The 144,179-nt window shown below is 38.5% G+C and overlaps 1 protein-coding gene and 1 long non-coding RNA gene across 3 annotated transcripts; one reads left to right on the top strand and one right to left on the bottom strand.

Annotated features, from left to right (window-relative positions):
- Positions 1 to 17,859: 17,859 nt before the first annotated feature.
- LOC132121024 (uncharacterized) lies at positions 17,860 to 21,885 on the top strand. 2 transcript variants are annotated; one of them, XR_009426208.1, is made up of 4 exons: positions 18,352 to 18,406; positions 19,436 to 19,594; positions 21,473 to 21,510; positions 21,604 to 21,885. It is a non-coding gene; the product is annotated as an uncharacterized LOC132121024 (long non-coding RNA). The 2 variants fall into 2 exon arrangements; XR_009426209.1 differs by lacking the exons at positions 18,352 to 18,406; positions 21,473 to 21,510; positions 21,604 to 21,885 and adding exons at positions 17,860 to 17,915; positions 19,788 to 19,863.
- Positions 21,886 to 81,359: 59,474 nt separating this feature from the next.
- On the bottom strand, positions 81,360 to 138,007 carry LOC132121359 (kelch domain-containing protein 1-like). Its single transcript, XM_059530675.1, has 13 exons — positions 137,809 to 138,007; positions 137,399 to 137,469; positions 137,023 to 137,140; positions 136,429 to 136,541; positions 136,076 to 136,160; positions 135,877 to 135,975; positions 134,415 to 134,489; positions 130,923 to 130,981; positions 82,965 to 83,077; positions 82,812 to 82,884; positions 82,603 to 82,687; positions 81,770 to 81,849; positions 81,360 to 81,535 (listed from the first exon to the last, which is right to left on the bottom strand). Exons 1-13 carry the CDS (start codon positions 137,971 to 137,973, stop codon positions 81,394 to 81,396), a joined length of 1,278 nt encoding a protein of 425 aa, XP_059386658.1. The 5' UTR covers positions 137,974 to 138,007; the 3' UTR covers positions 81,360 to 81,393.
- Between the last annotated feature and the right edge of the window lie 6,172 nt (positions 138,008 to 144,179).

Raw genomic sequence — 144,179 nt, 5'->3', positions numbered from 1 at the left:
TGCCAACTAAAGCTCTATCATGCAAAAAGGAAGCCATATGTGAACATGGTCCAGAAGCGCCGTCGTGTCCTGTGGGCCAAGGCTCATTTAAAATGGACTATTTCAAAGTGGAATAGTGTTTTATGGTCAGACGAGTCCAAATTTGACATTCTTGTTGGAAATCACGGACGCCGTGTCCCCCGGGCTAAAGAGGAGGGAGACCTTCCAGCATGTTATCAGCGTTCAGTTCAAAAGCCAGCATCTCTGATGGTATGGGGGTGCATAAGTGCATACGGTATGGGCAGCTTGCATGTTTTGGAAGGCTCTGTGAATGCTGAAAGGTATATAAAGGTTTTAGAGCAACATATGCTTCCCTCCAAACAATGTCTATTTCAGGGAAGGCCTTGTTTATTTCAGCAGGACAATGCAAAACCACATACTGCAGCTATAACAACAGCATGGCTTCGTCGTAGAAGAGTCCGGGTGCTAACCTGGCCTGCCTGCAGTCCAGATCTTTCACCTATAGAGAACATTTGGCGCATCATTAAACGAAAAATACGTCAAAGACGACCACGAACTCTTCGGCAGCTTGAAATCTATATAAGGCAAGAATGGGACCAAATTCCAACAGCAAAACTCCAGCAACTCATAGCCTCAATGCCCAGACGTCTTCAAACTGTTTTGAAAAGAAAAGGAGATGCTACATCATGGTAAACATGCCCCGTCCCAACTATTTTGAGACCTGTAGCAGAAATCAAAATAGAAATGAGCATATTTTGTGCATAATATTGTAAACTTTCTCAGTTTAAACATTTGCTATGTTATCTATGTTATATTGTGAATAAAATATTGGCTCATGTGATTTGAAAGTCTTTTAGTTTTCATTTTATTAGAATTTAAAAAACGTCCCAACTTTTCCGGAATTCGGGTTGTAAAATTAAGAAAATAAATTAAGTTATAGTTCACCCAACCAAAAATGACAATTTTCATAATGTCATAAAGGTCCAAAAGAGTAGGCTATATGTAATAAATTTCATCAAACAAAATATTTCTTGATGAACCTACTTTTTGTAATCTCTGTTTGATGCTTTGCACAACAATAACTTTAAATGATATTTTAAGAGTAATTTCTGCAAGTTTGATGTGCGATTCATTAGATTAATCACCATATATATATATATATATATATATATATATATATATATATATATATATATACACACACACATACGGCACCCCTACATATACACAGACAACCCTAGCTGTGATAGGACTTGTGACAGTTCCTGTACAGAATAAGACAGAGGGACACTTGACATGCCTCACACATAAATGGAGTGCATTTCCCACACAGCCTTCTTGTGCCCCTGTGTGGCTTTTTATTTGAGCCAACTGTGCCAGAAATGGCAACAGGTAAGTGCTGGTAGCTCACCCATGCAGATTGCAAGGACACCCCATACAGCTCCACTGTCAACTGTTCTTGGAAGGCCTGGTGTGTCATGGGCTGCTCCTCTTGTAGTGTATTTTCGTTTGTCATGGATCTGAGGAATCACACAGTCTCTGGGTTTTGTTTCCAGAAGAAAGATTTTATTTTCAAGAGAAAATAAAACCGAGAAAGCTCTGCAGTCTGTCGAGTCTGTGTCAGTTCTCTATTTTATACAGTGCTTCTGAAGGCGTGCCCATGTTCAATACATTTCATACATATGGTTCTGTTTATCAACTCTTTTACCTTTCATGGCTGTCTCCAGCTTGCTTTTGGGATATAGAATTTATTTTAAGTGAAACGAGGAGGCCTAATAATATATTTTGTCTTATGTCAAAACAGAACATGCAACTTTACTATATGCTGTATTTTGGTAATGTCTGCACCAAGGAGGTCTGATCTTATGTTTTGTCTAATGTCCAAATAGGGTGTGCAGCTGCACCATATACTATACCCCTGCACTCTCTGCACATTCCATTCTCACGCAGGCCTCTACATACAGTCAAATGCATTATTATAACAGTAGAATAACTTAATACATAAATGGCTAGATTCACATTGATTATGCCTGATTAGTTTACATATTGACCAATGAAAATCTTCCACATTCTCCCCTTTGAGACTTAGTAAGTCTCACATTAAGTCTCCATATTTCCCTTCTCCTCATAACCTTCAAATTCTTCATCTGCCATTACTTGACATTATCTTTCTACTTTTTCTTTTCCATTTGTTGGCTCACATCTGCTCCCAAGTATTTTGATCTCAGTAGCAGTCCCATCACTCTCTCATTCCATCTTCTCCAGGGAGACTCTTTGCGAGTAGTTGCAATGGTCTTTCCCTCGTTGGCAAGGGTGGGTCGTTACTAGCACGCCCTTCATCCCTCACTTCATGCTGTGTGGAGTTGTTGAAGCTGATTGGCGTATATTAAGGTTAGCGATGTGATCTCAGGTATCACTCTGTAACCATTTTGCTGATTATTGCAAGGCTCTCCCTTGAGATCATAACTGCACCCTCACTGGTTATCTTTGATGGAGCGAAGCATTCCTTGGCGTTACTAGAACTGCTGTCACCTGTAAATGGAAAACTTCAGAGGTTTTTGTTAGTGATATCAAGCATGCTAATTTGCTCATCTTGCTAGTCGTCCTTCTTGGTGTGACCTGTGGAAATGTAATGTGGGTTGAGGGCTGTCTTGGCCCCTTTTTGAATTGCTTTGGCAATTCCAGTGCTGTCCTTACAATGAGAAAAGAGTGAATGCCCATTTTCTATAATATAATAAAGAATTTGGTTTTACTCAGTTTTCAGCATCCTTACTATTTTTCAATTCATTTCAATTTTTTTCTCAACAATTTGCTAATTCAGTTATCTCTTTGTTTTGTAAACTGAGTTCCACTATATCACTGGATACTTTATCTAAGCCTATCTTGCTCTGTAACATAGGCCTTTTGACCTGGAAAACACTCAACCCACTTTATTTATTTTAACAGTCAGAAAGACAATATTTTATCCTTTTGACACAGAATAAGCTCCATAATGTTATGCTGAAAAGAAAGTTAGATGTGGGGTGGACAGAGCAAGCTCGCTTTGCTCTGGCTTCCCATGTTATACGCTGTGCATGTGTGGCACTGTTTATCTTTCTGCCACAACAATGACCTAGGTACTGACCAGGAAACTTAACCAAATTCATCCATGGTCATTATTTTACTGGGCATAAGTTACCCTGTGGGCCCACATTCATATTTGTATACAGCTGTTTTGGCAAATTGATTGAATTGCCTCATTGACTTGTCAGACACTCTCTTTCATGCCATACAACACCATCATTCATACTTTTTCACATCCTTTCACACCCCCTTTTGGCCAAAAACATCTTTTTTTCTCAAAATGTCAGCTGATTGTGAACTAAATTATTTTAGCTGTGGAATGGCACATTTTGTGTAGGATAACATGAACCTTTTTTGTTAGACTAGACCTGGTATCATTCCACATAATTTCTAGATGTCACGCAACTGGGCAACATCATTCACCATAAAGTTTAGTTTAACACCGCTGTGTAAACCTCTTTTTCTTTCTTTCCTTTCTTTTTCCAAAATCTAATAGATTAATTTGTTTAGAATAATAGGCCTAGGCATTGGACATTTGAGAGAGCCAAGTATAATTTCTCAAATGTCACTTGTTCGTCTAATTTAAAGTTTATTCAAATACTTTTTTGTTATTGCTCATGAGCAACTTTGAGAAGAGGATTGGAGATCTCTGCATAATCTAGGATCCATGGCCATCAACATTTCCATTTTGTTATCCCCAGTTATGACAGTATATGAGATTTCATGATTTTGGGTCATTGGAATAATTTTTATTATTGTTTTATTAAATCTAACCCTAGAAAAGTACCTTTAAACAAAATGGAGTGACCAATATTTCTATTTTCTCAACCTTATATATATTTTCTAATGTTCATCAAGAGACCCCTTTTTTTTCTGAAAGGGTTCAGCATTGTTGTCAAGTATTCTGTTGTGCATTTTCACCTAGTTGGTTAATGAAACAGCCTTACTATGCCAAATCCAGCTCCGTGTTTATCTGATTGGTGAGTCAAGTACTCACTTCTGTCTGTCAAAATTATGTTTTCTTTAAGACATAAGGCTTGACTGGAACCTATTGAAAAGCAGATTGAGAATGTTAGTTAAAACACAGAATTTAAAGAAGTGCTGTGAAACCAATGACTAATCAAGAATAATATAGTTAATAAAATAATGAAATAAAATAATTAAAATTTGAAGCAGTCTCTTTAGTGTTCATTTTATATGTAGCACCTGTGCACTGAAGGGATGCAAGTTCTTCTGGTTACATCATCAGCCTGGGCTGTTGCACTGGGTCGTCAGTCTGTGATGGCACTCAAAGACCTGATGTTGTGGTGTACGGTCTCCGTTGTTTCTCTGCTTCTTCTCAGTTTGGCTTCTGGTTGCTTTGTGCCAGAGTTTTGCATGTTCTTTTCACCCTCAGGAAAATTCTTAAGTGAAAGATTCATCTTTTCTTGCTTTAATTCAGTCTTTCTCCTTGCTGAAAAGTGTTCTCCTCTTTCAGGAGGGTATAGTGTCCATCAACCCCTCCCTCTTTTTCTCTCTGCAGCTGTGTTTGCTGCTATGCCACTTCTAGACAGACTCCAGTTCATTGCTTCCCTTTGTCAAGGCACTGTTCCAGAAGTCATTTGAATTTTTAACACTCAGAGATTGTATTAATCAAATGTACCTATGTAACTTCTGACCAAATTGTGTCTGAGCAATCATCTCTTTTTCTAATTTTCACTTTTCAACCTCCTCTTTCAGTGGTCCCTTAGTAAAAACAAAATCATCTGGTTGAAAACAGCAGTTCTCTTATTCTATGTTAGTAAAGCAAGTTCTTCATGGCAGGAAAATAGCAAGCATTCTTTTTTTTTGCAAAATGCAGAAATCAACTACCTTTATTATTCAAGTATACTGCAATAAAACAAAATAAACCTTCCTTTAATAACAGCATGACATGCGTATGGTAAAATAAAGAATTATTGTTTCCTAACCAACATAAAATAATTCCTATTATTGTAAATAAAATAATTTAATTTAAATATTTAAGCAACTAGTTCCCTTCCTATTGTAAAATGCCTATGGCTTTTGAATCAAAATTCCTATTAACTTGGTCACCCAATCTTGCTCTCATTCAACATTGCACTACACCAGTTATTTGTTTTAGTTAACTCAAGCCCAAATCTCTGAAACTCTGTAATGGATTAACTTTCATACTGTGTCCCAGGGATAACAAGATACAAATTTTAGATGTCTTCACTTATTAGATATAAAGTTTTAAGCACATGCATCTTTTAAATTCATATATTAAGTTATTAAATAATAAATGCATATCTTATTTTAATTAATATATTATTATTTTTATATTCTGCACATCTGCCATCTCTATATTAGTCCATTTCTTGGAACATTTGTATTTTAATTTTTTCTCTAAAACAACCTTCATACAATCAACTTTATTGTTCCCTTTCATAGGTCACTTCGATGCTGCGGTGACGTCACCACGTATGGGAACACCTTCGGTGTGACGAATGTCTGAAGCCCTATACCATCCCGCCAATCCTATTGGCCAAATAGCGCGTGGCACCGCCCAGCATGCGTAAGCATATATATACCTGGTGCCACGCGCCATTTACCTCAGATTTCATTCCTTCAGTACAAAGCAAATCTTCTGTGCCCTATTGTCTCGCGTTCACAGCGATCATCTACGAGCAGTATACTCCTCTCCGCGGACGCGATGAGCTTCAAAAAGTGCAAGGACCCGTGTACTAGGTACATCGTTAAGGGGGACACTCATGACAGGTGCGTAGTTTGCCTAGGCTTACACCACGCACAGGAGCTGCTTAGCGGCCTTTCTTCATGCCCCCATTGCGATGGATGACCGTTTCTTAACTAGTCGGACACCTGCGCAGCCCAGGAGGCCTTTACCCTTTTTCCCGGATCTCCACCAGGAGGTTTCGGTGTCCTGGAAACAGCCGTTTTCGGCGCGCATCACAAACGCTGCGGCTGCGGATTTCGCCACCATTTCTGACATGGCGGGCCATGGCTATACAGCGATACCGCTGGTGGAAGAGACTCTCGCCGAACATCTTGCGCCTAATTCGGCCGCGGCGTGGAAGTCTCGCCCCCTCCTCGCAAGGATTGGGGCTCTAGGGTAATTCTACCGGCTCAACAACGGCAACGAAAAAGGTTGAACCTGAGTTCGACGGCCAATGCCTCTCGCTCTCGGGCACCGAACAGCAGCTCCTGATTTTTTCGCTGCCTGCCAGGGACTGTGCCCTCCGCTAGAGAGCGCTGTTGGACCGATTTCGCGCATCCAACACTCTCATTGCAGTCCTCACGATCAAACCCTGACTGTTTCGCCGCAAATAGCGCCTCGAACAGCATTGGAGCGAACTGTAACACCAAACGCTTCCTCAGACACTCTGCACGATCCAGTTTTCAGAGCTCGAGGAGCGCTTCAAAGGGTCGTTATCGAACGGCCCGTCATGACGGCTCGCACAGCCGCCGCTATTTCGCTAGCGGCAGAGCCCGATGCTCAATCTGTTGGCCTAATTCCTGCCGTGGACACGTTTCAGGATTACGTACAACGAGATGCAACGACTGCTATGCATATAATTCCCCTGTGCACGAACACAGTGAGTTTTTCATGCCCGGACATCTCTATGTGATGGAGCAAGATGGGAAGATGGAGCAAGATGGCGCCTGTGTGTTTGGCATGCCGTCTGCAGCTCTCGTGTTTTCTTCTCTTTCTGTCTGATGTATCGTTTACCTGCTGTACGCGGCTGGTGTACGCCCGTCAAGCCCTCCTAGACATCCGCATCTCCGTTGGGGATTCATTCGTGAACTTTCACACCGTGGACGTGGAATACCCACTTCACAAACCGTACGAGCCTCCCCGAACTATCTTCCTGCACGATATCTGCCGGTGGCCGCTAATCACCGTGCGGAGAAAGCGAAGGAGGAAACGAGGTAACCGCGGAGGTTACATGACGAAACTGAAAGCTTATTTACAAGCTGACATTTCGTTTGGACGCAGATCTGTAGCATGGCACCCGCGGGACGCGGTTTACCGATGTCTGCGTCCTGTTTTCCCTCTACATCTTGCCTGTTTTACATCTACGAGTCTTGCCACTCAGGTTGATCTCCACAGTGTTGGCCGACGTGCCCGGCGGAACGAAGTAAATCACGGAAATCTGCGCTCATTGAGAAAAGCGCCGTCATCTCACGTGTCTATTCCTCCACGTAAGTTGGCGCTAATAAACGCCCGCTCCGTGGTGAATAAGACCTTTTTATTAAACGACTTCTACTCATCACACAATTTGGATTTTATGTTCATCACAGAATCATGGATAAAGGTTGCGGGGGTGGGATCTTAACTATTCTAAATAACTCTCTCTCCTCACGATGCCGGCTGGTCCCTGCAACGACCTTCCCCAGCTTTGAAACTCAGCTTCTCCACCTAGATTGGAATGGTCCCATCTGTATAGGGGTGATATACTGCCCTCCACTCTTCACTAAGGATTTTATACTGCAATTCACTGAGTTCATTGGCAACATTGCCACAAACTATGATCGCTTCCTTTTGATGGGCGACTTCAATATTCATGTCTGCTGTCATTCTAACTCCCTGTCGCAGGAGTTTCTTGATTTAATAGATGCTTTTAACCTACTGCAGTGGGTCAAAAACTCTACCCACACTCAGGGCCACACACTTGACCTTGTGTTATCTTTTGGGATTGATGTCACCGATATTGTTATCTCTGATTTTCCTCTCTCTGATCACAAGCCTATTTTATTCTCACTGTCTCTTCTGGAGCTCTCTCAACCCACTACTGATCCTGTTATGTCGCGGTTCTATTCTCCTCAGTTCAACACAAACTTCGACTTGTGCTTTACTGAGCTATGCTCTCACTGGCACTTGGACCAACCTTTATCTGATCTGGATGCAGATCAGCATCTTAGCCTTTTAAATTCTGCCTGGCTTAAAGTAGCAAACGTGACTGCTCCTCTTAAGCCTCACAAACCCAAACCAAAATCAGATATGTGGCAAAATTCTGACACTCGTCTCCAAAGACAAATATGTAGAAAGGCCGAACGCAAATGGAAACGGGACAGGCTCAGTGTCTCCTTTCGCATGTTCAAAGACTCACTTATAGCATACCAGAACGCTGTTAAATCAGCTAAAGCCGCATACTTCTCAAACTTAATTGAATCCAATCACTCTAACCCTAAGGTCTTGTTTTCTGTCATTCATTCGGTTTTAAACCCATCTGCTAAATTGTCTGTTGCCTCAGATGCTCTATGTGAAGACTTCCAGAGATTTTTTATTAACAAAATCACTACATTAAGGACCAGTATCTGCCCTAAATTAATTCTCCCCCCTATTATGCCGCGTACCTCCTGTGTTTGGGAGGCTTTTGTTCCCATTAACCTCCAGACACTGAAGGATGTGAGCGCCAAGCTCAAACCTTCATTCTGCCCAAATGATATCATTCACCCGAGATTTTTAAAATTAATCACCAACACGGTGGGTCCAGGTATGGTATCCCTTATTAACAAGTGTCTAAGCACTGGCTCTGTTCCGGCCAATCTTAAAGTGGCTACGGTCACTCCTTTGCTCAAGAAGCCTTCACTGGATCCTTCTGTTTTAAAAAATTACAGGCCCATCTCTGTCCTACCTTTCATTTCCAAGTTATTAGAGAAAATCGTGTTGGATCAGTTCCAACACTTTTTGTCAAATAACTGTATATATGAGGTCTTTCAATCTGGGTTTAGGACCGCCCACAGCACTGAGTCCGCTCTCCTGCGAGTGCTAAATGACATTTATCTCTCCACTGACTGTGGAGACACTGTGGTTCTAGTTCTCCTAGATCTGTCGGCGGCTTTTGACACCGTTGACCATCCTACTCTGTTAGCTAGACTGGAGACGTGGGTGGGCATAAAAGGCTCTGTCCTGTCATGGTTCCAGTCTTACCTTACTGACAGAAAGTTTTTTAGTAAAGATGGGAAACTTTTCCAGCTCCATGGCACCCCTGAGATGTGGTCTTCCACAGGGCTCTATTTTGGCTCCCTCTCTATTTTCTCTTTACATGCTACCGCTGGGCACAATTTTTAGGAAACACTGTGTATCTTTTCATTTTTATGCAGATGACACCCAAATTTACATTCCAATCAAGCGCAATAATCCTGCAGCATTAAACTCTCTTCATCTATGCTTAGAGGAGGTGAAGGCATGGCTAGCTCAAAATTTCCTATCCCTTAATGATGATAAGACCGAGGTCATTGTTTTCAGCCCGAGTGAAAGGTCCCAGTGCACATGCCCAGACTTGGGGAATCTATCTCCCTTTAAATCTACAGGAGTGGGGAACTTAGGTGTTCTTGTTGACCAGCCTTTAAAGTTTGATAAACACATCTCATCTGTAGTCAGTTCTGGTTTCTACCAACTTCGCTTACTTTCTAAAATCAAAGGCTTTCTCACTCCAATAACTCTGGAAATGGCAGTTCATGCTTTCATCACGTGTCGACTGGATTATTGCAACTCACTATATTGCGGTATATCAGATTCTCAAATCTCCCGTCTTCAGTTAGTCCAAAATGCTGCATAATTGTCGCAAATATGATCATATTTCTCCCATCCTCAGATCTTTACATTGGTTACCAGTCCGGCAGAGAATAGATTTCAAAATTCTTCTCTTTGTCTTCAAATCTTTACACAACCTAGCACCGGTTTATCTCTCTGAACTTATTCATCCGTACATTCCGTCCAGAAGTCTCAGATCCCACGACCAGGCGCTGCTGGTAGTCCCTCGTGTCAGACTTAGGCGTAGAGGGGAGCGTGCTTTTGCGGTGGCAGGGCCCCGTCTGTGGAACACCATGCCTCTAGAGATCAGAACGGCTCCCAACCTCTCTGTTTTTAAGTCTCTGGTCAAAACTTATCTATTCTCGTTAGCATATTGATTACTTATCTTAGACTGTTCTTATTATTTTACATTTGCTTCTTGATTTTATAATTAATCTTAGCTTAGTTGTTCTCTATGTGCTTATGTCTGTTTTTGCTGCTTTTATTTTTTGCTTTTTCTGTAAAGCACTTTGGTCTGTCTAGCGGCTGTTTAAATGTGCTATATAAATAAATGAACTTGAACTTGAACTTGAACTATGTGTGCAACAGCGTTGCAGGAAACAAACATTTTGAGACCGCTAATATTATTTCGGGCCGCGTGGGAACGCTTGCCTGGCATTTCTCAATGGGTGTTACACCATTCAGTTTCGGAAAGGCCCAACCCCTTTCCGCGGAATTCTCTCCACGGTGATGAAACCGATGGATATAGCGGTGCTGAGACAGGAGATGTCAGCTCTACTGAGCAAAGGGGCTATAGAAGAAGTACACCCCTCTCAGATGGAGTCAGGGTTTTACAGCCGTAATTTTGTGGTACCAAAAAAAGACGGTTGATTACGACCCATTCTGGATTTACGCCGTCTGAATCTTGCACTCAGGTCGAGCAAATTCAAGATGTTGACGGTAAAGTCTATTTTGTCTCAGATTCAACCAAACGACTGGTTTGTCACGATCGATCTGAAGGATGCATATTTTCATATTCAGATCATCGAGAGACACCGGAAGTTCCTCAGATTCGCTTTTCAGATTGTGCAGAAGAATCATCTGTTTCCTGTGGTCTTGTCCTGGTGCTCCTCTGAGACAAGGTCTTTACATACCTAATTAATGCAGCATAAAAATCCTTTAATGGATTTGGATAATAAAAGCATATTAGTATGTTACACTGCGGTCGTGTCTTATCTGAACCATCAGGAAGGATTGCGTTCTCGCCCCCTGTGCAGGCTGGCGATACGTATTCTTCTTTGGTCTCACGACAGATTTCTGTCGATCCGAGCTGTTTACATCCCCGGACGACTGAACTTCGGAGCGGATTTACTATCCAGACAGGCTCTGGAACAGGGGGAATGGAGATTACACCCCCAAACGGTGAATCACCTATGGCAGATTTTCGGGGAAGCGAAAGTGGATTTATTCGCGTCGAGCACGACTACGCATTGCCCGCTATGGTTCTCCCTATGCCCTCCATCACCCCTGGGTCTGGATGCGCTAGCTCACAGCTGGCCCAGGACCAGTTTGTATGCGTTTCCCCCGATTCGTCTGATCCCAGCGGTATTATTCAGAATAGGGCGGGACAGAGTGGGACAGCTGCTGCTGGTGGCTCCGCGATGGCACACACAGCCGTGGTTTGCGGATCTCATCAATCTGTTAGCGGGCTCTCCGTGGGAGATTCCCCTCAGACGGGATTTATTATCGCAAGCACAGGGACGGATCTGGCATCCGAGGCCAGATCTGTTGATATGTCCCGGTCTTTCTGCTGAAACCACCGAGACTATACTGAACTCTAGAGCAGTTTCTACGAGACGCTTATATGCTTTCAAGTGGAAACTGTTTATGACATGGTGCGAAACTCATGATGTGGTTCCAGTTTACTGCCCTGTGGCTTCAGTACTGGAGTTTCTTCAGGACCGTTTTTCGGATGGATTGACACCAGCCACTCTGAAGGTTTACGTGGCAGCTATCTCAGCTCACCATGAGTATATGGGTGGTGTCTCAGTGGGTCGTCATCCACTGGTTTCTCGCTTTATACAGGGTGCGCGACGGTTGAGACCTTTCCGCCCTGTGCGAGTTCCTTCATGGGATTTATCCATTGTGTTACTGGGTTTGTCAGGGCATCCGTTTGAGCCCCTGAAAACTGTATCGGATAAGATCCTGACTCTGAAGACACTTCTTCTCATGGCTTTATCCTCCCTCAAGAGAGTTGGGGATTTACAGGCTCTCTCTGTCTCACCCTCGTGCATGGAGTTTGCACCAGGCTCTGTGAAAGTGTTGTTGCGGCTGTACTGCGTTTGAGCTCCGTCACTATATTCTTTTCATTGACTATTTTTAACTCAAAAATAAATTTTATACATCATCGTTTCCGTTTATATAACGTGTGAATATATCCTCTATTGTATTCTACAACAAAAACAATCAGAGCGCCTCGCTATCACTAGTTTTATTTTGATCTCCCGGGTCCGCTATTAGCTTTTAGCCCGTTAGCATCAGCGGCGTGGTTGCAGCTAACTGCGCTAACATTGCTAATACTCTATTCACACACATTACCACTGCTGTACTCACTGTTACTTGCTTTAATGGCGGATGAATGTCTCCACTCTGTGCAGCTCGAGCTCGAGGCCGTGGGAAAGCAGATTCGCGACCTGGAGGTGAGGCAGGCCCAGCTGAGAGAGCGGAGAACCGCACTGGAATCATCCCGGGCTGACGCTCACAAGTCCGGGGTAAGTATACAGCGATCTGCTAACAGTCCCACCACGTCTACTCCATGTGTTTCTCTGCACAGGCCCGGTGCACCCAGGACGCGATCTTCCCAGATGTCCTTCACTGCGACGCTGGGACACCACGGACCCTGGGTGCATCCACAGCGGAGGAGGCGAGCCGGGTCCCGGGCGACGACTTCTCCCCCTCCTGCCTTCGACATCTCCATCCGGAACCGCTTCGCTCCCCTCCGCGAGACAGGACGCGACGCTGTGATCATCGGAGACTCCATCGTCCGACACGTAAGTGCTACGTTAGCCGAAGGTAAAGTGCACACTCATTGTTTGCCTGGTGCTCGTGTTCTCGATGTTTCTGCGCAGATACCCGCGATCCTGAAGGTCGACGAGAGCCCCAGAGCGGTCGTGCTCCACGCCGGGGTTAACGACACCACGCTGCGGCAGACGGAGACGCTGAAGAGGGACTTCAGCAGCCTGATCGAGACGGTTCGCAGCACGACGCCCGCGGCGACGATCGTCGTGTCAGGACCACTGCCCACGTATCGACGAGGACACGAAAGGTTCAGTAGACTTTTTGCTTTAAATGAATGGCTGTTGTCATGGTGTAAAGAACAGAAACTGCTATTTGTTAATAACTGGAATCTTTTCTGGGAGCGTCCTAGGCTGTTTCGCGCTGATGGATTACACCCCAGCAGAATCGGAGCGGAGCTGCTCTCTGACAACATCTCCAGGACACTTCGCTCCATGTGACTAGTAAGACAATTCTCTAATAACTATTATGATGAGTTTTGTTCCACCCGCTTAAATGATAAAAGTACTTGTGCTGTAAAAACTATTAAGACTGTGTCTGTTCCCCGAATAGTGAGGTCAAAATATAATGTAGGATCTAGAAAAAATCGTATCGTAATTAAACCAGAAAAATGTAAAGTAAATGAACAAAAAAATTTTTTTAAGTTTGGGCTCATAAATATTAGATCACTCACACCCAAAGCAGTTATTGTAAATGAAATGATCACAGAAAATAGTTTTGATGTACTCTGCTTGACTGAAACCTGGCTAAAACCAAATGATTATTTTGGTCTAAATGAGTCTACTCCACCGAACTACTGTTATAAGCATGGGCCCCGTCAGACTGGTCGTGGAGGAGGTGTTGCAACAATATATAGTGATATTCTCAATGTTACCCAGAAAACAGGATACAGGTTTAACTCTTTTGAAATACTTCTGCTAAATGTTACACTGTCAGACATGCAAAAGAAATCTAATGTATCTCTTGCTCTGGCTACTGTGTATAGACCACCAGGGCCGTATACAGAATTCCTAAAAGAATTTGCAGATTTCCTCTCAGACCTTCTAGTTACAGTTGATAAGGCGCTAATCATGGGAGATTTTAATATTCACGTTGATAATGCAAATGATACATTAGGACTTGCGTTTACTGACCTAATAAACTCCTTTGGAGTCAAGCAAAATGTCACCGGGCCCACTCATCGTTTTAATCATACACTAGATCTAATTATATCGCATGGAATCGATCTTACTGCTATAGATATTGTACCCCAATGTGATGATATTACAGACCATTTCCTTGTATCGTGCATGCTGCATATAACTGATATTAACTATATGTCTCAGCGTTACCGTCTGGGCAGAACTATTGTTCCAGCCACCAAAGACAGATTCGCAAATAACCTGCCTGATCTATCTCAACTGCTATTTGTGCCCAAAAATACACATGAATTAGACGAAATTACTGACAACATGGGCACTATTTTCTCTAATACATTAGAAGCTGTTGCCCCCATCAAATTGAAAAAGGTTAGAGAAAAACGTACTGTGCCATGGTATAACAGTAATACTCACTCTCTCAAGAAAGTAACTCGTAGTCTTGAACGCAAATGGAGAAAAACTAACTTGGAAGTTTTTAAAATTGCATGGAAAAACAGTATGTCCAGGTATAGACATGCTCTAAAAACTGCTAGGGCAGAGCATATCCACAAACTCATTGAAAATAACCAAAACAATCCAAGGTTTTTATTTAGCACAGTGGCTAAATTAACAAATTACCAGACGCCACCTGATTCAAATATTCCACCAACGTTAAATAGTAATGACTTTATGAATTTCTTCACTGATAAAATAGATAACATTAGAAATACAATAGCGAATGTAGATTCTACAGCGTCTAACACTTCAGTTTCATCCATCGCACCCAAAGATAAACTGCAGTGCTTTACAAATATAGGACAGGAAGAGCTAAATAAACTTATCACTGTATCTAAACCAACAACATGTTTATTAGATCCTGTACCCACTAAATTACTAAAAGAGCTGTTACCTGTAGCCGAAGAACCGCTTCTCAATATCATTAACTCGTCGATATCTTTAGGTCACGTCCCAAAACCATTCAAGCTGGCGGTTATCAAGCCTCTTATTAAGAAACCAAAACTAGATCCTAGTGTACTGGCAAATTATAGGCCTATTTCAAATCTTCCATTTATGTCTAAAATTTTAGAAAAAGTTGTGTCTGCTCAATTGAGCACCTTCCTGCATAAAAATGATCTGTATGAAGAATTTCAGTCAGGTTTTAGGCCCCACCATAGCACAGAAACTGCACTTGTTAAAATTACAAATGACCTGCTTCTTGCGTCAGATCAAGGCTGCATCTCATTTCTAGTCTTACTTGATCTTAGTGCTGCGTTCGACACCATAGATCATGACATACTCATAGATCGATTACAAAACTATACAGGTATTCAAGGGCAGGCTCTAAGATGGTTTAGATCCTACCTGTCCGATCGCTACCATTTTGTTTACTTAAATGGGGTGTCATCTCATTTATCATCAGTAAAATATGGAGTGCCACAAGGATCCGTCCTAGGTCCCCTTCTATTTTCAATATACATGTTGCCCCTTGGTAATATTATTAGAAAATACGGAATTAGCTTCCACTGTTATGCTGATGATACTCACCTATATATTTCAACGAGACCAGATGAAACTTCCCAATTATCTAAGCTAACAGAGTGTGTTAAAAATGTAAAAGATTGGATGACAAATAATTTTCTCCAATTAAATTCGGATAAGACAGAGATATTAATTATTGGACCAAAAAACACCACACAGAATCTTGTAGATTACAATCTGCAACTAGACGGATGTACTGTTACTTCCTCTACAGTCAGAAATCTGGGTGTTATATTGGACAGCAATTTGTCTTTTGAAAATCATATTTCCAATGTTACAAAAACCGCATTCTTCCATCTTAGAAACATTGCCAAGCTACGAAACATGTTATCTGTTTCTGATGCAGAAAAGCTAGTTCATGCTTTCATGACCTCTAGACTGGACTATTGTAATGGACTTCTAGGTGGTTGTCCTGCTTCGTCAATAAACAAGCTACAGGTAGTCCAAAATGCAGCAGCTAGAGTCCTTACCAGGTCAAGAAAATATGATCATATTACCCCAATTTTACAGTCTCTGCACTGGCTACCTATTAAGTTCCGTATCAGTTACAAATTATCATTACTTACCTATAAGGCCCTAAATGGTTTAGCTCCTGCGTACCTAACCAGCCTTCTACCACGCTACAACCCATCACGCACCCTAAGGTCACAAAACGCTGGACTTTTGGTAGTCCACTAAAGGAGGTAGAGCTTTTTCACATTTGGCTACCAAACTCTGGAATAGCCTTCCTGATAATGTTCGGGGTTCAGACACACTCTCTCTGTTTAAATCTAGATTAAAAACGCATCTCTTTCGCCAAGCATTCGAATAATGTATCTCTTAAATTGTGAGTGTAGTTGCATCTGCATTTTTATTCTTTAGCTTGGGTTAAACTAATTTTACTTTGTTGGATCAGCAGCTATGCTAATGATGTCTCTATTTTGTTTCTATGTTTTGCCACAGGATTTACATCCCGTGGTAACTAGGATTTACACAAGCTCCAGTCTGGATCCAGAACACCTGAGAAGAGATGATGCTGACCCTCAGAGGACCCCAGATGATGCTAACCTTGAATCAACAAACAGAACTAACAATTATTGCTACATGTGTGACTGCATCCTATAATTACTATTAATTAATAATATTGATAGTTCATCATCTAGCTGACTACGTCTTGTATTATTATTATTATTATTTTTATTTTTCTAAAATCCTGCACAAACTACTAGCTACTACTAAATATTGTAGAAACATAATTTTCTGTAAAGTTGCTTTGTAACGATTTGTATTGTAACAAGCGCTATACAAATAAACTTGAATTGAATAGGCCTAATTATGTTCCTAAGGTCGCGTCTAATCCTTTTCATTTTCAGCAGGTGATCCTGGAGGCTTTTTCTCCTGCTGCGGCAGAGTCTGGGGATCTAAGTCTTTGCCCTGTGAGAGCGTTAAAGACTTATGTGGATCGTACTGCCCCATGGCGTGAGTCTGACCAGCTGTTTGTCTGTTTTGGACATAAGAATAAAGGCCATGCAGTTACGAAACAGCGCATGTCCCATTGGCTGGTGGAGGCTATTTCCTTGGCCTATGAGGCGCGCGGGCTCGCTTCGCCCTTAGGAGTAAAAGGTCATTCCACGAGAGCAGTGGCTTCTTCTCAAGCCTTTCTCAGTGGATCTTCTATAGATGATATCTGTGCTGCGGCAGGCTGGCCCTCACCGAGCACTTTTATCAGGTCTTACAGTCTGGATGTGAGGATGGCTCCTGGCTCCCGGGTTCTCTCCGCTTGAGCAGATGCTTCCTTGGATCCAAGCTATCAGGTACGTCAGGCGTTATGGTATAGCGTTCCCATACGTGGTGACGTCACCGCAGCATTGAAGTGACCTATGAAAGGGAACATCTCGGTTACGTATGTAACCATGGTTCCCTGAATAGGGAACGAGATGCTGCGGTTCTGGCCGTGCCATACCTTGATAGCTTTCTTCTTCTTCTTCGTCATGAAATCTGAGGTAAATGCTATTTGGCCAATAGGATTGGCGGGATAGTATATGGCTTCAGACATTCGTCACACCGAAGGTGTTCCCATACGTGGTGACGTCACCGCAGCATCTCGTTCCCTATTCAGGGAACCAAGGTTACATACGTAACCGAGATGTTTTAGGGCTCATGACCTCATCCTTTCTTAACACCAGCCACGCCCGTCTCTGTAACCTAATCACTCTCAAGTGATGGTCCAGGAGGGGAGAGCACCTCTTGCTCCACCAGATGTAGAGTCTATTTTCTCGCACAACCACAGCCAGTCACACATACACTTACATTAAAACGTACATAAATACCGAGTACTCTACACTCCTTCTGAGTGACCTGCACTCAAAAAAAATGGATTTGTGGCACTGTTCGTTTTACACAGATATGTTTTGCTAAAACAACACAAGTATATTTAGTTTTCCGCCAAAACACAATTGTATTGTGCTTAATCAACTTAAAATGTTTCATTTTCAATTTTACTTAATTATCAATCGTTAAACTAACGTAAAGTGTTTAAGTTTGTAATTAAAAAAAAAACCCGGAAGTGACGATTTCCAACGCATTTGATGACGGTGAGAAGGAGAGCAAGAGGTACCAGTCAGGTAAGAAAATCTAAAGTTTTTCTTGTGTTAGGTCAAAGTCTTTAATTTCTCTTAGAGTTTCTGTTTTGGGGTGCTTTTGTTTTGCAGTCTAGTATTGTGTAATCGGTTTACTGCACCATTAATAGACGATTTTGAGCGGTTGGGAGATGTGAAAGCGCACGACTCTCTGTAAGGTATTGACTTAAGTATATATATATATATATATATATATATATATATATATATATATATATATATATATATATTATATATATAACAATTAGTCGACATTATCAACAACGTCGACGATAAATAAAATTTGTCGGCAAATGTTTTTGAGTAACGTTAGTTGTTTGATCTCGTATGCCTAATGTGAAAGCCTCCAATAATGCAGTTTGACCAGTGTGGCGGTGTAGCGCAAGATTGTATTACACTCTCCTGATTCAATTCAAAAGAAGAAGATAGCACTTCAGTTTGAGCAAACCGAGCCGATCCGAACCTTGGATGAATATGTAAATATATACTGCACGCCTTGCTCTCAATAACTGCATAAACACAACAAAAACTGACCGCGATGTAAAAGCAGCTCTTAAGAACACATTTGATTACAGCGATGTGGATGTTTGCACGAACTCTGAGGTTCTCCAGCCACTCCAGTAAAGAAATGTCCAGTCACGTTTATTTATATAACAGTCCTTATGCAATAGATAGCTTTTCAATATTAAACATGAAAATACAGAGTCAGTGTCGCTAGAATTATAACTTGATTTCCTGTTATAAAGCAGCTCTCCAGTGTGGAGCTAGCTAATCATACATTTATTTTATAATTGTGGGAAATATTTCATTAAAGTTTTAGTTCTGCGCTAGATCAAACCAAACTGTTTTAAATATCATAACCCAATAAGGTATTTTAAGAGAGATTGTATTTATTAGTAAAATGTTTATCCAAAAATAAAACGTCCTATCACTTACCTTTACTTTTATTATACATATGGCTTACAATAAGAGATGTTAAGAGGCAGAATGATTTGTCATTCAGCTACTTCCTCCTATAGCTAATCAAATGGCGAATAGGAGTTTCTCTCTTATCTCATTTTGTGTGCAAAATATATTTATTTGTATAAATTAATTGTATACTAGTAATACATAAGGACTTTCAAAAGCGGAAGTAATTCCCTTTATTTGTTAGAATATGTATATTTTAACTAATTGCAAAAAGCTAAATAATCAATAAATGTCTAACCATGTAATGTGACCGAGTTTGGAGAGCCCTGGCTCAGCACAGTGAAAGTATTTGAAGATTTGTTTATGAACATGGCGGTGTGGTCATACAATGACTTTAAACCAGACACTACTCTGAGCTATTCACATTATACAAATTCTCCAGATATGTAATCAGGTTCACCCTTTAGGAATGGTAAACATGACACTATTCATCACTCACACAAATAAATCACTTAATATTTTGATAATTGAATTGGTTTTTGCTGTTAAACCGTTTTTTTTTTTTTTGTAACACATTGCACTTCATGTGTTTACAGATTTGTGCAGAATTTGAGACATACAGAATTACCATAGGCCCATTAGAATCAACAATCTTTGCAAAACTGGATCCGCACTACAGAACTTATGAAGATGTTTGCATACTGAAGAAGAGTGCTTGGACAAATACTGAAACCCTCTTGGTGCCCACTACACAGGTAAGAACAACTGCACACAACACAACCTTGTATTAAAACATTATTCTCTCACTGGCCACTGGAAATTGACAAAAAAGACAGATAGATTAAGATTAGGTTTATTAATACAATAAATACAAAATATGTGATATTACTATAAACTGACATATTATGAATGAATTTGCCTCCCAAAAACAATTCATTTTGATGCAAGGCAGGGGTGTCCAGACCTGCTCTAGGAAAGCCAGTGTTCTGTGGAGTTTAGCTCTAACTCACCTGCCAGGAACTTCTAGTAATACTTAAAAATATAGATGTAACAAAACTCACAAACAAGCAGAAAAAGAAAATAAAGAATTCCGAAAGTGCAGTATGCGTTGCGAAAGCTAGACAAGAATACCAGCAATTTTACGTGCCTATAAGACCCAGTGACGTCGAAAGCGACCTCTTATGCTGCGTTCACACCAAACGCGAATAGAGCGTCTGGAGGTCTCGCGGCGCGGTAGACGCGAATTCGCCTCATTCGCGCTTCTAGTTACAGGAGATTTTGAGTTATGATATAGCAAGCTGACAGCGACCGGCTTCTGTGGTGGAGAATTGCGCAGCTGTACCTGTGTGTCCCTGGGACATCAGTGCGATCGGAGCGCGTCTTCTCAACAGCTGGACATATAGTGAATAAAAAATGCTCTGCTCTGGACACATGGCCTGTTCTCAAGTCCATTTAAAGTTTCATTTTTTTGAACAGTTGTTTGAAATGGATTGAATCATTATTTAAAATAATCTTGGAGATTTTTGAATTGCCTAAATCATAAATGCAGCCGGGTTGAAGCCTGCACTGATGTTTTTCTTTTGTCATGGCAGCCGTCCCTCTGCACATATATTTTTTGGTGTTTGCTGTTTGTTATTCTGCACGAAACTTCATGCCAATAAATAAGAAATATTGCTGCCTTGTGCGTTTCCAGCACTCTCTTTAGGTTCGTCTGTTATTTGACGTTGAAAAAGGAAACGTCTTTTTTTTTTTTGACATGGAAAATCGATTTTACAATCGATTCAATGAACACTTATGTCTTAAAAATCGAAAATGATTTTTTTCACAAAAGTGACAGCCCTATTAATTACTCACCCTCATGTAGATGTAGTCTGAGCACGCGGACGCACTTCCGGAAAAATCGGCCGAAAAAAAGGCCAAAGACCGGCCGATTACCAATCGCGTATTTTAAGCAAAAACCGTCCGGTTTCCGATTGATGGCGGGTCAATCGGTGCATCCCTAATATTTTTATGAAAATGCGAGAGATTTCTGAACCTCCATAAAGGCTGCAATGCAACTGAAATGTTCCCAGAGTCATAGTAAGGACATCAGTAAAACAGTTCATGTGACATCAATGCTTCAACCACACTTTTACAAAGCTACTTGTGCAAAGAAAACAAAAATAGCAACTTTATTCAACAATTCTTCTCCAAATCACATATGCCGCCATTATGGAGAGTAACAAGAGGCATGAACATTGCTTTCTTCCGCGTGTAATCAAGGCTCAGCACATGCGTGTTCTAGGTCAGCATGAATTATTTACGTGCTGTTGATAATGGTGGAAGAAGCGATTTGGAGAAGAATTGTTGAATAAAGTCGCTGTTTTGGTTTTGTTTGCACAAAAAAGTATTCTTTTAGCTTTGTAAAATTATGGTTGAACCACTGATGTCACTTGGACTGTTTTACTAATGTCTTTACTATGTTTCTGGGTCTGGGAACATTCCAGTTCTGTTGCTTACCGTGCAGGGTCCAGATGTGTGTACCATTTTCTGCTTGCCTGTATTTCCCATAAGAAGATAAATGACTGACTTTTTTTCATGTAATTTTAGGAAAAAAAAAAACAAAGGCTAAATTTTGTTGTTTTCATCTTCAGACTAATGAAATTGAAGTATCCAAATGAAGACCCTAGCAGTATGGGGTATATGGTGAGTTCAAGGTTAATAAATGATTTGTTAAAGTTAATACACAAGAATTTGAGTTCTCCATGCTTTTAAATACTTCTAGGATACAGACGTTGGCAGCAATCAGGAGGTGATCCAGAAGACTCGTGGGAATCTATTTGAAGCTGCATCATTGAAGACAGTTCAGCAGAAGTTGGAGTGTTAAAGGATAAAGTTCTTCAGGACCTAGCAGTTTACAGTCTGCAAAACCATGTTGCTGGGACTGATATATGGACTGAACTTGAGCAACCCTCCTGAACTCAGGTACAAGTTTGGAGTACTGAAGAAGTTATTTCTGGAGCCAGTTCCTGTTCCTGGAATAAGGTTTGATTGGTTACCCATGAATGCCAATTAGAAAATGAGTAGTTTGATATTTCTGCTATTTTGTGTAATTTTTTTGTAATTCTGTAATGTGGTTTAAACTGTATTTACTGTAACTGTGTGTAATTATTTACTGCTTGTTTAACAAATACACTTTGATCATTTGTGACATCTTGTCTTTTGACTCATTACAAGACAAATCACACAAAAAATGCTTTGTTGAAGTGAGTAACTTTAAATAGAAAATATTTAGTTAAAGTAACTAGAACTAATTGTGTGGAACCACTGTCCATAATTGAAATGAGTAATTTGAAACAAACCTCCTTATGTTGATAGAGTGAAACAAAATTGGCTAGATTGTAATAAACCAAAACATGTTCAGTTAACTTAACCGGTTTAAGTTGAAGCAAAGTGAATGAATTGATTTGGTTGGACATTACTATTTCACATAGATTCTACCTCATTCAGTTGTGTTGTCACAACACAAGGAGTTTGCATATATTCAACAAATTCCATTAATGTTATCAAAACACAATTTGGTTGTGTGGAACCACTGTCCATAATTGACTTAAGTAAGTTTAAAGAGTAATTTTTTTGAGTGTGTCAGTTCTACTCGCTCTTTCACTGATGCACTTTTTCAACACAGTAAAAAAGCAGTACTTTCAGGATTTCGCCTTCCCGTTCAGACCTCTGTATCTTACTACATATACAGAGCGGTAGCCAAAGGACTTTTCCGCGCTTTCTATACTACATCTGGTTCACGTGTATTGCTGTCTCTTATAGGCCCAGTCCACACTGAGCACAGACCATTGCATGCAATGTATTTTTGCTTACACTATCCAGATTAAAATTAGGGCATTTTCTAAGACATTTCAGTAAACCAAATATGTGCATGCAGTTTTTCTTCTGGAAACAAAGCCCTCCATTTTTATTTAATTAGTTCTAAATTTGGAAGAGCAGATTTTTAGTGACCTTACCGCTCAGAACTGACCGGTCAACAACACACACTAATTATATAAGCAAAAAATGCTTACCTTATTCTATGGTGTCCACCACTGTGTGTGTGTTGCTCATCAGTCAGCTCAAAAGCGGTCGTCCACTCTGCTGCTCCTTTCAAGTCCCTTCATGGTCGCCAAATGTAGTGTATTTTCGTTTGTCATGGATCTGAGGAATCACACAGTCTCGGGGTTTTATTTCCAGAAGAAAGATTTTATTTTCAAGAGAAAATGAAACCGAGAAAGCTCTGCAGAACAGTCTGTCGAGTCTGTGTCAGTTCTCTATTTTATACAGTGCTTCTGAAGGCGTGCCCATGTTCAATACATTTCATACATATGGTTCTGTTTATCAACTCTTTTACCTTTTATGGCTGTCTCCAGCTTGCTTTTAGGATATAGAATTTATTTTAAGTGAAACGAGGAGGCCTAATAATATATTTTGTCTTATGTCAAAACAGAACATGCAACTTTACTATATGCTGTATTTTGGTAATGTCTGCACCAAGGAGGTCTGATCATATATTTTGTCTAATGTCCAAATAGGGTGTGCAGCTGCACCATATACTATACCCCTGCACTCTCTGCACATTCCATTCTCATGCAGGCCTCTACCTACAGTCAAATGCATTATTATAACAGTAGAATAACTTGATACATAAATGGCTAGATTCACATTGATTATGCCTGATTAGTTTACATATTGACCAATGAAAATCTTCCACACCCTTTGCTATTGCACAGTTGATTGTGCAGCAAGTAGCTGTTTGTGACAGCAATGTCAATGAAATGGTGCAGCACAGTCATGTACCACTTCCTGCTTTTTTTCCCATGAGGAATAGTAGCCAATCAACTGATCTGAAAGGTAAACTCCCCCCATGAAGCGATTGTATTCTTTCACAGCCGTAGGAACTGGGACATCCACATTCTTGTACCCACTGCTGGATTTGCACACTCTTTCACAGTGTCCCCTGAGTATGCAGTGTGCAGTGTAGTGCACACACTCACCTCTCGTGTGTCCAAACATTGATAAAACATTGATGAAACATTGATAAAAAGGAGTGATCCCTGTCTGATCCACCTTATTGATCCTCATGGAGATTTCCTTGCCAGCACATTCACTTTGGTTTTTGGGACACCAATTATTGTGTCCCTGATAGTTTCACAGGCTCCAAAGTCAAAGTCAAAGTCACCTTTATTTATATAGCGCTTTAAACAAAATACATTGCGTCAAAGCAACTGAACAACATTCATTAGGAAAACAGTGTCAATTATGAAAAAATGATAGTTAAAGGCAGTTCATCATTGAATTCAGTTATGTCATCTCTGTTCAGTTAAATAGTGTCTGTGCATTTATTTGCAATCAAGTCAACGATATCGCTGTAGATGAAGTGTCCCCAACTAAGCAAGACAGAGGCGACAGCGGCAAGGAACCGAAACTCCATCGGTGACAGAATGGAGAATAAAACCTTGGGAGAAACCAGGCTCAGTTGGGGGGCCAGTTCTCCTCTGACCAGACGAAACCAGTAGTTCAATTTCAGGCTGCAGCAAAGTCAGATTGTGCAGAAGAATCATCTGTTTCCTGTGGTCTTGTCCTGGTGCTCCTTTGAGACAAGGTCTTTACAGGGGATCTATATCTGGGGCTCTAGTTGTCCTGGTCTCCGCTGTCTTTAAGGGATGTAGAGGTCCTTTCTAGGTGCTGATCCAGCATCTGGTCTGGATACGTACTGGATCCGGGTGACTGCAGTGACCCTCTGATCTGGACACAGACTGGATCTGGTGGCCACGGTGACCTCGGAACAAGAGAGAAACAGACAAATATTAGCGTAGATGCCATTCTTCTAATGATGTAGCAAGTACATAGGGTGTTATGGGAAGTGTTTCCGGTTCCGGTTTACCTAATTAATGCAGCCTAAAAATTCTTTAACGTATTTGGATAATAAAAGCATATTAGTATGTTATGTGTATGCCAGGTTAAAGAGATGGGTCTTTAATCTAGATTTAAACTGCAAGAGTGTGTCTGCCTCCCGAACAATGTTAGGTAGGTTATTCCAGAGTTTAGGCGCCAAATAGGAAAAGGATCTGCCGCCCGCAGTTGATTTTGATATTCTAGGTATTATCAAATTGCCTGAGTTTTGAGAACGTAGCGGACGTAGAGGATTATAATGTAAAAGGAGCTCATTCAAATACTGAGGTGCTAAACCATTCAGGGCTTTATAGGTAATAAGCAATATTTTAAAATCTATACGATGCTTGATAGGGAGCCAGTGCAGTGTTGACAGGACCGGGCTAATATGGTCATACTTCCTGGTTCTAGTAAGAACTCTTGCTGCTGCATTTTGGACTAGCTGTAGTTTGTTTACTAAGCGTGCAGAACAACCACCCAATAAAGCATTACAATAATCTAACCTTGAGGTCATAAAAGCATGGATTAACATTTCTGCATTTGACATTGAGAGCATAGGCCGTAATTTAGATATATTTTCGAGATGGAAAAATGCAGTTTTACAAATGCTAGAAACGTGGCTTTCTAAGGAAAGATTGCGATCAAATAGCACACCTAGGTTCCTAACTGTTGACGAAGAATTGACATAGCAACCATCAAGTCTTAGACAGTGTTCTAGTTTATTACAAGCAGAGTTTTTAGGTCCTATAATTAACACCTCTGTTTTTTCAGAATTTAGCAGTAAGAAATTACTCGTCATCCAGTTTTTTATATCGACTATGCAATCCATTAGTTTTTCAAATTGGTGTGTTTCACCGGGCTGCGAAGAAATATAGAGCTGAGTATCATCAGCATAACAGAGAAAGCTAACACCATGTTTCCTGATGATATCTCCCAAGGGTAACATATAAAGCGTGAAGAGTAGCGGCCCTAGTACTGAGCCTTGAGGTACTCCATACTGCACTTGTGATCGATAGGATACATCTTCATTCACTGCTACGAACTGATGGCGGTCATATAAGTACGATTTAAACCATGCTAATGCACTTCCATTAATGCCAACAAAGTGTTCAAGTCTATGCAAAAGAATGTTGTGGTCAATTGTGTCAAACGCAGCACTAAGATCCAATAAAACTAATAGAGAGATACACCCACGATCAGATGATAAGAGCAGATCATTTGTAACTCTAAGGAGAGCAGTCTCAGTACTATGATACGGTCTAAATCCTGACTGGAAATCCTCACATATACCATTTTTCTCTAAGAAGGAATATAATTGTGTGGATAACACCTTTTCTAGTATCTTGGACAGAAAAGGGAGATTCGTGATTGGTCTATAATTAACTAGTTCTTTGGGGTCAAGTTGTGGTTTTTTGATGAGAGGCTTAATAACAGCCAGTTTGAAGGTTTTGGGGATATATCCTAATGACAATGAGGAATTAATAATAGTCAGAAGAGGATCTATGACTTCTGGAAGCACCTCTTTTAGGAGCTTAGATGGTATAGGGTCTAACATACATGTTGTTGGTTTAGATGATTTAACAAGTTTATACAATTCTTCCTCTCCTATGGTAGAGAATGAGTGGAACTGTTCCTCAGGGGGTCTATAGTGCACTGTCTGATGTGATACTGTAGCTGACGGCTGAATGGTTGCAATTTTATCTCTAATAGTATCGATTTTAGAAGTAAAGTAGTTCATAAAGTCATTACTGCTGTGGTGTTGGGAAATGTCAACACTTGTTGAGGCTTTATTTTTCGTTAATTTAGCCACTGTATTGAATAAATACCTGGGGTTATGTTTGTTTTCTTCTAAAAGAGAAGAAAAGTAATCGGATCTAGCAGTTTTTAATGCTTTTCTGTAGGATATGTTACTTTCCCGCCAAGCAATACGAAATACCTCTAGTTTTGTTTTCCTCCAGCTGCGCTCCATTTTTCGGGCTGCTCTCTTTAGGGTGCGAGTATGCTCATTATACCATGGTGTCAAATTTTTTTCATTAACCTTCCTTAAGCGTAAAGGAGCAACTTTATTTAAAGTGCTAGAAAAGAGAGAGTCCATAGTTTCTGTTACATCATCAAGTTGTTCTGAGGTTTTGGATATGCTAAGTAATTTGGATACATCAGGAAGATAACTTAAAAAGCAGTCTTTTGTGTTAGAAGTGATGGTTCTTCCATACTTGTAACAAGAAGTAGAATTTACAATTTTGGCTATATGAATTTTGCAAAGAACTAAATAATGATCTGAGATATCATCACTTGGCTGAATTTTTTTTTGAATTTGCTTGTTTTATTTATTTTTGTCTTTATTTAATGTAATTTAATTAGGGTGACCATATGTGCCGTTCATACTAGGGCTGTCAACGGATATTCTAAATTCGAATATGTATTCGAATAGTTTTAAAAAAACGAATTTCGAAGGTGAAAATTAATATTCGAATAAAAAAAAAATGTGGAAAAAAAAGGCCCGCGGTAGTAGAGGCGTGGTTGTCTGCTTTGCGAGTGGGCGCGCTAGCGTGCCTGAGGGTTCAGGGACAGGTCACAGCCTCACAGGAGTCGCACTGTCTGGCACAGCATCACTGCTGAAAGTTGACGCGTCTTCATGGAAGATGCCAGCAAGTGCAGAGCCCAACTCGACCGCAGCAGAGAAAATGAGGTAAAATTGTTGACCCGCGAGATTGTTGTATGCAAGCTATTTAAGATACAGTATACAGCATACCATTCGACAACTAGCAACATGAGGTCACATCTCAAAAATGTGCACCCAAATGAGCATGGCATAATGTGTGGAACTCCAGCTAAACAGTCACGTCTTGACACTTAACGTTACTTTGCATCGCCCGCCGCAAGCACTTTGTCTGCAACATGACAAGAGGCCATAACGGATAAAATAATTTCGTTCATTTTTAAGGACATGAGACGGATCAGTATTGCGGATGGGGCACGCCTCGGGGAGTTCTGTCAAGCAATGGATCCGAGGTTTGATTATTTATCATTTCATGTCAAGGAAAAGTTCCATGTTGACCACAGCACAGCTCGCTCGGAGCATTCAATGTCAGTTCTATATGCTGTAAAACTTCAATTAATATTAATAATATTTGTTTCAATCACTGAATGAAGCCTGCTATATTTGGGACAACAGTCGCGACCTTAAATTGCTTGCACAAAAATTTGTTTGTTCATTTAAACCATTATGCGCAGAGTGAGTGAAATGAAAGAATGATTTAATAAAAAAAAGGAGAATGATTAGTAATTGTCTCTCAGGGGCCTGATTAGCTTAGCCCTCAAAATCTTTCTTATTTAGTGGTACAGTATATATAATACAGGTATATTTAATACACTTTACATAAATGTTTGCAATTAATTTTTATAAGATAACATTGCAGTCTCAAGCCCTCTACGCTTACATTTCTTTTTTGATAAAGATTTTTTTTTTTTTAGGAACATAAATAAATTAACCATCCCATTTAGGACAATATCTGACAAAATCAGCATCATTTCATCTTTGCGAGGCACAAAAAGAACTCTTCTGTTGGATTAGATACAGACTTTTTGAGAAGACTCAGAGGTGGCATTAATGTATTTCATAATAAAGATGTTGTGAAATTAATGCTTAAAATATAACATTTTGAATATGGAAATATTAAACGATTTAAATGACTCACTTTATACTTTAAAAATGAAACTGAAACCACCAGTAGGTGACAGCATGTCACTCCCTTGTCAATGAATTGTTTCTTAAATCGATTTGTTCAAACGGCTGATTCATTTAAGAACATTGTTCAGAAACAGCTGTGTGTTTGTTTGGAGATGCACAACGATCAGCTGTGACTTTGATTTAATTTTTGTTTTAGAAATAGAGCACAATAAGTGTTCCTGAAATGTAAGTCCATATGTTCAGGGGCACCTGCAGGATTTCTTCCAAGGGAGTTTGAGCATTTTTTGTTTCATTAAATGTTAGCTTTAATATTTTTTTAATTAAGGACCAAGCAGCCAGCGGCAGACAGTGAGTTGATCATGTTTGATCAATTTATCCTTCACAAATCATCACAACTACCCTAAAAAAATCTATAGATATAAAACAGTTCAAGCATATCACAATGTTATTTTAAATGTTTACTCTACAAAAATGTGTGCTGTTAGATGCATATCCAATTGTTTGTGCGAGAGTGGAAGCTAAAGCGGCTCTGCAGGACATTCAGCAGTGGAAACAACTTAAAATAGGCAGTCATTTTTCAAGTAAAGAGTAATACATAATTCTAAACTTTAAAGGGTCTAATTTTATTGATGTGCACTAACAATATCAACAAAACGTTGTTCTTTTATGTAATAAAGAAAACAAACGCTTTCTACTGTCTAGGTTTTGAGTAGAAGCTCTTCACACTGATGAACCTAAACTCAGCGAATTGTCTCACAGTCATAATAAAAATACTGTATATAAAAAGCTTTAAATTACTACTTTAAAACGAAATAATTAAAATCAAAAATAGAAAATATTTCATTATGTAATCCCTAAAGATGCATTTCCCTCTAAAGGCATGTGTCACTAATAGCGCCTCTGTGGCCCTTTCTGACCGAACACAGCGGGAACCATCACCCGAATATTAGTTCCGCCCGGACTCTTTTCTCACACGGACCCAGTACTTTTCCGTCTCAGCTGTGGCTTATCATCTCATTAGTTATTGCCTTTAATAGGCACAGACTTTCTTTGTTCATTGCGAAGTCTTATCGTTCCCTATGGTCGTAATTCTGAGCGTTTATCTCTGTGTTGGATTTTCTGTGTATGACTCTGGACTGTGTACCCCATTGACGATTACTGCTGCCTGCCATTGCGACCATTGCCTATCTATTGAACTGTGTTCCGGATTACCTACGTAGTTCCTGTTTTCTGGTGATTATTCCTGCCTGTTGACGATTCTAAATAAAGCCTTGCGGATGGATTCGAATGTCTCTGACTCCGTGTTACAGAAGACTTCGCCACCTCAGGATCCAGCGGCTTTAGATCGAGTGGTTACTGAATTGACACGACAAGCCTCCCTGTTGACTGTGCATCACCAACAGTTAGATCGGCTGACCACCATGACCGAGGAATTGGTGCGGTCTATGCGGTCGCTCCCACAGGCTGTGCCACAAGATCTCACTGCAGGCCCCACCGCGCCGCCTTCCGCGGTCTTTACCACGGGAATCCACGCACCCCGCTTGGCACTTCCAGAGAAATATGGCGGCTCCCCAGGCAAGTGCAGGGGCTTTCTTATGCAGTGTGCCATCTATGTGAACTCGCTGCCGCCGGGCTCAGTGACAGAGGATGGCAAGGTTTCCCTCGTCTGCACCCTTCTCACCGGTAAGGCCTTGAGCTGGGCAACGGCTTTGTGGGAGGGCCAGCAGATGGTTTTTCCGTCGTATCAGCAACTTTCTCACCAAATTCCGGGAGGTGTTTGACCACGCGGAGGATGGCAAGGAGGCGGAGGAGGAACTATTAAACCTTCGCCAGGGATCTTCCACCGCTGCGGATTACGCTCTCACGTTTTGCACGCTAGCAGCCCAGGCGGGCTGGGAAGGAAAACCCCTTAAGACCATGTTCCGTCGAGGGCTTCGCACGGACCTGCAGGCTGAGCTCGCTTGTCGGAATGAGAGCAAGACTTTGGAGGAGCATATGGAGATGGCGATCAAACTGGACCATCTGCTCCGCTCTCGCAGGAGTCGTCAACCACGATTACCTCTCGCCTCACCCCAGTCTTCGGCTCACGCCCTGGAGGAGCCCATGCAAGTGGGATTTTCCCGCCTCTCTGATGAGGAGCGCGAGAGAAGGATGAGAAATCGTCTATGCCTCTACTGTGGTCAGTCTGGTCACTTCCGAGCTCAATGTTCCGCTCATCCTCCTAGAACCACCAGCACTCGGGTAAGCCACAATTCCTTGTCACCCTCTCTCTTGTTGGATGTGTGCTTGATCATCCACGGCCGCCACATCAAGACTAAAGCCTTTATTGACTCAGGGACGGCCGGTAACTTTATTGACCAAGACTTTGTTAATCGCCATCGCATATCTCTTGTTCCATGTGACCCTCCTATGGCGGTGGCAGCCCTGGATGGAAGACCACTAGGTGCTGGAAGGATCTACCACATCACTGAGGCCATCACACTGATCACCAGCTCCCTGCACACCGAGACCATCCAGCTCCATGTCACTCAATCACCTCACCACGCCATTATTCTTGGCCACCCCTGGCTCACCCTCCACAATCCACAAATTTCCTGGAAGGATCAGGACATCATCCAGTGGTCCCAATCTTGTCTCCAGCGGTGTCTCAAATCCCCACAGAGGAACCATCACGTGGTCCCAGTTCCCCAACCTGAAGGTCAACCCCCGCAGGACCTTCCCGAGGTTTACTGGGATTTCCACTCGGCATTCAGCAAATCCCGGGCCACCCAGCTTCCACCTCATCGGGACACAGATTGTGCCATCGAGCTCTTACCTGGAGCCACACTCCCCAAGGGTCGTGTATACCCCCTGTCCCAACCCGAGACTCTGAGCATGCAGCAATACATCGACGAAGAACTCGCCAAGGGGTTCATCCGACCCTCCACCTCACCTACCTCGGCGGGCTTCTTCTTCGTAAAAAAAAAAAGACGGATCCTTGCGTCCCTGCATCGACTACCGAGCCCTCAACGAAGTAACCACCAAGTACCGTTATCCCCTACCCTTGGTACCCTCAGCCCTGGAACAACTCCGCACTGCCCGTATCTTTACCAAGCTCGACCTGAGATGCGCCTACAATCTCATTCGCATCCGGGCAGGTGACGAGTGGAAGACGGCCTTCTCCACGACGACTGGCCACTATGAATATCTGGTCATGCCCTTCGGTCTGTCCAACAGTCCCTCCGTCTTTCAGGCCCTTATCAACAATATTTTCCGAGATATGCTCAAAAAGTGCGTCATAGTCTACATTGACGACATACTGATCTACTCCGACACCCTGTCTGAACACGTTCAACGCGTACGAGCTGTGCTCCAAAGATTAATCCAGAATCAGCTGTACGCCAAACTCTCTAAGTGTGCCTTCCACCTCTCCACCGTCTCCTTCTTAGGATACATCATCTCTGCTGAGGGAGTCACGATGGATGACAGCAAGGTTTCCGCCGTGCTACACTGGCCTCGTCCCCAAACCGTCAAGGACCTCCAACGTTTCCTGGGGTTTGCCAACTTCTATCGAAGATTCATCCAGGGTTTCAGTCAAGTAGCAGCTCCTCTAACTTCTCTCACTCGCAGTGGAGGTGGATCCAATAAGCTGGCATGGTCTACGCTCTGCGAGAAAGCGTTCCAAGATCTGAAGACTCGTTTCACATCGGCTCCCATCTTGAAACACCCAAACCCCCGACGTCAGTTCAATGTGGAGGTGGACGCCTCCAGCACAGGTATCGGAGCAATACTGTCACAACGCCAGGGAACCCCAGAGAAATTGTACCCGTGTGCCTACTACTCTCGCAAACTCAATCCCGCGGAACGTAATTATGACGTCGGGGACAGAGAACTGTTGGCCATGAAAGCGGCCCTGGAGGAATGGAGACACTGGTTGGAGGGCTCGACCATGCCCTTTCTCATTCTAACCGACCACAAAAACTTGGAGTACTTGAGAACCGCCAGACGTCTCAATGCCCACCAGGCCAGATGGTCGTTATTCTTCTCCAGGTTTCTCTTCACTATAACCTATCGGCCCGGGTCCAAGAACGGTAAGGCGGACGCACTCTCCCGCCAATACGACTTGTCCCAATCAGACACCTCTCCGGCTACCATCATTCCCATCTCCCAGATCGTCTCCCCCGTGCAATGGGACATCATGGCCGAGATCACTGAGGCCCTAGAAACAGACCCTGCTCCTCCGGAATGCCCTCCTGGACTGACCTACGTCCCCGCTCCCCTACGGCATCGCGTACTGACACTGATCCACGAGAATCCCAGCGCCGCCCACCCCGACGTCCAGCAACCAGGGAACTCGTTCTCAATAAGTTCTGGTGGCCTTCCATGACTCAACAGATTCTAACCTTCGTCATGGAATGTGTCACATGCAACCAAACCAAATCCCTACGCCAGCACCCTGCCAGTCTGCTCCAGCCTCTCCCTATCCCAGAAAGACCATGGTCCCACCTGGCCGTCGACTTCATGACCGACTTGCCCCCTTCTCACCACAACACCGTGATCCTCACCATCATTGACCGGTTCTCAAAGTCATGCCGCCTCATTCCGCTTCCCAAACTTCCCACTGCATGGGAGACGGCTCAAGCCTTGCTCAACCAGGTCTTTAGATTTTATGGTTTGCCCGAAGACATAATCTCGGATCGGGGACCCCAATTCACGTCCCGTGTGTGGAGGTCCCTCTGGTCTCAGTTAAATGTCAACGTCAGCCTCACGTCAGGGTACCACCCGCAATCCAAAGTGGAGAGGCTGAATCAGGAACTCTCCCGCTTCCTATGAGCTTACTGTCACCTCCATCAGGAGGACTGGAGCGAATACCTCATGTGGGCCGAATATGCCCAGAATTCCCTAAGGAAGCCCTCCACCCAACTTACCCCATTCCAATGTGTGTTAGGCTTCCAACCTCCACTATTCCCGTGGTCCGGGGAGCCTACTAACCTCCCCGCAGTGGACACCTGGCTACGGAGGAGCGAAGCTACCTGGGATATAGCACACACCAACCTACGACAGGCAATCCAACGAGTTACCCGCCAAGCCAATCGCCTCCGGAGAGCCGCTCCTCCATACCTAGTCGGACAGTGGGTCTGGCTCTCCACCCGGGACCTGAGACTCCGACTCCCCTGCAGAAAGCTTAGCCCAAGGTACGTGGGTCCGTTCAAAATCCTCAGACAAATCACTCCTGTGTCTTTCCGTTTAGATCTTCCATCTCATTACCGCATCTCACCCACTTTTCATGTTTCCCTGCTCAAGCCCGCTGTGGAACCGAGAGGAGAGGGGGACCAGGACAAGGCCGCTCCGGCAGAGACTCCTCCCCTAATGGACGCAGAGGAGAACATTTATCAGATCAACCAGATCTTGGACTCTCGGCGCCGAGGCGGGGTTCTCCAGTATCTCGTGGACTGGGAGGGATACGGCCCCGAGGAGCGGTCTTGGGTCAATTCTAAGGACATGCTCGACCCCCAACTTACTGCTACATTCCACCGGGAACACTCGGAGAAACCCGCTCCTCGTCCTCGTGGTAGACCTCGGCGCCGAGGAGGAGCTCACGTCGGGAGCCGTTCGCAGGGGAGGGGCTCTGTCACTAATAGCGCCTCTGTGGCCCTTTCTGACCGAACACAGCGGGAACCATCACCCGAATATTAGTTCCGCCCGGACTCTTTTCTCACACGGACCCAGTACTTTTCCGTCTCAGCTGTGGCTTATCATCTCATTAGTTATTGCCTTTACTAGGCGCAGACTTTCTTTGTTCATAGCGAAGTCTTATCGTTCCCTATGGTTGTAATTCTGAGCGTTTATCTCTGTGTTGGATTTTCTGTGTATGACTCTGGACTGTGTACCCCGTTGACGATTACTGCTGCCTGCCATTGCGACCATTGCCTATCTATTGAACTGTGTTCCGGATTACCTACGTTGTTCCTGTTTTCTGGTGATTATTCCTGCCTGTTGACGATTCTAAATAAAGCCTTGCGGATGGATTCGAATGTCTCTGACTCCGTGTTACAGCATGTCAACTGAGAAGTCAGTTTTTTTTCACCATAATTGATGGATGTATACATTATAATAAAAAGCCTAAAACAGGCCCGATTATAATTTGCGTTTTATTTTATAATTCTGTACAATTAAAAAATAAAACAGAAATAATAATGGAATATATGTAAAACTTTGTCTTATAACTGTATAGCTGCTCATATTTACTTTTTTTTATGTTGCTCTATTCTGAATAGGCCTACCATAAAAAAAACAATATTTGCTGCAACACAATTTTGTCTGATATGTTAATTATTTATTATTCTTTTTTTATCCATGCAGCAAATAATTTAAAACCGCTTTAAAATATCACTTTATTGCATCCTGGACTCTTTTAAGTACTTTTCACTATACATTTTACAGGTTGCTTGAATGTAAAACATTGTCATGAATTCATTGTATTCCCACTTGTAAAAATGCATTGTTGTAGGCTAACCCAATCTCAAGAAAATGCGTATAGCACGATTTTATGCTTCTATTTGGCTTAACATTTGGGCTATATGCAGAAATTGACTTTGGCATGCAAAAAAAATCATAATTAATGGCTGGTTCAGTAGACAGAAATACGGGACACAAAGGCCTATAATAACTGCTGAAATGTTTGCGGGTCAAATTTCAGGTCTGTCTGAGCGCTCGGTATGCACAGTGTGTACAACCACACACCTGCAGGTGCTACTGCTTATGTTAACTGTTGTATAAAATCCAAAATTTATAAAACTTTTTAGGTAAATTCAATTTGACGTGCAGATACCCTTTAAAAAGCTGTCACTACTCTTACTTCATTGCGATCTCACAAACTTCCATTTTAATTAATGAGGCTCCCTACCCTGCACACTAAATCTATTATTACATCGTCTCTACACTGTTTGTTATGATGAATGACAAAACTGCAGTCTGCACGATCTGAGGTGCAAGCATTTATTGCCTTCAATCCCCATACTCTGTCTCTTTAATCTTATTTACTATCCTAACTGCATGAGTTTTTTTTTCTTTTCTTTCAGATTTGGCTTTGTTGTTGATACTGATATAAAATATCAGACTAAAACAGTTTGGTTATCAGTATTTCTTTCAGTATATTTTATCAGTATATTTTATCAGTACTTCAAAATATAGCCTCAAAAAGTTCATCAAAAGCATTAAAGACAAGGTTTGAAACAACATTGGGGTGAGTTAATGTAAATAAACAGAATTAAAAATTTTTTATCCCCAACTATTTTCAACTGAAATGAGAGCCTACTTTAAAAAAAAATTTAATAAAATAATATTACTTTCTTATTAATTTAACTGTTGTATACAATAATTTCAAAATTTTGCACTCATTCGTGCCTGGTGTGATAACTTTATGAGACAAAAGCTCATTCAGGGGCATTTTTCCCCTATATGTATAATTGTAAAGGCTGTCCTTGCCATTTTCGCACTCTTGTAAACTGGATGCTCTGACTTGCCATAGAGTCCTTGTAGCCATGAGAGGTGTGTCCATGTAGATGAGTAAATAAATCTTCATCTTAAGTGGCGTGTGGCGTTTACTTAACATCGGTCGGTGTGTGGCGTTATTTTAACACGTGGTGGCGTCTGGCGGTAACTTATCGCGTAACGGCGCTTATTAAACGCCTGGTGGCGTTATGAAAACGGCGTTTTAAAATTAATACGGTGTTGAAAAGCACGCGAATTTTGGCCCATTTGGCTTTCCATATGATTGACTTGAAACATCGCTGCGCACAAATCCCAAAAAAAAGAAAACTAAAGTGCGCCACAATACTTCAAGTCAAACAAACGAACAAAAAGTGAAAGCGATTCGAAAGCATAAGGAGCCGTCTGCTCTGCTCCTTATAGTTCTCATGAATGTTACACAACGATCAACCTGCACAGTGCAAATAGCCAAAACCTGAATATTTTAGGCAATATTAAAATCCTGCCTAGGACGTGTCCCATATGAACGGCGCATATGGTTACCCTAAATTTAATGCATTTTTCATAGAGTAGATCTTTTCTAGATACTTGATTAACTGGAAGTCTTCTGATTGCAGTCTTGTGAAAAGAGATACACATATGAACCCTTTTTACAGACTGTAATGATGCACGCACGCACGCACACACACACACACACACACACACACACTAGGGGTGGCACGGTTCGCTGAAAAAAATCTGAACCGTTCGGTTCACCCCACACGGTTCGGCACGCGCTGGGACCGCGGTTCAACTTTTAAATCTGACAAAGCATCTGTATGGTTTGCTGGTTTGTTATAAATAGCACGTAAAACAAACTGCATTCAACTAATATATGTTTCTGTTGATGTATGTGCATTCTGGATTCCCAGAAATTACAACAATAGCGATATGAAGAAAAAAAACCTGGACAAACAATTCAATCTTGATCAATGTGAATTACTGCTGGAATATGAGCTGTCATTTATTCCGTCATCACTTGGGTGCTGATAGCGGGTGTATGGAAGGCCAAAAGGGTCAAATACGCGTGAATTTTAACGCGTCAACAACGTTAAATGCGTGTATTTCACATATTTCATACGTGTTGTTTACGCGTAAAAAATCAACGCTTATTTAACGTGTATTTCATGTGTTAAATACGTGCTAAATACACGTGAAATACACGTGAAGTACGCGTTAAAAATCAGTTTGAACGGGTCATTGTCATTGGCTGCTGAGGACTTGGGTCAAACCACTTCTGTGAGCTTAGGGGGGTGTACCATTCATAAACAGGGAACCACCATTTAACATGCTATAGATCAGCTTATTCAGCTTATTTTTTGTATAGCCTATAGAAATAATATAATTAAATTTCAGTTTTATGAAAAACTTATTTTTTACCACTCATGCCTTTTTGTAAATAAACACATTAGTGGACATTCTAGCTTTAATAGTGGTCACTCTTTAAGGGTTAGAAGTAAAGCAACAAATCTGTTTTATGGATGGTAACTGTACAATTATTACTGAAATATAATTAGTAATTAGTTACACTACTAGTTACTGCAAAAGTAACATTATTAAAATAACTAAATTACTAGTTAAACTACTTACTGCTCAACTCTGACTTTCAGTAAATATATATATATATATATATATATATATATATATATATATATATATATATATATATATATTTGGACATTCTCCTGCTGAGAAATCATCAGATAAAAATGTAAGAAAAAATTTAGTGCTCAAGAGAAATTATTTGTATCCGTCTTATTTGATATTCAATATCTCAGGACATAAATAAGGTAAGTTAAAGTGTATCTGTTTCAAATGTTTTGGTGATAGTATAAGACTTAATTTAGCATCAAGCATTAACATTTGTGTTGGGGAAATAGTTACAATGGAGGTAAGCAATCAATTCAGGTTTAAGATACAAACCATTGAAATCAATATCTGTCTTTAGAAAACAATAATCTTAGTAATCAACAGCTTTTATTGTGCTTACATTTACAGCTATCGCGAGCAGGTGGCGCTTATTGAAGCCTCTTTTTGTTCAGCAATCCTGGACTTTTTGTTCAGCGATTATGCACTCATCAGACAATCAGCAAGGTACACAGGGGATGTTATAAGACATAAGCATTTAAGACTTTCAGGATTAGAATGAGAGCTTGTACTAGGGTCAGGACAACAGAAGTATTCTACTGCTACCACCATACCACTGTGAAACCCTCCAACCCCCCCATAGCATCAATATTACTAATCATATTTTTCAAACTGCTGAATTAAAATAAAAAAATATATATATCATTTGAAAGCTTAGAGTCTGAGCATTACAATGCATTTAGCATGTTGATCAACTCCAAAGTAGTGCCAAGTTATTTTGCCATGTACTCTAATATTTATAAAAATATCACACAGCTCGGATACTCATGTGCCATATTTCATCTGAAAGGTCTCATGAAGTAGAATAAAACAACAGGGCTCTAGACTAATTTTTTGTACTTGTTACACTAGTGCGCTTAACTTTTTTTTCTTATAAGTCCACTTTTTTTAAATCGCTGTCCATATAAACAATATTGACTTGTAGCCTAAATGATTAACTAACAATCTGGTCAACATGTTCTTTATTTGAAGCACAATTCTACAAGAAAGGTAACTTACTGAAAAAGTGTTGGTGCTTAAAGTGTTTCACTGAGGTGAAATTTAAACTTAAAACATCTCAAGATATATGAAATAAAAAGAAAATCTAAATTAAGGGTTTTAAAGGCTTCAAACTGAACATCTCATGGCTCAATGTCTTATGGACTATCCTCCACTGCAGACACATTCCCCTCGGATGGCCAACTCTTGATCTTTGGCTTTGGCTTAACCAGCTGGCCACACTCTCTCTAGCATTAAAATCTTCCAGACTTGGCCCCTCTACACTGATTCTTATCAGATCTTCCACTGTGTCTGAAAAAATGGGTGTCTGATTTGAACAGGTGAACAGTCCCTAAACAGCTTATACTTATTGGATCAGCTATTAAAATAGTTCAGTTTTGTATGTAATAGCAAAGTGATTATATTTTTTTTATTTTTTTTTTTATTATTAAGTTAATTTAGAAAAGCGTTTGTAGCATTTTTTGATTGTTAAATATAAGTTTTAGTTTTTTTAAAGTATCGACCAAGCTGCCAGCGGCAGACAGTATGCCTATGTTTGATCAATTTATATACATATAAAGCTTTAAATAACTATTTAACGAAATAAAACAAATCAAAAACAAAAACTCTTTCATTATAATCATAAGCCATAAAGATATACTTATCTCTAAAGGCACGTCTAATGAGGAGATGACGAGTCAGGATTGCAACTTCATCCTTGCGACACAGACTCAGAAAACACTAGTATATTAGTAAATAACTCAAATATCTTCTTCATATTTCCCCATCACATTTATTGTAATTACTTTTGCCGGTGCTTTGCGGCAAGCTTAAGCCTATTATTTGAACGCAGAACTGTTCAGCTGTGCTGCTGCGGGACACAAAACACCGTCAAGCCACTCTTGACAGTCGTGGCATCACGGTCTCATGTTGTTTCCACCAGCGCAGCAAGTTTTTTTTTATTATCGCTAATTGATGAATGTCTAAAATATAAAAGTAAGGAGAAGTCCAAACAGACTGGAGGCCCGCCCCACATCTGAACAATCTAGGCCCGGCTCGAGGGGGTAAAAAAGGTCGGGGCCCGTCGGGCTCAGGCTAAAATGCAGGATTCTAGTGTCTGTTGTTGAACCACAGGGAGACCTTCAGAGTCGCAGAGACTTTTTTCCCCTTAAATGGCTCGTTGCACCGGTGCGACCTCAGAGTTTTTTTAGTCGCACCATTGAGAAATTAGGTCAGACTCTAGAGCCTGGAAATTGTTTGAGGCTTTGAATAAACTGGAGTGAGTTTTGTACAAGACACTGTCACTGTCATTTTGCATTTTGACACACTGTTTTGCTAATGAATGTTGTTCAGTTGCTTTGACGCAATGTATTTTGTTTAAAGCGTTATATAAATAAAGGTGACTTGACTTGACTTGACAAGAAGTCAACCCCAGACCTATATAATAATAATAATAATAATAATAGGCCTATTTGTTCATAGAGCTGTGACACATGAAAGCAGACCATCGCACTGAGGCTGCAAAGAAAGACAGCTCGATACTTCATGTTTCGTTTTTATTCATAACTTTAGGAATCATGCATAGATCATTATTTTCAGAAAATTCTCCCAATTAAAATGATCCCAGAGATACCATAATCCATGGATGAGATCCAAATATATTGCTCATATTGCTATAACACATAAAACCCAACAGGCACAGCACGACAAATAACTTTAGTTTCACTTTGCGGTGTCATTAATAACTTCATGAAACATTCATAGATCATGCAAAATCGTACAGAATTTGTTTTTTTTTTCAGAAAATTCTCCAGATTAAAAGGAGCTCAAATTCATCGTAATTTGTTCACTTAATCTAAATATATCACTTACGATATTATCACACACATGAAACCATTAAATTGAGAAAAAAACTTAGGTTACGTTTCCATTCCTAACTTCATGAAACATGGATAGCTCATGGAAAATTGAAAATTCTCTCGATTAAAATTATCCCAATTATACAATAATCTGTCATTTAGATTTGAAGAAATTCGTCATCGAATTATAACAAAAACAAACTCCAAATGCGCACATACTGCAATATTCATATGGTTTTACCTCTATAACTTCATGAAACATGCTCTGATTGTGAAAAATGGCATATCATTATTTACAGCAGATTCTCAAGATTGAAATGAGTCCGAAATCAAAACAATTCATTACAATCTTTCATGTGTAAATAATACCTAAAACCATGAATCAGTTGGAGAGCTCTATTAAACATTTGACAGAACGTAGAATCAGACTATACCTTTTGGCTCTCCTTGCTATATTCATGGAGTTATGAGTTGGTATTTTTGTGTATGGCACTCAGAAAGCAACAGTATTGAAATAGTATACTTCGGCGAGTCAAGAGCTAAACAAAAAGTCCTGTTTCATTACAAAATACTGTAACTTTTAGAAACTGTATACTATCAACACAAAATTTTAAACATATACATCTTAACTTACCTTATTTATGTCCTGAAATATTGAATGTCAAATAAGATGGATATGAAAAATGTCTCTTGAGCACTCATAATTTTCGTAAATTTTTATCAGTTATTTCTCAGCAGGAGAATGTAACTATTTTTTTTTTCACTGAAAGTCAGAGTTGAGCAGTAACTAGTAATATAGTTGTTGTAATAACATTTATTTTGCAGTAACTAACTATTTACTACTAATATTTCAGTAATAATTTTACAGTTACCATCCATAAAAGAGATTTGTTTCTTAATTACTAACCATTTAAGTTCAACCACTATTAAAGTTTATGTTTATTTACAAAAAGGCATGAGTGGTAAATAAATATTTCATTAAATTGCAATTTAAATATATTTTTCTATAGGCTATACAAAAAAAAAAAAAAAAATAAGCTGAATAAGCTGATCTATAGCATGTTAAATGGTGGTTGCCTGTCTATGAATGGTACACCCCCACAAGCTCACAGAAATGGTTTGACCCAAGTCCTCAGCAGCCAATGACATTGACCCGTTCAAACTGATTTTTAATGCGTACTTCATGTGTATTTAACGGCATATTTAACACGTGAAATACACGTTAAATATGCGCTGATTTTTCACGCGTTAGCGTAGTCATAGTCATAGTTTTGACTATGATAGGTGTGAAAACAGTTCAAATTAAATTATTAAATGAAATTATACAATGTGTCACAATTTCTTTAAAAATACATTGATTTGTTATGAAAATAGAATAATATTAAACATTTGCATTTAAATTACAACTTTTTAATGTACAGAAACAACAACATTACAAAACAAATACAATCTGAAGCTGAACAACATAATATACTTTTTTTTTTTTTTTTTACTCTGACTCTTTCCTGGACTGAAGCCATTGTGCTCTAATACAGTTGTGGAATAAGTGATTATGAAATTACTTTCCTGCTTGGAATTGTGTACATTGGATTTAGACTGCTATACTGCTATAATTTCTAAAACCTAAATTTGGCCTTGTTTTGCTACAGAAATTGACTTTTGCATAAACTGGTCCATCACTAGCGGTGATGCTGGTGTAGGTTGTGCGTAGAACCGGCTTTATGTGTGATTTTTTTGGGGGGAAAATTCTTCACTGTGCTTTAACATTGTCTACATCATTCAAATGTTTCCAAATACTGCTGTGCTGCCGACTCATCTTCCTGCTTTTGTTTTGTTTTCACAGTTGTTTAGTTTATCATCTCCTCTCCTAAGAGTTTGACATTGTGTGTGTGTGTGTGTGTGTGTGTGTGTGTGTGTGTGTGTGTGATGGCTCGGCCCCTCCCTCATGCCGTATAATTGGTGGACACCTCGTGTATTATTGACAGGAACAGAATGTGAGGCTGATCAGACAGTCGAAAAGAATTTGTTGCTCCTTTAGGCCTATATAATATTTTTTTCTTTGAATTAGTCAATTATTTAAAATAAAATAAAATGAATCTATTATTTTATTATTACATAATGATTTAATTTCTATAGGCTATATTTATTTTAAATAGAGTCGGCTCTTCAGATATGTGAGCGAGCTCCCGTCATTCACCGACAAGAGCCGGCTCTTAGAGTCGGCTCATTCGCGAATGACCCATCACTACATCACACGTTAATATGCGTTTAAACTAAACTCATTTAAGCTTTGTCAGTTTAAACATTTAAGAGCCAAAGGACGCGAGCTCGCGCGTGCAGTGAGATGATTTGTGCATGCTCGCAAACCCGCACCTCAGAACGCGCGCAAATATAAGCTCTCTCTGAAGTATTGTTTAAATGGACAAATTCACACAAAAAATATGAAAAATTACCGTCTTGGTAAGTATCATACAGCAGACATAGCCGGCTGAACGTATGCTACTGGATCAGTGCACTCTTAAAGTGACAGTCTTTATATTCACTAGTTCACGCTTACATATAATTAGCTGAGGTATGGTATGCGTATTTGGCGTGCTGTCCGGGGAAGGGCTCCGAGCTCGGGAATGGCCCGAACCTAGAGTCCCCCCCCCCTCCCCGTCTATTTATAAAGTGAACTCGAAGTGAGGAAATGGGGTGGAGGAGGGATGCTGATAAACCGTCAATGGATAGAGGGAAGTCAGCGATATTTATACTATGGGATTGATTACTTGATTATGGTCCACCTGTGTTGATTAGGCTAAGTATCTGACGCGCTCCTCCCGAATCTTATTAATAAAATGTCATTTAATCGAACAGCAACAACAAAGAAATCACTCACTGCTCTTGATTAAAAAGCTTTTCTAACTTTAATAAAGAATAATCTTTAATTTATACAGTCCAAAATGGAATGCTGTTTTACATTTGATTACTCTATTCAATTTCTGTACTTAAAAATTATGCTAGACCTGCCTAAAAAAAACAACAACTGAAAATCACTGTTTATTGTTTGTATCTTTACTCTATTATATTTATTTGTGCTGTTGCTTGTAGTTGGATAGAATATTCTTCTTCTTCTTTTTTTTATTAGAAAGTATAGTTTTTCCATAAACATAGGACATACCGAACTGTACCGAAAACCGTGACTCTAAAACTTTGAAACGAACCGAACCGTGAAAAAGTTGAACCGTGCCACCCCAACACACACACACACACACACACACACACACACACACACACACACACACACACACACACACACACACACACACACACACACACACACACATATATATATAAAGCTAAAGGAATGACAGTGAAGTGTTTAAAAAGTGTTTTATCTTTAATCTTTTAAATAGATACATTGTAATATTTGAACGTTAGTTTAGTCTGTGTTCCTATAAAACACAGGTTTTATCAGGTTTGTATTTGATTTGCAATGTTACTAGTCATCTACTATCAAGATCAGTCCATTCACTATGTATATGAAAATTGATTCCTGTTTATTGAAAAGAAACTTGTAATACATTCAATCCCAATGTATTTACTTATGTTCTATTTCTTGCATCATTTTTTCCCCCTTTGTAATTGCAGGTCGTCTACATGAATGCAGCAAATAACAACCGGGCCTCGACATCATACCAATTATTCTCAGAAGCAGTCCAGAAATTTGGCATACTGTCAAGGCAAGTACAGTAAAGAAAAAAGCATTTGCATTTTCTTTAAATCAGGTTCAAGGGAGACCAAGGACTGGAGGATGTACAGATCGCCAGGTTCATGTTTTCTTCAAGAGGGACAGACCAACATAGTTTCATATCTGGTAAAAATGTCCATAATCAAAGGTAAATAGATATGAGGTACAGTTGACCCTGTTTTAGCACACTGCTGTTTATGTGTTAATCTAAGTGGATTTTTAACTATGTATTGAACTGGTAAATCTTCAGGACATCAAAGACCCATATCTAAACTGGGTCATAGCTGTGATTTATATTTTTAAAAAAATTACCCCATATTTTTAGAAATAAACCTGACAAAGCAAATCCAGTTCTTTGACAGGAAAATTAGTACCAGTTGAATTCAGCTGGTGTTTGAGTGTCCTCAACCCATCCAAACTCTTAGAGAATTATCATTCTTGAACAACTGCTTTAAAATCTAGCTTCTAGCTACTAGCTTCTCTAAATCTTGTATTCTATTTTTTTATTTATTGTAGAATTAGCAAAATGCAAAAATGGCCTCTAACACTAGCTTGTTCTACTCTTTTTCTATTCTAGCTGTTTTCATTTTATTATATAATATGTATTTTTAAACGTGCTATGTGCACTGCGTCAACCTAACTGTGACTTGTTATAGCACTTATATATTATTGCTTATATTATTATATATTATTTATCATTAACATTAACAAATGTTAATGATAAATCCCCTGTGATGTTTGTACTGGCTACTGTATACAGGCCACCAGGGCACCATACAGACTTTATTAAAGAGTTTGGTGATTTTACATCCGAGTTAGTTCTGGCTGCAGATAAAGTTTTAATAGTTGGTGAATTTAATATCCATGTTGATAATGAAAAAGATACACTGGGATCAGCATTTATAGACTTTCTGAACTTTATTGGGGTTAGACAACACGTTTCAGGACCTACTCATTGTCGAAATCATACTCTAGATTTAATACTGTGACATGGAATTGATGTTGATAGTGTTGAAATTATGCAGCCAAGTGATGATATCTCAGATCATTATTTAGTTTTTTGCAAACTTCATAGAGCCAAAATTGTAAATTCTACTTCTTGTTACAAGTATGGTAGAACCATCACTTCTACCACAAAAGACTGCTTTTTAAGTTATCTTCCTGATGTATCCGAATTCCTTAGCATATCCAAAACCTCAGAACAACTTGATGATGTAACAGAAACTATGGACTCTCTCTTTTCTAGCATTTTATATACAGTTGCTCCTTTACGCTTAAGGAAGGTTAAGGAAACCAGTCTGACACCATGGTATGATGAGCATACTCACACCCTAAAGAGAGCAGCTCGAAAAATGGAGCGTAGCTGGAGGAAAACAAAACTAGAGGTATTTCGTATTGCTTGGTGGGAAAGTAACTTATCCTACAGAAAAGCATTAAAAACTGCTAGATCCGATTACTTTTCTTCTCTTTTAGAAGAAAACAAACATAACCCCGGGTATTTATTCAATACAGTGGCTAAATTAATGAAAAATAAAGCCTCAACAAGTGTTGACATTTCCCAACATCACAGCAGTAATGACTTTATGAACTACTTTACTTCTAAAATCGATACTATTAGGTATAAAATTGTAACCATTCAGCCGTCAGCTACAGTATCGCATCAGACAGACACTATAGACCCCCTGAGGAACAGTTCCACTCATTCTCTACTATAGGAGAGGAAGAATTGTATAAACTTGTTAAATTGTGTGCGACTGGTGGTGGCAAAGGCGCCCCCGATTTGTCCCCAATGGAGAGCCGAATGGCCTCGATTCTCGGGCCAAACCAGTGTGTGTGGCATTGTGTCTGAGAGAGAGGGAGACACATATGTGCTGGATACAGGGGGACCAGGTAAATAACTTTATTGCGTGTGTGCTCAATTAAACAAAATAAATTACACAATTGGTTTAGTCCTTATTCTTGCAGAGTCTGCAGGAGCCCAGTGTGACGAAACTCCCAGCGCAGAGTCTGCAGGGGCTATGGAGTTTCCCGAGGTCCCCAGCACAAGTGCGTCCCAACCGTATGGCACGGCAGGAAGTGGCCGGGTGCTGACTGAGGCTGTTCTGCAGACACAAAGAGACACCATTAATGCAATTACTGTAATCACAGATGAGCTTAAGCAAATAAGGGTTGTGCTGGGTGACATTGCATCTACATTAAAAGATCTTGTTACAAAATGAACCTTTGCACTGTTGTTCTTCACCAATTGCGCATTACTTCCTGATGGAGCCTTGCTCACTGATGATGTCCTTCTTGTTGGGGAGGGGGTTGTGGGTCAGGCTCTTCATGCTGGTGTTGTGGTTGGTCGGGAGGAACAGGGATACCATTCATCAGTGCAATATTGTGTGAAATAGCGCACACCATGATGATCTGGCATACTTTTTTTGGTTGATATAAAAGTCTACCACCCGAAGCATCAAGGCAACGCCATCTACACTTGAGGAGGCCAATGGCTCTCTCAACTACTGAGCGCGCACGAGCTTGGGTATCATTAATGCGCACTTCTTCTGCGCTCTGAGGGTTTGAGAATGGGGTGAGTAGCCAGCGCCTGAGCAGGTAACCACTGTCACCTGTAAAGTTTAACAGATTATTTGTACAAAAGGCTTTAACTGTTATGTAAAAACAATTATATGCATTTACTTACCCAGAAGCCAGCCATCGCGAACGGCACCTGCCCTAAGTCAGAGAGGATCCAGGGCCCCTTGTCTCCAAAAATTTGATTGATGAGGGTCATAAAAGCCATCTGTTCTGGACACCTGTTTGTACACCCCCCTCCCCTCCCCTCCCCTCCCTGTACACCCTCCAGTGACCTTAATATGAACTTATGAGCCAAGGAGGAATTTCGGAGGGTGGGAGAAGTTGTGGGAAGCTATGTGCTTTTTTTAAACTTTGAAAAGGGGCGAAATCATGAAAATGGTGCAAGGGAAGATTTTATTAAGGTTTTAAATAAACAGTGTATTTCAAGAAACAGATTATAAACACATAGCAGCAATGGAAACAATGTGATGATCGTTTTCGTAGTTGGAAAAGTGTAAAAATGTTGTTAAAGTTGTTACAAATGAAATAAAACTAGGTTACTGGTTATTTATCTGATACAACCAAACGAGTCAAAACTATCAGATATGTTTTCGTTAAGCAATACGTGAAAAAGATGTGAGAGCTTGTAGCATTACAATTTAAAACTGGTGTTTTGTTACCAGTTAGAAAATAAAGAAAACTAGGTAATAGAGTTTTAGCATTTGTACCTTACCTCCAACTGAAAAAAAGAAACGAATGTAAAGCAGCGATACAAACCAGAAAAGTAGGCGTTTTGTCACGAGGTTAGAGAAAATTTAAAACAAAAGAAAAAAGATGGTAGACATTACGTGGATCTAAAATAAAATACACCAGACCCCGTCTTTAAAACACCAGCACAAGATACTTGTCAAAACTATGTTGTACTTTACCACTAACTAAAATTTTACTGACAAGAGTTAAACAAAAGAAAAAAAAGATCTCACAGCAAAGTGTTATGACGTCTCTGGTAACGTTAGCTCGACTCAAAAAAAAAAAAAGAAGCGAACGTAAAGCAATGTTATAAACCAAGAAAGTAGGCGTTTGTCACATCGGGTGAAAAGTTAAAACAAAAGAAAAAAATAGGTAACTTAGGCATTTACGCGGATCTAAAAGAAAATAGCCTAGGCTACATCAGACAAGATACTTGTCAAATCTATGCAGTACTTTACCACTAACTACAATTTTAAAAAGCGAGACTGTTAGACGAAAGAAAAAAAAAAAAAAGATCCTCCGGCAGAGTTGTGAAGCGTCCGTAAAACAACCTCCCGGCACCGATGAACAGTTAGAATGAGGCTCGGGAATGCTCCGGAAAAAAAAACCACGCCTCCAGCGCTAGAGAGGGCCGGGCAGGAGGCGTGATAGCAGCATTAAATAGATTTAAATGTTACAATAATTAAACTAAGTAGTTTTTAATAAATAGACATCAGTCCTTAATTAGTGAAAACTTTATATCCGTTTAAACATATGGTCAATTTTTACTTTTTAAATGATGTAGACCTATACGATTTTTATTTACTTTTAGGCTAGTCTTAAAAAAAACAAACAAACAAACAAAAAAAAAAAAACATAGTGTTGAAAAAGCGTTATTTGTTTTTAATGTGTTAAGTTAATTGCTTTAATCTACGACTAGTCTAAATTTAGACTATCTCCGTCGATATATTTTTTTATTTTTGTCAAGCTTAATTTCTCAAGCTATGTCAATTAACACACACACACACACACACACACACACACTTTCCTTCTGTCAAGCTTGTGTCGCGTTATCTAGTAAATAAACCAGACGTCATCTCGGTCATCTCAAGCACCGAAACCCGAATGTGTCGGTGTCTGTGTGATTACAGGCGTCTACATATCAGTTAGACATCAAGCGGTTGTAAAAACATCTAACAGGTTTTGAAATGCTTGTAACTGGCTTGTGAAACTAACTAATTTCAAAGGGTGTTTTATATATATATAAAACACACACACACACACACACACACACACACACACACACATACTTTCCTTCCCCCATGCTTATTCTGTGAAACATTTCTATAGCCACATCTTTATTTAACAAAATCTAAAATGAGATCTGATTTATTGCTATATTAAATGCTTCTGTAAGTTGTAATCTTTCGTTATCATATCTTTTACATTTTATTAAAATAGGTTCAACTGTTTCACAATATCACATTTAACACAAAGTCCAGACACATGTTTTTCCTCTTATAAATAATGACTGATTAAGTGCAATGTGTCCAATTCTATGGCGAGATCTTCTCTTCTATTCCCAAAAATTCTCCATTCATTTCCAACCGGTCTTTGAATATTATATAAATGCTGGCCTTTATTCTAACCAACCCATTTAATTGACACGTATCTTTTTATTTTTATTTATTTTTAATTAGACCTTTTATTTCTAATTTACTCATTGGAGTATTAAATAAGATGTCTGACATTTTAATGGTCCACTTTTATCTGGTCCACTACTTTCATTAACTATATGTGTGGGTATCCATACAAAATAAATCTTTGTTATTGCTTGTATTCTGAACAAACTCTGTAAAATGCCTGACAAAATGCTTTGTCTAGTAGAAGCTTCACCACTCTTTAAACTTGATAGTACTGAAAATGAGTCTGAACATATGACTACTTTAATGTGTTCAACCCCACTGAAGAGACAAAAATATGACAATCATTTCTGTAGTATAAACGGACGGATGATTAGATGTTCTTTCTGGTATTCTATGCTCTTCATTTTTAATCTAAACAAAAGACCTTGATGTTTTATTTTATTTTAATAAGCCACTCACACTTACTAACTTCTTATTAACTTATTAACTTCTGGCACGAAATTCTAGATTCATAAATGTATGTTTTTCAAAATTCCCCCACGTTTAGTGGCGTTTAAAGTGGAATTTGTGATGTATTTGGGGGCGTTAAAAGGCATGAAAAGTCCCAAACCAAGACTTTTGTATTCTTCATTAGAGGACTTTGGTTTCTTAATGTGAAAATCTGTTACACCCCACTACATTTTCTTTATCATTATATTTTTATTTTTTCTTAAGTGTTGTTTTATTTATTTTACATTTATTTTGTTTTATGATGTACAGAGTGTGAACAAAAATTGAGTGTAATCTCAGACCGTATTTGTAAATCTACCAGTAATGGACGTCTTTATGTTTTTAATGTTTAAAGCATCGAATAAAAAATAAAAAACACACACTAACACTTCCCCAACCACCCTAATAACGTTGGTCGCAAAGGTTTAAATGTATGTTAAAAGAATTAAACAAAGAAATGTTTTTAATAACAACACATCAGTTCTCATTCGATGAAAACATTCTACCTGGTTTTAATATTAGACCGATGTTTTAACTATAAAATTAGGTTTACATATACGATTAAATTTTTTAATCTCAACAAAATTCCTTGTTGGAAAAAGTGTTGTTTTATTTAATTTTAATAAGTCACTCACACATACTTTAGTAGTCTAAACCCTTGAATACGTCTTTTATGTTGTCAATATTAACTTCTATCATTGCTATATCGTTGCTATATCAATTAAAACATGCGTTTAGGCAAACACAAATATTAAACAGGAATGAATGTGATATGTCAAGATGGGCTTTTCTTGCCAAAGAAACTTTTACAACATTACAGGAAAGGCTAAATATTTCATCTCTAGTAGTGCGTAGAAACGCGTCTGGTGTCTTTGTGTTAACTTTTACGACCATGTCAGACTTTAAAACATCTAAAGGTTTTTGGGGAGGGGGGGGGGGGGGCTTGCAACTCAACTGTAATCTAATTAGTTTTCCGGGGGTTCTGGTGTTTTCCGTGATCAAAGGGTGACAATTTCAACTTTATGGGTTAGACCTGGATAGTAAGTTTAGCTGAAAGTTCATCTACTGGTCAAAAGGATGTGAAATCTTTTAACAAGTCAGACCATAGAAAAATGTAGTTTAATTCGAATTAATTTAGTTTATTTTAGTTACATTTATAATTTTATTAACCCCTAGATCTTTCAACCTCAACATAGACGTACTGAGAATGCAAACAAGTACACAAACACAACCATACAATCATAAACACACACACACACACACACACGCACACACACACAGATACAAATGTAGACATACAGAAAACATGAACATGTAACCAAACAAATACAAATATACACTCAAACAGGTACATAAATACACAAACAAACAAACAAAATAGGTCACAAACACGAAAATACCTATATTAGATTGAAAATGAGTTGTCATAAGTTTTCTTTGAAACCAAAAGTGTTTGTTGCGACAAATGTCTCACAGAACTTTATACAATAGATTAGATGGCCTTTATCACTTTCCAAATGGGGTTGTTAACCATGATGTTTTTTAAAATAGATTAAAAAGTATTATTTTTTAGCTTTCATGTAGGATTCATGTCAGCACTCAAATGTTTTTAGCAAGAGTCCAGAGACAGATGAAAATAGATGCGTGAAGAAAAAAATGTAAGAGGTTTTTAATGACAGACTAGTTGGTTTAGATTGTTTAAAACAACTGAGTTTATGCATTTCTCTTGAATGTATGTACGGTAACTGTTGTATACATGAAGCAGAAGAAATACATAAACGCATTGTGATTGATGGTAAACAATAAAAAATATATTATTTATATATCATAACTTACTTTCTTTTCAAAACACAATAAACATTCTTATGACATTTTAACTGCGAACAACCGGTTTGGTTGGAAAATAAAAAATAAATAAAAACATATTAGGTTTCTTAGTTAGATTGCTTATAGTTTGTAGTAAAATCACATATATAAGCTAAAACATTTTTCTTTCAAACCACGCCGTTTTCACACACATTCCTCACAAAACTGCCAACAAAGACCTTAAGTTTTGGTTTTAACGTTTAGCTGTAACTGAGACCTTGGGGGGAATTATTTTACGCACAGTTTTGGGGAAGTTACTATGAACTTTGCAATAGGTTATAGATCACAAATGAACCTATTTAAAATCTAAAAGGTTGCGCAGCTATATAAATTTCTTTTAAAAAAGTAATGTAACTGATGACATTTGATTACATGTTTATGACTTGTAATGTTTTTAACCGTTAATCTTTTGAAACATGTAAACAGGACGGGTTAACATTAGAGCGCTCAACAGCTAATGACCGTCAGACTTTTCAAAATCCTTCATCACTTAAATTAGGATTGTGATCGTGATTTCATTTTAAAGCACAACCAGCACAAAATCAGATTTGCTTGGAGATTAAATACATAGAGTAGTTAGAGTTAGTTAAGGTGGTTTACGAAATATATTAATTAAATCTGTACGTGTGTGAAAAAATATTCAGATGTAACATTTTCATAATTAACCGCAATTTAATTATTTTTCTGTGACTGTAACTGATTACATTTTATTTTTGTAATCAAATGACATAATTTAGCTATATGTAACTAGTTGACCCCTAACACTGATTATGCATTCTGACAATAATAGATTGTGAAAGTGTTCATTATCCTCTTTAACTTTAAAAATGCGGACAGTGTCGCTTAACACTAGTTTGGCAAACAAGGGTTTGCTCTTAAAACAACCACCAGACCCCGACTTGAAAGCACCGTGACAAGTATAGCCATTGCAGAAATGTATTATAGTGATGTAGTAAGATAAACTCTGGATGCACGATTGACATGTTTACCATGTTATTACAAGGCCCTGCTTACCTAGTTTTATAATGAAATATGTCTGTAAAATAAACAAACATACACACAATCTCCAGAACGGGGTCTGATGATGGGTCTTCATCATTTCCTGATGAAGACAGACTGGATATTCAGACCACAGCAGCAGGACACGAATGTCTTTTTCTAAAGATAAAGACAATTATTTGGTTTCAGGACACACGCATCCTAATGGTTCACAAGATAACATAACAACGGTTGCTCCATTACAGCATAGCCAACCCTATTTTAGCCTGTTTTAGCACATGTACAGTATATCGTATTATTCTTGAATATAGTCGTTTAGTCTAAATATGTGTTAACAGTTATTTATTGTTATTATATGTATTATATGTTTTTGTTTTACAAAGGGGTTCTATTTAATACATTTAACTAATACCTCATTCAAGCTATGTAGATCTTCAGGTCAGGGAACTACAATACCCATCATACACCTTTGCAAATCTCTTTTTTGTGATCTGTTTTACTGATGCAAAGTCCGATTCACTTCTGAAAATGATTCATTTGGACAGTTTGGTTCAATGAACTGATTCATAGGCCCCTTAAGTCATTTTCGCAATTATGTCAGTACACATATTTTTCTTCTAACAACTCAAGAGTCATTTCATTTCTGTCAATCATCTAAATAAATGTATTGTGTGAACACATATTGGTGGTTATTATCATCTGTTCATTTAAGTTAATGCTGAATCATCTAAATAAAGTTAACTGTGTGAACACATATTGGTGGTTATTGTATTTTGCTCATTTAAGTTAGTGATGTTTGTGTTCGCAGTTTTAGGCACAGTGCCTCTGTCATTTGTTTAGCTTAAACATCGGTTTTTAGTCAGTTACAAAGGTGTCAGGCATTAAGTTTTTGTATTTTTAACTAACCTAATTATGACAGAGTTACAGGTTTCAGGTGTTTTTGGTAAGTGTAAGCGGTGAAAACTTAAATGTGACCGTCGAGTAACGTTAGCTACTCAAACGAAGACAAATTGTGTAAGTGTTCATTAAGATGTCGAAATGAAAATAAGCGTACAAATATCCATAATGACAATAAGTACAATATACCCTAAAGACACAATAGCCCCTGCTAAGTACACCCAAAATTTGTTAGAGTGGTGAGATATTTACGTTTACCTTTATTCATTTAGCAGACGCTTTTATCCAAAGCGACTTACAGATGAGCACGGTGGAAGCAATCAAAACAACAAAAAGAGCAATGATATATAAGTGTTATAACAAGTCTCAGTTAGGTTAACACAGTACACGAAGCATGGGCTTTTAAATAATATAATAAATAAAAAGAAAACAGATTGAATAAAAAAGAATAGAGCAAGTTAGAGAACTTTACACACACACACACACATATAAATAGATATAAACCGCAATGTTTTTCATAGCGTTACACTTTGAAACCAGAACGATATGTTTCCATGATTTTGTTTGCTCTTTCTGTTTGAATCTGTTTACCGTAGTTTTCACCATCCTAATTGCAATGGTTTGGTCTTGCGCTTAGGGCCTATACGACTCGTTTTCCCAGTTTTTGGTCTCGTGTAAGTGGGTCTCTTTGTTCATACCAAGCAATATTTCTGTGAATTTGGGTATTAAAATATTGCTTTAAACATCGTCTTCATTCGAGACGTTTACTTAACATCATTATATTGTCCTAGTTTATATCAGATATAAGATATGTTGCTTATTATTATTGAATTGTTAACAAACAAACCAAAATATCACGGCCGACTCGAGTGATCATCTTGATCATCTTGGGCGGAGCCATCTTGGGCGTGACCGATCTTTATGACTTCCTGATGACAACCCCCCTATCGTGTACATCATACAAGGGGTTGAGGGTGAGTCCAATCACTAAAACCAACAAAGACTACTATGCTACAGTTGCCTGCTGTGAACAATAAACTATACAATAAATCTATAAACCGTAAATTCATCGTGAATTAAAACAGTACATCCGCATTCGGCGACAAAGTTCTATATCGATTAAGGCCAAAGTTTATGCCTTGGAAATCATCGAATTCTGAAAAAGTCGTCTGACGCTGCACAAAGACCAATGGAGGGTAAATGGAGCGGCGCTGTTGAGACATTATAAAAGATAAAAGACATTATCGACCCTGTTTTTAAACTACACTACAGAAGACAGATGATCGGTCTGATGCAAAAGATCATCACGGCGGAATGCGACCCAAATCACGATTGTACGGGCGATAGCAAGCGGGAAAAAAATCTCAGTAGCCAAATGAAACTTGTAAGAAGTCTGAAATATACATGGCCTGATTTGACGAGCATATTTTTAACTGGGATGGACCCGGTGTATGTTTCTGCACGTAAAATTCTGGAAGCGATGTCTGAATGTGAAGATGAGATGGACGTTAATGACGTTCTCTATCTGTGTACATCTGTAACAGATCAATGTGTGCTGTTGGCTTCCAAAAATTATGATTCTATGACCTGTGAAATTGTTGCATCGTTGGTTGATTTTATATTGGAGCAAAACATGTTAATCTGCAGAGATTTTCTATTCTGGTTAGATTCCCTGTAATGTCATGTTTGTTTTTAATGACAATTTGATCATTTTCTTCACTACATCGATGTATATTCAACAATATAGTGTTGAAATAAAAGATTGATCCACTTCACTCGCTATTCTGTTCTCTGAGTTCAGAAAATTTTTGGTTTGTTTGTTAACAATTCAATAATAATAAGCAACATATCTTATATCTGATATAAACTAGGACAATATAATGATGTTAAGTAAACGTCTCGAATGAAGACGATGTTTAAAGCAATATTTTAATACCCAAATTCACAGAAATATTGCTTGGTATGAACAAAGAGACCCACTTACACGAGACCAAAAACTGGGAAAACGAGTCGTATAGGCCCTAAGCGCAAGACCAAACCATTGCAATTAGGATGGTGAAAACTACGGTAAACAGATTCAAACAGAAAGAGCAAACAAAATCATGGAAACATATCGTTCTGGTTTCAAAGTGTAACGCTATGAAAAACATTGCGGTTTATATCTATTTATATGTGTGTGTGTGTGTGTGTGTAAAGTTCTCTAACTTGCTCTATTCTTTTTTATTCAATCTGTTTTCTTTTTATTTTTTATATTATTTAAAAGCCCATGCTTCGTGTACTGTGTTAACCTAACTGAGACTTGTTATAACACTTATATATCATTGCTCTTTTTGTTGTTTTGATTGCTTCCACCGTGCTCATCTGTAAGTCGCTTTGGATAAAAGCGTCTGCTAAATGAATAAAGGTAAACGTAAATATCTCACCACTCTAACAAATTTTGGGTGTACTTAGCAGGGGCTATTGTGTCTTTAGGGTATATTGTACTTATTGTCATTATGGATATTTGTACGCTTATTTTCATTTCGACATCTTAATGAACACTTACACAATTTGTCTTCGTTTGAGTAGCTAACGTTACTCGACGGTCACATTTAAGTTTTCACCGCTTACACTTACCAAAAACACCTGAAACCTGTAACTCTGTCATAATTAGGTTAGTTAAAAATACAAAAACTTAATGCCTGACACCTTTGTAACTGACTAAAAACCGATGTTTAAGCTAAACAAATGACAGAGGCACTGTGCCTAAAACTGCGAACACAAACATCACTAACTTAAATGAGCAAAATACAATAACCACCAATATGTGTTCACACAGTTAACTTTATTTAGATGATTCAGCATTAACTTAAATGAACAGATGATAATAACCACCAATATGTGTTCACACAATACATTTATTTAGATGATTGACAGAAATGAAATGACTCTTGAGTTGTTAGAAGAAAAATATGTGTACTGACATAATTGCGAAAATGACTTAAGGGGCCTATGAATCAGTTCATTGAACCAAACTGTCCAAATGAATCATTTTCAGAAGTGAATCGGACTTTGCATCAGTAAAACAGATCACAAAAAAGAGATTTGCAAAGGTGTATGATGGGTATTGTAGTTCCCTGACCTGAAGATCTACATAGCTTGAATGAGGTATTAGTTAAATGTATTAAATAGAACCCCTTTGTAAAACAAAAACATATAATACATATAATAACAATAAATAACTGTTAACACATATTTAGACTATATTCAAGAATAATACGATATACTGTACATGTGCTAAAACAGGCTAAAATAGGGTTGGCTATGCTGTAATGGAGCAACCGTTGTTATGTTATCTTGTGAGCCATTAGGATGCGTGTGTCCTGAAACCAAATAATTGTCTTTATCTTTAGAAAAAGACAATCGTGTCCTGGTGCTGTGGTCTGAATATCCAGTCTGTCTTCATCAGGAAATGATGAAGACCCATCATCAGACCCCCCGTTCTGGAGATTGTGTGTATGTTTGTTTATTTTTACAGACATATTTCATCATAAAACTAGGTAAGCAGGGCCTTGTAATAACATGGTAAACATGTCAATCGTGCATCCAGAGTTTATCTTACTACATCACTATAATACATTTCTGCAATGGCTATACTTGTCACGGTGCTTTCAAGTCGGGGTCTGGTGGTTGTTTTAAGAGCAAACCCTTGTTTGCCAAACTAGTGTTAAGCGACACTGTCCGCATTTTTAAAGTTAAAGAGGATAATGAACACTTTCACAATCTATTATTGTCAGAATGCATAATCAGTGTTAGGGGTCAACTAGTTACATATAGCTAAATTATGTCATTTGATTACAAAAATAAAATGTAATCAGTTACAGTCACAGAAAAATAATTAAATTGCGGTTAATTATGAAAATGTTACATCTGAATATTTTTTCACACACGTACAGATTTAATTAATATATTTCGTAAACCACCTTAACTAACTCTAACTACTCTATGTATTTAATCTCCAAGCAAATCTGATTTTGTGCTGGTTGTGCTTTAAAATGAAATCACGATCACAATCCTAATTTAAGTGATGAAGGATTTTGAAAAGTCTGACGGTCATTAGCTGTTGAGCGCTCTAATGTTAACCCGTCCTGTTTACATGTTTCAAAAGATTAACGGTTAAAAACATTACAAGTCATAAACATGTAATCAAATGTCATCAGTTACATTACTTTTTTTAAAGAAATGTATATAGCTGCGCAACCTTTTAGATTTTAAATAGGTTCATTTGTGATCTATAACCTATTGCAAAGTTCATAGTAACTTCCCCAAAACTGTGCGTAAAATAATTCCCCCCAAGGTCTCAGTTACAGCTAAACGTTAAAACCAAAACTTAAGGTCTTTGTTGGCAGTTTTGTGAGGAATGTGTGTGAAAACCACGTGGTTTGAAAGAAAAATGTTTTAGCTTATATATGTGATTTTACTACAAACTATAAGCAATCTAACTAAGAAACCTAATATGTTTTTATTTATTTTTTATTTTCCAACCAAACCGGTTGTTCGCAGTTAAAAAGTCATAGGAATGTTTATTGTGTTTTGAAAAGAAAGTAAGTTATGATATATAAATAATATATTTTTTATTGTTTAACATCAATCACAATGCGTTTATGTATTTCTTCTGCTTCATGTATACAACAGTTACCGTACACACATTCAAGAGAAATGCATAAACTCAATTGTTTTAAACAATCTAAACCAACTAGTCTGTCATTAAAAACCTCTTACATTTTTTTTCTTCACGCATCTATTTTCATCTGTCTCTGGACTCTTGCTAAAAACATTTGAGTGCTGACATGAATCCTACATGAAAGCTAAAAAATAATACTTTTTAATCTATTTTAAAAAACATCATGGTTAACAACCCCCATTTGGAAAGTGATAAAGGCCATCTAATCTATTGTATAAAGTTCTGTGAGACATTTGTCGCAACAAACACTTGTGGTTTCAAAGAAAACTTATGACAACTCATTTTCAATCTAATATAGGTATTTTCGTGTTTGTGACCTATTTTGTTTGTTTGTTTGTGTATTTATGTACCTGTTTGAGTGTATATTTGTATTTGTTTGGTTACATGTTCATGTTTTCTGTATGTCTACATTTGTATCTGTGTGTGTGTGTGTGTGTTTATGATTGTATGGTTGTGTTTGTGTACTTGTTTGCATTCTCAGTACGTCTATGTTGAGGTTGAAAGATCTAGGGGTTAATAAAATTATAAATGTAACTAAAATAAACTAAATTAATTCGAATTAAACTACATTTTTCTATGGTCTGACTTGTTAAAAGATTTCACATCCTTTTGACCAGTAGATGAACTTTCAGCTAAACTTACTATCCAGGTCTAACCCATAAAGTTGAAATTGTCACCCTTTGATCACGGAAAACACCAGAACCCCCGGAAAACTAATTAGATTACAGTTGAGTTGCAAGCCCCCCCCCCCCCCCCCCCAAAAACCTTTAGATGTTTTAAAGTCTGACATGGTCGTAAAAGTTAACACAAAGACACCAGACGCGTTTCTACGCACTACTAGAGATGAAATATTTAGCCTTTCCTGTAATGTTGTAAAAGTTTCTTTGGCAAGAAAAGCCCATCTTGACATATCACATTCATTCCTGTTTAATATTTGTGTTTGCCTAAACGCATGTTTTAATTGATATAGCAACGATATAGCAATGATAGAAGTTAATATTGACAACATAAAAGACGTATTCAAGGGTTTAGACTACTAAAGTATGTGTGAGTGACTTATTAAAATTAAATAAAACAACACTTTTTCCAACAAGGAATTTTGTTGAGATTAAAAAATTAAATCGTATATGTAAACCTAATTTTATAGTTAAAACATCGGTCTAATATTAAAACCAGGTAGAATGTTTTCATCGAATGAGAACTGATGTGTTGTTATTAAAAACATTTCTTTGTTTAATTCTTTTAACATACATTTAAACCTTTGCGACCAACGTTATTAGGGTGGTTGGGGAAGTGTTAGTGTGTGTTTTTTATTTTTTATTCGATGCTTTAAACATTAAAAACATAAAGACGTCCATTACTGGTAGATTTACAAATACGGTCTGAGATTACACTCAATTTTTGTTCACACTCTGTACATCATAAAACAAAATAAATGTAAAATAAATAAAACAACACTTAAGAAAAAATAAAAATATAATGATAAAGAAAATGTAGTGGGGTGTAACAGATTTTCACATTAAGAAACCAAAGTCCTCTAATGAAGAATACAAAAGTCTTGGTTTGGGACTTTTCATGCCTTTTAACTCCCCCCAAATACATCACAAATTCCACTTTAAACGCCACTAAACGTGGGGGAATTTTGAAAAACATACATTTATGAATCTAGAATTTCGTGCCAGAAGTTAATAAGTTAATAAGAAGTTAGTAAGTGTGAGTGGCTTATTAAAATAAAATAAAACATCAAGGTCTTTTGTTTAGATTAAAAATAAAGAGCATAGAATACCAGAAAGAACATCTAATCATCCGTCCGTTTATACTACAGAAATGATTGTCATATTTTTGTCTCTTCAGTGGGGTTTAACACATTAAAGTAGTCATATGTTCAGACTCATTTTCAGTACTATCAAGTTTAAAGAGTGGTGAAGCTTCTACTAGACAAAGCATTTTGTCAGGCATTTTACAGAGTTTGTTCAGAATACAAGCAATAACAAAGATTTATTTTGTATGGATACCCACACATATAGTATAACAAAGGTTAAAAATAAGAAAATTAAAAATAAATAAAAATAAAAAGATACGTGTCAATTAAATGGGTTGGTTAGAATAAAGGCCAGCATTTATATAATATTCAAAGACCGGTTGGAAATGAATGGAGAATTTTTGGGAATAGAAGAGAAGATCTCGCCATAGAATTGGACACATTGCACTTAATCAGTCATTATTTATAAGAGGAAAAACATGTGTCTGGACTTTGTGTTAAATGTGATATTGTGAAACAGTTGAACCTATTTTAATAAAATGTAAAAGATATGATAACGAAAGATTACAACTTACAGAAGCATTTAATATAGCAATAAATCAGATCTCATTTTAGATTTTGTTAAATAAAGATGTGGCTATAGAAATGTTTCACAGAATAAGCATGGGGGAAGGAAAGTATGTGTGTGTGTGTGTGTGTGTGTGTGTGTGTGTTTTATATATATATAAAACACCCTTTGAAATTAGTTAGTTTCACAAGCCAGTTACAAGCATTTCAAAACCTGTTAGATGTTTTTACAACCGCTTGATGTCTAACTGATATGTAGACGCCTGTAATCACACAGACACCGACACATTCGGGTTTCGGTGCTTGAGATGACCGAGATGACGTCTGGTTTATTTACTAGATAACGCGACACAAGCTTGACAGAAGGAAAGTGTGTGTGTGTGTGTGTGTGTGTTAATTGACATAGCTTGAGAAATTAAGCTTGACAAAAATAAAAAAATATATCGACGGAGATAGTCTAAATTTAGACTAGTCGTAGATTAAAGTAATTAACTTAACACATTAAAAACAAATAACGCTTTTTCAACTATGTTTTTTTTTTTAGACTAGCCTAAAAGTAAATAAAAATCGTATAGGTCTACATCATTTAAAAAGTAAAAATTGACCATATGTTTAAACGGATATAAAGTTTTCACTAATTAAGGACTGATGTCTATTTATTAAAAACTACTTAGTTTAATTATTGTAACGTTTAAATCTATTTAATGCTGCTATCACGCCTCCTGCCCGGCCCTCTCTAGCGCTGGAGGCTTGTTTTTTTTTCCGGAGCATTCCCGAGCCTCATTCTAACTGTTCATCGGTGCCGGGAGGTTGTTTTACGGACGCTTCACAACTCTGCCGGAGGATCTTTTTTTTTTTTTCTTTCGTCTAACAGTCTCGCTTTTTAAAATTGTAGTTAGTGGTAAAGTACTGAATAGATTTGACAAGTATCTTGTCTGATGTAGCCTAGGCTATTTTCTTTTAGATCCGCGTAAATGCCTAAGTTACCTATTTTTTTCTTTTGTTTTAACTTTTCACCCGATGTGACAAACGCCTACTTTCTTGGTTTATAACATTGCTTTACGTTCGCTTCTTTTTTTTTTTTTTGAGTCGAGCTAACGTTACCGGAGACGTCATAACACTTTGCTGTGAGATCTTTTTTTTCTTTTGTTTAACTCTTGTCAGTAAAATTTTAGTTAGTGGTAAAGTACAACATAGTTTTGACAAGTATCTTGTGCTGGTGTTTTAAAGACGGGGTCTGGTGTATTTTATTTTAGATCCACGTAATGTCTACCATCTTTTTTCTTTTGTTTTAAATTTTCTCTAACCTCGTGACAAAACGCCTACTTTTCTGGTTTGTATCGCTGCTTTACATTCGTTTCTTTTTTTTAGTTGGAGGTAAGGTACAAATGCTAAAACTCTATTACCTAGTTTTCTTTATTTTCTAACTGGTAACAAAACACCATTTTTAAATTGTAATGCTACAAGCTCTCACATCTTTTTCACGTATTGCTTAACGAAAACACATCTGATAGTTTTGACTCGTTTGGTTGTATCAGATAAATAACCAGTAACCTAGTTTTATTTCATTTGTAACAACTTTAACAACGTTTTTACACTTTTCCAACTACGAAAACGATCATTACATTGTATCCATTGCTGCTATGTGTTTATAATCTGTTTCTTGAAATACACTGTTTATTTAAAACCTTAATAAAATCTTCCCTTGCACCATTTTCATGATTTCGCCCCTTTTCAAAGTTTAAAAAAAGCACATAGCTTCCCACAACTTCTCCCACCCTCCGAAATTCCTCCTTGGCTCATAAGTTCATATTAAGGTCACTGGAGGGTGTACAGGGAGGGGAGGGGAGGGGGGTGTACAAACAGGTGTCCAGAACAGATGGCTTTTATGACCCTCATCAATCAAATTTTTGGAGACAAGGGGCCCTGGATCCTCTCTTAAGTCGATTCCCTACACTGCTGTGCGCTAGAATAAAAGAGTCATGTGTAGAACCAGGCCATCGTGCCACAACATTCCTTGGATTCAAGTTGGCGTCGCATATAATTTGCACATTTACTGAATGCACATGTTTGCGATTCACATAAATGAATTAATCTACATATGGAGCCCTAATAGCAATATGAGTGCAGTCGATTGCGCCGATTACATTTGGGAAACCGGACATTGCTGCAAATTGCCTTTTGATATTGGCCTGTTCTCCAACAGTGTAAGGAAACTTTATGTATCGATTGGTCATTTGAATAATCCCTTTCAAAACTGCAGGCATTAATGAGCTTAGGGATGGCTGTGAAATCCCAGACCTATGACAAATTAATAGGAATGTTAAAATCAATAAGGTTTTGCTTAAAAAAAAGTACACTAAGTTACCTGTCGCCTATTTCCCGCTGACATGTCCCGGTTGCCAAAAATCCTAAAACTGAAAGTACTTGGGTTGGTACCGGGATGGCGTGGTTCCGTGTTGTTGGTCTTTGTAATGCTGGGCCAAGTTCAGCACACAGATTCAAGAGCATGGCTCTAGGAAATCTAAAGCGGCTTATTAGCCACTCATCATCATGGGCTAGGAAATCCTCACGGTCCCTGAATACTCTTTCCCTCCGAAGTCTGCCATTGGCATAGTCTTCCAGCAGTGCCAGCGCATCCATCATACAATATGTATTTAAGTGTTGCTGCAGTAGGCTATTTATGTTTTCAGCGATCAGATTAAATCATTTACACCTTATCACATTAATCACATAATGAGTGATAGGCCTACATCCATTTAAGAATGGAAGTGAAAGAAATTAAATTTACGTACTTTCAGCATATAGTTCCTTTTATGTCTTTAAACTAAACTAAACATGCATGTATGTATCTTTAGGACCCATAATGGTGATTTAATGTTATTTGTATTTTTTGTTGTAACCGGGACCTATGAGCAACTATTAAATATTGTAAATATTGAAATATGTTAAAGTAAATTTTGGCATTTTGCAAAGGGTTAATTCCCTTTATCCGCAGTCAGTTCCTCAACTCACCATCAGTGTCGCCAAACTGCTTTGTCTTCAAAATGTGCGTACGCATGGGTCAGAGTTTACGTGTAGGTGCGCATATTTTCACGTCAAGTTTTTCTTTATAAATCCCACCTTTTACGCAGGAACTGGCGTACACATGTTTTCAGCCTCGTTTTGTGCATACGCAAGCTTTATAAACGAGGCACCTGGTCTTATCATCTGATCGTGGTTGTATCTCTCTATTAGTTCTGTTGGATCTTAGTGCTGCGTTTGACACAATTGACCACAACATTCTTTTGCATTGACTTGAACACTTTGTTGGCATTAATGGAAGTGCATTAGCATGGTTTAAATTGTACTTATATGACCGCCATCAAATTGTAGCAGTTAATAAAGAGGTATCATATCGATCACAAGTGCAGTATGGAATACCTCAAGGCTCAGTACTAGGGCCGCTACTCTTCACGCTTTATATGTCACCCTTGGGAGATATCATCAGGAAACATGGTGTTACCTTTCACTGTTATGCTGATGATACTCAGCTCTATATTTCTTTGCGGCTCTGTGAAACACACCAATTTGAAAAATTAATGGAATGCATAGTCGATATAAAAAACTGGATGACGAGTAATTTCTTACTGCTAAATTCTGAAAAAAACAGAGGTGTTAATTATAGGACTCTGCATGTAAAAACCTAGAACACTGTCTAAGACTTGATGGCTGCTCTGTCAGTTCTTCGTCATCAGTTAGGAACCTAGGTGTGCTATTTGATATCAATCTTTCCTAAGAAAGCCACGTTTCTAGCATTTGTAAAACTGCATTTTTCCATCTCAAAAATATATCTAAATTACGACCTATGCTCTCAATGTCAAATGCAGAAATGTTAATCCATGCATTTATGACCTCAAGGTTAGATTATATTAATGCTTTATTGGTGGTTGTTCTGCACGCTTAGTAAACAAACTACATCTAGTCCAAATTGCAGCAGCAAGTGTTCTTACTAGAACCAGGAAGTATGCCCGGTCCTGTCAACACTGCACTGGCTCCCTAACAAACATCGTATAGATTTTAAAATATTGCTTATTACTTATAAAGCTCTGAATTTGAATGAGGTCCTGTTACATTATAATCCTTCATGTCCGCTACGTTCTCAAAACTCAGGCAATTTGATAATAACTAGAATATCAAAATCAACTGCGGGCGGCAGATCCTTTTCCTATTTGGCGCCTAAACTCTGGAATAACCTACCTAACATTGTTCGGGAGGCAGACACACTCTTGCAGTTTAAATCGAGATTAAAGACCCATCTCTTTAACCTGGTTTACACATAACATACTAATATGCTTTTAATATCCAAATCTGTTAAAGGATTTTTAGACTGCATCAATTAGATAAACCGGAACCGGGAACACTTCCCATAACACCCAATGTACTTGCTACATCATTAGAAGAATGGCATCTACGCTAATATAAGTCTGTTTCTCTCTTATTCCGAGGTCACCCTAGCCACAAGATCCAGTCTGTATCCAGATCAGAGGCTCACTGCAGTCAGCCGGATCCAGTACGTATCCAGACCAGATGGTGGATCGGCACCTAGAAAGGACCTCTGCATCCCTGAAAGACAGCAGAGACCAGGACAACTAGAGCCCCAGATACAGATCCCCTGTAAAGACCTTGTCTCAGATGACCACCAGGACAAGACCACAGGAAACAGATGATTCTTTTGCACAATCTGACTTTGCTGCAGCCTGGAATTAAACTGCTGGTTTCGTCTAGTCAGAGGAGAACTGGCCCCCCAACTGAGCCATGTTTCTCCCAAGGTTTTTTTCTCCATTCTGTCACCGATGGAGTTTCGGTTCCTTGCCGCCGTCATCTCTGGCTTGCTTAATTGGGGTCACTTCATCTACAGCGATATCATTGATTTGATTGCAAATAAATGCACAGACACTATTTAAACTGAACAGAGATGACATCAATGAATTCAAGGATGAACTGCTTTTAACTGTCATTTTGCATTATTGACACACTGTTTTCCTAATGAATGTTGTTCAGTTGCTTTTACGCAATGTATTTTGTTTAAAGCGCTATATAAATAAAAGTGACTTGACTTGACTTGCTGTTTTGTTGATTTTAATTTCTTCCATTGTCCTTATCTGTAAGCCACTTTGGATAAGTGTCTGCTAAATGACTAAATGTAAATATACATCTTCACAGACATCATAAGAAGCTGCTATGTCAACATCTAAATTTAGCTCTTCAATATCTTAATGATTTAGCAGTTAAATACATAGTTAAAAATCCACTTGGACATTTGCATGAACAGCAGTGTGGGGACAAAGTAAAGAAAGCAGGGTCTCCATACCTCATATCTCTCAGGTTAGTAAATTTTGTGTGTATCAGTCCGATGTGCCACAGCTGCTCTGAGCTACAACTGCCTTCTGAGGAGAGTGCGTGAAGAGTCCACGCTTCTGCAAATGTGTCTAAGACTGCCTGGATGCTTGAGAGTAAAGGTACTGTACACTAAACAGGTGCTCAATAAGTCAAGCAGTCCTTCGGCCTCCAGCAAGTGCAGCATGTCTAAGTCCTTGATTCTGACCTCACACCAAATGCATTCAATCCTATTAGAAACAGTGAAAATTTAAATAAATGTAAAGGTTTAAAAACAGATCAGTTATTTATTAATAATTGTAAGATATTTTGTTACATAAAAGTGACATTAAAAGATACCTACAGATAACTAAAGTTAATACATTTAAGCCTAAACGAAATTTCAGACAACTGTACTTTAGCTCTGATTATGGACACTTTTACCAGATATGAAACTATGTTGGCCCATGCCTCTTGAAGAAAAACATGAACCTGGTGATCTGTACATCCTCCAGTCCTTGGTCTCCCTTGACCCTGATTTAAAGAAAAAAAAAAAGCAATACATTTCCAAAAAACAAAAAAGAAAATTCAAATGCTTTTTTTTTATTGTACTTGCCTGACAGTATGCCAAATTTCTGGACTGCTTCTGAAAATAATTGGTATGATGTCGAGGCCCGGTTGTTATTTGCTGCATTCATGAAACAGACTGATGTATGTGTACAATTGAGAAATGGATACTTCTGAAGATAAATCGCAGCCCACGTCTCACGAGGTGATGCAAACATTTTCGAGAGATAAGTAATTTGTACATTCACATATTTGGTAAGATAAAAACACATTGAGTACACCATGAGTTCAACTTTCATCTCGTGAACAGTAGTCAACATTAGTGTATTTAATTCATTCACCAGACCCAAACATACACAGGTTTCAAATCCACTGGCTCAGTTAACATTTATAGTATAGTAATAATAGCAGTGTATATCTTATTTGCATTTGAAGTGATATTATAAATCCTGTAAACATATAGAAGGTAATATTTGGACTTCTCCGGTTCTCTGCACTGACGTTTAGCACAACTGGAAATATCTACGCACACACTCGCAAGACCGGAAATCCAAGATGGCGGAGATATGCAACTAGCCCATAGCGAGATTCGTAAAGACCTAAAAGTTGTACGAGTACGTTAAATAGGTACAGGTAGGTGAACTTTAAAACACTTGAAGTCGTCTTCAAGTATAAACTTATAATATGTTGGATCATCTCATGAATATTCATAAGAACAGGTTTAATATATTTACTTATTTGTGGTTAAATCTTTTAAGAGTATGATTATTTATAACACAATGAACACGTTGCATCCACTTTTACAATGGATTATAATTCTCATAATTATAATGTATTTGTAATAATAATCATCGGGAAGAAGGAGGCGGGAACCGGTGGTCAATCAAACAAAGACTTTAATAACAGAGACTGCGCTCTACTCCCCCCCCCCCCCCTCCCTCCGGGGGGGACCGCTCACAGGGACCTGCGGGAACCTGGGGGTAGGACAGACGAGGCCAGAGAAAAGGAGATGGAAGGAGGAGCGACAGAGAGGAGAGAGAGGAGAAAAAAAAAAAAATCCGGTTCCCAGACGCACTGCTGCTCGGCCATCCACCAGCTGGGCGATCTCCTCCGCGGTGCCTGGCGGTGGCACTGGACAGCCCTCGGCAGACGGCACGACACTCCTCTGCCGCCCGGTGGACGGCGACGGCTCCTCCGGTTTTGGGCAGCCGGCAGGAGTCCCCCGTTCCCTGCTCCTCCGGATACCTTCACGGAGGCAGCAGGCTCCGGCCCCCTGGCGAACGGCGCCGACTCCTCCGCTCCCTCACGGACGGCAGCCGCCCCTCCACATCGCGGGCGGCCGGTAGCGAACTCGCCCGTCCCCGGCAACTCACTCCAGCCCACCGCCTCGAGCGTCCATGGCGGCACACTCCTCGCCTGCTCGATGGCACCGCGGATTCACCACAGCGGCGAGGGATCTTCAGCAGCGCGTCCCTCCTTCTCCTGGGCTTCGGCACCACTGTAATAATAAAAACTCCATAATCATCGGGAAGAAGGAGGCGGGAACCGGCGGACAATCAAACAAAGACTTTAAAAATATGCTAACACTTTATTTTGATGGTCAACCAACAGATAAACTGACATAGGTGTCTTTGCAAGTACGTCAACTTATTCTATATAGACCATACTAGATTCTACCATTCTTGAGCATACTAATACTCTAATGAGAGTTAGTTGGGATGTAGTGGCAAAGTTGCTTATAATCGATCGATTAAGGTGACCATCAAAATAAAATGTAACCATATAAAAGATTGCATTTTTTTCAGTTGAGAGTATTAAGCTCACATCAATTAACATTAGCTCCAAAGGAAACACTCAACATCTAACCACTCACAAGCTGTAATAAGATACTGTGCAGATCTTAAATAAACAATGTCAAAATATGATACAGTTCATTATACTGTAAATTAAGTAGATTTAATATGGTGTTCATTGTGTTATAAATAATCATACTCTTAAACTTATAACCATGATGAATTATATTATGTATTGTATTATGATGTATTATAATTGTTATGATTATTCATGAGTTGATATAACATATTATAAGTTTTTTTATAATGCATTATGCATTCATTATAATGCCTTAAGAGTACCCTTATAATGTATTATAAATATGAGCTTCATAGAAAGTGTTACCGTATTTTTATCTCACTATGATGTTGGTTCCTACTATAATATGAAAATAATTGATTCCTGTTTATTGAAAATAAACTTGTAATACATTCAATCCCAATGTATTTACTTATGTTCTTTTTGTTGCATATTTCCCCCCCTTTTGTAATTGCAGGTCGTGTACATGAATGCAGCAAATAACAACCGGCCTCGGCATCATACCAATTATTTTCAGAAGCAGTCCAGAAATTTGGCATACTGTCAGGCAAGTACAGTAAAGAAAAAGGCATTTAAATTTGTTTTTTGTTTTTTTGGAAATGTATTGCATTTTTTTTTCTTTAAATCAGGGTCAAGGGAGACCAAGGACTGGAGGATGTACAGATCACCAGGTTCATGTTTTCTTCAAGAGGCACGGGCCAACATAGTTTCATATCTGGTAAAAGTGTCCATAATGAGAGCTAAAGTACAGTTGTCTGAAATTTCATTTAGGCTTAAATGTATTAACTTTAGTTATCTGTAGGTATCTTTTAATGTCACTTTTATGTAACAAAATATCTTACAATTATTAATAAATAACTGATCTGTTTATAAACCTTTACATTTATTTAAATTTTCACTGTTTCTAATAGGATTGAATGCATTTGGTGTGAGGTCAGAATCAAGGACTTAGACATGCTGCACTTGCTGGAGGCCGAAGGAATGTTTGACTTATTGAGCACCTGTTTAGTGTACAGTACCTTTACTCTCAAGCATCCAGGCAGACTTAGACACATTTGCAGAAGCATGGACTCTTCACACACTCTACTCAGAAGGCAGTCGTAGCTCAGAGCAGCTGTGGCACATCGGACTGATACACACAAAATTTACTAACCTGAGAGATACAGTATGAGGTATGGAGACCCTGCTTTCTTTACTTTGTCTCCACACTGCTGTTCATGCAAATGTCCAAGTGGATTTTTAACTATGTCTTTAACTGCTAAATCATTAAGATATTGAAGAGCTAAATTTAGATGTTGACATAGCAGCTTCTTATGATATCTGTGAAGATGCATATTTACATTTAGTCATTTAGCAGACACTTATCCAAAGTGGCTTACAGATAAGGACAATGGAAGAAATTAAAATCAACAAAACAGCAAGTCAAGTCACCTTTATTTATATAGCGCTTTAAACAAAATGCATTGCATAAAAGCAACTGAACAACATTCATTAGGAAAACAGTGTGTCAATAATGCAAAATGACAGTTAAAGGCAGTTCGTCATTGAATTCAGTGATGTCATCTCTGTTCAGTTTAAATAGTGTCTGTGCATTTATATGCAATCAAATCAACAATATCGCTGTAGACAGTGTTGGGAAGGTTACTTTGGAAATGTAATAGGTTACAGATTACAAATTACCCTGTTTAAAATGTAATAGTAGTGTAACTTTTTCAATTACTTTATTAAAGTAATGTAACTAATTACTTTTGAGTACTTTTTGATTACTTTTCTAAATTTGTGAAATTTAAAGAATAATAAATAAAAGCATATACATCAACTTTAATACATTTATCTAATAAGCATGTGACGTATTCTGTGTAATAAACTCCTGAAACATTGGTGTTTTTTTTAAACTGCTGTCTCTTTGTATATGATGATAGTTTTCTCAAAATAAGTAAAAGGCACATGAAGTGACACAGAGCAGTTCTAGAAATTATGTTTATGTGCTCGTGTACTCCTATATTGAGGCAGCAGAGGTTGAAAACAGTGCGAGCTTCAGTAGGCCTATGTGTAGAAAATGAAACCATGTCTTTGCCATTAATTTACAGGAGGGACGGACTGGGAAAAAAAATTCAGACTGGAAAATTCAAACTCATACAAACAAATTCATGGACAATACTATTTTTTGTATGGACCTGACATAAAAAAGGTTTAAATGTTTAATTTGGGGACATGCAAAATAATTAAAAGTTCTCTCCTGAACTGCACCTTCACTTCCATTTTTCTCTTCAGTCTCTTTATTTTGCTCTGTTATCCATCTCTCTCATGACTTTAATACTCAAGATTGAACAAAACTATACTTTACAATACAATACTCTACAATACTACAATATCTTTATAGAAAAATCCTAATACTGTACACGAGTCATGTTTTTCCCTTACAAAAAATTACCATGCTTTTATTAGCCTATATAAAAGTAAAATAACCTTGTTTTTTTGTTTTTTTTGCAAATGGATTTGTATTTATTTTTAAATTTTTATTTTTGGTGATCACAGTTAAACAATAGTAACCATTTTCTCTGGATTTATAGTTAAATATTAAAATGTTAATTTTCGTAAGGGTTGTGTTGTTGTCTGTCAAGCTCCCCCTAAACCTATAAAAAAATCGGATTTTTTTTTTCAGATAAATTCCTACTGTAACATTACAACTGATAATAATGATGTCCTTTATATAGTTCTTTTGAGTGATGACTGATGAGCAACGTGCTGCTGCTTGATTAAATAAATAAAAAAACAAAGACAAAAAAGCATCTTTACAGATGAAACTGACCTAAAACCCTGAACAGGAGTTCTGCTTCTCTGCTCCAGCGCGCTTCCATAGTCTCTCTCTCTCTCCCTCTCTCCCTCTCCCTCTCTCTCTCTCTCTTTCGCATTGATTACTCTGAGTCTGATCCAAAACGTTTGGCGGAGGCGCGGAGAGTGCGCGAGTCACGACTAACAATTCATGACTTATTAGAGATTTAATTATCAGATGGCGGATTCGCAAATGATCACTTTAGTACATTCGGCAGGCAATTATACAATAATGATATTAAATAGAGGGCAAAATCGGCTGCCAGGCCACCGAAATTGTCCCGGTTCTCCCGGTGTCCAGTCCGCGCCTGATTTCCACAGACACGCAGAATGTGCAAGTCATATATTGCATTTTTGGGGCTTTATATTCACAGACACTAGTCCATGTCATGTTTTGATTCAAGTGTACTGACCTACTTTTGATTTAGTCATCCAAAATGTGGCATATTCCGTCCGCGTTAGGCATTTCGTTTTTATGACTGGATTCTACAAACCAGACTGTGTTTCCGCATCCCGGAAATTATTAGGGCGGTATGTCTCAGAATAGTCCGTGCAATTTGGGAAAGAAATCAGTTAAATCTGTATGTGGATGTGTGTAAATATTCAAATGTAATCCCCTTTGTAATCGTAAAAAATTTCATAAGTAACTGTAATTTAATTACTCATTTTTTCGTAGTAACTGTAACTAATTACAGTTACTATAATTTTGTAATTAAATTACGTAACGCCGTTACATGTAACTAGTTACTCCCCAACACTGGCTGTAGATTAAGTGACCCCAATTAAGCAAGCCAGAGGCGACGGGGGCAAGGAACCGAAACTCCATCGGTGACAGAATGGAGAAAAAAACCTTAGGAGAAACATGGCTCAGTTGGAGGGCCAGTTCTCCTCTGACTAGACGAAACCAGCAGTTTAATTCCAGGCTGCAGAAAAGTCAGATTGTGCAAAAGAATCATCTGTTTCCTGTGGTCTTGTCCTGGTGGTCATCTGAGACAAGGTCTTTACAGGGGATCTGTATCTGGGGCTCTAGTTGTCCTGGTCTCTGCTGTCTTTCAGGGATGCAGAGGTCCTTTCTAGGTGCCGATCCACCATCTGGTCTGGATACGTACTGGATCCGGCTGACTGCAGTGAGCCTCTGATCTGGATACAGACTGGATCTTGTGGCTACGGTGACCTCGGAATAAGAGAGAAACAGACTAATATTAGTGTAGATGCCAATCTTCTAATGATGTAGCAAGTACATCGGATGTAGCAAGTACACCGGTTTATCTAATTGATGCAGCCTAAAAATCCTTTAACAGATTTGGATATTAAAAGCATTTTAGTATTGTGACACGTGTCCCGAGCTCTCATCAGCGTCGCCCTGGAAACCGAGCAGTCACACCTGCTCCTGCTCGTCACGGGCCCACACCTGCCCCCCTTCAAGAGCTGCCTACTTAAGCAAAGCAAACGAACACAGAAGTGAGAGATGTCTCCACGAGACTCGGCTAATCCCAACTATCTGTCTTGCTTACAGAGGGCAGTGTGTGACCGCCAGCCCCACCGCACACGGGAGAGCATAATGGACCCACAGCACACAGATCCGAAGAGGGAGCCGAGCACCCTGCACCAAACCACCTCATGCCAACGCCTTCGGGCCCACTCGCTGTCAATAAAATCCACCCTTCGGGGAACACACCTGTACCTACTCGTCGTGTCCTACACCGACGACCCCTTCCCACGCGGTGTTTCCCCAGTTGGACTGGTTTGATTGTTTTTTGTGGTTTTTCTTTTTGCCCCACGCCCTGTTGGCTCACGTGTCTTCTCTGGTTTCCCCAGGTGGCGCTCCTCCCCCGGCGATGGAAGAAATATTGAAGCACCTCACCAAGGTCAGCATCCGCCAGCAACAAATTATGGAGCACATGGCCTCCCGGCAAGAGGAAACCGAACGGGAGCTCGCCGCGCTCCGTATGGCGCATGTACTCCGCTGCCTGACCCCGGGAGTTCCAGCGAGGAGACCATGTCCTGGTTCTGGTCCCCACGGCCGCTTGCAATTTCTTGGCCACCTGGCAGGGGCCATACACCATCACCGAAATGGTCGGCCCCGTGACGTACCGAGTGCGGCAGCCCAGAAGACGGAGGAAGGACCAGCTCTATCACATTAACCTCCTGAAGCGCTGGATCGGAACTGGGCCTCAGCTCTTGGCCTACACCAGGGCGACTCCCCTTATGAACTGTGGACATGGACCCTCAACTCTCCGCTGCCCAGAAGACCGAGCTGCAGCACCTGGTCAGTCAGTTTCCGGATGTGTTCTCCCCCCAGCGTGGGCGGACCCACATCTTGGAACACGACATCCGCACGCCACCCGTAACCATCGTCCGGCAGCGGCCCTACCGTGTCCCGGAGGCTCGGAGACACACCATCAAGGAGGAGGTACAGGAGATGCTGAGGTAAGGGGTAATTGAACCATCTCACAGCCCATGGTCCAGCCCCATCGTCATGGTTCCAAAGCCCGACGGCACCCTCCGCTTCTGTAACGACTTCCGCCACCTCAACGAAGTCTCCGAGTTCGACTGCTACCCCATGCCCCACGTCGATGGGTTGTTGGACCGTCTGGGAAGGGCCCGGTTTATATCAACCCTCGACCTCACTAAGGGCTACTGTCAAGTCCCTCTATCGGAACAGCGGAACAGGCCAAGCCGAAGACGGCCTTCTCGACCCCAAACGGGCACTGGCAATACCGGGTCCTTCCCTTTGGCCTCCACGGAGCACCGGCCACCTTCCAGAGGCTGAGGGACATCCTCCTCCTGCCGCACCAGGCCTACATGGCGGCCTACATCTACAACGACGTCATACACTCGGAGACTAGGGAGGACCACCTGGAGCGGCTGCGGAGGGTGCTATTGGAACTGCGCCGGGCTGGCCTGACCGCCAACCCCCGGAAATGTCACTTGGCCTTCTCTGAAGCTAAGTACCTGGGGTACCAGGTGGGTGGTGGCCTAATTAGACCTCAAGAGAAGAAGGTGGCAGCAATACTCTAATTTAACTGTTTTATCCCTAACTTCTCCTCCTTAGCCTCTCCCCTGACAGATCTGACAGGAAGGGGCAACCGGAGAAGGTCCCGTGGCAGCATTCCACCGGATAAAGGCAGCCCTCACAATGGAGCCGGTACTCCGAGCCTCCGACTTCAACCGTCCCTTCCTGATGCAGACGGACGCATCCGACACCGGAGTGGGAGCCGTCCTTTCAGAGGACCACGACGGCGAGGAACACCCGGTGATCTACATAAGTCGAAAGCTGACCCCCGCGGAACAACGGTACCCTACAGTGGAGAGGGAGGCGCTGGCCGTCAAGTGGGCAGTCCTGGAGCTCAGGTATTACCTCCTCGGCCGCCCCTTCACTCTCATTACAGATCACGCCCCCCTGCAGTGGATGGCCCGGGCCAAGGAGACGAACGCGAGAGTGACGCGGTCGCAGGTCTGTCAGGGTCCACTCCCCGCCCTCCCCCAGTTTCCCCGCTTCTCCACAGGACTAGGACGACGTTTGGGGGGGGGGGTGACACATGTCCCGAGCTCTCATCAGCGTTGCCCTGGAAACCGAGCAGTCACACCTGATCCTTCTCGTCACGGGCTGAGTGGCCACACCTGCGCCCCATCAAGAGATGCCTACTTAAGCACAGCAAACGAACACAGAGGTGAGAGATGTCTCCACGAGACTCGCCTAATCCCAACTATCTGTCTTGCTTACAGAGAGCAGTGTGTGACCGCCAGCCCCACCGCACACGGGAGAGCACAACGGACCCACACCGCCACAGCAAACAGATCCGAAGAGGAAGCCGAGCACCCTACACCAAACAACCTCACGCCACCGCCTTCGGGCCCACTCGCTGTCAATAAAATCCACCCTTCTGGGAACACACCTGTACCTACTCGTCGTGTCCTTCTTCACCTCGCCACAGTATGTTATGTGTAAACCAGGTTAAAGAGATGGGTCTTTAATCTAGATTTAAACTGCAAGAGTGTGTCTGCCTCCCAAACAATGTTAGGTAGGTTATTCCAGAGTTTAGGCCCCAAATAGGAAAAGGATCTGCCGCCCGCAGTTGATTTTGATATTCTAGGTATTATCAAATTGCCTGAGTTTTGAGAACGTAGCGGACGTGAAGGATTATAATGTAACAGGAGCTCATTCAAATACTGAGGTGCTAAAGCATTCAGAGCTTTATAAGTAATAAGCAATATTTTAAAATCTATACGATGTTTGATAGGGAGCCAGTGCAGTGTTGACACAACCGGGCTAATATGGTCATACTTCCTGGTTAGCTGTAGTTTGTTTACTAAGCGTGCAGAACAACCACCAATAAAGCATTAAAATAATCTAACCTTGAGGTCATAAATGCATGGGATAACATTTCTGCATTTGACATTGAGAGCATAGGCCGTAATTTAGATATATTTTTGAGATGGAAAAATGCAGTTTTACAAATGCTAGAAACGTGCTTTGGCCCCCACGCCTGCTGCCACGATGAGAAGAGACACCACCTAGTCTCGTCAAACTTTACTTCTGTTCTTTTACTTTAGTTTCTTTTCTGAGAGTTTTGTGTTCTGAGTTAAGTTTTTTAATGCTGTGTCTCCGAGTCTGACCTCGCGTGCCCATCTGAAACTTCAACCAGCCCACAACTCTGCATCGTCAGCCAATGCCCAACCACAAGCTTCCCAAGACGTCAGTCCAACGACTACTGAACTTCCAGCCAATCAGCAACCTCGGGAAACCCACTTTTCAATGACAACGCAAGTCCAGACTAAGCTAAACTGGTGTATCTAATATAATTTTAACCTCATTGAGGAACTCAATGCGAGGGTTAATTAAGTGGTTGATGGTTGTTCATGTCCATGCAACTTCACGCATTGATGTAAACTTGGGATTTCACATTTTCATTCTCTCAAACTCATTCTTTCCTAACTTTCTATATTCCTGCAACTAATGTAAATGTATGAGTGTGTGTGCTTATGTGCTAGATTAGTTTATATGATTTATCTAATAAAGCCTTATTCATATTGAAAAGAGAAGAGTTTTGTGTTTTGTGCTTACAAGTTAATGTCTTAAACTGCCGATCTTGTTACTGTGCTAATTAATAGTGTTTTCACTATACTTTGGATATTAATATTCATTGCAGAGTTGATGTTAAACAGCTCATTCAATGAATCGCTGGCTGTCTCAGTGATCAGCCATAAAACAGTGATTCTGTTCAAATTCCCTTAAATCCCCTGTCTCTTCCACAAATTGCTCTATATTTAACTGTTGTTACAAGCATGTATTTATTGTTATGTGTGTCACTTCTTTGTAGTATTAAAAGCGAAAATAGTGATCAAGTCTACCACTCAGCCAAATATAGTCAACATTTACTGTTCTCAAGATTCCTGGATAATGGCCGTGCAAGGCCCCCTTTAACAAAACACCAGCAGACCAAAACACTCAGACCTTCCATGGGATTTGTATACTTCACAGCTATTTTGCTACTAGCTGGTGATGTAGAAACAAATCCTGGTCCACCGCCTATGGTTGTAAACAGCTTTGTTATCACTCAATCAACTCAACCCAGGCAGCTTCTGCAGCAATTCTGGCCACCATCGGTGCAGTTTACCGGGTTACCACCGCAGCTAACATGGATACTACCATCGCAGCTAACCTAGATACCACCGGCGCAGCTCTCCGGCCTACCATCGCCATTAACTTGTTGACCACTTCCGCAGCTCATCTGGCTACAACCGCAGCGAACCTGGATACCATCGCCGCTACTCATCTGGCTACCACCGCAGCTCATCTGGCTACCACCGGTGCAGCTAATCCGCCTTCCACCGCAGCTAATATGGCTACCTTCGGCGCAGCTTACCTGGTTGCTGACGTGGCGCGCTTGGTCGTCGCCACAGTGCGCCTGGTCTGCGGGACCTGCTCATGTCGATCAGAGGCGCTGTAGTAGCGGCGCACCGCTCGTGCGGTTGGCTCCGCGGGCGGGTTTGGGCCTGGCTCGTGTGGACCGGATGCGCCGGATCTGCGGCACGGCAGCGGCTTCACCCATGGGTCTGCACCTTCAACATGTTGCCCAACAATTGGACATACACCTCGATTCGAAACACCTGGACACCAACGCAGACATGGCGAGACCAGCTCAAGGTACCAGCAAAGCAGCACAGACTTTAGGCGGTAAACGCCAAACGATATCAACTTCATTAGGTATAAACTGCAGCAATGAATACAACCAAGTTATGATAACTACAGTCAAACACAAAAACCCAGTTTTCAAGAAACAAAGGGAACTAAGAGTTTTTCAGATTATAAATCAGGCAAAGATGATTTGGGATCCATGCTTTAAACCTAAAGGGCTACTTGGTGGACACCTAAATATTAGAAGCATGATTCCCAAACGTGAACAGTTAGAGCATCTTTTAATTCAATCAAATATTTCCTTTCTAGGATTAACAGAAACGTGGTTAACTTCTTCATCACCTGAGGCAGCAATAACAATACCTGGTTACAATGTTTTTTAGAAAGGATAGGGGTCAGGGGAAGGGAGGGGAGGTTATATGTTAAAGACACTCTTAAATGCAATGAGATTGTATGGTCTGATGGCATTAACCTTGAGTGTGTGGGAGTAGATTATACTTTCTAAAGAAATGACTTTCACAGTCATATGCATGTATCGCAAACCATCAGCTAAAATAGACTTTTATAGCGATCTTAAAACCCTTATCAATCTTACTAATCAGAAAAAAGAGTTAATTTTAATAGGTAATTTTAATATTAACTGGGATAATAAGAAAGGAAAAACCTAAAACACATAACTGATTATTTTAATTTGGAACAATTAATCAAAACGCCAACCCGAATAACTAATCGCTCTAAAACAACAATAGACCTAATTTTTACAAACAAACCTGAACGAATTATTAAAACCTACAACCTTTTAACTGGTTTGTCTGATCATAATGGAATCTTTTTTTCACGAAAATTAACTAAAACACGATCTTGTAACTCCATTGTCTCAAATAATTTTCTGTATCATAATATAATTCCTAAAAGTCAACATCAAAATTTGGAAATAGCCCTGAATGAGCAGGATTGGGCTTATCTAATCGCAAGCGAAGATGTTATAGACAATAGTGTCATTTTCCACAGCAAGGTTAAAATGGTTATGGCATCATTTATTAAAAAGGTGAGGCATAGAAGAACAAATGACAATACCACACCATGGCTTCATAATGATTGTAGGTTGCAAATGAAGAGAAGAGATCAATTACTAAAAAGGGCGATTAAAACTGGCCTTACCTCAAACAGACAACAATTCACTTCAGCAAGAAATAAAGTTGTACAAATAATGCGGAAGGCCAAATCTAATTTTTTTCTGAATATTATTGATAGTGCAAAAGGGAATGGGAAAAAACATGGCAAACATTGATAAACTAACTGGCAAACAGAATAAACAAGATAAATTAACTGAACTTAAATTTAATAATGTAGTGGTGAAAGATCAACTCACTCTAGCGACTGAGTTAAACTCATTTTTAAAAAATTCTGTCCAAGAAATATCTCAATTATTCATCACACCTGAATGTGTTTCTTCTCCTGTAAACTGCACACAGCCTATATTTATGATAAAAGGAATTACGGAACCAGATGTGGCATCCATCATTGATGAGTTAAATAATTCCAAAGCTAAGGATCAGTTTGGATTGGACACACATTTCTTCAAATTGAAAGTGATACTTGGTGTAATTACTTGTACATACTTGCATTTAACCCATCCAAAGTGCACACACACAGAGCAGTGATAACACACACACACACTGTGAACACACACCCAGAGCAGTGGGCAGCCATTTATGCTGCAGCGCAGTTGGGGGTTCAGTGGGGGTTCAATGGCACCTAAGTCGTGGTATTTAAGGTGGAGAGAGAACTGTACATGCACTCCCCCCACCTACAATTCCTGCCGACCCGAGACTCGAACTCACAACCTTTCGATTGCCAGTCCAACTCTCTAACCATTAGGCCACGACTTCCCCCAAAGAGATTCACTGTTCCCACCTTTATGTCTTTATAAAGTCTGCATAAAGAGTCTTTAGTTTGCCCTATTACACATATGATTAATTTATCAATCAAACAATCTGTTGTTCCACCAGACTGGAAGATGGCCACAATTACACCAATTTTTAAATCAGGGAGTAGATTAGATATAAATAATTATAGACCAATCAGTATCTTGCCAATTATATCAAAAGTTATTGAAAAATGGATAGCAAAACAGTTCATAAAGCATCTAAATATATGCGGCTCCCCTCTGCATCCACTGCAATTTGGTTTTGGTGCTCATCATTCAACTGAACCCTAAAAAAACTGTTTGTATGATGTTTTCTAAGCGGCAGATTAAAATGACTCGCTCAAATATATTTTTAAACCGAGAAGAACTACAGATTGTATACGAATTCAAATACCTTGGCATTTTATTAGATCCAACACTATCTTTTAAAAATCATATAAAAAACTTATCAAACTGTTAAATTTAATCTTGCTAACTTTAGATATATTAGACCATCTCTGTCACATAAAGTAGCCAGAATGTTTCTTCACTCTATGATCCTTTCTCATATTGAATATGGTTTTACAAAATGGTCACTCACAAACGCCACAACGCTCAAAAAAATGGAGTCACTTTTCAAACAAGCTCTAAAAATTTTAGACCGGAAACCACTCTCATATCATGACTGTTTAATATTACAAAAATATAACCTACTAAGTTTTGCAAATTTCTTAAAGCTCAAATATGCCTGTGCTATATATAAGATCCTACATGGTCTTGCCCCACCCCCACTAAGTGATTACATTAAAGTGAAAACAACGGGCGGAGGCAGAAGTGTACCCAGGGCCTGCACGAGAGGTGATTGTGTGGTGCCTCACAGATGTACAGCATTTGGACAATATGTACTATCAATTAAGGGGACAGAGATCTGGAACAAATTACCGGTTGCTGTGAGAGAAAGCCTGACTTTGCCCAGTTTTAAGAACCAACTTAAACAATGGCTTAAAACAAATCAAGTATGTGCCCACTAATGATAATTGTTGTAATTTAGATAAATGGGTACGGTTCATTGTATTACTTTATAAGTGTATGTATGTATACCAAACTAGATCAAGCATTTGGCAGCATCTAATAGCATTTTAAGAAATTGATAATGCACTCTGAGTAGCACTTTACTATGTATGTGTATATGTCTGTGTCCGTCTTGTATGAGTATGCCATATTAGATGCCCTGCTTGCTAATTGCGGCAATTCTTATATGTTGTTGTTAACTGTAGTGTCTTTTAAATTAAGTCGAATCATGTTTAAATTAAATGTTTAGCTGTGTTACTAGGTATTGTTGAGGACCTCACATGGGACTACGAATGTGAAATAGCCTGGGGGCTAACTTTGGCATATGTACATTACTTGAAAGCTATGTTCATTCATATGCATTGTCCCTTTTAAATAAAAAAATAAAAAACATAGTGTAGAATCTCTTACAACTGTTCATCTGAAATATTTTCTTCCATGTTCTCCTCCAATTGAGATTTAATAGATATAAGCGGGTATTCATGCTAAGTGCAAATTGTAACATAAAGATAATAAATCATATATCTGTTTGCATTTTAATGCATTACATTTTCAGGGCTTGCATTTTTGGGGTCTGAAATTTAATATAGAAAATCACAGACCTTTGGGGTAAATGCAGCTTTTTTGTCTTTATCAGCTGTGCCACATAAATACTGGCCATGATGAGCATACCATATACTTACCGCATGTTCCATTTCAGCAAACCAGTTTTGGTGACTATCATCCGACTGACTAACAGGAGTTCATATTTTTCCACTGGGTATTTGTTTTACTGTTTATTTTAATGGGTTTGTGTAATACTTTACTGCTCTATTTAAATGCATTACATTATGCAAATGGGCATAGGAATGAACAACATTCATAAGGTAAATGCTGTATTTAGTACAAACTCTTAAACTGTGGTCAAACACTGCAGGGAATATTTGGATTTTTTGTTAAGTTGAAAAAAAGTAATATAAAAAGTATAGAATATTATTCCATTTTTATTTTGTAACAAAGGCATTCCAGTCCATTATTTTGAATAATAAAGTGATAAAGTTGTGTAAGTGTAAGTGTTTCATGGCTGCCCAACATTACCAATCTTATTTGTTTGTTTTATAGTGACATATTGATGTTTTCGGGTCAACATCATCAAGGGCAGCAATTATACATTTGGCTACCACCCAAAAAAAAAATGATATCACATCAAAGGGAGACATTTTCTTAAAATAATCAAGAACCATCATTATGAACCTATGAACCTGCATCTATATTTTGAGCATTACCCCTGAAATAGGATATCCTCTTGCTAATTGTCTTCTGAAGCTTAGCCGGTAACCACAACACCTGCTCTTGGACAGAAAATATGTGTTTTCCTATGCAGTCTTCACATAATCTACAAAGAAAAGATCAAATATGTGGTAAATAATAGTCAGCGTAATGGCATACTTAATTTTTCACAGGAATGAAAACAAGGCGTTAAAGGATAGATAGCATGTGTTCAATAGATTGTACTATTATTAAACAATAAATAGCTATATTGCTCAACTGATGAAAAGTCTTTCTAAAAAAAACATAACTATTTGATGCAACTGTTTGTTGCAATGTGTGTATATAGGATGGTTTTTACCTGGACAGGGAGTATGGTTGAGTCTGAAACAATAGCACATCTGCACAGTGATTCTGAGAGGGAGACCTGAGAATGGCAACCTACAGGGGGAGAAACCAGACCAACTGCATTTACTTTGACTGTGACTTTTCAAACAAGGGTTCAACCAATCCATGACCAGCGAACTAACATCTGCAGAGATCTCTGAGCTAATGTGTTACACAATTGTTGAGTTAATGCTCACAATTAAAGGAGCACTCCACTTTTTTTGAAAATAGGCTCATTTTCCAACTCCCCTAGAGTTAAACTGTTGAGCTTTTCACTTAGCTTAGCATTGATCATTGAATCTGATTAGACAATTAGCACCTCACTCAAAAATGACCAAAAAGTTTCTATATTTTCCTATTTAAAACTTAACTCTTCTGTAGTTACATCATGTACTAAGACAGATGGAAAATGAAAAGTTGCTATTTTCAAGGCTGATGTGGCTAGGAACTATACTCTCATTCTGGCGTAATAATCAAGGAACTTTGCTGCCATTCCATGGGTGCAGAAGGTCCAGTGATATTATGCAGTGCCTAAAATTTCAGGCACTGCATAATATCACTACACCTGCTGCATCAATTGTTCCTTTAAACTCACATCTAATCTGCATGCGTTTCTTTTTGCAATGAACATGGATGTATTGCACACTACTCATAGCCCAATGACTATGGTTAAATCTAAAAGAGCACATATGTCTTCTAAAATAGAATTAGTCTCTGAAAATTCCAGCTATTAATGTGTAAATTTATTTATGAATCAGCAGTACATCACAAATACAAGCCCTTTGTTGTAGATTAAGCTGTACATACCGAATCCATTACAAAGAGGTAGGTCTGGCTTCCTCCAAATATGACTACATCACCGTCTCTCCCCTTAGCAGCAGAATGCCACAGCCTGAAGGAGGAAATAGATACAACTTACTGATTCAACCCTAATGTATATCAAAATCACCATTATAATTATGTTTCTCCACAAATGGCTCATACAGCATGTCACACAATACATACAGATATTGTACCTGGGCTTGTCTTCATGTGCATGGTCTATTTCTCTCCATTCTCTTGTCTTAGTGTCAAATTCCCACCCATCACCTAAGCAAAATAAATGTTAGCGAAAAATGTGGTGGTTATTTATAGACATGACTATTTCTAAAATCTTGACAAAAACTTACTGAGCACCTCCCCAGAAGTACTGAGGCCTCCAAACAGGAAGAGTGTGTCATCTGAGATGGCAGTAAGTGTGTGAAGAGTGCGGCCCCGTGGAAGAGAAGCAGTCTGATGTTCACTGATTTTCAAAAAGAGTAACACTTACAGTCGTGGCCAAAAAGTTTTGAGAATTACATAAATATTAGTTTTCAAAAAGTTTGCTGCTAAACTGCTTTTAGATCTTTGTTTCAGTTGTTTCTGGGATGTACTGAAATATAATTACAAGCACTTCATACGTTTCAAAGGCTTTTATCAACAATTACATGACATTTATGTAAAGAGTCAGTATTTGCAGTGTTGGCCCTTCTTTTTCAAGACCTCTGCAATTCGACTGGGCATGCTCTCAATCAACTTCTGGGCCAAATCCTGACTGATAGCAACCCATTCTTTCATAATCACTTCTTGGAGTTTGTCAGAATTAGTGGGTTTTTGTTTGTCCACCCGATGATTGACCACAAGTTCTCAATGGGATTAAGATCTGGGGAGTTTCCAGGCCATGGACCCAAAATTTCAACATTCTGGTCCCCGAGCCACTTAGTTATCACTTTTGCCTTATGCTCCATCGTGCTGGAAAATGCATTGTTCTTCACCAAACTGTTGTTGGATTGTTGGAAGAAGTTGCTGTTGGAGGTTGTTTTGGTACCATTCTTTATTCATGGCTGTGTTTTTGGGCAGAATTGTGAGTGAACCCACTCCCTTGGATGAGAAGCAACCCCACACATGAATGGTGTCAGGATGCTTTACTGTTGGCATGACACAGGACTGATGGTAGAGCTCACCTTTTCTTCTCCGGACAAGCCTTTTTCCAGATGCCCCAAACAATCGGAAAGGGACTTCATCGGAGAATATGACTTTGCCCCAGTCCTCAGCAGTCCATTCACCATACTTTCTGCAGAAGATCAATCTGTCCCTGATGTTTTTTTTTGGAAAGAAGTGGCTTCTTTGCTGCCCTTCTTGACACCAGGCCATCTTCCAAAAGTATTCGCCTCACTGTGTGTGCAGATGCGCTCACACCTGCCTGCTGCCATTCCTGAGCAAGCTCTGCACTGGTGGCACTCCGATCCCGCAGCTGAATCCTCTTTAGGAGACGATCCTGGCGCTTGCTGGACTTTCTTGGACGCCCTGAAGCCTTCTTTACAAGAATTGAACCTCTTTCCTTGAAGTTCTTGATGATCCTATAAATTGTTGATTTAGGTGCAATCTTAGTAGCCACAATATCCTTGCCTGTGAAGCCATTTTTATGCAACGCAATGATGGCTGCACGCGTTTATTTGCAAGTCACCATGGTTAACAATGGAAGAACAATGATTTCAAGCATTATCCTCCTTTTAACATGTCAAGTCTGCCATTCTAACCCAATCAGCCTGACATAATGATCTCCAGCCTTGTGCTCGTCAACATTCTCACCTGAGTTAACAAGACGATAACTGAAATGATCTCAGCAGGTCCTTTAATGACAGCAATGAAATGCAGTGGAATGTTTTTGTGGGGGGATTAAGTTAATTTTCATGGCAAAGAAGGACTATGCAATTCATCTGATCACTCTTCATAACATTCTGGAGTATATGCAAATTGCTATTATAAAAACTTAAGCAGCAACTTTTCCAATTTCCAATATTTATGTAATGCTTAAAACCTTTGGCCACGAATGTACATGACTTATATCGATCATTATGTGAAACAATTTGGACTGAATGATAATTGAGCTAAACAGTCTCATTACATGATAACAGAGTCCATTTAAGATTGACTGTATAAAGTAAAATCACTAATGCTTTATCCTCAATGTATTTAAATGTTTCACATATTCATGATTGATGGATCTAGAATGAAACAATACACTATAAAAGCACAGCAACAGAAACAATCTTCACATTAGTGTTGTCACGAATCCTGTCCATGGACTTCCAACCGATTGCCACCAGAGATCACCCTTTTGTTACATTGATTATCACACAACACAAACTGTTGCACATCATCCCGAACTACATATCACAGCATCCAACACCAATTAGACACACAGCTCCTGCCAATCACACACCTTTAATAAGCAATGGACTTCCTCTCTCTCACTGCCAAGTATTGTTTAGTGCATATCATTCGATAGCTACATTAAAAAAGCCATTCCTACAGTAGGTAGACAACCAAAATGGGTTTTAATGCCGCCGCAGGGCCGCTGCGTTAACTGCAAGTCAGTCGCGTGTTAAAATCATTCGCAAAACTACCGCCAGGTGGTGCAAAGGGACAGATTGCAAAATGAATGTAATTGTAAAATGAGATAAAAGGAGGAAGTAAAACAACAATAGAGCGCGGATCACAGTAACGCAAGGCATTGTGGGATTTTAGGACACGGAGGTTACGGGAGAAGCGTAGAGTAGCAGTAATATTAGTATTTGCGGTAGTATATTGGTATATTTTAGAAGTAGGCTAATTCAGTTTAGAAAAACGACAGAATGGTGAACGCATGTTGCATTGTAAACTGTCATAATCATTCTCACGATCGGCGTGGAAAACGTACAACAAATGGAGTACGATTTTTCAGCTTTGCCATAAACCTTATGAACTGCATATGTTGGATACCATGTGTTAAAGTTAACCATGTGTTATTAAAGTTAATAGAGTTATTTAGCCTACCCCACATAACTTATTTAGCCTACCCCAGCTTAATGTTTAACTGCTTCTTTTTTCTCTATTTTATTTTTTCTTATTCTTTACATTGTCTTGTTTTTTTATTGTATTGCTTCCTTGAAATGTATTCTGTTTTAATCTGTAAGGTGTCCTTGAGTGCTATGAAAGGCACCCACAAATAAAATGTATTATTACTATTATTATTATAAATGATGGAATAAATGATGGGAAACTATGTCAATTCTAAATCTTTTTATTTGTGTCACATAACATGAACTTAGTGCAATGCTGAAGTAAATATGGTAAGTAAATAAGTAATTTTAACAGGACTTGCACAGTAACAATGTAGTGCAAATATAACAGGTAAAATAAATAACAGGCACTTATAACAGGACCTGCACAGTAACAATGTAGTGCAAATATAACAGGTAAAATAAATAACAACTTGAACGTAGTGCAATGCTGAAGTAAATATGTTAAGTAAATAATTATAACAGGACTTGCACAGTAACAATGTAGTGCAAATATAAAAGGTAAAATAAATAACAGGACCTGCACAGTAACAATGTAGTGCAAATATAAAAGGTAAAATAAATAACAGGCACTTATAACAGGACCTGCACAGTAACAATGTAGTGCAAATATAACAGGTAAAATAAATAACAACTTGAACTTAGTGCAATGTTGAAGTAAATATGGTAAGTAAAAAAGTAATTATAACAAGACCTGCAAAGTAACAATGTAGTGCAAATATAACACTATGTTGGAAGCTGTTATTCTTCCTGCTCTTGATGTGTACCAGGCAGGGGATCGATTCTGCTGGATCTTGTCAGAGCTTCCACCGCAACCACCTGTGCCTCTGTTACCGCTGGCATGTGTGTGAGGCCCTCACAATGCTGCTGCAGGACAGACAGTTCAGATCCATCCTTCCCCGGGTCACGAAGGTGCTGTAGGGACTTTGGGACTACACAAGGCTTAACAGGGTCTGCATAATTTTGGTAGTAGCCCTCCATTCCAGAAAGGCAAACAGCCTTACTTTTAGTATGTAAAATTTCAAGTAGAGAAATTTCAAGACTCCGCTATGCCAGCCATGCATGTGCAGTGTGCACACTCCACTTGCCCACTGGTATTGAGGATCACCCATGGCTTGAGTGGAGGTTCATTGAGGCGTTGAGAGTGCAAAACCTAAGACATAAATAACACTGATAAGCATAAAATGAATTATATGTATATTATATATATATATATATATATATATATATATATATATATATATATATATTAAAATAGCCTTCACTTAACATTTACACACCAGTGAAAAATTTATAGTCAAACACAGTTGTAAATTCATAGTCAAATCTCCAGTGTATTTTTTGTAGACATGTATTTTTGATCTCTTTACTAGTTCTTTATTTGTGTTTATATAATAAACCTGATTCTGATTTAGTACAGAAACTAGTCTAGAACAGTGCAAAAACAACAACAACGACAACAACAACAACAGCGTTTTGCCTGGAAATTACATTAAATAAAAGTAAACATCTTAACCAAAATGTTTCCTAAGTAAAAAAAAGAAAATATATAACTTTACGCACTGCAATTTAACTTGCAGTGTTGTTGTTACATTTAGTATGGTGACAGAGAGGTGTGTCTGGTGCGTGGTGATTACCTACCTTTGTGCGAATGACGATTTTCTGGTCGTTGAGTTTGTAAATCTCCAGGTCCTGAACCCAACCATTAGTAAACTGGTGATGGGCCTCAAGAGACTTGGAGTTACCACAGCCGTGTCCTAAAAGATGGCCGCCGCTACTGCGCGATGACGTAGTTGCCCATTCTCTATATCATTATGATATAACATTGTAACATCTTTAGAAAACATAAATTTTGTATATATATATCCATATATATACATGGATAAAAAGCTAAATGTTTTAATTTCATTTCGGTTCATTCTTGGTTTAAAAAAAATCTTCAGGTTCCATATGCAGTGGGAAAAGAGAACGGTCCAGCATTTAGCAATAATTATTATTAACTCTGTTATTATTCTTGATTTTTCAAACTGCTAACACTTTGCATTTTTAAATTATGCCTTTACTGTGTGAAAATTGAGTATTATCTGTTTCAGCTGTTTGATCGCGCTGGTTCCACGCGCACATATTCATTGGAAACAGCAGTCATTCCACATGAGCAGCAGTCCACTTTGGCATATTGCTAATTAAAAAAATTTTTCCATCGATACTGAAACACGCGTGAACAACAAAGACTATTTTACTTATGGATAATAGTTAAGCTTCAAATGGGCAACAAATACCAATATGGAAACGTTTGGATTTCAGAGGTGTCAAGTAATGAAGTACAAATACTTCGTTACCTTACTTGAGTAGAAATTTGGGGTATCTATACTTTACTTGAGTAATAATTTTTCAGCCGACTTTTTACTTCTACTCCTTACATTTTCATGCAAGTATCTGTACTTTCTACTCCTTACATTTTTAAAATAGGTTCGTTACTGCTATTTCATTTCGGGCTTGTTTTCATTTCGGCATGTCACCATTCAAAAAAAGAAAAAAAAAACCTGTCCAGATAAATTGCGCCATCCGGATGAAGTGAATTGGATTGTGGTTGGATGAGAAGTATAAACATATACCATTCCGACACACTATTGGTTTGTACGCGATCCATCACACCTGCACATGACACAAATCACATCACACTCCAGCAAGGCCAGTTTTGGGTTCGTTTATCAAAAAATATATTTCTTAGGGTTGAGTATGGAACCGGTATCCGATTGCCTCAGAGTCAGTCCCCTTAAATTTCATATAAAACCGGCGTCAGACCGGTCTCCTCTCCGTCTTTCAGCACGCTCTTCAATTCGCAGACCGTGGCGGAGCAGCGCAAACGCACTTAAACACAAACAGAGGCAAAAAAGGTATGTGTTTATCGCTAGATTGTTAGAATATCCGTATCTGTGCAGTTCTTTGTCATAAATACAGTTTACAAAAGGTCACGAGGGAGCAGTCGGTTTCTCATCTACTGTAAAGTTTTCGCTGTTCACTGCTCATCACATCGCAACTGTTTCCTCCAGCGACAATCTAGCCCTTAACACTAACATATGAATGAACACATACTTTAATTGTACTTATTTAAAAATACTTAATTTAATCATACGTACTTTATTCATACACTACTGTGCAAAAGTCTTAGGCACGTTAGTATTTTCACTTAAAAGAATGGTGTTCGGCCAGTTATTTATATATTTTGCTGTAGTGTGTCAGTATAAAATATCAGTTTACATTTCCAAACATTCATTTTGCCATTGTCAGACTGCTTGTGCATTCAAAATCGCACTAGATTATTATTCAAATTAATGGCATACTGATATTTCCTACTGACACACTACAGCAAAAGATATAAATAACTGGCTTAAAACCCTTTTTTTGGGGTGAAAATACTAATGTGCCTAAGACTTTTGCACAGTACTGTATTTTAAAAACAACATTGTTGCTACTTTATAAAGAATGACCATACAGTAATTCACAGAACTGATTAAAGACATTGACAGACAGCACTCATCTTAACTAAATATCAGAGTGAGTGACAGAGATACAGTAGATACATTATGTGTGGTTTTGTATTAAATAATGACCCAGATTGTGAAATACATTTATTAGCCTTAGATTAAGGGAAGCACAACATGGGAAATGAGAGCATCCAAGGTGAAAGCTATGGATTTATTTTAAATATTTGTAATGTTCTTTAATGTTATTCATAGTTTTTTTTGTGGTTCTTTTTTTTTTTAAGTATCGGTTCAGGCACCATTTAGGCACCGGTACCGTTTTAAAAGTATCGAAAAGGCACTGGACCCTACTTAAAAGTTATTATTTCTCACTGGCTCATTTACCAATGGGTGCTTTCTCTTCGTCCTCCACAAATTAAGCTTCTGTAGGTAGTTCGGTAGCGAGACGATTTAATAAATTATCGTTTGCGATTGACGACGCGATTGACAATGTTGTGATAAGTAGGCTATACCAACTTTGTAACTTTTTACCCCCCCCCCCCCCCCCCCCCCCCACACACTGGACATAGCAGACGTATGTACCAAATACAGGAAGCAATCAATCAAGAAGGTATCAGGATTATGAGTTATTTTTCATTTTTAGTTTTTGATTAATCAGTTGGATTAATCATTCATTTTGACAGCACTATAATGTTTATTGTAAATAGACAACCATACAAGAGTAATTGTTACTAAGCCTGCCCTGGTTACACCAATGTTCTTCTCCATTGCCCTCGCAAATTCCTGCAGCTAAGCTTGGATGTACATTTACATTTCATTATTGATGACATGCCTCTGAAGTTTGACTTTTTGCACCATAACAACACTTATAGGCAACTAGTCATCTCTAGTCCTTTAATGTATTTGCATTGTACTAAAGTGCGTTCATTTTCAATGGGCATATATGTGGCTGAAACAGGTAGCCTAGTGCATCCCAAATTCTTCAACATGAACATTTTAATATAACATTATAGTCATTATGGCTTATTGCCTTTAGAAAAATGTTTTTTTGAGGAGGTGCACAATAGGCGCGGCCTAAGCTTTTTTTTCCTTACATTACTTTTACTTTTATACTTTAAGTAGTTTTTTAAACCAGTACTTTTACACTTTTTGCTTGAGTTGATACTTCAACGTCTACAAAAGTCTTTTTAAACCCTAGTATCTATACTTCTACTTGAGTAATGAATGCCAATACTTTTGACACCACTGTTGGATTTGTCCCGAGTGAGAGTGTGAGAAAGGCCAACCTTACCTTATGCTTAGCTTTAAATTATTATTTTTATTTTTTTTTTTTATATTTATACATGAATTGTTCATAAAAAAAAAAAAATCTAATATTGTTCTAATTATATTGTTAACAAAAGTTAATTTAGGCTATTTAACATGCACTGTGACATTTTACCCTTTTTAACTTAAAAACTCATTGAGATTATGAAGTCAGTTTAATAGTATTTAAATTCAAGTAAAAAAAAAAAAAGTTTTAATTGCTTAAATAATTTCTATGAATTAATAATATGTTATCATGTTTATTCTTGTAGAAAATAAGTGTTTATTCTTTAAGAAAATAAGGGAAAAATAAGGGAAGATCCAAATATTTGTTTGCTTCACCTATTTATGTAGGCCACAATTATTCAAAATAAATAAGTAAATAAAATAAAATAATAAGAAAATAATTTCATTAAAAAATGCCATCGGCCTGAGTAAATTTTAACATAACAGAATTTGGGTATCAAAATTTTTCAATTGGCCTAACTGAATTTGAGTGACTAAGTGATAACATCAAAATGTTTCAGTTGGCCGAATTAAATTAGTGTGAACTTAATTTTATAAATTCATTTAGGCCAATTAAAAAATTTTTATGTAACCAGTCGCTAGAAATATTTGTGTTGGAGACAGTGGTGGACTGGGACAGTAAATCAGGCCGGGAATTTGACTCCACCCCAGGCCACCTCTGTTGCTGCAGTCACCACCACCCAATTCATGTGTCCAGCAGACTGCTAAACTCTTTGGCTCTTTCAGTTGTTTGAATTGGGTTATACTTAAAAAAAATAAATCAAAATCCTTAGACTGTGGATGGGAAAAATAATCAAAAGAAGTATCAAGGCATTCACTGTCTCTATCATCTTTCCCTTAATCCACCTCTCTCTCACTCTCACCATAGCTTAAACTTTACTTGAAGGTTTCCTGCTCTGACTCAAAAGCTGAACTGTCCACCCTCTCTTGTTCAAAACAGGAGCAATAGCAGCACTAGTGGTGCTACTGTTGCATCCTTCTTCACCTTAAAAATAAATAAGCATTGTACACTAGGCTACATATTGTAGGCTAGAAATGGAAAATCAATTTCTGGTCAATTTTGGCACCAAAAAATACTTTATCTTCATATGTAAAACAGTGTGCTAGTTTGTCATTAAGATTTTCTTTTAAAACATCTATCATTATATACATTTGTAATATATATATATATATATATATATATAGAGAGAGAGAGAGAGAGAGATTTTATCTATTGTAAGTCGCTTTGAATGAAAGCGTCCGTCTGCCAAATGATTATGTAAATATGAGGGTGGAACAGTTAAACTTTTTCACATTTCAGTTTGTTTCACGTTTTCAGTAAAATTGTATGTGCTATGTTTATGGAAAAACTATACTTTCAAAAATATATATATTATTGTCATATTACTAAGAATATTCTAACTACAAGCAACAGCACAAATAAATACAACAGAGTAAAGATACAAATAAAATAAAATAAAATAAACTGACTTTCAGGGTTTTTTTAGGTAGGTCTTGCATTAGTTTTAAGGTACAGAAATTAAAGTAATCAAATGTAATACAGCATTGCATTTTGGACTATAAATTAAAGATTATTCTTTATTAAAGTAAAAAAAGCTTTTTAATCAAGAGCAGTGAGTGATTTCTTTGTTGTTGCTGTTCGATTAATATAAAGACTGTCACTTTAAGAGAATGCACTGATATAGTGTTTGTATTAGTATTGAACAAGAGTCAATGATTTGTAGAGGTTTTTTTCATCGCTGTTGTAATGTCTGGGAATCCAGAATGCACATGCATCAACAGAAACATATATTATTTGAACCCTATTTGTTTTACGTGTTATTTAAAGTAAACCATATTACAGATGCTTTGTCAGATTTAAGTTGAACAGCGGTCCCAGTGCGTGCCGAACCGTGTGGGGTGAACTGAATGGTTCGGTTTTTTTCAGTGAACCATAGTAAATATAAACGTAATTCTGACCGACCTGCTCCCTGGCGAACATGGCTGGGATTTTGCAGCAACTTGCTGCGTCTGTGGCCAGGGCTTTTCTCCTTTCCATCTCTGCTCCTCCTTTGCGTTTACGCTCCATTTTTTGCGCGATTTTCTAAGATAAAGCCTGCCTCTGGATGTTTGGTCATCTGGTGGTGTCATTTTCACTACGCGATCGCATGATTCGTACATTCATAAGACCGTCAATTAATTCGCAGTTGCATACCAGCCTATTGCACGTCAGCCTGATCGACTGCACAGCGGCAGGCCAGAATGACCGTCAGGCCACCGGGAAATGTCCCGGTGCTCCTGATGGCCAGTCCGCCCCTGGTTGGAGAGGTTTTTATTTTTTACATTGTAGTAATTTAGGAGGTGAAAATACTGTGAAATTACAAATGGCATGGGATTTTAGAGCATAACAACTGATGGTCTGTGAAACGCCAATAAAACATTTTTTTAAACAATGGAACTTAAAGTTCTAAACTAAAATATTTAGTTTATAGCCTGTGAATAAATAAAATGCATACTTTTCAATGAAAGAACGCTGAGAGTGTAGGTTGCTTCTGGTGTTTGGATTTGTACTTCAATATAATGAGCTCCATGTTTAAGAATAGCCCTAGACTAGATTTTCTCTCTATTTAACTTTCTATTTAACCGCGTTAACTTACAATGAAATACGTCTTCCTTCAGGCAGACTGAATGTTTTCCTGCCTTGCTAAATGTTGGGTCAGTTTGCGCAAGTCCCGTGCGCTGTAAAGTGGAGCAGCTGACAGAGGATTCAGCTTGATCTTGAAGCCTTCCTCAAACGCTACGATCACAAATAACAAAGCACAGGCAGAAGAAGTCTAATAATTGTGTAAAAGGAGACATTTTAATTATTTATTAATAAACAAATGTTTTCTTGTCGGCTGCAAGATGAAATTCACAGTGATGGCTCTAATGGATGCGCCTTTAAAGAGAAATGCAACCTTCACAGATTACATAATGCTTTTGTTTTCATTTAAAACACATTTCAAGCTTTCTGTAGATATATTTTTCATGTATGTGAGACACCACAATTTTAAGTAAATTCATTATCAGGAAAAAATTAAAGTGATCGAGAGGGCACCTCCCTGTCATTAATGCGCATTAATAATTTCCGCACACTTGAAAGTAGTGATTATTCTACACCTTTTGTCATGATGATTTATGACTTTGACCTTTGACCTTTTGACAGGTTGAACTTCCGGTGACCTTATGATGGATGGGCTGAACTTCCGGAATGAGTTCAGGGGCTAACCTATGACCGTTTCCCACGCATCGATCGTGTGGTTTTGACAGAAAGTTTTACCCTATTGCCCTAGTTAGTTCTAAATCATGGTTTTAGGAAACCCTCCCGATGCATCGATCATGTGGTTTTGACAGAAGCTGTTTGAACTTTGTGTCAGTTAGCTTGTTTGAAGTTTATCCCAGTTATACGGTTATGTGTGTGTGTGCGTGTGTGTGTGTGTGTGTGTGATTATATGGCTTCTCCCCCCTCCCATTACATTCCTGAGCAGTGTATTAATGGGATCGGTGTGTTCTACGTTTATATATAAAACATCCTATAATTTATATAATATTTATATAATTTATATAATATAATTAATTATCATGCTAAGGTTGAAAAACATTTCATTTATTTCACATTCATATATAAAAAACATTATATAATTTATATAATATAGTAATTATCATGCTAAAGTTGAAAACATTTGTTATTTCACACATATATATATAATATAATATATATATATAAAACATTACATAATGTATATATAAAACATTATATAAATTACTAAAACAATTAAAGGTTTAAAACACATTTTAGTTATTTCATATATGAGACATTCAGTTATTTCACATTTATATATAAAACATTTTATAATTTATATAATATAATTAATTAAAGGTTTAAAAAAACATTTTAGTTATTTCATATATGTGACATTCAGTTATCTCACATTTATATATAAAACATTCTATAATTTATATAATATAATTATCATGCTAATGTTGAAAAAAGAAAAACATTTCAGTTATCTCACATTTATATATAAAACATTCTATAATTTATATAATAATTATCATGCTAAAGTTGAAAACATTTTAGTTATTTCATATATGTGACATTCAGTTATTTCACATTTATATATATATATATATATATATATATATATATAAAACATTATATAATTTATATGATATAATTAATTATCATGCTAAGGTTGAAAAACATTTAAGTTATTTCACATTTATATATAAAACAGCCTATAATTTATATAATATTTATATAATTTATATAATATAATTAATTATCATGCTAAAGTTGAAAAACATGCCGTTCTTTATATTCTATCTTTTATATAATATAAATAATCTAAAAGCAATTTAACTAAGGTTGAAAAACATTGTGTTCTTTTAAAAAGGTTATAAATGAAACGTTTCTAAAAAATATACTGAAACCGACTGTTTCAGATAAAACAAGATCCATTTTTAGGGGGCAGAAGAAGCTGTTTTCACATCAGCTTTGATCCTGACCCTCTGTGTCCCACTGTCTACGTCTGCACGCTACAGTGCACACTCGTCCGAATTTACTACAAAATCACAATATCTTCAAAGCCATTGCTAATTAAAACTAACGTATCTCACGCAGGAGTACCGTGTTTTGACAGTTTTCTGACGATTCACCTATGAATTACGGTTGGTGCGCGGCTAGCATCTCTTGTACCCCTCTCTCTCTCCCTCTCATACATTCATTCGTCTCCAAGTCTTATTTTCTTCTTTTAATGAATATAAACACATTATACATTCGCAAACAATATAAAACAAAACATTTACATTAGTTTTAGTCATAACTAAAAATATACATTTTACCAGGATCGGGGAAAAAATATATAATTGAACAGAACAAAGAATATGGTCTATTGAGGAACCCGGATGTGTCGTTGACACAATTCAGTTAAATTCATTTCACATTAATCGTTGCAAAACATTTTCTATATTATATTTAAAACCTTTTATATCCATCTTTATATCATATCTTTTTCAAAAAGCTGTTTAATTATTTATTTTAACCGTACACCTACAGTACCACCACACACTAAAATGCTGCATGCACGTGCATTTTTTTAATTAAATTTAGTTTTTAAGCGATCTGAATTATGACTACCCTATACATTTAATCATAAACCACACGTACCCTGTTATATCACTATAATATCCATTCCACTATACAATTTTGTATTCTGATAAACCAAATAAACAAGCGGACATACGCATGAACATATCAAGTTAAAAAGAGACTTATCTCTATTTTAAAAAATATGAAAAAATAAATAAATACAATTATATATGACAACGTGTTACTAAACCAGAACACACGTTTTAAACAAGTATTCATCATGTTTATAAAACACATCGCAGTAACAGACATGTTACTAAACCAAACCAAATCATTTATCATACATTTTTAATCATGTATTCAACATATACTTATAACACCAATGTCTGGGGGAGGCCAAAATACCTCCAGTCACCCCAAAACCCACTCAGACTCCAGGGGTTAAAGAATATGGAAATAAATAATTATATAATGACATCATCATCCTAAAGCAATTCATTAAACAAAAAAAGTATAACTTAAAGAAAAAGATCACTTATTTTAAATGTATTAGCATAGTATATAAAATAAACATTTCTGATGATACATATAAAAAATATCCCTTACATTCTTTCAGACACAGAGCAGGAAAGACATTTGCAGGGCCTCTGTTTAACCGTTCCAAAATACCTCCATTTAAAAGCAAAATTAAAATATAAAAATGACCGCCTGTACAGCTGTAGTTCTATTTTATATTAAAAGTATCCTTACTATCCATATTATATTCTTTATTTAAAACGATATATTTAACCGGCAGTATCCCCCCAACGTGTTTTCCATCAGTTGTTTGGCCTTCGGGCTTTTTACGTAGTGCTTTTCAGTTACTGTAAGATCGCTTTACACTAGTGTAATGAAAGTTAACTTTTCTTAAAGTTTATAGTTGTATTTTACTGTATCCGCATCCTTCTATCCTGTAGATTGTATGCGTACTGTAAAATAACAAATATAGATTTTGCTTAAAGTCAGCAAAATAATTACACCTACAATTTGAAACGTGTTTAAACACATTGTGTGTCACTAAAGCAAGGCACGCCATCTATCGTCTTATTTTTTTTAAATAACCTGATGACCAGCATTGTTTCTTCATGTAATTTATGCCCCCGAGTGCTTTTCTCACACGAGTAGAAAACTCTTTCTCTTTGGATGTGTTTGGCAGAAACATAATTTCTACATCAGAAAATTTTTTAAATGTACGACTGAACTTTTCTCATTCGACAGAAATACTATTTTCAAATTATTTACCCGGCCTATGACACTCGGTGTAAATGTACTTACCTAGAACAGAAAACATACGCTTTGATTATTTTGTAGGCATCGTGTAATGTTAAATGGTTTACTAAAAAAATTAAAGCACCGGCAGCTGTGATTTTCAAAATGAAAGACATGTACGAGCTAAGGATGTGTCAACTATTATCGTCATTTCCTTTTGACCCGGATAATACGGTAATTAATTTTCTATGCGAGTGACACAATATACAGTTCTCATACTATTGGTGTAAATAGCCGTGCTAAAACATTTATGACTATTTTTGCAGGCCAGCAGATCATGTCAAGGGTGTTTCACATCTAAGAATCACAATGTTTTGTAAATGACATTTTTCTTACACATCGAGATTTAACCGTATCAAGATTTTGGATGGCCGTTCGCAATTTGTTTGTCGGACCGTACGTTTTTAGGCGATCTTTGTGCGGCGTCATCGTAATAGGAATAAATGAAAATTAAGAAATTAAGTTACAGTTTTTCTCTTCGAGATATTTCTTTTAGCGCAACTTCGTGTCTGTCCAAAAAGTGTGATCGCATGAAGCATCGACGCAAAAATGAAGTCTAGCTGTTTTACACTTAAAACTATTACAACATCAAACGTTACACTCGTTTAAGTTTCCACACTCTTGTTGAGATACATTTTTTTATCCATAACCTTTCGTGTATTCGAGCGACCAAATCACTAAGAAAGACAGTATAGCAAGAAAACTAACGTTTACAACGCATATAGAATTCAGAATACAATCGTTAAAGTATTTATTTATTTATTTTGATTTGTAAATGATATTTTTATAACTCCGTTAGATTTAGTCATCGTGTTCGGATAGCCGATGACACAATTCACATTCTGTTTTAAGACTCCTGTAAGTTCATGCTAACTCTCGCGTGGGAAAGAGAGCGGGGTGAGCGCATTCTATTCATTTAAGAAAAATTATTAAACATTTGCCCAAACCTTTTTATTATTTTGACAAAACACAACACGACGACATTAAAGAATGTTATCAGTTCCTACGGCCATCTTCTTTGATTCAAATAAAGCAACATCTCTGGTGTACGTGTGTATGTGCTAAACATCTTTGCTTTTCCACTTCTGACAGATTTGTTAGATGGGCTACCGTTGTAATACAAACACATTTGAGAACTACGATGTTCTCACTTTTGTAACGGTTATAGAAAAATGCCATACACCCTTTTGCATTTCATAATTCAGTGATTTTAGCTGTAATGAGCACATGAGACAAATATTGTCAATGTGTGACTCGTAAACATGAATAATTTTATTTATTTATTTATTTTTACCAGAGATAGTCGACCGATCTGTTGACACGTTGTTTTGCAGTTTTCTGATGAAGAGTTTTCTCTGACCGCGGTCAAACATACACTGCCTATTCATAGGAATTTTACAGCATAAAAATATCACCCCTACATCTAGAGCTCTTGTTCATATAGCCGATGACGACGTTCACATTTTACTCGTCGTACTCGTTTCAACATTTCCGCTTGACATTAAAGAGTAGACCTATGCGTACGCCCCTTCGGTCGTAAGCATTATCATCTACCGCGTGCTGAGATTTTTCTGCTTTGTCCACTTTTGACGGATTTGCTAGAGGGACTATGTCACCTCGTTGTAACGTGATTACGTTTAAGATCCATAAGATTGCACTACATTCACCTGAAAAGGTTATAGACATACTCTTTTATACAGGAAACGCGTATCAGAATAACAAATATTCTAAACTATTGTGAAAGTTTTAATGCAACTCTGTAAATAGCTTTTTTTTTCTACTACTGTATACATTATTGTTTGGTTGTCTTTGTACGGTACTTCAATCAATAAACCACTGTTGATAAGTCGTTCATTTAAGTGAGAGACGGGATGATTTTGACTGTTTCAGTCATTCATCGTGTTTAAGGTCTGATCCGGAAACCGCGCTACGACTGGAACTGCGCTCTGTCACGTCTAAATAACCCGTTGTTCTTTAAGGAAACAAGAGGCGAGCAGTTTCTGACATCTATTAATTCACTTCATTTTTTCACAACCGCAAATGTTTTGTTTAGCATACATATTAGTTTTAGTCAGTTACATAGGCGTCACGCATGAAGTTTATAGTTATTTTAAATTATTGTGATAGAGTTACAGGTTTAGGTTAGTGTGGCGCCTGTAAGCAGTGAAAACTTCAAGCATCGTAGACGACGGTGTTACTCAAACAGCCCATAGCGTTATCTTTTAACAAACTATTGTATTGCGCGTTACTAAGACAAAATCTGTAACAGCGTTCATTAATTTGTTGAAATGAAAATAAACATACAAAACCTTATAATGACCGCGAGTTTAGTATAGCCTAACACCGCATAGACAAATGTTTGTTCTAACTCTTTCGCCCTAAAATTGCAAGATTTCTTGACTTTGCCGTGTTTAACGGACTCTAGATCTCATCATGCCGCAGCGAACTGTAAACCACACACTTTCTCATCGCATTACGCTAAGAAACTGCACATGGTTAAAGCTATTACACCATAAACTGTCTAAAGTTGTTAATGTACAAGCCGAGTAAGCTATTTCTACAAAAAATATCATTGCACTAGTTTTTTTTTTTTTTTTGGCGTATGATACATCGTTCAACAATACTTTTGCACACTCATTCGACTGTATTTATTACCACCGTTCTCACGTTCCTGCTGTTCATAATGTATATATAATCCTTCATTGCATTCATATTTATATTCTGTATATACTCCGATCGATATTGTACGTATATAGCAACTACACTGTACTTTCTGTATGTCATAGCTTTACTTACTCTGCACTTTTATGAATATAAAACACTAGCGCTTCTGGTTAGATGCTAACTGGATTTCATTAGCTCTGTACTTGTACTCTGCATAATGACAATAAAGTCGAATCTAATCTAATCTAAACAAGTACAATCGTACGCTTCCAGGACTTTGCTCATTCTTTCTGTTTAAATTTGTTTAAACGGACTTTCACATTCTTATTTTCACCAACTAAGTGTAATTTCCTAGGCCTCGCGGATTGTTTTTCTAGTTTTGCCGTCAACCCCTTTGTTCATACGCAGCGATATCTCTGTGAATCTGCTTGATTTCATAAAATATTTTATCTCTTACGTTATATCATTATACTATCCTAGTTTATATCAGATACAAGTTTGTTTCTTCATATTTCTCGCGAGTCAAACCCTAACCAGGGCCCTTCACCCTCCTCCGCTTTTGTGTGCAACACCCCCATTTCAACAACCAACCAAGCAACATTTGATACGTAGAAACAAGACCGCTCATTTTTATTTTTTGTTCGAATGTACAGAAGATCCGCCACTACTTCCTCGTGACTACGGCTAGTCTTTATTCCCTGTGAGCGGCTGACCTCATAAACTCTGCAGTTATCACAGGATTTTTTATGATCTGCGAACATCTTGTCAATCAAACTGCAACATCTTGTCAATCAAAACATTATCTACGTGGACTGACAGAATCGGCTTCAGTGATCAAAACGATCAAAAAATTGCACAAGGCCCGGATCGTCGTGGATTTTAAAAACACTCGGTTTACGTCTTGGAATAAATTCTGAAAAGGATATCTGCCACTACCAGCGCTGGTGCGGATGAGCGAGTGGAGTGCGGCTGTGCCGAAGGAAAGATGTGTCCTGTAAAAGCCAACATAGACTCTATGTTTAAACAATGTTATAGAGAGCAATAAATACAGTCGAATGAGTGTGCAAAAGTATTGTTGAACGATGTATCATACGCAAAAAAAAAAAAAAAACTGTAGTGCAATGATATTTTTTGTAGAAATAGCTTACTCGGCTTGTACATTAAAAACTTTAGACAGTTTATGGTGTAATAGCTTTAACCATGTGCAGTTTCTTAGCGTAATGCGATGAGAAAGTGTGTGGTTTACAGTTCGCTGCGGCGTGATGAGATCTAGAGTCCGTTAAACACGGCAAAGTCAAGAAATCTTGCAATTTTAGGGCGAAAGAGTTAGAACAAACATTTGTCTATGCGGTGTTAGGCTATACTAAACTCGCGGTCATTATAAAGTTTTGTATGTTTATTTTCATTTCAACAAATTAATGAACGCTGTTACGATTTTGTCTTAGTAACGCGCAATACAATAGTTTGTTAAAAGATAACGCTATGGGCTGTTTGAGTAACACCGTCGTCTACGATGCTTGAAGTTTTCACCGCTTACAGGCGCCACACTAACCTAAACCTGTAACTCTATCATAATCATTTAAAATAACTATAAACTTCATGCGTGACGCCTATGTAACTGACTAAAACTAATATGTATGCTAAACAAAACATTTGCGGTTGTGAAAAAATGAAGTGAATTAATAGATGTCAGAAACTGCTCGCCTCTTGTTTCCTTAAAGAACAACGGGTTATTTAGACGTGACAGAGCGCAGTTCCAGTCGTAGCGCGGTTTCCGGATCAGACCTTAAACACGATGAATGACTGAAACAGTCAAAATCATCCCGTCTCTCACTTAAATGAACGACTTATCAACAGTGGTTTATTGATTGAAGTACCGTACAAAGACAACCAAACAATAATGTATACAGTAGTAGAAAAAAAAAAGCTATTTACAGAGTTGCATTAAAACTTTCACAATAGTTTAGAATATTTGTTATTCTGATACGCGTTTCTTGTATAAAAGAGTATGTCTATAACCTTTTCAGGTGAATGTAGTGCAATCTTATGGATCTTAAACGTAATCACGTTACAACGAGGTGACATAGTCCCTCTAACAAATCCGTCAAAAGTGGACAAAGCAGAAAAATCTCAGCACGCGGTAGATGATAATGCTTACGACCGAAGGGGCGTACGCATAGGTCTACTCTTTAATGTCAAGCGGAAATGTTGAAACGAGTACGACGAGTAAAATGTGAACGTCGTCATCGGCTATATGAACAAGAGCTCTAGATGTAGGGGTGATATTTTTATGCTGTAAAATTCCTATGAACAGGCAGTGTATGTTTGACCGCGGTCAGAGAAAACTCTTCATCAGAAAACTGCAAAACAATCGGTCGACTATCTCTGGTAAAAATAAATAAATAAATAAATTTATTCATGTTTACGAGTCACACATTGACAATTTTTGTCTCATGTGCTCATTACAGCTAAAATCACTGAATTATGAAATGCAAAAGGGTGTATGGCATTTTTCTATAACCGTTACAAAAGTGAGAACATCGTAGTTCTCAAATGTGTTTGTATTACAACGGTAGCCCATCTAACAAATCTGTCAGAAGTGGAAAAGCAAAGATGTTTAGCACATACACACGTACACCAGAGATGTTGCTTTATTTGAATCAAAGAAGATGGCCGTAGGAACTGATAACATTCTTTAATGTCGTCGTGTTGTGTTTTGTCAAAATAATAAAAAAGTTTGGGCAAATGTTTAATAATTTTTCTTAAATGAATAGAATGCGCTCACCCCGCTCTCTTTCCCATGCGAGAGTTAGCATGAACTTACAGGAGTCTTAAAACAGAATGTGAATTGTGTCATCGGCTATCCGAACACGATGACTAAATCTAACGGAGTTATAAAAATATCATTTACAAATCAAAATAAATAAATAAATACTTTAACGATTGTATTCTGAATTCTATATGCGTTGTAAACGTTAGTTTTCTTGCTATACTGTCTTTCTTAGTGATTTGGTCGCTCGAATACACGAAAGGTTATGGATAAAAAAATGTATCTCAACAAGAGTGTGGAAACTTAAACGAGTGTAACGTTTGATGTTGTAATAGTTTTAAGTGTAAAACAGCTAGACTTCATTTTTGCGTCGATGCTTCATGCGATCACACTTTTTGGACAGACACGAAGTTGCGCTAAAAGAAATATCTCGAAGAGAAAAACTGTAACTTAATTTCTTAATTTTCATTTATTCCTATTACGATGACGCCGCACAAAGATCGCCTAAAAACGTACGGTCCGACAAACAAATTGCGAACGGCCATCCAAAATCTTGATACGGTTAAATCTCGATGTGTAAGAAAAATGTCATTTACAAAACATTGTGATTCTTAGATGTGAAACACCCTTGACATGATCTGCTGGCCTGCAAAAATAGTCATAAATGTTTTAGCACGGCTATTTACACCAATAGTATGAGAACTGTATATTGTGTCACTCGCATAGAAAATTAATTACCGTATTATCCGGGTCAAAAGGAAATGACGATAATAGTTGACACATCCTTAGCTCGTACATGTCTTTCATTTTGAAAATCACAGCTGCCGGTGCTTTAATTTTTTTAGTAAACCATTTAACATTACACGATGCCTACAAAATAATCAAAGCGTATGTTTTCTGTTCTAGGTAAGAACATTTACACCGAGTGTCATAGGCCGGGTAAATAATTTGAAAATAGTATTTCTGTCGAATGAGAAAAGTTCAGTCGTACATTTAAAAAATTTTCTGATGTAGAAATTATGTTTCTGCCAAACACATCCAAAGAGAAAGAGTTTTCTACTCGTGTGAGAAAAGCACTCGGGGGCATAAATTATATGAAGAAACAATGCTGGTCATCAGGTTATTTAAAAAAAATAAGACAATAGACGGCGTGCCTTGCTTTAGTGACACACAATGTGTTTAAACACGTTTCAAATTGTAGGTGTAATTATTTTGCTGACTTTAAGCAAAATGTATATTTGTTATTTTACAGTACGCATACAATCTACAGGATAGAAGGATGCGGATACAGTAAAATACAACTATAAACTTTAAGAAAAGTTAACTTTCATTACACTAGTGTAAAGCGATCTTACAGTAACTGAAAAGCACTACGTAAAAAGCCCGAAGGCCAAACAACTGATGGAAAACACGTTGGGGGGATACTACCGGTTAAATATATCGTTTTAAATAAAGAATATAATATGGATAGTAAGGATACTTTTAATATAAAATAGAACTACAGCTGTACAGGCGGTCATTTTTATATTTTAATTTTGCTTTTAAATGGAGGTATTTTGGAACGGTTAAACAGAGGCCCTGCAAATGTCTTTCCTGTTCTGTGTCTGAAAGTACCGTAGATATGTGAAAGGTTTACGACCGTAGCAACGCACATAAATTACATCTCTAGGATGCGTGGGTCCAGAAACCCATCTCTCCTGAACCATCTTTAATGGGTGAATACGATCGAGGGTCTTTCTCTGAAAGAATTCTTCTAAAAGATCAATCAACATCTAAACTTCACAGTCTATGCTGCGACAACAAATGTAGCATACATTTAAAGCAAAATCAATATTTTTAGCTTTATTTTTAAAACATACAGAAATACTTTGGCATCATGTTTCATTGTCTGTGTGTGTGTGTGTGTGTGTGTGTGTGTGTGTGTGTGTGTGTGTGTGTGTGTGTGTGTGTGTGTGTGTGTGTGAGAGAGAGAGGGAGAGGGAGACAGAAAGATGGTATTAAAAACTTTGAAGATCATGCAAAAAATAAGAACTTTAAAGAATCTATAGTGATTAATGCATAACGCATCTAATATAATATAATTATATTTATGATATGATATAAATAATTATTATATAATATTATAAAAAAATCTAAATATTTTAGGTAATATATATCATCATTTTGTTGAATTAAGAAACATTTAAACAGATGTAATGAATTACATCAGATGTAGTGAGGGTACTGATTATTCAAACATTACATTAATGTTAACTTTGAAATAATGTACCCCTCTGGCTTAGATCATGCGGTCTGGAACTCCACCCTCGCCGCGCGCGGGGTGTGTGAAGCACCCCCTCAGGTCTCACATACAGGAGAATACCTGTGAGATTCTGTTTATGATTTAAACATTTTACTTTATTTTTTTAAGTCGTATTATTTTATTTTGGGATATTTCATTCATGTTTGGACATCTCTCCCCGGTCTAAAAAAATGTAAGGGATATTTTTTATATGTATCATCAGAAATGTTTATTTTATATACTATGCTAATACATTCAAAATAAGTGATCTTTTTTTTTAAGTTATACTTTTTTTGTTTAATGAATTGCTTTAGGATGATGATGTCATTATATAATTATTTATTTCCATATTCTTTAATGGAGAATGACCCTGGAGTCTGAGTGGGTTTTGGGGTGACTGGAGGTATTTTGGCCTCCCCCAGACATTGGTGTTATAAGTATATGTTGAATACATGATTAAAAATGTATGATAAATGATTTGGTTTGGTTTAGTAACATGTCTGTTACTGCGATGTGTTTTATAAACATGATGAATACTTGTTTAAAACGTGTGTTCTGGTTTAGTAACACGTTGTCATATATAATTGTATTTATTTATTTTTTCATATTTTTTAAAATAGAGATAAGTCTCTTTTTAACTTGATATGTTCATGCGTATGTCCGCTTGTTTATTTGGTTTATCAGAATACAAAATTGTATAGTGGAATGGATATTATAGTGATATAACAGGGTACGTGTGGTTTATGATTAAATTTATAGGGTAGTCATAATTCAGATCGCTTAAAAACTAAATTTAATTAAAAAAATGCACGTGCATGCAGCATTTTAGTGTGTGGTGGTACTGTAGGTGTACGGTTAAAATAAATAATTAAACAGCTTTTTGAAAAAGATATGATATAAAGATGGATATAAAAGGTTTTAAATATAATATAGAAAATGTTTTGCAACGATTAATGTGAAATGAATTTAACTGAATTGTGTCAACGACACATCCGGGTTCCTCAATAGACCATATTCTTTGTTCTGTTCAATTATATATTTTTTCCCCGATCCTGGTAAAATGTATATTTTTAGTTATGACTAAAACTAATGTAAATGTTTTGTTTTATATTGTTTGCTAATGTATAATGTGTTTATATTCATTAAAAGAAGAAAATAAGACTTGGAGACGAATGAATGTATGAGAGGGAGAGAGAGAGGGGTACAAGAGATGCTAGCCGCGCACCAACCGTAATTCATAGGTGAATCGTCAGAAAACTGTCAAAACACGGTACTCCTGCGTGAGATACGTTAGTTTTAATTAGCAATTGCTTTGAAGATTTGTAGTAAATTCGGACGAGTGTGCACTGTAGCGTGCAGACGTAGACAGTGGGACACAGAGGGTCAGGATCAAAGCTGATGTGAAAACAGCTTCTTCTGCCCCCTAAAAATGGATCTTGTTTTATCTGAAAAAGTCGGTTTCAGTATATTTTTTAGAAACGTTTCATTTATAACCTTTTTAAAAGAACACAATGTTTTTCAACCTTAGTTAAATTGCTTTTAGATTATTTATATTATATAAAAGATAGAATATAAAGAACGGCATGTTTTTCAACTTTAGCATGATAATTAATTATATTATATAAATTATATAAATATTATATAAATTATAGGCTGTTTTATATATAAATGTGAAATAACTTAAATGTTTTTCAACCTTAGCATGATAATTAATTATATCATATAAATTATATAATGTTTTATATATATATCTATATATATATATATATATATATAAATGTGAAATAACTGAATGTCACATATATGAAATAACTAAAATGTTTTCAACTTTAGCATGATAATTATTATATAAATTATAGAATGTTTTATATATAAATGTGAGATAACTGAAATGTTTTTCTTTTTTCAACATTAGCATGATAATTATATTATATAAATTATAGAATGTTTTATATATATAAATGTGAGATAACTGAATGTCACATATATGAAATAACTAAAATGTTTTTTTTAAACCTTTAATTAATTATATTATATAAATTATAAAATGTTTTATATATAAATGTGAAATAACTGAATGTCTCATATATGAAATAACTAAAATGTGTTTTAAACCTTTAATTGTTTTAGTAAATTATATAATGTTTTATATATAAATTATGTAATGTTTTATATATATATATATATTATATATATATGTGAAATAACAAATGTTTTCAACTTTAGCATGATAATTACTATATTATATAAATGATATAATGTTTTTTATATATGAATGTGAAATAACTGAAATGTTTTTCAACCTTAGCATGATAATTAGTTATATTATATAAATTATATAAATATTATATAAATTATAGGATGTTTTATATATAAACGTAGAACACACCGATCCCATTTATACACTGCTCAGGAATGTAATGGGAGGGGGGAGAAGCCATATAATCACATACACACACACACACACACATAACCGTATAACTGGGATAAACTTCAAACAAGCTAACTGACACAAAGTTCAAACAGCTTCTGTCAAAACCACATGATCGATGCATCGGGAGGGTTTCCTAAAACCATGATTTAGAACTAACTAGGGCAATAGGGTAAAACTTTCTGTCAAAACCACATGATCGATGCGTGGGAAACGGTCATAGGTTAGCCCCTGAACTCATTCCGGAAGTTCAGCCCATCCACCATAAGGTCACCGGAAGTTCAACTTGTCAAAAGGTCAAAGGTCAAAGTCATAAATCATCATGACAGAAGGTGTAGAATAATCACTACTCTTGAATATGAATATTTATTCACATTCTGCATATTCATTACAGAGGAGCGGATTTTTTAAGAGTCTGAGCGTCTGGTTTTCAATCGCCCCAAGAGCGCTCCATCACGAGTACAATTCATGCCAACGGCCAGTACTGCATATTTAGCAAGAATTCATGATAAACATATTTAGATATAGCTTGATCAGAAGGTTATAATAACTGCATTAATCGAGTGGGATGTTATAGGCTAGTTCTCAAGGAGTTTGTCTGTTCCTTTTACTGATTATTCGGGTTAAAGCATGATTTAAAAAGATACAGCACATTCACACGCAATTGCTTTCGCAATAATGCATTCAAACAAATGTAATCTTACAGTGCTTCTACATTATCAGTATCAGATTTTGAATGATTTTGAAATCTGTAAGAACTTCATCGATCTGTTTAGATAAAATAACTGACTAAAATGTTATGTTATTTATATCACAAACAAAATTTGCACAGCAGAAAACAGCGATTATTGTTATTAGTTTGGCATGTGGTAGGGAAAAATTTTACACACAATAGCCTAAGCCACTTTGAAACTCTCCTGTTATTTTATTTATTTATTTTTATAGGCTACGATATGAACATAACATTTCAAACATACTGAAATACTTTAGTCACGGAGTGAAGAAGGAGTGTTTCTGGTATCAGTGAGTGCGGATCGGAGTGATTATGCTCTGAGCACGGATGGGAAGTTGTTGCCACTCCACTCACATATACTCTGCTGCTCTGTGAGAGAGATGTTTCATCCTACGAAATGAAGAAGACCGCGGCAGCACAAAGCACAGCATATCTGCCAAAAAGCAACCTGCAGCAATGCTCGTTGCTCAGCTCGCCAAGCTTTACTGTTGTGGCTCGCATGGCAGTAAATAATACGATGATATGACTGTAGGGCTGTAACATACCCCATTAAAAAAAACGGACACGAGTGGCGCGATCCAACAAAAGACAAACAGAACCCAGTGATGTTGTCTACACTGGACACAATCCCCATCAGTGAACTGATGCCTCGTTCTATTTATGAAGAAATGTACTGACACTATGCTCAGATGATTGGACACTGTAGTGTGATGTCATCAACTTTAGACAGACTTTTAGCGCAGCAGGGCGCACACGACAACTTTCGCGTCCTATGTAGAAACGAGATGGAAATATAGACTAGAAAATATATTTACACTTGCTCTGACCTACATCCATGACACTGACTCACTGCGGAGTTGCCAGTTTTAATATGAACAGCTCTTAAAGCTGAGTGGATGGTTAGATACATGATGGGCTAGTATTTAAAAAAAAATAATGATCATAAAATAAAATAAAATAAAGGTCTTTCCAGCATTAAGGTAACAATGTAACTGTTTTTTTCTCTTTTTTATCATCTTGTCTCAGTTATATATTTCACTGGTCAATTAATGATAAAGTACTACATTAAAACTTGTTTTGAAAAATGAATATTGATTATAAGGGGGGCAAAAAAAAATTGATTTAAATCGTAAATCAGATTTTTTGTGAACTTTTTAGGCTATCGCCCAGCCCTAAAAGCATGTAAAGAAGGCTCCCTTTCAAATCACTGAAGATGTCAATTAATGAATTACATTGTGTGCATTTTGTTGATTATAAAGAGAGAACTTGAGTTTAATCGTGAGGATGTTTTATTAATCAGTCCATTCTTTAGAGTTTTAAAGATTTAGCTAAATCAGGTTTAATTTATTTGTTTCTTGTTTTAGACTAATTAGGGCTAAATAATGGTAACCAAATTATACAGTGCCTCATGTTTTACTAAAATAGAGGAAATAATTAATAAAACATGCAACAATTTCTTAATCAGTGTATTTCACAAATATATTTTCCCCAAGAAGTTATCTGTCTAAGTAAAGGACAGGTAACAAATAACAAAAATGCATGTTGTTTTATTAAAGGAATTTTAAAATATAAATTAAATTACAGGCCTAATATATGACGATTTTACATATTAATCCATGCAGCCTAGCTCACTAAAATAGGCTACCACTTTTAATGCTCCAATGCAACGTAAACCACACTTTCCTTTGAATAATATAACACATAATTCATGTAATATAAATAATACTGCACACCTATTAAATGTGTCAGATCTAATATATGGTTTAATACCATGTAGCTTAGAGAAAATATAAGCACAGGCTCAGGAACAGACTTGACATTTATCCTGCTTGATTTTGTTCTAAGAAATGCACATAACTTCAAAAGTACCAAACTTTCATCTGTGAATATTACATATTAAATATTTTAACTACAGTGTTTTTCTTTCATTTTCCCTGACTGCAGTCGTCAAATGTAACACATTGGTGAGGCAAAGATGATGGCTATTTGAGAAAAAATGTGCTTTGATGCGCTTGTTTGATAACTTGTGGTTAAAGCGCCACTCAGCGGTCAAAAGCTGCAAATGCACTTTGCAGGCGCCACGGGGGCGGAACATGCGGCGGTAGAACCATCGTTTTGGATGGCCACCCACTGTTGTTCCCAGTTCCATTCTTAGTCTAGTCACTTCGTATTGCCTAGTTGTCTGTTTCCTGACCTTCTGCCTATGTTTCTTGGATTAACCCTTTGTCAGATCATTAGTGGCCGGTCTATGGTAGTACAGTATATCTGGCAGGACATCCAAACACTCGCCTATCATTCAATCAATCTCAAATAGAGCATATTATATGACAGATGGTGGACTGGCCATCTGTAGCACCGGGAGTTTTCCCAGTGGGCCGCTGTACAACACAGGCCAGTCCTTTGTGTAAATATATTAAAAAAATTAATTGACACGTTGACAGAGACGAATGGTGTCATTAATTTAGCATGCTCAGTGCAGTGGCCCAAAAGCGCTTGTCAATGTCAAAACGCTGTCCTCGCCCGGATGGCATGAGAAATTGGCAAGTGCTACCTGTCCAAGGATGGGGCAGGTTAAAGAAGTTACTAAATAAGAAAATCCGACTGGCCACACTTAACATCAGTACACTCACGGGGTGCAGCCATGAACTAGAAGACATTCTGAGGAACAGGTGAGTGGACATTGCATGTATTTAGGAAACAAAATAGAAGGCAGCCAGGGTCATCGGTGAGGTACATAAGATCATCTACTCTCTCTCTCTCTTAGCTGTCCATCGTGTTCGATGATGGCGCTTGCTCCAGGGATGGGAGTGGGAGACGGGGGGTGTTTTCAGCTATGTTGCCACTGGTGCAACTTCTCGTGGGTGTAGAGTCCCATCCTTGAGCCGCACACTCTTCCACAGATGGAGCAAGGGAAACCAGACACCAGGGTAGTACCACCCTCTGATGTCTCTTGATGTGTCTCTCGGATCGTTGGTCTTGGTTGGTTTGATGTTTTTGACAGACTGCAGTGGGGCAGGTGACCTGCTATACTGACCTGCCAAGTGCCAGAGATTTGAGCTGCATGAGGGGAATGTATACTCGCTTTAGGAGGTCCTTGGTGTAGTCACTAAAACACTTCTTTTGCCCTCCAGCGGAGTGCTTTGAGCCTATTAGTTGACTGTAGAGGACTTGGCGGAACAGGCGATGTTCAGGCATGCGTATGGTGTGGCCTTGTCAACGCAAATGTTTTTTGGCCACTGCTGCTTCCATGCAGATTGAGTCAGAGTTGCTGAAGATGACTATGTGGGGGATTCGAGCATCCCAGGACAAATTGAGGATTTTTCGTATTGCTTGACGGGAAAGTAACCTATCCTACAGAAAAGCATTAAAGACTGCTAGATCCAATTACTTTTCTTCTCTTTTAGAAGAAAACAAACATAACCCCAGGTATTTATTCAATACAGTGGCTAAATTAACGAAAAATAAAGCCTCAACAAGTGTTGACATTTCCCAACACCACAGCAGTAATGACTTTATGAACTATTTTACTTCTAAAATCGATACTATTAGAGATAAAATTGCAACCATTCAGCCATCAGCTACAGTATCGCATCAGACAGTGCACTATAGACCCCATGAGGAACAGTTCCACTCATTCTCTACTATAGGAGAGGAAGAATTGTATAAACTTGTTAAATTATCTAAACCAACAACATGTATGTTAGACCCTATACCATCTAAGCTCCTTAAAGAGGTGCTTCCAGAAGTCATAGATCCTCTTCTGACTATTATTAATTCCTCATTGTCATTAGGATATGTCCCCAAAACCTTCAAACTGGCTGTTATTAAGCCTCTCATCAAAAAATCACAACTTGACCCCAAAGAACTAGTTAATTATAGACCAATCTCGAATCTCTCTTTTCTGTCCAAGATACTAGAAAAGGTGGTATCCTTACAATTATATTCCTTCTTAGAGAAAAATGGTATATGTGATGATTTCCAGTCAGGATTTAGACCGTATCATAGTACTGAGACTGCTCTCCTTAGAGTTACAAATGATCTGCTCTTATCATCTGATCGTGGGTGTATCTCTCTATTAGTTTTATTGGATCTTAGTTCTGCGTTTGACACAATTGACCACAACATTCTTTTGCATAGACTTGAACACTTTGTTGGCATTAATGGAAGTGCATTAGCATGGTTTAAATCGTACTTATATGACCGCCATCAGTTCATAGCAGTGAATGAAGATGTATCATATCGATCACAAGTGCAGTATGGAGTACCTCAAGACTCAGTACTAGGGCCGCTACTCTTCACGCTCTATATGTTACCCTTGGGAGATATCATCAGGAAACACGGTGTTAGCTTTCACTTTTATGCTGATGATACTCAGCTCTATATTTCTTCGTGGCCCGGAGAAACACACCAATTTGAAAAACTAATGGAATGCATAGTCGATATAAAAAACTGGACAACGAGTAATTTCTTACTGCTAAATTCTGAAAAAACAGAGGTGTTAATTATAGGACCTAAAAACTCTTGAAACTGCTTGTAATAACCTAGAACACTGTTTAAGACTTGATGGTTGCTCTGTCAATTCTTCGTCATCAGTTAGGAACCTAGGTGTGCTATTCGATCGCAATCTTTCCTTAGAAAGCCATGTTTCTAGCATTTGTAAAACTGCATTTTTCCATCTCAAAAATATATCTAAAGTACGGCCTATGCTCTCAATGTCAAATGCAGAAATGTTAATCCATGCATTTATGACCTCAAGGTTAGACTATTGTAATGCTTTATTGGGTGGTTGTTCTGCACGCTTAGTAAACAAACTACAGCTAGTCCAAAATGTAGCAGCAAGAGTTCTTACTAGAACCAGGAAGTATGACCATATTAGCCCGGTCCTGACAACACTGCACTGGCTCCCTATCAAACATTGTATAGACTTTAAAATATTGCTTATTACTTATAAAGCCCTGAATGGTTTAGCACCTCAGTATTTGAATGAGCTCCTTTTACATTATAATCCTCTACGTCCGCTACGTTCTCAAAACTCAAGCAATTTGATAATACCTAGAATATCAAAATCAACTGCGGGCGGCAGATCCTTTTCCTATTTGGCGCCTAAACTCTGTAATAACCTACCTAACATTTTTCGGGAGGCAGACACACTCTTGCAGTTTAAATCGAGATTAAAGACCCATCTCTTTAACCTGGCTTACACATAACATACTAATATGCTTTTAATATCCAAATCCGTTAAAGGATTTTTAGGTTGCATTAATTAGGTAAACCGGAACCGGGAACACTTCCCATAACACCCTATGTACTTGCTACATCATTAGAAGAATGGCAATGGCATCATTTTGTTTAAAGTGCTATATAAATAAGGGTGACTTGACTTCACTTCTGTAGGCAGTGGATATTGAAGGCCTCTAGGTTAGTAATGTGCTGGTAGTACGGGGTCTATGACTCTGCCCCATAAAGCAGAGTCATAGACATACCACGTCGTAAATCGTGACCTTGGTACTGATCTTCAGGTTACAGTTTTCAAAACCCCTGCAGCGTAGGCATCCAAAAGATGATGAGGATTTATTTATTTGGCTGTGTATTTTTTGTGTCAATGGAGCAGCATGAGGTCAAGGTGGAGCTGAGGTAGGTAAAGTGGAACACCATTTATGAGAATATTGTGGGGTATGGGGGCAGGGATGGAGAGATAGGACATGACCTCAGTTTTTATAGTGTAAACCTGTAGGCCAAAGATTTGTACAGACTGGATATTGTATTTAGGGCGTGCTGCATAGAGTCTGGGCACTAATGCACAATCTGACTTTGCTGCAGACTGGAATTTAACTGCTGGTTTCATCTGGTCAGAGGAGAACTGGCCCCCCAACTGTGCCTGGTTTCTCCCAAGGTTTTTTTCTCCATTCTGTCAACGATGGAGTTTTGGTTCCTTGCCGCCGTCGCCTCTGGCTTGCTTAGTTGGGGTCACTTCATCTACAGCGATAACATTGACTTGATTGCCAACAAATGCAGAGACACTATTTAAACTGAACAGAGATGACATCACTGAATTCAATGATGAACCGCCTTTAAATGTCATTTTGCATTATTGACACACTGTTTTCCTAATGAATGTTGTTCAGTTGCTTTGACGCAATGTATTTTATTTAAAGCGCTATATAAAAAAAAAGGTGACTTGACTTGACTGGGCTGTTGGTCAAAATGGTAAAGTAAGCATACTGAAAGCTCACAGATTTGGCGGATCTTTATCTTTGTGGAAGCCTGGAGTAGACAGATGTTAAAGAGGCTACCGTCAAGTCGGTATTCCATATGAACACCGTCTTCTTGCCCCATTACATGATAGAAGAGGCAGGCGATGGCAGGAAGGAGTCCTGTCCTGGATCTGGACTTCCAGAAGCCACACTGAGTTTCCGGAAGCACAGCTTCTGAGATTTGCTCGACCAATCTGCTGAGCATGATCTTGGCCAGGATGGAGAGGAGAGATATCTCGCGGCTTTTACCACAGACTGCTCTGTCTCCTTTCTGCTTATAAATGAACACGATGTTAGCATCCTTCCAGTGCTGTGGGAGGGACCCATGTTCCCAGATGTTTTGGATCAAGAGATGCAGACGCCTCGAGAGGATGAATCCCCTATGTTTGAAAACATCTGCAGGGATTCTGTCGGGTCCAGCGCATTTGTTGTTCTTCAGCCATGCAATGGCTTGCCAGAGTTCAGAGTAAAGTGGTGGGGTGTCCAGGTGCATGGTTGGAGGCAGGTCTGGCAGATTATCCAGGATATGTTGGTCAGCAGGATTGGTGTGGTTGAAGAGACTCTCAAAATGATTTACTCAGCATGCAAGAATCTTGTGGCGGTCCTTGAAAAGCGTGGACATGTCAGCTGATCGTACTGGGGTGATCGACCATTTCCTGGGGCCATACAATGCATTTAGGCATCGTAAAGGCCTTGAGTGTTATTGCAGTTTGCCAGGTTCTGAATTTCTTGTGCTTTTTCACACACCAGGTGTTCTCCATAGTCCGGAGGGCTCACTGGGTTTCTGCTCTTGCAACAGTGAAGGAGTTTATATGGGTGGGAGAACGAGGGCAAGACAAGAGTGCTTTGTGGGCTTCATGCTTGGTTTTTAGGAGTGACTATCTCAGCTGAGTTACTGTCAAACCAGTCATGGTAATGTTTTCTTATTGGCCAAGCACCTCTAAGGCAGCGTTATAAATACCCTGGTGTAAAGCAGAAGGTGTACCCAGCACCAGCCTCTGTCAAGAAGTCCTCCCCATGTAGTCTGGTCTCACTGAGAGCTACTATGTCGATGTTGTATCTTGTGAGCTACAGAGCCACCAATGCTGTCCTGCAGTTTCGACCAGGTCCAGCAGTATGCGAACGTTCTATTAAGCAATGTTTATTTAAACTTATTTTTCACGTACATTTTTTGACTGTCTTCGACGGCTGCGGCTTACCATCTTCACTCCTACCAGATGAACCTCCAGTGGCATGAGATAACCCATGACAACCTTCTACTGGCAGGAAGTTGCAGGGGCTGCCGGTAGTTTGGTCAGTTGGACTCTGCCTATGCCTGCCCCCAGGTGCAGGTTTGTCTTCAGGGTTTGCTCCTCTAGCCATGGCACCCTCCTGAGGTTCACCCACTTGGCTGTGGGGTTGCCTTCTTCCGCCTTCCCAGCCATTATAATGGTTCACAAACCACCATCTTCCATCTGCGCCATCGTCAGGGTCTTCACTATTTACCCATAGCTGGGGCTATTTACACCATAGGTGGGACTGTGGTTGACGGGCATCAGGGCATTACCTCTGCTCAACCACCGTTCATATTATACCATGCTATGCCTCTCAAATTGCCAGCCCAGAGGATGTGAAGGATGAATTCTGGGAATCCCTTGATGCCCAACTCCGAACATTGGGACCAGATGAGCATGTCCTGATCAACAGAGTTTTAAATGGGCATTTAGGCTCAGCAATGGATGGATACGAGCAGTACCATGGAGGGCTGGGTTTTGGAACCCAAAATGATGATGGATGCCTCATCTTAGAATGTGCTGAGGTGCATGACTTTGCCATCGCAAACACATTTTTTTAAGAAGAGACCCTCTTAACTCACGATCTATTCCAGTGGAGGGCACTTAACACAGATTGACTATAGGATGCTATGTCAGTGAGACTTGAGGCTAGTGCTTGATGCCAAGGTGATCCCCTCAGATGATATAGTTCCCCATCAGCGGCTGGTTCTGCCTGCAGCAAAACTACATGTGCAGAAGACAGAGAATGAACAAATTAGATGGTGGAAATGGTCTGAACAGAAGAATGAATTGTTAACAGGCCTCAATGCCATTAACATCAACTCTAAACAACCTGTGAAGATTTTCTGGAATGTAATCACTGCCCAAATCCATATAAGGTCCATCAATGTTCTAAAAAAGATGAGACAGGGAAGGCGGTTTATTGACAAGGCAATTTGGTGGTGGACAGAGGAAGGCCTGGTTTCAAACACGCCTTGCCACCAAATTGCTGCAATACAAGAGTCTTAGATCAGTGGCAAAGCTGGAAGTAGCAAAAGCTAAGACAAAACACTACAATGACCTGTATGACAAACTGGATTTGCAGGAAGAGACGAACAAGATCTATGCCTTGCTAGCTTCTGCCAAAAGTCCTCCCAAACCATTTGCTGGGTGGTGCATGATAATGATGCAAACTGTCAGCTACCTTGAGTCACACCAGCCATCATAGAATGATGGTCCAACTACTTCTTACATACTTCCAATGAAGAGTTCCCAAATCCACCAATTCCCAGCCATCAGCCTATTTCTGGACCCATCCAAACAATCAGTGTATCCATCAAGAAAATGAAAAATGGAAAAGCGACGGGACCAGATGATATTCCAGCTGAAGTCTGGAAATTAATGGGATGGCAGGGTGCTGAGATCTTGACATTATTCTGCAATATGATGATTGCAAAAAATAAGCCACCTAGAGCCTGGACAACCAATGTCACTGTGCCAGTTTGGAAGGGAAAGGGTAATGTGATTGAATCTACTTATCCGCATTCTGTGTCAAACAATTAAAATTCATGAAAGTATTCTTGATGGACATCTCCGAAGTATTGCCAGAACCACCCCAAATCAGTGCGCTTTCGACAAGGGATGCGTAACGAACTATGCTATCCACGCTGCCCATCTACTTGTGAAGAAATACAGAGAGAATAACAAAAAAGTCCACATGGCATTCTTATACTTAAAGGAAGGCATTTGATTGGGTCCCCCATGAATTGATTTGGAATGCCCTTTGCTCGCATCAGATCCCTGAGGCCTTTGTCCGATGGACCAAACTCCTCTACCATGACACTGTCAGCATAGTGCACTTCCCTGTGGGAATCCCGCCAGCTTTCCATGTTAGCATTGGAGTTCATCAAGGATCGTTTCCTTTCACCCTTTCTATTCACCTTATGTATGGATATGGCAATGGCAGATATCCAGTCAACACATCTGTGGATGCTCCTCTACACTGATGATGTTCTACTTTCTTAGACTCTCAATGACCAAGTGCAAAAGTGGAAAGATCGGCTGAATGAAAAGAGGCTGCGGCTCAATCTTACAAAGACCGAATATATGGAATGTGGACTACAAACCGCAGGTACCATAATAGTCGATGGTCAAGACCTGAAGAAAGTGACATTTTTCTAATATTTCAGCTCCACTCTCTCTCAGAAACAAATCAGTTCTGCCCCTGTGGATGGCCTAGACAGGAAGAAGTGGAGAGCGATGTGCCAAACATCGTACCCTGCGCACATGCGGAATAAAGTCAAGTCAATTCAAATAAGCTTTATTTATATAGCACTTAAAAAATATATAAATTGCGTCAAAGCAACTGAACAACATTCATTAGGAAAACAGTGTTTCAATAATGCAAAATGACAGTTAAAGGCAGTTCATCATTGAATTCAGTGATGTCATCTCTGTTCAGTTTAAATAGTGTCTGTGCATTTATTTGCAATCAAGTCAATGATATCGCTGTAGATGAAGTGACCCCAACTAAGCAAGCCAGAGACGACAGCGGCAAGGAACCGAAACTCTGTCGGTGACAGAATGGAGAAAAAAACCTTGGGAGAAACCAGGCTCAGTTGGGGTGCCAGTTCTTCTCTGACCAGATAAAGCCAGCAGTTCAATTCCAGGCTGCAGCTAAGTCAGATTGTGCAGAAGAATCATCTGTTTCCTGTGGTCTTGTCCTGGTGGTCATCTGAGACAAGGTCTTTACAGGCGATCTGTATCTGGGGCTCTAGTTGTCCTGGTTTCTGCTGTCTTTCAGGGATGTAGAGGTCCTTTCTAGGTGCCGATCCACCATCTGGTCTGGATACGTACTGGATCCGGGTGATTGCAGTGACCCTCTGATCTGGATACAGACTGGATCTGGTGGCTACGGTGACCTCGGAATAAGAGAGAGTAGATGCCATTCTTCTAATGATGTAGCAAGTACATCGGGTGATGTGGTAAGTGTTCCCGGTTCCGGTTTACCTAATTAATGCAGCCTAAAATTCCTTTAACGGATTTAGATATTAAAGGCATATTAGTATTTTATGTGTAAGCCAGTTTAAAGAGATGGGTCTTTAATCTAAACTGCAAGAGTGTGTGTGCCTCCCGAACAATATTAGGTAGGTTATTCCAGGGTTTAGGCGCCAAATAGGAAAAGGATCTGCTGCCTGCAGTTGATTTTGATATTCTAGGTATTATCAAATTGCCTGAGATTTGAGAATGTAGTGGATGTAGAGGATTATAATGTAAAAGAAGCTCACTCAAATACTGAGGTGCTAAACTCTTCAGGGCTTTATAAGTAATAAGGAATATTTTTAAATCTATACGATGTTTGATAGGGAGCCAGTGCAGTGTTGACAGGACCGGGCTAATATGGTCATACTTCCTGGTTCTAGTAAGAACTCTTGCTGCTGCATTTTGGACTAGCAGTAGTTTGTTTACTAAGCATGCAGAACAACCACCTAATAAAGCATTACAATAATCTAACCTTGAGGTCATAAATGCATGGATTAACATTTCTGCATTTGACATTGAGAGCATAGGCCGTAATTTAGATATATTTTTGAGATGGAAAAATGCAGTTTTACAAATGCTAGAAACGTGGCTTTCTAAGGAAAGGTTGCGATCGAATAGCACACCTAGGCTCCTAACTGATGAAGAAGAATTGACAGAGCAACCATCAAGTCTTAGACAGTGTTCTAGGTTATTACATGCAGAGTTATTAGGTCCTATAATTAACACTTCTGTATTTTTCAGAATTTAGCAGTAAGAAATTACTCGTCATCCAGTTTTTTATATCAACTATGCATTCCATTAGTTTTTCAAATTGGTGTGTTTCACTGGACCGCGAAGAAATATAGAGCTGAGTATCATCAGCATAACAGTGAAAGCTAACAACATGTTCCTGATGATATCTCCCAATGGTAACATATAGAGCGTGAAGAGTAGCAGCCCTACTACTGAGCCTTGAGGTACTACATACTGCACTTGTGATCAATATGATACCTCTTCATTCACTGCTACGAATTGATGGCGGTCATATAAGTACGATTTAAACCATGCTAATGCACGTCCATTAATGCCATCAAAGTGTTCAAGTCTATGCAAAAGAATGTTGTGGTCAATTGTGTCAAACGTAGCACTAAGATCCAATAGAACTAATAGAGATATACAACCACGATCAGATGATAAGAGCATTTCATTTGTAACTCTAAGGAGAGCAGTCTCAGTACTATGATACGGTCTAAATCCTGACTGGAAAACCTCACATATACCCTTTTTCTCTAAGAAGGAATATAATCGTGAGGATACCACCTTTTCTAGTATCTTGGACACAAAAGGGAGATTCGAGATTGGTCTATAATTCACTAGTTCTTTGGGGTCAAGTTGTGGTTTTTTGATGAGAGGCTTAATAACAGCCAGTTTGAAGGTTTGGGGGAAATATCCTAATGACAATGAGGAATTAATAATAGTCAGAAGAGGATCTATTACTTCTGAAAGCACCTATTTAAGGAGCTTAGATGGTATAGGGTCTAACATACATGTTGTTGGTTTAGATGATTTAACAAGTCTATACAATTCTTCCTCTCCTATAGTAGAGAATGAGTGGAACTGTTCCTCAGGGGGTCTATAGTGCACTGTCTGATACAAAACTGTAGGTGACGGCTGAATGGTTACAATTTTATCTCTAATAGTATCAATTTTAAAAATAAAGTAGTTAATAAAGTCATTACTGCTGTGATGTTGGGAAAGGTCAACACTTGTTGAGGCTTTATTTTTTTAATTTAGCCACTGTATTGAATAAATACCTGGGGTTATGTTTGTTTTCTTCTAAAAGAGAAAAAAAGTAATCGGATTTAGCAGATTTTAATGCTTCTCTGTAGGATAGTTTACTTTTCCGCCAAGCAAAACAAAATACCTCTAGTTTTGTTTTCCTCCAGCTGCGCTCCATTTTTCGGACTGCTCTCTTTAGGGTGCGAGTATGCTCATTATACCATGGTGTCATACTGGTTTCCTTAACCTTCCTTAAGTGTAAAGGAGCAACTGTATTCAAAATGCTAGAAAAGAGAGAGTCCATAGTTTCTGTTACATCATCAAGTTGTTCTGAGGTTATGGATATGCTAAGGAATTCGGATACATCAGGAAGATAACTTAAAAAGCAGTCTTTTGTGGTAGAAGTGATGGTTCTACCATACTTGTAACAAGAAGTAGATTTTTACAATTTTGGCTATATGAAGTTTGCACAAAACTAAGTAATGATCTGAGATATCATCACTTGGCTGCATAATTTCAACACTATCAACATCAATTCCATGTGACAGTATTAAATCTAGAGTATGATTTCGACAATGAGTAGGTCCTGAAACGTGTAGTCTAACCCCAATAGTTAAAGTTCAGAATGTCTATAAATGCTGATCCCAATGCAACTTTTTCATTATCAACATGGATATTAAAATCACCAACTATTAAAAATTTATCTGCAGCCAGAACTAACTCAGATGTAAAATCACCAAACTCTTTAATAAAGTCTGTATGGTGCCGTGGTGGCCTGTATACAGTAGCCAGTACAAACATCACAGGGGATTTATCATTAACATTTTTTTTTCTCTGGATAATGTTATATGAAGCACCATTACTAAGCCTGCCCTCTGAGAAATCCTGAAAACGTTGTTATAAATTGAAGCAACACCTCCCCCTTTGCCTTTTAGACGTGGCTCATGTTTATAACAGTAATCTGGGAGGGGGGCGGACTCATTTAAAATAATGCAATCATCAGGTTTTAGCCAGGATTCTGTCAGAACAGAGCACATCTAGATTATGATCAGTTTATTTGTTGAACCTTAATTAAATTGTTACTCAACTTGGTTTGGACGTTTTTTGTATTTTCTAGTTCGGGGAACAGACACAGTCACTACAGTGTGATATCTAGGTGAAAGAGTCTCTATGTGCTGAGAATTAACTGACCTCTGTGACGTGAGGCAGCTAGCAGACGGTCAGTTTAGCCAGTCTGTCTGCTTCCTGACCTGGGCCCCAGTTAGTCAAGTACTAATAAACACTATGAAAGAGATAAATTATCAAGAATGAAAACTTCTACTGGCCTTTTCAATTTATTTTTGATTTTATAGACATTTACATTATTCTTCACAATGTACAGCCGTGGCCAAAGTAAAAAAAAAAAAATTACAAATATTAATTTTCACAAATTCTGGTGCTTTCTTTTTTTTAATCTTTTTGTTAGATATTACTATGGTATATTGAAGTATAATTACAAGAATTGTATAAGTGTCAAAGGCTTTTATTGACAATTACAATAAGTTTAGGCAAATACTTTTTAGGCAAAGTATTTGCAGTGTTGAACCTTCTTTTTCAAGACCTCTGCAATTCACCATGGAATGCTCTCAATCAACTTCTGGGCCACATCCTGACTGATGGCAGCCCATTCTTGCATAAATCAATGCTTGGAGTTTGTCAGGATTTATGGGTTTTTATTTGTCCACTCCACGTCTTGAGGATTGACCTCAAGTTCTCAATGTGATTTAGGTCTGGGGAGTTTACTGGCCATGGACCCAAAATGTTGATGTTTTGTTCCCCGAGTCACTTAGTTATCATTTTTGCCTGATGGCAAGTTTCTCCATCATGCTTGAAGAGGCATTGTTCATCACCAAACTGTTCTTGGATGTTTGGGAGAAGCTGCACTCGGAGGATGTTTTTTTTACCATTCTTTTTTCATTGATGTGTTATAAGCCAAGGGAGTGGGCTCACTTAGGGATGCAACGATACCATTTTTTTTCAGAACCGATTAAACACAATCTACTACATATAAACAACTTCAATTTAAAGGCCATGTTACAGGTTAACCACCACTTTCAATTAATGGGTACATAAATCACTCAAGATATGTATGTCATTTTTAAAATGTCTCAAAAATGTAAAAAAAATTTTCAAGTCTCAAAAAGTTTTTGGTATTAACGGTTTTTTTTACGCAACTCTGTGATGACGTCATGTTGGGGAGAAGTCGAGGAAAGGTAGCCTCAGCCTAGTATGATGCCGCGTTCCAGGCAACCCGTAACCTGTGTTTTTCCAACCTTAAACCCGTGAAAGTGCACTGGAACGGCAATCAAACCCGTGACTTCCCACCCGTGAACTCGTGTCTAGTACTAGATCGATGTACTCCGAGTTCCGAGGTCACACAGCATGCGAAACAACGATGGCAGCCCCTACGAATAATACTGCCTACTGATGCAGTGTTTATGCAAGTGGTACACGTTGAAAAAACGATTTTAGGTCAATGTAAAATTGCAATAAAATAAATAATCTAGTTACAATTCCTTGCGCTCAGAAAGTTTGGCGTAACTTGCCTGGAACGGTACAAAGTCCTCATCTGACTGGGATGAGGAAGAGGTGGCAAGAGCCAATATGTATGATGGCCCGCAGCCATGTAATTTCGAACCTGCCAGACGTGAGAGGGCAAATGAGGAATTGCCAAGAACTGATGTCCGTCAAAGCCCATTAAATGCATGGTCCGAGGAGAATGAGTGGAGAGTTGGTGAAGTGTCCTGGTGAGTTGCTATCATTTAGCATCGCAGCAATGAGCACTGGAGCTAGTCTACGAGCAGCAGTGCACAATAACGACACACACACACACACACACACACACACACACACATATATATATATATATATATATATATATATTTTTTTTTTTTTTTTACTGTCATTGAGTAGCACTGAGTGAAAAAAAATCAACGTTTTCTTTATATCTAGTGGCAGTGATGACATTAGTTCAGATAAGTACCGGTAACCTTTGTCATAGTGTCGTAGAACTGGTAAACTTTGTCTTTGTCATCTAGAATTAGAAGGCATCACGCTAGCTATATGGGCGTTTCTATGCGTTTATCTCTTCCTCCGGTGAAAATGTTGTTGCAAACGTAGCCGCGTGTGTGTCCCTGTGTTTGGCAGGTGCTTGTGTGGGTGCCGTCCCATGGAAACTGTGCTGAAAAGCTTGTGCTGTAGGGAAGTTAGTGCGTTTGGGTCGCTGTTGGTCGATATCTCTCTATCTATCTGTCTGTCTATCTATCTATACATCTAGTCTATCTATCTATATATATATATGTATTTATCTATAATCTGCATCTGAATACTCTCGTCTACTACTCGTCTCTCTCTAGTCACTCTCAATGCTCTCAAGGCAGGCTATGGTAAATTCTCTCCCCAAGGTGACATAATGCAATGCATTGTGGGGGAAAGGAGACTGCTGTAAGATAGTACCTACTTTTTCGTATTATATTCCGTTTTGTGATACCCAACAACATAAAATACAATGGATAACAGTTTATTACCATCATTGATATGTTTATTACCAATAAGCAAATTGCACAAATTCGTTAAAAAGTTAACCCTGCAACACGGCCTTTAATTAAAAATAATAAATGAAAAAATATATAATTATAATCTATGACAAAAATACTATTATAAAACTAGTTTAGTGGATAATTCAACAGCAAAAGATACTCTAGATTCTAGAAAAATCATTGGTGCACAATAATTTTATAAAATCTAGTGAAATATTTTATTTACAAATAAAAGTGAATAAGTCTAAAATCTGGTAAAATGTTATACATTGCTCTTTGTATTGTTGTAAAATACATTTAATGAAATAACAAGTATGTACATCTATATAGAAATGTAAAACACGTTTCTTTTAAATGTATAGCACAGTTATAAAGGCAGAAACATATGATAGATAGGACAGAACAAGAAAGACTATTCATAATCATTAATATTAATAATATTCAATATGTGCATACAGTATGCGCATCCTGTACATAGAATGATGCGCTTGAAACAACACGGAGTCACAGTGTGCAGGCTGTGCAGCCCTCCCAGTCCACATAGAAAAGTTAGTACAACACACATGCTGCTCTGCTTGTGTTCATCTTCGGTTCTCTCTTCACAGCAATTCAGTCAGTGTACTGTTTGAGTAAAAAAACTACCCCGGGATATTGGTTAATTTTGACTCAGAGAGAGTGTCAGCCATGTTAAAAAAGTGAATAATTTAAGTAATTTGTGGATTAATGATTACTGGAGATGCAAACCGGTTCAAACGATTCAGTATGATTTGGTGAACTGCACAGAATGAGAAAGTCCCTAGTGTCGTCCTCCAGCGAATGGTCTGACTACTCCAGGCATAGGAGCTGGACAGCTGGTAAGGCCATCCCAGGAGAGGGGGAAAACAAAACAAAAAAGAAAGAAAACCGCTGCAAAGCGTATTCACTTTTTCGGTCCGCTATTCTGTAATGTATGTAGCGTAATCGCACAAGGAAGAAGATATATAAAGAGCTCTTTTAATGATCCACAGGAGAACAAGGGCACAACCAAACACAAATCTTCAAACATTAATAGCGGACTAACTGGAACTAAACAGACAGGGTATTTAAACATAAGTAAAGTAATGAGAAGAACGGGAACAGGTGGGGAGTCATTAATTAACTAAACTAGGAATGGAACATGACCAAATAGGGATAACACAAAAGGAACAGAAGTACATGACTGACATCATGGATACAAACTGTTCTTTTTGTTGAACTTTTGGGATTGTCCTCATACACAGCTATTTTAGATTGAATTATCTAATATTATCCATCGCAGTGTGCTCCAGGGTTTCTCTCTGCTTTTAAAGAATGTACTGTTTGGCTTCTTTAATATTCAAAAAGACAAAATTAATTAATATTTTATTATTAACCTATTATGACTTCTTGCTAAATTTAATATTCACCACAGTAAATTCACTCATCAAAATCCTTTATATATTGTAAAAAAAAAAAAAAGGAAAAAAAGAGGTTCAAAAGTATATGCAAACAATTTCATCTTCTAAAAATCTTAAGGCTGTCAAAACCATTTAATATTTTTAAGTCAGGACACGAAGGCATAGGCTGCGACCAGCTGATGCAGTCAGCTGTCAAATAGCTCCAATCACTATCATTCTCCATTAAGACACGGGACATATGTATGTGGCACTACTGCTTGGTTAGTATGCTCAAATGGCTCGCATGAGCTATCGCTTGCTCAGGAACTAATCAGATGGCGAATCTATCTCCATAGGAAGCGTTAAAATCTGGATTTTTTGGCAGGATTCCCACCGAGTATCTCACCAGATTTCAAGTCGTGAACTTAGCGAATTAGCTGCGTTGTTTGTCAAGCGATGGACTGGAAGTGATCTGAGCGAGCACTCGATATAGACACTTTGCCCGCGATTCATTGCCAAAGTTGTACTAATACGACTGACCCAACAACTTTACACAAGATCTGCTTCCTCACTGGAAGAAGCAAGATATTCAAAAAGATTCAAAGCATCCACAAACAGCTGGCTATTTCCCCTTTAACTCATCTCTGGACATTTTCACGAAGCTATATGGACAAGGGCTTATGCTATTGCCTAAATTTGAGTACTGACCATATGCCATACTGCTTTAAAGGGGCATGCTGCTCTTTTTAGCTGTTATAAAAGAGCACCCTTCACTACTTCTATTCTTCCGTAAGGGGATGCTGCCCCACTCTATGCACTTCAGAAGGTCTTTGCTTAAAACTATCAGGGTATTGGGACTGCTTGCTTGCTTGAGGCTTATCTAGTGTCCAGTTTCATATCGTGCTAGACCTGCTGTTGCATAAGCAGGATTTATGCTTCCGCCTGGCTCCAATGCGAGCCTCTGATGACTGCGCGCGCACCTGACCAAACAGTCAAGGCTTTATACTTGTCACATTCACCCTCATACAGGGTAGTACGGGTGCTTGAAATGCTTGAAACTGAATGCAGTGTTTTCAAGGTTTAATTATATATATATATATATATATATAAACTGTGCTTGAAAATGCAGTGCATTGGTAATATTTTGCTTTCTTACTGAATGGTTAATCATTGTTTTTGAGTCAACGCATGTGACTGTATGTTCTTTATAGCCCGCATTCTCCAATAGAGGAGAGGGAAGAAAAAAAAACACAAAAAAATCACTGCTCGCCATCATTCAGTGAAGGCTCGAAATAACAAATTATGGTAAAACCGAGAACTAAATACTTGAGTAGCCCCCTGTTAAGTCTGCTTGGTTTTGTGGGAGAGCATGCGCTTTAAGCATATAAAGATAAACAAATCTTTCCCTGCTCAGTTAAACTACATCTTAAGACTGTCGCGATTAAAGAGAAAGAGTTATTGTGGTATACATTTAAGATCGACTTGCAATGCATACAATCTTTATGCAGGGTTACCCAGCATCAGGGTAGGTATTATTGGCATTATAATTAATCACACACGGCATTGAACGCTACAGTTCAGTGTTGAATTCAGTTCAGATCATGAGCTCACTAGACTGGACTCTCTCGAATATCGTCATCATAAACGGTGGAAACCATGTAAACAAGAATTAATTTGTGGTGTAGTCCACGAGATGCAGTGGAATCATCAGTCATTAATCAGGAATGTTTGTTGCTCGGTTCTGTACGTTTAAATCCCGAATGGTTTGTACTGGTCCAAATGCGCTGCCTGCTGGCAATTTGCTGATTTTTGTTTAGAATCATGCAAATTGCTAATGTGCCTTCAAAAATCCAAACGATTTTCAAAGTAAGGTGTGTCTGTGTTGTATGTGTCCATATGTTTTAACTAAGGTAAGAGTATGTACAGTACAGACCAAAAGTGTCTACTACCTTCTCATTCAAAGAGTTTTCTTTATTTTCATGACTATGAAAATTGTAGATTCACACTGAAGGCATCAAAACTATGAATTAACACATGTGGAATTATATATGGAAATATATACATAACAAAAAAGTGTGAAACAACTGAAAATATGTCATATTCTAGGTTCTTCAAAGTAGCCACCTTTTGCTTTGATTACTGCTTTGCACACTCTTGGCATTCTCTTGATGAGATTCAAGAGGTAGTCACCTGAAATGGTCTTCCAACAGTCTTGAAGGAGTTCCCCGAGAGATGCTTAGCACTTGTTGGCCCTTTTGCCTTCAGTCTGCGGTCCAGCTCACCCCTAAACCATCTCGACTGGGTTCAGGTCCGGTGACTGTGGAGGCCAGGTCATCTGGCGCAGCACCCCATCACTCTCCTTCTTGGTCAAATAGCCCTTGATGCCTTCAGTGTGACTCTACAATTTTCATAGTCATGAAAATAAAGAAAACTCTTTGAATGAGAAGGTGTGTCCAAACTTTTGGTCTGTACTGTATGTAAACAGGTAATTTACCAAAGTAGTAAAGTGCTAGAAAATTGAACTGTCCTTGGAAGTGGTTGATTTTTACTGTAATTGTAAGAACCTCGGTGTACTATTCTCTGAACAGCAGGGGGTGACGAGGAGTAATCGTCCTCTAAAACCATTGGGAATCACTAGTGGGAAGTTACTGGCTGCATCCGATACTTTAGGCAGCTGACTCTCTGAGTATCAGGCATTAGGTGTGTTTGACTTCATGCAGCACTGTGCAAACCGATCACAATCTGACTTGAAGCAGTGCATGCCATTTAGAAATTTTGTCCCACTGGAGACTGTGCTAACGCCGCATGACTGTCACGTGTGGCATCAAAGTACCGCAAGAGTGTTGAGAGCAGCCAGCTGACTCAGGGGTCTGCTGTTCTATCCCTCAGTGAGGGATGTAAAGAAAAGGGCCTGCTGTTTTCTGCCGCTGGAGAGAACACCCTTGCTGCTATAACTACAGGGGTCTGCTGTTCTATCCCTCATCAACAGCCCTCAAAAAGGAAAAAGGGCCTGCTGTTTTCTTCCGTTGGAGAGAACACCCTTTGCTGCTTTGACTGCAGAGGCCTGCTGTTCCTCCTTTTGAGGGGAGAATACCCCTCTACTAGCCAGTAGGCTGCGTTAAGGATATCTCAATAACATTGTCTTTTCTCTTTTGCAGGAAGGGAACAAGGTTGGTTTTGGCTGATTCTTTGTTGGGTAGTAATATCTCTCATTATGTTTGGGGGGGGTTAATGTTTAAGCTCTTGTATGTTCATTTAATTTGAGAGCAAGAACCCCCAAAAGGAATCATACCGCCAAAGATAAATTGTTCAATAAATTCAAGTAACTTGCCAAAGTGGTCCTGTCTGAAATCCAGCGTAGCGTTAGTTCAGTCAGGCCACGGAGGCATAGGCTGCTGTCAAATGGCACCAATCACTACCATTCTCTAATTAGACACGGGACATATATACGTGGCACTACTGCTTGGTTAGTATGCACAAATGGCTCGCAATCCCCCATTATAAGCATGAGCATATTACTGTGCAGCTTCTGGTTGTCGTCTCTTTGTTTCAGTTCACTAAGGCTTTTAAGTCCCGTTTGGCATGGATCTCACTGAGCTCCACTGAGAGACACTCATCCTCATAACCAAGCTACAGGATATATGTCCCACTGCCACATCTACACGATTACCACTGTTTGGTAAGATAAATTGTGTTCAATAAACTCAAGTAACTGTCACGGTTGGTAAACCGTTGTCTCTGCTTTGCATTATGTGGGTTGAGTTTTGTGTGTCTCGTCAGCACTGATCGTTTCACGTGGGAGTCTCTGTTAATTGTTCATCAGCCACAGCCGCCACTCATTACCCGATCCCCACTTATTGCCCTGTCTTTCGGCTTGTGTTTGTCAGTGCGTTGTTTGAAGTTTCCCGATCATATGCCTGGTTTCTCGTTCCTGTTTCTTCTCTGTTTCGTGTTTCAGTTCCTGTGTCACGCTCTCCTCATTGGACTCCGTTAATAAATCCTATTTCATTTACTTGCACTTGCTTCCTTACCATTATTTCCCATTACAGAACGCTCTGACCTACATGGAAGCAGCAAGTTCCACATCCCTATTTGAATTCATTCACCACAGCATCACCTGTATGGATCAACAGCAGGAGAACATCGTCAACACCAGACGCGCTGTCCAAGCGCTGGTGACACCGGTGTCCGAGCTCACCCAACAGATCCAACAGCTGACCACTCCCACTGCGCTGCCCGCACCGTCTGTTCACTGAGCTGTCCCCAAGTTGAACTACCGGCGGGAACCCCGCCTACCTGTTCCTGAGAATTACTCCATTGAGTCCAAGGTGGCGTTTGTGCTTACACTGCTCTCTGGGAGGGCAACCTTGTGGGGAACGGCGGTGTGGGAGAACCAAGACCCATGCTGCGCCTCGTTCCACTCCCTCGTGGCCGAAATGAAGTTGGTATTCGACCGAGACGTGGCCGGCAAGGAGGCTGCCAGAAGACTCGCGGATCTAAAACAAGGGAATCACTCCGTGGCAGATTACTCGATCGAGTTTCACACCTTGGCAGCCAAGTGCAGGCGAAACGAGGAGGCGCAGTGGGATCTGTTCCTGCATGAGTTGGCCGACAGTGTTCAGAAAGAAATCTACCTGCTTGAGTTGCCATCCAGCCTCAACTGACTTATCGACTTGGCGCTCCGCGTGGATGCTCGTATCGATCAACTGGGGGCGCACGCCGGTCCTACACGTCTCCCCCGGCAACCCTGAGAGTGGCAACCCGACCAGAGAGAACACGGCTGGTCCGTAATTGTGAATGTAATCGTTCTAAATTTTCAAAAATCGTTCTTGGAAAACCTGTGAATCGAAGTCTACCCAAAGTTTCACAGCCCTAATATTAAATTTATACAGTGAAGACTATTCAGTTTATTTGTACATTTTATTTTATACAATATAATATGCCTTATTCAGTGCTCTGTGTTTATGGTAGGTTGATTTTTCATTGTTCTGTTGTTATTCATGACTGCTTATGCTTGTTTTTACTTAAGCTTTTTTTTTTTTTTGGTTATTGTCTCAGTGAATCACTTTGTGTTTGTTTCTGAGTTACAGGTGACTTTCTGATTGCAGGTGATTGGCTGATGTGGTTTTGCACTTGGACTAAATCAGTGTGCTTTGAAAGGGACTATTTGCTTGTTGGCATTTGTGTTTGCTCATGAGACTGCCGAAGCGCTTGCATAATATGGAGGTTATGGAAGATCCCCGCCACACTGAAGGACTTCCAGATTTGATTAATCGTCATCTAGAATGCACTTTTGTGTTTTGATTATTTGTTGTTTGATTTTGAGTGCTATTTATACTACTTACAAGCACCAACATACTGAGTATCATCTACCTTGATTACTAAACATTGCATGTTTATTTTTATAGTTAAATAAAATGTGTTTTGTTGAGCAGTGGTTATGTGTCGCATCTCCCCAAATTTGGCTTCTGTTCTTAGGAAAAGAAACCTAACATAGCACTAAAAAGCCTTTGCATAAATATCATATACCACACATTTTGGGAAAAAAAAGTGTTGAACTTTTGAATTTAACATACTGCACTGCATACTACAGATGATACAATCTGTTGAGAATGTGTGTGCTAAACCACCCAAAACAACTTTATAGCACCATGGGAACATTTTATTTAGCAAATATACAGATATAGTTTAAAATAATGAAGTTACGAGAGTGCTACTATGTTAACATGGCAGACATGCTCCTTTAGCTGAGCAGGAAACACTTTGGGTTTAAATAGCAGAAGCACAATATGTAGATTGTTCAACTGTGATATTGTGTTCCTTTTTTAATGAATAACGTAATCAGGCCACTCAGAGAAAAACATTACTTACATTTGTGTCCACGTCCATGTTACCAGATCTAAACAATGAATGTCTATCATCTGCATTTCCTGAAATGACAGACAGAATTTTCAGTATTTCATGAGGAAAAATAACTTGATATACTGTTGTATTTCTGGTATATCAACCAGAGCTTAACCTTAAAACAGGCAAGAGTTATCTAAACTATCAGCAAAAAAAAAAAAAAAAATTCTGGACTCCAGTAAAACATATTCAAATGAGTTTTTGAAATATTTCATATATTCTGAATTTAATGAGTTGTATCTCTCAGGATATGTTGGGATACACATCCTTTCAGGGTATAAACACAGTCGAAATCATCAGTAATTCTATGATTTATTTGATGCAAACAAATATGTAATATTTAAAATATGCTGTGTGTATGATGCTTTCACACATGGCCTGTAACGGTGTTTTTTCAGAACCTGGTGCGTTTTCCCCCTTTAGCTCAGTTAGTTTGGGCATATGTGAACAAGGCAATCGTCCATGGATCTGCATCAAAACTGTCGGTCTGAGATCGCTTGAACGAGGTGGTCTTGGCTCGATTGAAAAGGAACTCTGAAGTGGTTCAGTAGTAATAAAGCAATCCGATCCAACAGACCAGCTAACCAGGCTATATCAAAATGTATTTTATAATTACTTAAGTTCCATGAAAAGCATTAGATTTGTTGTTTTGCTAATACCACAAAATGAACCTGTGAATGTCTATGGGTGAGCACGTCTTTGCCATTCAAAATCAAAAGTGCCCTTTTTCATTTGATAATGCCATCTTATTGCTCTTCGTAGTAGTAGGTGCATTTTAAAAATGTTTTACTGATTAATCCTGGACCTTGCCTAAAATGATAAATGAATAAAATGACATATCAAAAAAAAAATACGCAACAACAACAACAAGCCCGCAAAGCTGTTGTCATTGCATCCTGATGGGTGACAGCTAAGTGGAATCCCGGAAGATAAACCGTGGAACTTTTGACCAGTGTTGCCAGATTGGAAATGTACAAGTATCGTACCAGAAGTTCAAAATTATCCTATTTGGAAGAAAATTATCGTACACGACTCAAAATAGTTATTTATCTTTTCTAAACCAACAACATTTTGACACGACCTGCAAATTACCACAATAGATAACAAGGCGTATTGTTGGATGGAAGCAGTGAGACAAAATACTGTCCCATTATTTTCAGTGACTGTCTGTGTCGCGGCGCATATTAAAACATATTAAAATTATTTTTAACACTTGCTTTGTCGCGTCCAGTGAAGAAGGAATTTAGCTGTTGCTGCGTGGTGCAGTTAACTCCACATCTGAGCCGCTGTCATCGGAATCCTGCGTGTTGCCAGATGTTGAAGGGGTTCTTGCTATCATGGACTGCAACTACTGCTCGTTGGCTTTAAAGCAGGGCACTCTCCTGCATTCTTAACACACCCTCAGTTGCACATGAACGCATTTAGAGTGTCTGTAATGAGCCGATTTCTTGTATGAGTAAAGAAGCCCTATGACTGCAACTACCATCATTTAAATTTTCATAAAATTCTGAAATTATCGTACATTACGGGATTTATTTCATTATTGATCGTACATCGTACAGAGGTAAAAATGAAGAGGTACTTCATTTTCATAACAATCTTCAGATTTTTTCATTATAACCATTATGGGCATTCCCCATCCCACGCACAAGCCCCTACCCCATTAATCATTTTTTAAACCTATGATCGAAAAACACTTGAAGACATTTGCCAAAATTACACAGCACTGGCAAAAGGTACTGCAGAAGACATGGGGCAGATGTTACATAGCTTGTCACGTATCTTCGCATGCGAGAAGGGGGCGACAAAAGTGTTGTGCTTCTTTTCACACATTATAAGTCATTGCTTCTTCTCATGGCAAGGTAGGCGACGATCGACATAAATGATTGCTTAGATAGCAAAGTAAATGCATAAATCACACCTTATAGGCAGTCATGCATACACTTTGGAGCACTAATATCACGTCCACATCACAAGTTTATGCAATTTAGCAAACGCCCAATCGCGATTGGGATTCGATTTTGACTGGAAGTTTTAGCATTAACTGTTACGCTTTTTTGGCTAAAGGTTGCAGGCTTGCTTTATAGTGGCTTTGTTGAGGTCCATTTTCCTGCAGAGTTTAGCTCCAAACCTAATCAAACAAACCTGAACAAGCTAATGCAGGTCTTTAGAATTACTAGAATGTTACAGGCAGGTGAGTTTGATCAAGGTTGGAGCTAAACTCTGCAAGAAAATGGATCTCGGGGGCCAGAGTTGAGAACCCATGGTATAATGTATAGTATCATTCAGGACAAAAAAAAATCGGTCATTTTTTGCTCATGTTTTGTAGGCCAACAGACCTTTTAGAGTTATAGTGACAACTAGTGCCCACCATGCAAAAGCAAGTCTTCAGTTTATGCCATTGTAAAACAGCTTTTGGAAACAATTTACTTAAAGCCTTTATGTATAATGCATTACAAAATAGTTTTAATGCATTAATTATAACTTTGTAAAACACCTTATAATGCATTGTGCAAACTCATGAACAATTGTAATTACAGTTAATACCACTTAGCAATTAATTGTTACATTATGTATTTTAAATTCGAATATAATTATTTATAACAAAATATAAAGTTATAATAAAAATATAATTACATGCACATTATGAATAATTATAAATCATTATACCATTATACCTATTAAGAACCATTTATATTTTTATAAAGGCACCGAACCCCCAACTGCTCCCCAGGCGCCGCAGCATAAATGGTTGCCCACTGCTCCGGGTGTGTGTTCACTTCTGTGTGTGTGCACTTTGGATGAATTAAAAACAGAGCATGAATTTTGAGTATGGGTCACCATACTTGGCTGAATGTCACGTCACTTCCACTTTTGTCACTTTCATAATGCATTATATGTAAAGGCTTTAAGTAAATTGTTACCCAGCTTTTTGCAATAAGCCATAATTAATTTATTCTATGTGTAAAAAATGATTAATAAAAGGGGGTTGCTGGCATAAAGTTAGTAGTATTCAAGATGAAAATAAACATTTTTGAAATAATTATGTATTTCTATAAATGTAAAACACAATTTTTTTTTACAATTACTGATCAGTGTTGCTATTGTTAACTAAAACTAATAAAATAATCTTCATTAAATTAATTAAAATAAAGCTGACATAATTATTAGATGAAAAGCAAAATTAGAAATGGCAACTAATGGAAATGTTTAAATACTAAAGTTACAAGTTATAAAGAAAAATAAAGCTAAATCTAAATTTTTAACACTTATAAAGATGACAAAAGCATATACATTTAATACAAAATAAAACTGAAATGAAAACCGAAAATATATAAATTAAAGTTAATACAAAATGTTAATAAATAGTATAATAGTATATGAATAACACTGTAAGTGATATCACCTCTGACCCAGGGACTACCAAACTTAACTGAAAATATCAGTTAAATGGCTTACCAGGCCTCCACATATATAGCCCTTATGACCTAAATTAGTACTGGCATGTGAGGACCGGGGCTCTGGAGGCTGGCCCTGCAAGAAAAGGAACCAGACAGCAGGCAAACAATATATACAAAATATACAGTATATAATAAATGGCTCGACATTAAGCTTATAATTAGATCACAATTAGCAAATAATTAGCAAGTAAATCAATCATTCACTTGTTCGAGTAAAAAATTTACTTGTCCGGGGGGGAAAAAATGTTTTTTTTCAGCATATTTTTAATCAGCATATTTTTATATTTGCCTTAAATTGATTGCTGTTACAATTTTTTACTTTATGAAGGACAATATTTTCCTAAACTGATTAAATGTATATGTCTCCATTTACATCGAAGTCTTACATGTGATCAATACATTAAGTTAGAATAATAAGACACTATATGATTGTTACTATTCAAATTAAATCAGTATCAACAAACTCCATCTGTCCACATGCATAAATAATGTTATTAGACTAATGTTTTACTTTATTGACATTCAAATATGACATGTTGGAAAAATGCAATAATACTTTTAAATATGAAATTAAACCACCAGTAGGTGGTGGTAAGTCACTGTCTTAATTAGTGAATCATTGATTCAACCGATTTGTTCAAATGGCTGATTCATTCAATAAATGAAGCAAGTAACTGTTTTTATAAATGGTTCACTGAATCATTGACTCGTTCAAAAATTAATAATTTAGTTATAAAAGACTGCAGTGGCTTTGCTTAGAACTATTTTTGTTAGCGAAATGGAGCAAAAATGATCCATAATGTGTCTAAAATGTCAGTCAGTTAATATTACTTGTTTATTTAACAAAAAGTCAATATCACATTTGCAATCGAGCTGAAAGTCGGGAAACATCACTCCTGGACATGTGATGTTGCATATATTATATAGAATATTTATATTTTTTTCTACCGCAGTATGCTTGTTCACATTTGTTTCTTGGTGTGTGCTGTTGCACTTATAGTGTTGATTTCTCTGCTAGTCAGACAGACTGCATGAGCCTCAACTGAAGCGACCTTGATACTGTCAATGCATTATCCGTTGTTAGTCAACGTTTACATAGAAAATAATAAAATCTGAATCATTCTCCCAAAAGTTTCGGTGCTGCCCTTTTTATTGTTTGTTATTAAAATTTTGATCAGGTTACTTGTCAAGTCGGGCAAGTAAAATTATCTTTCACTTGCCCCTCACAAAATCCACTTGTCCCGGACAAGCGGACAAATGTTAATGTCGAGCCCTGTAATGTATACTATCTTTTATGGCTGAGATAAAAAAAAAAGAAAATAATAAAAAAATAATAATAATAAATAAATAATAATAATAATAATAATAATAATAATAATAATAATAATAATAATAATAATAATAATAATAAAACATTAGCCATATAATTTTTTTTGCTTAGTAAATCTTTGCTCTTTTACCTGGGTTTGTGGTTCAGTCCATGTGGCTGTCACAGGTTCAAACATATGAACCTCATTATTCCAACCCCATAACTGGAAAAAATCTGACCCGATTGTTGCCTGTAAAAAATAAATAAATAAACGTCTAAATGAAGTTCAGTTTATCTAGTTCTACTTCTGAATAATACTGTACACCCCCCCCCAAGATCTTTCTGCTCACCCAGCTAGTCTCGTCAACCATAAAGCTCTTGGAGTTGTTGACCTCTCTGACTGTTTTGCAGCCATATCCACCAAAGTAGATGAGCCTATGAATGACACCAGCTGTTATAAAACTGCGACATAATAGCAACAGCTTCTTATAGTGTAGCAATTAAATGCATTATTAGCATTTCCATTACTGTACATGGCACTTACAGACCTGCAACCCAATTTACTGCTGCAGCTGACCAGTTTTAAAACATGGTCCTTTAATTTAGAGACTGTATTCATACTATAAGAATCTGAGGAGGACATTATGCAACCACTGAATTGATATATCTGTATAGACAGTGCAGTGATCTTGTATTTCCTTACCTGTTTTCGTAGACCCAGCAAGAATGTCTGACCCTAGGAGAGGGTGTTTCCCCCACTGTGTCTGTCACTTTTCTCCAGCTATATTCCACACCCAACAGGTCAACACAATACATCTGTCATAACACCAGCAACATAGTCTTAAATAGAAGCAGTGAGAATTTATTCCCTACAGAAATGTCTTTGTTCTCTCTGTATGTCAGTGGCAGAAAAGTAAGGAAAACATTCGCCAGAACCTTTGGGGAGGTTGAGTTTCCTTTCAACAGAGGCTTTGTTTAGTCATATTTGCTTAGAATAATAAACCGTGAATTACACTACAGTATATCCAACTTCCTATATTGAGCTCAGATCAAAAACTTTTTGTGGTGGATCTCTACATTTGCAAAACAAAATCTCACTGACTGTTTTTCCACAGTCTTTTCTCAATATAAGGGGAAATGTTGGAACATTCAGAGCACATTATCGCATTCTCTATCAGGTTACAGACAATATATGCAATTATGTTGGATGCATACTGGACAAACCTGTTATCCTGCCTATGAGTGTGTACTTGGAGATGTGATGCTTTATGATGATAGCATTCCTAAAGCAGCTCACCGTGTTGGTGTGGCCATTGATGTCACATCCCCCAAAAATGTAAAGCATGCCCTGAAGATATGCACCACAAGCCTGTGAAAGAACAGGAGGAACCTCTCCACCCATAAGTCTCAGAGACCTGCGGCACACAGACATGAAATTGAAACTCAGGGGAAAATGTTGTTTGGGGTTGGCAATGGTAGTCTCAGGTAACTCTGGTACCACTGTTTTAATGCAATAAAGTACAACAGGTGGAATAAACAAAACACCTACCATATGCAAAAGTGGAGTTCACAGAAGGAACACCTATTGCTAGGGATGTCAGCTACTTTGGAAATATAATTCCTTGGTAAACAATTAGACCAAAGATGTTCTTAAATAAAACATGGCAACTCACCAAACTCCACTCTCCATGTCATAAAGCCAGATCTCATCACTGGGTAAAAATGTTTCTTGTCCATCCTCACACTAAAAAAAAAAAAAAAAAAAAACATCAAGTTCTCTAATCCCAACCAGAAAAGCTGGAATAATAATAGTAATACACTTAACACTCAGTTTACACTTGTCCATCCAGACAATAAATAATACATAAAGTAAAAATTTAAACAGCCCTTTTTTTCCTTTACATTTTCTCTATAATCCAAACAAGAGCAAACCAAAATTATCTAATCCCAACCAGACAAACTACTGATATTCAACAACATTCAACTATTTTGATAGTTCTACTCACTTTTTTTTACGTTTAAGTGGATGGAAAATATTCGCAGCGCAATGTAATTTTTATTTTATTTTTTCTGTGGAGCTCACCTGGCAGCCTCCCCAGACGTACAGGTTGTGTCCCTCCAGGAAGGAGATGTGGTCACTCCGCGGTGGAATCAGTGAACACTGCGCTGTGACAACCACTGGTTCTTTTATACTCCCCATAACTGAAGCACTCAGCTGCTGCTGTTCAGAACCTGACAGCATAGACATCAGCTGCGTTGTTTACACTAAGAAGACTGGGTATGCAAACAGGAAACAAAACAAAGCTACTGGGTTGAAGACAAGCTGGGGGCTGGACAGGTATTTAAAGGGATAGTTCACCCAAAAAAGAAAATTTTATGTTTATCTGCTTAACTTACCCACAGAACATCCAAGATGTAGGTTACTTTGATTCTTCAGTAAAACACAAACTAAGATTTTGAAATCAAACCGTTGTAATCTGTCAGTCTTATAATGTAAGTGGATGGGAATCATGGCTAAAACAAATAATAAATAAATAAATAAATAAATAAAAAAACCTACACAAACAAAACCCTTAATTAAAACACTAATTAAACCCTGCGTCTCATGACGATACATTGATGTATAAAGACAAAATGATCGGTCTGTGCAAAAAAGAAAAAACTGATCAGGTATTTATATTGTGTATTTATTTATTTATTTATTTTTACCTCTGATGCACTGCAATGCCTGAACTGTATGAGCACCTCCTCAAAACACAGCCTGCGTGTGAGGCATCTTCTTCTTGCTTTACGGCGGATCGCGGACTTATAACTGCATTTTTCCATCTCAAAAATATATCTAAATTACGGCCTATGCTCTCAATGTCAAATGCAGAAATGTTAATCCATGCATTTATGACCTCAAGGTTAGATTATTGTAATACTTTATTGGGTGGTTGTTCTGCACTCCTAGTAAACAAACTCGACCATATTAGCCAGGTTCTGTCAACACAGCACTGGCTCCCTATCAAACATTATATAGATTTAAAAATCTTGCTTATTATTTAGAAAGTTATGTGTTGCATTATAATCCTCCACGTCTGCTGCGTTCTCAAAACTCAGGCAATTTGATAATACCCAGAATATCAAAATCAACTGCGGGCCGTAGATCCTTTTCTTATTTGGCACCTTAACTCTGGAATAACCTACCTAACATTGTTCGGGAGGCAGACATACTCTTGCAGTTTAAATCTAGATTAAAGACCTATCTCTTTAACCAGGCTAACACATAACACACTAATATGCTTCTAATATCCAAATCCATTAAAGGATTTTTAGACTGCATTAATTAGGTAAACCGGAACTGGGAACACTTCCCAAAACACCTGATGTACATGCTACATCATTAGAAGAATGGCATCTACTCTAATATTAGTGTAGTGTATCAGACCCGAACCAGACAAATTAAAGAGTCGATCAGGACTGTGGTTGAAACACGAACCGAATTCCTAGTGCCAGAGTCAGAAGCAAGATAACCAACCAACCAACTCTTTCACAGAACAGCTTTCAACATTAACACCACTAGAACAATTATTGACAATTTCAATTTGGAGAAGAGATTGTCAAATTTGGGGCAAGTAATCAAGATGCAACACCGACCAGCACATGTAAACCCATGAGAGTAATAAACAAAATCCTTGGATTGACTTCCCCCCACCTAGCAGAACCAGACTGAAATTCCTTAGGACCTCTTAACCTCTGGTCCCCACAGAACATCTTTTGTCAGAGAATGGCACAAGAACTGTCTTTTAATGAACTCAAAAATACTTATAAATGAACATCAGTCCATTGCTTAACTCCACATTCATTTATATGTAACCCAGACATTTGACTATCATGTTTATAATCACTTATTGTGTATGTCTTTTAATAACTATTGAATAGCTTAAGTATTCATATTCATGTTTAGTATTTATGTGTTTGAATCTGTTAGCTTGAAACATTCCTGACCATCAGTTATTTGTCAAATGTATCATATTCTTGTTATAGGAATCATGTCCAAAATGATACCCTGCAAGAGCGGGAAAATTCGGACCACGTGCTTGATAAGATAACATATGATTTATGATACCCAGAGCAAAGTTAATATCTAATTGGTCAAGACAACATTTGAGGTGTGGCCGGCTTTTAGCTTTTAGCTTGTAGCTTTGCTTTTAGTCATGCTTTTAGTCATCACTGTTAGCGTTCTTTGAGCGCAGTTCCAGCGTTCTTCGTCCTGCACACCTGCTGCTACTTAGGCACGATGAGAAGAAACACCACCTAGTCTCGTCAAACTTTACTTCTGTTCTTTTACTTTAGTTTCTTTTCTTTTCCGTTTGAGAGTTTTGTGCTCTGAGTTAAGTTTTGTAATACCGTGTCTGACCTCGAGTGCCCGTTCAACTTCAACCAGCCCACAACTCTGCGTCTTCAGCCAACGCCCAACCACGGGCTTCACAAGACATCACTTCAACGACTACTGAACTTACAGCCAATCAGCAACCTCGGGAAACCCCCTTTTAACGACAACAAATGGAACCCCCTTTACACAGGAGATGCAAGTAACTCCTCCAGACATTTGTACTGGTGTATCTAATATAATTTTAACCTCATTGAGGAACTCAATGCGAGGGTTAATTAAGTGATTGATGGCTGTTCATGTCTATGCAATTTCAAGTATTGCTGTAAACTTGGGATTCCACATTTTCGTTCTCGTAAATTCTTTCCTAACTTTCTATCCTTCCTGCAACTTGTATGAATGTGTGAGTGCGTGTGCTTATGTGTTAGATTAGTTTATATGTCTTAGATTTATTGAATAAAGCCTTATTCATATTGAAAAGAGAAGTATCTTGTGTTTTGTGCTTACAAGTTAATGTCTTAAACTGCCGATCTTGTTACTGTACTAATTGATAGTGTTTTCACTATACTTTGGATATTAATATCCAGTGCAGATTTGATGTTAAAAGGCTCGTTCAGTGAATCGCAGGGCGTCTCAGTGATCAGCCATGAAACAGTGATTCTGTTCAAATTCCCTTTAAAATCTTAAATGATTCCCTTTGAGCTAAATTGACCTGTTTCCCTTACATTAGTCTGTTTTTCTCTTATTCCGAGGTCACCGTAGCCACCAGATCCAGTCTGTCTCCAAGTCATAGGTTCACTGCAGTCACCCGGATCAGTACGTATCCAGACCAGATGGTTGATCAGCAGCTAGAAAGGACCTCTAAAGCCCTGAAAGACAGCGGAGACCAGGACAACTAGAGCCCCAGATAAAGATCCCCTGTAAAGACCTTGTCTTAGGTGACCACCGGGACAAGACCATAGGAAACGTCTAGCTTACGTATGTAACCCTTGTTCCCTGAAGGAGGGAACGGAGACATTATATCCGAAAGACACTGACGAATGGGGATCTCACCCGAGAGCCCAATCACCTTTGAGTGGTAGCAAAACTAGCCAATGGTATACAGAGTCTGCGGAATTTGCATCGCGAGCTCACCCCCGCTGTGTCTTCATTGAGGAGCCGAGCCAAAGGGACAGGGAAATATGTGGCAAAGGGACATAACATCTCCGTTCTCTCCTTCAGGGAACGGGAGGTACATATGTAACCTAGACCTTCCCTTTCAGTCGGTCACATTCTACGTTACATCAGAAAGAGACTGACGAATGGGGTCTGTGACAAGTGGGGCGGGGCTGAGAGACGTGGGAACAGGAGCGAGGCCGGTGGAGTGATTGGAGATGAACGACACCTGTTCGACCCACCGGTCACAGGGTCCCTTACAAAATGCCACATGACTGTCTTCCAGTGACCTGTGTGAGTGATAGCACCCTGTCGTGAGGCCAGCACGAATGAGGGTGAGAGTGAGTCTACACTGGGTAGCATATTCCAGCTGGACGTATGTTAGCAGGCCGCCTGGTTGTAAGGAGGACTTACAAAGGCAGGTACCAACCAAGAGGTGGTGATACACATGAACTCTGAGGTACCAGCCCGCAGGGTGGAAGTTTCAACGACAGAGCTGGCAAGGTGTTTGCCAAGGGAAAGACACATGCTACGAAGAGACTTACTGTGGAATACACACGTGGGATTGCCCGAAAAAGGGGAATCACAACACATGGAGGCACCTAGTCCCACACTGGGCTGACCGATAGGGCTGGCAACCAAAGTGCTGGACATCAACAGTGCTAGAGGAACCCAGGGTTCTGGACTGAGGAACTCACCTGAGGGGAATAGTGCACACATTTAGTCTGTGGAGTGGAATGGCGCAGCAAGCAGATTGACACCGAGCAGGTCCATACTGGCCCGAAGGGGCGAATACCCAGGAGGACACGGGCTCTACACAGAGATTATAAAATCTCACAAATGTGTTAGGTGTCGCTCAGCCCGCAGCTCTACAGATATCTGTTAGCAAAGAGCCATGCGCCAGTGCCCAGGAGGAGGCTACATTCCTAGTTGAGTGAGCTCTCACCCCAAGGGGGCATGGCAAGTCTTGAGATTGATAAGCCAGGACAATAGCATTCACTATTCAGTGGGATAACTTCTGCATGGAGACAGCCTTTCCCATCTCCTGGCCTCCGTAACAAACAAAGAGTGGATCTGAGGTCCTAAGGCATTGAGTTCTGTCCATGTAAGTGCGGAGCGAACGTACTGGACAGAGCAGTGCCAGGGCTAGGTCTGCCTCCTACAGGGGCAGCGCTTGCAAGTTCATCACCTGATCTATAAAAGGAGTGGTGGGAACTTTGGGCACCTATCCAGGCCGGGGTCTCAAGATATCGTGAGAGTAGGCTGGCCCGAATTCCAGGCAACCTTCATCAACTGAAAATGCCTGCAGGTCCCTGACCCTCTTCACCGAAGCCAAAGCTGTCAGGAGCGCACTGTTGTCTATTGTGCACTACCCCACCTCCTCAAAAAAAAAAACATTCGGTATTCGGTACATACGTCAAGTCAAGTCAAGTCACCTTTATTTATATAACGCTTTAAACAAAATACATTGAGTCAAAGCAACTGAACAACATTCATTATGAAAACAGTGTGTCAATAATGCAAAATGATAGTTAAAGGCAGTTCATCATTGAATTCAGTGATGTCATCTCTGTTCAGTTAATAGTGTCTGTTCAATTATTTGCAATCAAGTCAACGATATCACTGTAGATGAAGTGACCCCAACTAAGCAAGCCAGAGGCGACAGCGGCAAGGAACCGAAACTCCATCGGTGACAGAATGGAGAAAAAAACCTTGGGAGAAACCAGGCTCAGTTGGGGGGCCAGTTCTCCTCTGACCAGACGAAACCAGTAGTTCAATTCCAGGCTGCAGCAAAGTCAGATTGTGCAGAAGAATCATCTGTTTCCTGTGGTCTTGTCCTGGTGTTCCTCTGAGACAAGGTCTTTACAGGGGATCTGTATCTGCGGCTCTAGTTGTCCTGGTCTCCGCTGTCTTTCAGGGCTGTAGAGGTCCTTTCTAGGTGCTGATCCACCATCTGGTCTGGATACGTACCAGATCTGGGTGACTGCAGTGCTGCATACTTTTAAAACGGTACCAGCGCCTAAACGGTGCCTGAACCGATACTTAAAAAAAAAAAGAACCTCAAAAAAAAACTATGGATAACATTAAAGAACATTACAAATATTTAAAATAAATCCATAGCTTTCACCTTGTATGCTCTCATTTCCCAAGTTGTGCTTCCCTTAATCTAAGGCTAATAAATGCATTTCACAATCTGGGTCATTATTCAATACAAAACCACACATAATGTTTCTACTGTATCTCTGTCACTCACTCTGATATTTACTTAAGATGAGTGCTGTCTGTCACTGTCTTTAATCAGTTTTGTGAATTACTGTATGCTCATTCTTTATAAAGTAGCAACAATGTCGTTTTTAAAATAAAGTACTGTGCAAAAGTCTTATGGAAAAGAAAAAAATAGTATTTTCACCCCAAAAAAGGGTTTTAAGCCAGTTATTTATCCATATGTGTCCATAGCAAATATCAGTTTGCCATTAATTTTAATAATAATCTAGTCCGTTTTTGAATGCACAAGCAGTTTGACAACGGCAAAATGAATGTTTGGAAATGTAAACTGATATTTTCTACTGACACACTACAGCAAAATGTATAAATAGCCGAACACCATTCTTTTAAGTGAAAATACTAACGTGCCTAAGACTTTTGCACAGTAGCTAGTGTATGTATATAGTACGTATGATTAAATTAAGTATATTTAAATAAGTGTAATTAAAGTATGTGTTCGTTCATATGTGTTAAGGGCTAGATTTTCGCTCGAGGAAACTTTACAGTAGATGATAAACCTAACCGACTGCTCCCTCGTGACCTTTTGTAAACTGTATTTATGACAAAGAACTGCACAGATACTGATATTCTAACAATCTATCGATAAACACGTACCTTGTGTCCTCTGTCTCTGTTAGAGCTCACACTGCACCGCCGCG

Source organism: Carassius carassius, chromosome 39, assembly GCF_963082965.1.
Source record: "Carassius carassius chromosome 39, fCarCar2.1, whole genome shotgun sequence".
In the NCBI taxonomy this organism is placed as follows: Eukaryota; Metazoa; Chordata; class Actinopteri; order Cypriniformes; family Cyprinidae; genus Carassius; species Carassius carassius.
This window is presented reverse-complemented; position numbering and strand designations above follow the sequence as displayed.

Coding starts and splice junctions, on each gene's coding strand:
- LOC132121359 (XM_059530675.1), bottom strand. CDS start 137,973: ATGTCTATGCTGTCAGGTTCTGAACAGCAGCAGCTGAGTGCTTCAGTT. Junction 130,982..134,414: donor GCTATATATGTGGAGGCCTG/GTAAGCCATTTA, acceptor CTGTCATTTCAG/GAAATGCAGATGATAGACAT. Junction 83,078..130,922: donor ACATGGACGTGGACACAAAT/GTAAGTAATGTT, acceptor TTTGAAAATCAG/TGAACATCAGACTGCTTCTC.